The sequence below is a fragment of the Dipteris shenzhenensis genome, chromosome 24, assembly GCF_047967505.1.
Source record: "Dipteris shenzhenensis isolate YYH24624 ecotype China chromosome 24, Dip_SZ_1.0, whole genome shotgun sequence".
Lineage (NCBI taxonomy): Eukaryota > Viridiplantae > Streptophyta > Polypodiopsida > Gleicheniales > Dipteridaceae > Dipteris > Dipteris shenzhenensis.
In genome coordinates this window covers 7,489,027-7,633,205 of record NC_141619.1, presented here as the reverse complement: position 1 = coordinate 7,633,205, position 144,179 = coordinate 7,489,027, and the positions used below count along the sequence as shown (strand labels likewise).

Here is a 144,179-nt window from a genome sequence, read left to right as displayed (position 1 = left end):
AGGTTGCCTTTTTTCATCTCTCTCTCTCTCTCTCTCTCTCTCTCTCTCTCTCTCTCATCATTTGAAACATCATGCTTTGTTGACGACTATTGGTATTTCACATATACTAGTGCAATAACTAGCGATACCTACACTTTATATTTTTTCTAGACATACTAAAAATTCTTGGATATAATAATCTATTGGCAATTGTGTCTTTTCTAAACAAGTGTGGAGATGTTGCAAAATATGCAGCCTAAACATTTTGACTATTACATGCCTATAATATGTAAAATCTATAGAGTTTGAGCCTAGTATGAGCTTGGATTCACTGTGATATATCAATTATTGTTTTCTACATATGTGTGGGGATTGTAGGCAACTGCGAGCTACACAGCTAGATAGAATTTTAACAAGTTGTTATTGATGAGCATAAGTGAGCCACAATTGGATAAAAGTCAGGTATACTCTCTTATGTGATTACTTGTGTAGTACCTATTTTATAACCATGTGTGAGTTAATAATGTTCAACATAAGTGAACCCCCAACCATCACAAGCACTAACTTATACATTTTATCGTGTGCGAGTTATTATTAGTTAGCATAAGTGAACCCCCAATCAACACAAGAGTTTATATATATATATATATATATATATAATCCGTTTGCAAGTTGTTATGGGTTGGCATAAGCAAACTTGTTGCCAAGAAGTTACCTACTATAACAAATCTAGCCCTCCATTAATCATGGGATTTTTGCTATGAACTCAACCTCTTTAATCTACTGCCATGCATGATATCTGATTGGTATCTCCTCTCGGCCCTAAACGCAATATGCAAAACTTTGAAAACTAGCATAGCCTTAGGATGATCCTGCCTCCAAAAAACTGGTCTAGCATCCAAAATCTACTCGATCATCTAAACTCTCACATCGCACATGTTTGTCAAAATTTTGACTTGAACTATAAAATCTGCAAAATTGCAGCAAGTCTGGGTGGCCATACTCCTACACTTTACTCGATCCACTAGATCAAGCAATAATAGTGTTTCGTTCATTATCTCCTCCACTGCATTAGACCTTGATGTACCTCCACCTTCTATGGGCTTTGATCCCAAGGTACCTGCCTAGGTGTTTGCCTATGAGAGCTCACGCATACTAGCTTGACTTGCTACATCCTCTTGGTCTGGTGGCTGTCTTTAGGGCAGCTTACAGGGGTGTTGGGGGTGTTCGTGTTGTGGAGCTTGGAGGAGATGGATAAGTGATGGAAGTTGATCATATTGCTCCAACTTTGCAAGGAGTGTCTACGAAAAGCGACTTTTTCAAGCGAGTTTTTTTTGGCAACCCACTATTTCTTATTCCACCTATTCTAGTTAGTCCTCTCTCTCTCTCTCTCTCCCTCTCTCTCTCTCTCTCTCTCTCTCTCTCTCTCTCTCTCTCTCTCTCTCTCTCTCTCTCTCTCTCTCTCTCTCTCTCTCTCTCTCTCTCTCTCTCTCTCTCTCTCTCTCTCTCTCTCTTTGTTTGGTCTTTAGCAATCAAACATGGCATTATATTTTTGCATGATGGTTTTTGCAATCATTGGCCAATTAACAATGATGGTTTAAGGTTTGTGCTCTAGTTTTGTGTAAGAAGAAGAAACCATTAAGAACAACAATACTTCTACGAAAGAAGAACAAGCTATGCATTCAAGTCCATGCTAATGAACAATTTTTTTGGTGAATGGAACCCAACATTACAAACAACACAATACTCCAAATTTCTTCACGATATTGGTGTATGATACATAATTGCGCCTGGAATTATGTTCCAAGGAAAAAAGAAAATAAATAGTTTTGCTACATATTTGGGGTTCTGGGAAATGTTCTCCTGTTGCCAAAAATAACTTGCAAATTGTCATCTAAAAGCATGGGTTGATGTATGAACATGTTCGCATTGGCATCCATCCCTAACACATGGAGGTACATGAAATACAAATGGTTGCATGCAAGAAATGAATCCCCCTTCATCACTCGATCCATGAAATCCCGACAACTACATGCTGCAACATCGACATTATAACTTCCCCCATCACTCTAGAGTTTTCAGTCTCTATCTTGAAAACTTCATGTTTCAAGGCTTTCAATACTATGTGGGCCTTTATTGTTGCTTCTAGGGCAAGGGCGGAATTGATCCTTATAGCTGCAGCTTCTGAGACTCTCGGTTGATATCTTGGTGCAAATGCATTCGAATGACACTCTATTGGTGCCTTATGTAGAACAAATCCTCACGTCTCTAAGGAGTTTATCTCATCCTCGGTGAGATTTGTTCCACGAGCTATTGGCCATACTTGCAGAACTCTGACCAGGGAATTTTTGATCGAGGAGCATATATTCCAGGTATGGTCCATGTGGTCATTGCAGAACCACATGTGTTGCCTTCGCGAGCCCGCTTGATTGCTTGGTTGCCCTTGCGAGGTGGACTACTCAATCATCCCCCAAAAGGATGGAGCTGGCACTCCTACTACTATGTTCTTGATATTTTTCTTGCCCCTAGCCATCCTTGACATTGCACTCTGTTGCACGGTGGAATCCTTCTAATTGCCCATACTGTATTGTGAACTTTTTTCTCCACCACCTTCTCCAGAGATGTATCGATCATCGTGGGCTCCATTTCCACTTGTTCCGCTGCACTTTCAAAGTTGACTTATCTTGCTTCTTTCTTGCAAGGCTGGTTTGTTGCCAAAAATTATGGCCTGTGAGTGGCATTTTCCTCCTTTGTCACCTTATTGATGCTTTTATGCTTATGAGCCATTGTTATGGTTTTTGCCCCTAAATTCAAGCTCTTGATGCATAGGAGTGCCGCTTATGACACCCTCCACCATCCTCAACATTGCTACAGGGGTTGGGCTTTTCCCTTGCTAAGTTCGCCTCGCAAGCTTCTCTATACTACGGCCGGCACCATGGTACTTCCCTCCAATGAATGCATGTCTTATGGTGCTTTGCAACAACGCATTGGCCAAGTCACTGACACATGCATCGTAGGAAAATAAAATTTTGTATTTGTGAATGGATACTCACACCAACAAAGTGCTTCCACCAATGCAGATATCCTATGCACATACTCGGAGGTGTGTATTTGTAGGCTTTGCTCCTAATGGAAAAGGACAGACCTTTCCCGGCCATATATCACATTCTCTAGTCCATTATTGAAGATTGTTCATACTGCCCTCCAGGATCAGAGAAACAAACTTGTTTTACAGAGCGGACCTTTCCTAGTCATTGTTGCCACTGTTTTGTATAGAAAAGGAATAAAAAAAGAAAAAGAAAAAGGAAAAAAAAGGGAAGAATGGGTTAGTTAGTCCATGGGTTGGGAAAAAAAATCTACATTCTATGTATTCCAAGCCTCTTGGACTAAGAAAACACTCTACAATGTAATGGGCTGAAATGATATGAAAAGGTGGTCATCATTGGATCTTGGTTATTAGTGCCTATATTTGCAAGTATTATTTTGTAGAGGGGAGGCATATATCCTTCACAAATGGAAAGGCCACCTTTCATAGGTGTAAATACAAAAAGAGGAGCCTAATATGCAGCCCCTACTCCATTTATGCTTTGAGCACATGATTTTGTAAAGATGATGTAGTTATGAACTTTTATAAAGCTAGAGTGCCAATGCATTGGCCCATAATCCCTTTAGAAATAGAGTGACACCAGTTGGAGTTATGGACTAGTTGTAAGAAAACAATACAACGTCTGTGCTCAACAGATAACAAGATCTCGTATGCAAGAGAGAAAACAGATAGTATGGAGAATCAAAAATTTGATTACTGTAGAATTGATACAATAGATGGCGCTGCCTCCCAACCATGCGCTCCTGTGAGAGAAGCTTCGATGGCAATCTAGAAATAGTAGAGGATGGAGGCTGGATGCTAAGGAATCAGGGTTGCTGTAGCCAGTGATGAAATGGGCTTCATGGGCTTGCTCTTATATAGCCACTAGTCGTAGTCGATTAGACCCAATTTGGTGACCGACCCAGTCCGCCCAAAATAGTCGACTGGGGGTCGGTCCTGAAATAGGCCACCGACCACACAATAGAACCGTGGCGTAAAATAGAGCAACTAACCTACGGGCTCCATTCAGCCCACAGCCATCCGGGATCATCTGGGGCTCCAAACGGGCCCCGCAACCCAAGAGTGGGCTGCCCTGAGAAATGCTCCATCTACCCTCAGTGCGGTCAGTCATGGGATGCCTTCCCGCACTTGCATGTAGCCTAGGTGGCAGTGTGCCAACTCCGTCCAGCCATCAGGCCACACATGGCCCCCATCTGGTGTCCAAACCAGGACCTACCGGATAACCAAGCTACTCAAATGCCTTCTCCTCATATGGGGGGCTTACAAGTAGAGTTAGCTAGTTCCCGCGTAGTTACACAAGAGTGGAGCATTGATATCTAACACCCCCCTCAATGTCCACCTGCAAGTGAACTTACTTTTTCATACCAATGCCAAGTCGATGAAGATGCCTCTCTAGCAAGTCTCTTCCAAGAGCCTTCGTGAAGATGTTCACAGCATTCTCTGTAGTCAGACAGTACACCAAGTCGACCTCTCCATCCATGATAAGCTCGCGTACAAAGTGATATTGAATCTCAATGTGTTTTGTGCGAGCGTGGAACACAGGGTTCTTTGCAATCGCCATGCAACTCTGATTGTCACATGATAACTGCATAGGCTTGTTCTGCATTGCACCCATGTCCCCCAAAATCCTCCTCAACCACACTGCCTCACAAGAAGCAAAGCATGCTAATTTGTACTCAGCCTCAGTAGAAGAAAGAGCAACTGTGGGTTGCTTCTTGCTGACCCATGACATAACTTCAGATCCAAGTGAGAAACAGTAACCTGTCACTGATCTCCTGCTGTCCACGTCTCCTGACCAATCCGAGTCACAAAATTGGGTCAAGATGTTGCCCTTGGTATAGGTGATGCCATAATCAAGTGTGCCTTTGATGTATTTCAGCACCCGCATCCCTGCCCTCCAATGGTTCTCCCGAGGCTTATTGGAAAACCTGCTTAGTACACTTGTCACAAAGTTGATGTCCGACCGTGTGTTGCACAAGTAAATCAACCTATCCACAAGACTTATGTACTTCGCTTCATCCATCAGTGGTGATGAATCCTCGTTTGAGAGCTTCATGTCAACCTCCATAGGGGTACCAACTATCTTGCACTCAGCCATGCCAAATGCCTTCAGTATCTCTCCAACATACTTCAGCTGTGAAATGAAGATCTGTTTCGGCTCTTGCCAAACTTCAATCCCAAAACAGAAATGCTGTCGTTTCAAATCCCAAAACAGAAATGCATCAGTCCAAGGTCTCTTCCTAGCAAATGCTTTGTCTGCAAGATCTTCTCTCCATGGTTCCCTGTTATGACAAGGTTAACCACATAAAGGACCATGATCATACACTTGCCTCCTTCTCTGAAGATATACAAATTTGCATCAGATGGGCTCCTCCTGAACCCGTTTTGCAGAAAGTAGGCATCAATTCGCTTGTACCATGCTCGTGGGGCCTGTTTCAGCCCATAAAGTGCCTTCTTCAGTTTATAGACTTTACCTTCTGAATCGGGGATCACAAAACCTGGTCTTTGTTCCACGTATACCTCCTCCTTAAGATCTCCATTCAAAAAGGCAGATTTTACATCCATCTTAAACACGGGCCAACTTCCCTGGGTAGCTAAAGCCAAAACACTGCGAATTGTGGTTAGTCGAGTTGTGGGAGCAAAAGTATCCTGTTAATCAAAACCATGTACCTGTGCGAATCCTTTTGCCATGAGTCGAGCCTTGTACTTATCCAACGTGCCATCGGACTTGTACTTCATTTTGTACACCCACTTGGTGCCAATTACCTTGCATTTTGGTGGTCGATCCACAAGGTCCCAAGTGTTGTTCTTCATTATGGAGCCATACTCCGACTGCATAGCCTCCATCCACCTATCATCACCCTGTGCCTCTTCAAGACACTTGGGTTCATCAGCACGAATCACTCCTATCATCAAAGCATAGTTGACCAAGTGTTCCTGTGCCCTTCTTTGCTCCTCTAATCTCTTGGACCGGCGGTGTTTGGATGGTTCCTCCTCAATGGCTGGAGGTTCTCTGCCGTCCAAAAGCTGCTTTACCCACTTCGGGAATGGCTATTGCCATTGTGGTTCTATAGGCTCTTCTTCATCTTCTTTATCTTGAATCCTCCCAAGCACCGTTGGGGGAGTTCGGTCTGCTATTGGTGGTGGTACTGAATGGATATCTTGGTCTTGGTTGTCTGGGAAGGAAGCATCCTCCTCCAATTGATGCGGCTGTTCTGAGAAGACCACATCGCGACTTACTATTACCTTCTTGGTAATAGGGTTATAGAGACGGTAACCCTTTGCCTCTTCACTGTAGCCTAAGAAAATACACTTCCAGCTCTTCAGTTCCCATTTGGTCCTGTTAGCATTAGGGACATGCACAAAACAGTCACATCCAAAAACTCTGAAATGTGCAGTTGAAGGTTTCTTACTAGAAAAGGCCTACAGTGGAGTCATCCCATTCACAGCTTTCGTGTAGCTATGATTCAGAATGTAAACTGCAGTGTTACATGCTTCAGCCCAGAAAGTCTTTGGCAAATCTTTCCCTTTCATCATACTCCTGCCCATTTCATAGATGACACGCATCTTGCATTCTGCTACTCCATTTTGCTATGATGTATGTGGCGAGGGTTTCTGCCTCTTAATCCCGTGACTTTTGCAGTAACTTTCGAATTCAGTTGATGTGAACTCTCCACCTCTGTTTGATTTCAACTTCTTCACCTTCTTCCCCGTTTCTTTCTCGACCATTACATGCCATTCCTTGAACTTACTAAAAGCCTCGTCTTTAGTCTTCAGGAAGTATATCCATATCCTTCTACTATAGTCATCGATCAGCGTCATGAAGTAGTAGGAACCACCCAAAGCTTCCGTCTCCATCTTTCCACAGAGGTCCATGTGAATGAGCTCTAGAGGAGCCTTTGCCCTGCTGGCCTCTTTAGGAAAGGGCTACCGATGCTGCTTGCCCATCATGCAAGCTTCACATACATCGGGTAGATCTGAAATATCTGGTAGGTCTGCAATCATTCCACTTTTATGCATCTCCTTCAAAGAACTAAGGTTTAGATGACCAAACCTCTCATGCCACAGCTTAGTATTCTTCACATCGGCTCGAGCACTGAAAGATGAGAGTTCGTAGATGTTGTTGCATCGTGTACCTTTACCAACGACCTTCCCTTGAAGATCCAGAATCTGTGCACCATTCTTATCGAATTGAACTTTGAGGTCCCGATCCGTGATCGCAGAAACGGACAAGTTCCTCTTGATATCTGGCACATAAAGAACATCGGACAATTGTTTTACAACTCCGTCTGACTTGAGAGCAATCGTACCTTTTTCTTTTGCTAGACATTTTGCATCATTGCCGACTGCTACCAGGATGTCATTCCCTACCGACTGTAGAGAGGTATACCGATCCTTCCGACTGGTCATGTGGCGCGATGCACCACTGTCAATGATCCAAGGTTCATCTGGAGGTACGTGAACTGCTTCCGAGCAAATCTCCTCAATTGCTATGAACAGCTCTACTGGTACTGCCTGCGCGTTGTTGCTGGACTCTTTCTTTACTCCGTTCTTCTCATCTACAATCTTCTTCCGGCACTCATTCTGCTTGTGCCCTGCCTTGTTGCAATAGAAGCACTTGATCTTCTTCTCTCTCTTTTTATCATCAGAAGATGGGTTACCAGAGTTCTTACCCTTACCTTTCTTTGATCCAGTGTAGAAAGCCGAATCTTCTCCAGTCCTCGTCTTTTGATGCATCTCCTCCTCCAGAAGCATCGCACTGAAATCCTCAAAGTTGAGGGGCGGATTTTTGTTCTGCGTATTCAGCACTGTAACAAGACCATCGTACTTTAGTGAGAGAATCCGTATGCACCTTTGTGCTAGATTCTCGCTGGTGATGGTGATGCCAATCGCAGTCATCTGATCGCGCAGATTCTTCACCCTGGTGATGAACTTCTTTGCCGCTTGAGACTCAGACAATTTCTCGTTTGTGAGTTGTCTACAGATTCTGAATCCGCATTTGATTCATGGTCTCGTACTGATTTTTCAAGACCATCCATGCCTCCTCCACTGTGGTGACATGTTGAATTAACGCCATGACGGAATCACTTACACTGCAGACAATAGAACACAGCGCATCTGCATTTCTTCTTGTCCACACGAGAATCTCATCCGCAATTGGTACTATCTGTTGTCCTGCATTGGCTGGATCCGGGGTCTCGGAATCGGCCTCACGTCCACCCCAGTAGCAGTGTCCCAAAGCTCGTATGCACTTAGGATGGTCTTCATCTTGAACTTCCAGAGTGGATAGTTAGAGCCGTCCAACTTTTCGCTTTCACCGAATAGTGGGATTCGCAGTCTTGCGGGCTGGGCCATTTCTCACAATCTGCTCGCAAACAGAAACACACTACCAAATCTTCTTGCTAGAGTCCAGGCTCTGATACCATGTAAGAAAACAATACAACGTCTGTGCTCAACAAATAACAGGATCTCGTATGCAAGAGAGAAAACAGATAGTATGGAGAATCAAAAATTTGATTACTGTAGAATTGATACAATAGATGGCGCTGCCTCCCAGCCATGCACTCCTGTGAGAGAAGCTTCGATGGTGATCTAGAAATAGTAGAGAACGGAGGTTGGATGCTAAGGAATCAAGGTTGCTGTAGCCAATGATAAAATGGGCTTCACGGGCTTTGCTCTTATATAGCCACTAGTCGTAGTCAGTTAGACCCAATTTGGTGACCGACCCAGTCCACCCAAAACGGTCGACTGGGGGTCGATCCCGAAATAGGCAACTGACCACACGATAGAACCATGGCGTAATATAGAGCAACTAACCTACGGTGTCCATTCGGCCCACAGCCATCTGGGATCATCTGGGCTCCAAATGGGCCTCGTAACCCGAGAGTGGCCTCTACCCCGGAAAATGCTCCGTCTACCCTCAGTGCGGTTAGTCATGGGATGCCTTCCCACACTTGCATGTAGCCTAGTTGGTAGTGTGCCAACTCCGTCCAGCCATCAGGCCACACATGGCCCCCATCTGGTGTCCAAACCAGGACCTACCGGATAGTTGAGCTACTCAAATGCCCTCTCCTCATATGGGGGGCTTACAAGTAGAGTTATCTGGTTCCCGCGTAGTTACACGAGAGTGGAGCATTGATATCTAACACTAGTTAGGTGGTCCATTCTTTCTTTGAGGCCCAAGAAGAAGAAATATTCCAAGAAATTGTTGGAAAGAACCCTCATGGGGAGACCTTTTCTCGATTAAGTCTTGAGAGAGGGGATCAAACCATGTAGTGTGATTGGCTGAAATATATGGTGTTCTCATGCAGACATTGTGACTAATCCAATGCATGAAGGGTGTCAGTGCAATGATGCATGGCTGCAACATGGAGATCTATTATAGTGTGGATGACTGATCGTGTGAAGATGACTTCGGTGATTGAGGAGCTTGTGGAAGTTTGAGACTATCTATAGGCTTAATGCATTGAGCTCTCTCTCTTTGTCTAGGCTGAGAGTGTGTGTGTTGTAAGTCCGCAGTGCGGTGCCCACACTTCTCCATGACATCATTTAGCTTCAACCAGAAAAGGATATGAGCCTCAGTGTCCTCCTCTTTCATCTTCCACACGACAACAGTCATCAACTCTTGGATGCTGAATCATACAACTAAAGTTAGGCATAAGCATCATCCTTTCGGTGCTAGAGAGAGAGACGGACAAAGAGCTAGGGTATGGAGGAGGAGTTGAGAGAGAACGAGAGATTGAGAGAGATGTGGGGGGGTTAGCTTTTCCGAAAAGCTTTTTTTTTTTCCTATTTTTTATAGGAAAAAAATTTTAAAAGGGGCCCGACGCCCTCCTTTGCGTGCCAAACATGGCCCCTTTTTTAAAATTTCTTCTTTTTAAAAAAGATTTTTTTATTTAAAAAATTACCTAATTTTTAAAAAATCTCCTTAAAAAGGGTAAAGTTGGCGCCCAGAGGAGGGTGCCGGTGCCGGTGCCCTCCTCTAGGCGCCAACTTCACCCTTTTTTTGTAGATTTGTTTGCAAAAAAAAAATCTACTTTTTAAAAATTTTATTTAATTTTTTTAAAAGTAATTTAAAAAAAGGGCAAAGTTGGCGCCCACAGGAGGGAGCCAACCATTTTTGAGGGCCTTCCACTCCGAATTTGGGCCTTGTTTGAAATTTGAAAGTTTGGAAATCAAAGTTACTATGAAAAAGTTATAGATGTTTTACTGTTTGGCAAAATTTCTATATAATTTTTACTGGTTTTCATGTTTTTCTATGGGCTTGCTTGCCTTTCACACAAATCACCTACACTTTCTAATTGTTGCGTAATTGTGATTGCTATGACAAGAGCCAAGATGTGCATTTTTTGGAAGTGGGGGGTATAGCTATTTTTTAAAATATTTAACAACAAACACATTACAAAAAATGGCATCTTCACCCTTCCACCTATTCTTGCATTAAATACTCATTGAATGCTATTTGTCAGACATAAACTATATAAAGACCCCCTACCCCCCCCCCCCCCCACACACACACACACTCCCCATCTCTCTCTCTCTCTCTCTCTCTCTCTCTCTCTCTCTCTCTCTCTCTCTCATGCTCTAGGCTTCCTTCAATGGCATTGCTCAATCATGTGGACCACATATGAACCAATAATGGTGAGATGGAAAAATTTATACTCTCTCTCTCTCTCTTTCTCTCTCTCTCTCTCTCTCTCATGCTCTAGGCTTCCTTCCATTGCTCAATCATGTAGACCACCAATAATGCAGAGATGGACAATTTTATACTTCGGGTACCTGCCCACCAATCTTGTTATAAATTAATTGTTTCTTGCATTTACACATCTCTTCCTCTCTCTATTTGGCCTTTACATCTCTTAATTACCTCTAAGTTATTATTATCCAAGCTTTATAATTGTGCTTTCAATTCTATTTTCCTTTTCCACTTTGCTTCTACTTCCCTTTTTTAATGTCTTAAAAAAGAATTTAAACCTATTGATAGCCTTGACGTACTTCTCACTGCAAGATGCCTTTCCACTCAAAAGAAAAATCCCAAATTCTCTTAACCTTGATTTGCACATAAGGCAATTGAAAAAAGAATGGATTTGTCTCTGAAATAATAATGGATTTTCCTTGAATCAAGATCTTCTTGACTATCCCAAACATCTATCTAGAGTTAAACCTACTTGCAAATAGTTCTAGAAAGGAGGAATCTAAACACCCTATAGTCCTCTTTTAGTATCTCATCTAGCACCGCTCTAGAAATATAAAACCTATCTAATCTAGCCTTCATGTGGTTTCCCACTATCTAGTTATTACACCAAGTGAAGCTAGTGTTTTTAGAAAGATCTATGAGGTCAATTTGATCCTCTAACTTCAACCAGGCATTTAACATTTACTGATTCTATCTTTGAGTCTAAATTTTCATCTTACTCCTAGAGATCATTAAACAAGAGTGTGATTCACGTACTTCTTCTTTGTTATAGCACAATTTATATGAAAGAATCGTAGAAAACTCTACAGGTGACTATAAGGAACTTCATCATCTGCATCCTTCTAATACTGAAACTTTACTTTGATTGTCTGAGTAGCTTTCGATTTGTGGATCACTGGCTTGGGGCTATGAAGTCGTAGTCATTTTGCTTCATCAAACTCCAAACTTTGAGCTTGGGCTCTTGTCTCTCAATGTCCTACTCATCCTTTATGATGGTGACCTGCACAATGCTGGAAGATATCACTATGGACATGGTCGTGTCATTGGTCAAATAGTGGTGGCAATATATCCATGGAGTGGACAGGTTTGTCATGTAGAGGAACTTGTCTTGCTGCTTGGTGCACATATCTTGTATGTGCACATTGGTTAGGTACGAGATTCAATGCTCATTGACTTGACTTGGCATCGACTATTTAGAGATGGCACCATGCATTCTTTGTGAGCCCCGATTGTATTGACTATGTTTGTGGCTTAACTCTTGTCCTAAACCCCGACCATGGATGTGGTTCAATTCTTGCTTGAGAAGATCTTTTTCTTTGTTCCTAGATGTCTTGTGTGTGAACCAAATGTTTGCCTTTCAAGTTGAAGTCTGGGCTCATGCCTCAACACATAGGTAGAATCATTGGAATCAAAATCCTGGCTTTCTATTGAGGAATGTTCGGTATCCACATGCCATGGCTATGAGGATTCTCCCATGTGAAATGTCTCAGGTCATCTTAGGCAAACTTGTTCACTCAGAGTGTTGGTATAGTAATTACATGCCATCTCACCATGCATGGGGCCACGCCATCACCATCCTCAAGCTCTCCATTGTCGAGGGCCCTCTAGTACTCATATTCATGTTGGTTATCCATTCCCGCTTTTGAGATCATTTTGAATGCTCAATGGTCTAGATTTTGCCAACTTCTATTGGCTCAAGGCTTGAAGAATAGAACACAGTCAGGATACAAACAAATGTAGTTGCACAACACAGACACTTCTTCTTCTCCCTTAGCTCGAGGCAACCACTCAGTGAGAGACAATGAGGCACCACAGTCAATGAGACTCAACTCCTTCTAGCCCAGATGGATCCTTACAAGACAAAGGTAGAGTGCGTGGACAAGCTTGAAACCACTCAACCTCTCAAGATTAAGCCTAGTTCAACACAAGGGTTTTTCCTATGTGGGCAAAACTGTATGAAGATGGGTGGTCGAATGATGTGCACTTGGAAGGAAAACCCAATATACTTGTATTATTAATAGAACACAGTCAGGATACAAACAAATGTAGTTGCACAACACAGACACTTCTTCTTCTCCCTTAGCTCGAGGCAACACACTCAGTGAGAGACAATGAGAGATAATGAGACTCAGTGAGAGACAATGAGGCACCACACTCAATGAGACTCAACTCCTTCTAGCCCGGATTGATCCTTACAAGACAAAGGTAGAGTGTGTGGATAAGCTTGAAACCACTCAAACTCTCAAGATTAAGCCTAGAACTAGAGTTTGGGATTCAGTGGGTCCAACTCAAAATGCACACCTAAATACCTACACTTCGACACATGCTAGAACCAAATGCTCTCTATAATTGATTTCCACTCCCAACAGTAGCTCTAATGCTACATGGTGTAGATATGGGTGTTTCCAAGTTGCGAGGTTGTATGATTGGAGTCTGAGATTATGCTAGAATGGTGGTAGATGCGATTGGAATTGTCACTCACAGCTTCTCAAATTTTTTTTTTGACCTTTTCCACTTGCCTCTAGCCCCCCTCTAATTGTCGAACAATTGCTGCACCTACCCTTGGAGGATGACAAGTATAATAAATTTATTCAAGGAGCCAACTAGGTGACCCATTATACAAGGGGCACCTCCAAATTTCTTCTCATGACTGAATCTGCATTTCCATTCAACATCATTAATTCTAGACTCCCATTCTTGGCAAGCATACTTACTTTTTCTCTCCAATTATTTTATGCTCTCCTTTGTGCAAATCAAGAAGGCTTAATAAAGGAACTTGGTTAAAACTCTCATAAGCATTATGCGTGCCGATGTTGCATCCACTTGTGGTTGTGAAGCTTCATTTTGACTTGCATTAGTATTAATAGTTCTAATCATACGCTCATGCATCACATTGTGCATAGTATGAATGCGTGAGGCCTCTATGTTTTCTGCTACATTTGTAGCAACTTGCCTCCTACTTGAAGCTCATTCACTCATTGTACTTCAAGTACCGTAGGCATTTATTTCTTGTCTCCATGTTTATAGTTTTTTTAATAAAAAGCCCACAAGTATAGACACATGTTAGTCCAATCTCTTTAGATACAGCTGGCACCTCACATGAATATAAAGGCAAGCCGTAATAAGACTTAAATTCAAAAAACCTGGCAAAAGTAACCTTTTGGAAATCTCATTGCCGCACATAATATCCATCACATTCATTGGCTTGTAGTTGTAAACCCTTACTCCAATACACTAGATATTAGAGCAGTTTTGACAAATTCTACAACCACAATGATCACTGCCTCCCTAATCCTCATCCTCTCACGACTCAACTGGGATCAACTTTATCCTGACATGTGAGGTGTAGGACCTATGGACCACAATCTTACCATGTGAAAGAGTGCTCATGGCTCTCGTAAGACTTTGATAAGCAGAAAATAGGCGAGAAACCCATGAACTATCATTGTCAAGAAATATAATATTACCGCCTGTATTATTTTTTAACAGCAATATTTAAGCTATTACCATCGGTAATACTTTAATAGCCCATCGATATCTATAGCCTATTATTACTAATTGTCCTATTGTTACCACCATAATACTAATATTATCGATGGAAAATATACTCGATTTTTCCTATTACCAATGTCATGGAGTTATTTTCACATAGTTTTGAACCGAAAATGATGATCGCGAATGTGCACTAACACAAATGTGAAAACATTAATCAAATCCCAGAATATTAACATCTAAAATCAAAATGTAGGTGTAAGAGTTATTTATAGCATATTGAGATGTTTTTGGATGGGACTCTACGAAGCTTATAGGCATCCACCAACCCAAAATGTGTTAATGCCGAATCCCTTTAGTACTCAATGATGCGGGAAGGTGGATCAATCACAAAAGCATTAGTGTCAATTAGGAACAAAAGTATATAACAAATCCCATCTAGGCCAAGAGAGTGAAGCATTGGATAAACCACTAAAAGTATGTTTCATTTATGTGGTGGATGTGAACATTGTGGTGGTCCCCAAGAAGCATTGGATAAACCACTAAAAGTATGTTTCATTGATGTGGTGAATGTGAACATTTTGGTGGTCCCCAAGAAGAGTCTATGTAGATTATTGCAAGATAAATATGAAAATAGTGTATGACCCTCCCCTATTTCTTTAGTTTTGCGTTTAAAGAGAAATTGATGTGACAACGCACGAGCACTCACGAAGATAAGTAGAAAATGAAATACATGATTGAATGGTGAGCATATGCATATATAAATTATATAACCGGTTAGGAATGACTTAGCCGGTGGATCTTTCCTACGTGGGAAGCATACTCATTTCCGCTTTCTACAAATGGATGAATTCGAATTCTGACAAAAGTCTGGTACATACATAATTGGGTCTACATAATAATTCGACTTCGCAACTCAGTCGCATTTGTAAAGTTAAAGTTTCGGAATCGCGGCAAGATAACTTCAGAAAGCTAACCCCTTGGCGGCACCGCAATACAGAAAAAACTTCGGAAAGCTAGAACGATAACATAGTCCAAGCAAGATGGTGCACAGATTCGTGTGGGATGAGACTGTGCCTTACAGCAGCAGCTGCGGAGGTTAGGCAGTGAAAGAGTGACGACGAAGCAGGAAGCCAACGAATGACGGCTCAAAGTAAAGATGCCCGCCCACCCATCTGGAAATATCTCGCACCTAATGAAGCAGTCTGTTCCATCTCCATGCTGGCCTTCTTTTCAGGTGGCTTGTTTTTCCCAGGTAGCCTCTTCACCGTTGTCGTCTGAGCGTCGATTTTCTTGGGCGAAGAAGATTCCTGGCACGGAGCAACTGGACTGGTAAGACAGAGGGCCTTTCTTAGCCACGAGCTTTTCTGATGCATTGAGAGCTGCCGGCCGCTATCCGAATTGGGGGTATCCATGGGGGCAATGAAGCAGCTAGAAGAGAAGAGGTGCTACAAGATACGAGCGTTGAAAGCTCCGTGAGGAGGAAGAAAGAAGAGAGAAGCGTCTGCTGGATGAGTGCGTTAGAAGCCGTAGTTATAAGTCGCACGTCTCTCGGACCCATTCTTCGTTGCTTCTTCATCAAGGCAGCAACTTAATCCCGTTTTGCCCATGCTTATTTCCTATTTCGTCCATTCAACTAAAACATTCGATCGACTTGTGAGCGAATGGCTGACCCATTCGTGGGCTGATTTAACGAGAGAATTGCTGGGCTGCCCATATTTGAAGTTTTTTTTTTTTAAATATAAAGATTGTCATTGCTTGTTTTAAGTGTCTTTCAAGTGAACTATAGACAAGTGAATGGTCCGACTAGTAAATGTAATTTGTTCCCGTCTTGTCAGTACATTTATTCTTTTTTGTCCAGATGTGGTCAAGATAGGATCCATACATTGTTGTGGGATCCATATTAGCTGTTTCATACTATGTTCCTCCATGAAGGAGTTTCATGGAGATGCTCTTATTGTGTTATTATTGTCGTCAATGTTGAAGTCTCCGACTATGTATGTTTCTATTTCATGCGTTAGTTGTGATAGTAAATTCTCAATTATTGCAAGAAGTTATAGGGGTTTTGATCTCGTGGATTTATAAATGTTGATTATGTTGGTGCAAGCATGGAAGCATAAGCAAGTATAGGTTGCTTAGGTCTCTACTATGAGAAAGGGATGTGTATACTAGTTCATGAGAAAGGGATGTGCATACTTGGGTCTCTACTGTGAGAAAGGGATGTGTATACTAGTTCATGAGATCTAATATTTGATGGATTGAATGCAAAATTACCCATGGATAATCCTTATGCCCGATGAATTGTTCTTGTTGTTGCATCTAGTTGGATTGGAAATTGTGTTCTTGAAACTATGTTTAGGTTGTTTTTACCTATTTGGAATTTCCTTGTTACTAGAAGGATTGGAGTCCATTTTCATGGCATTGTTTCATTGTACAAGAGATTGTTTTGTGCGCGTGTGTTCTTACCAATGTTAACGTTGTTGATTTCAATCGACAATACTCCTGTGTTGCCTCCAAGGCCTTGGAAATTAGGAATACTACCTGGTCTACAAGCATCTAGACCTGGTGATCATAAAATAGACATCCTTCCTGGTTATTTACCTCCCTGTCGTGCTCCTTAAGAGTAAACATAATGGAACAAAAAGAAGATTAGCGACAAATTCTTTTGGAAAGAAAGTTTATAAGACCGATTAGTTCCCATATGGTGCACTAGTCCTTCTTGTAAAAAGAAAAATGAAACATTTAGAATGTGTGTGGACTATAGGGCACTTAAGAAAATCACTATGAGGAATCACTACCAAATTCTGAAAGTTGATGATCTCTTGGATAAGTTGAGGGGAGCTAAGGTGTTTAGCAAAACGGATTTGAAATCAGGTTATCACCAAGTAAGAATTGTCGAGGAAGCTATTCATAAAACTTCTTTTTGAACACAAACGGGTCATTATGAATCTTTGGTTATGCCTTTTGGTTTGACTAACACTCCTGCTACATTTGGTAGGAAGATGAATTGAATTTTCTTGGAATATCAGCATTGTCTAGTGGTGTTCTTTGATGACATATTGATTTTCAATGAAAATGTTGAAGAACATACGAAACATCTTGAGTTAGTTTTTGGACTTTTAAAAGAAAATTAGTTATTTATAGGTGCAGAAAAGAGCACTTTCTTTCAAGATCAAATTGAATATCAGGGTCATATTGTCTCATCCACAAGGAATTGAAGTAGATCCTAAAAATGTTGGGTGCATTTCTACATGGCCTAAACCAAAGGCCGTCGATGAGGTACGATCATTTCTTGGGCTATTTAGTTATTATAGATGATTTGTTAGGAACTTTGCTTTCATAGAAAATTCTTCAACAAATCTTCTAAAGAAGTCCAAGTACTCCAATTGGACTGAGCTTCAAGATAAATCATTTCAAGCTTTCAAAGAAGCTTTAATTAAGGATCCAGTACTTCAGTTACTTGATTTTTCTAGACCATTTTTCGTGGTGGTAATTGATGCTAGTGGAAAAGGTATTGGTGCAGTGCTTATGCAAGACATCCACTCTATAACTAATGGAATGCAATTACAGTACTTATGACAAGGAATTGATTGTAGTCGTTCATGCACTAAGAATTTGGAAACATTATTTGATGGGTTTCAAATTTTTTATTAAGACTGATCAGCAAAGTATCAAGCATTTATTGACACAATCTTTGATTTCTGATCGGCATATTAAATGGGCATCTTTTATTCAAAGACTAATCAATAAAGTATAAAGCATTTATTGACACAACCTTTGATTTTTTATCAGCATATTAAATGGGCATCTTTTATTCAAAGCTTGCAGCCCATGATTCAATATCAACCTAGTAAAGAGAATGCAGTTGATGATACACTAAGATGAAAACTACAAATTAATAACATTACGAACATAGAGATGCAACCATATGTGCAAATGAGAAATTCTTACAAAGATGATTCAGTTATCTCTAATATATGGACTAATCTTGAGCAAAATAATTGGACTCCTATATCCATTTATTCATATAGTGATGGGTATCTCTTGTTTGAGAAAAGGCTATGTATCACTCGACCTTACAGATTACAGTTATGGAAGAGATGCATTAGGCACCCTATATGGGACATAGAGGAGTATCCGTTACTTTTCAAGTTATTTCCAAGGAATTTTATTGGCCTTCCATGAAGAGAGATGTAGCAACATTTGTAGCTGAATGTATAACATGTCAAAAGATCAAAAGCTACAAGAGAAAGACACTAGGATTATTGATGCCCTTACTAGTACCTACACGATCTTGGGAACAAATTTCAATGGACTTTATTACTGGATTTCCACTTATTGGTAATCAAAATGACATGATTTGGACCCTTGTTGATTGATTCAGTAAACAAGCATAATTTATTCCATGCAAGAAAACCTTGACTCCACAACAAGCAGCACATTTGTTCATAAAACACATCTCTATGCATCATGGACTACCTAGGATTATTGTTTTTGATTGAGATTCCAAGTTCTGTAGTGCTTTTTGGAAAGATTTATTTGAGAACCTTGGAACCAAAATAGACTTCACTTTTGCCTTTCATTCAGAAGTCAATGGCTAGACTGATGAGGCCACTAATAGCACAATATTGGACATGATTAGAGCATATGTGGGCAATCAACCAAAGAGTTGGGATAAGTATTTCCATTTATTGCAATTTTCTTATAACAATACTCCCCACTCTGCTATTAGGAGAGCACCATTTGAAATACTCCCCACTCTGCTATTGGGAGAGCACCATTTGAAATAGTTTATGGAAAGCTTCTACCAATACCCATTACTAGAATTCATCAAAAATTAGAAGCTGCAGATGACTTTGTGCACAATTATGATAACATTATGAAAGAAGTCTCATTGTCAATCAAGAGAGCTCAAGAGAAATATACCAAACAAGGCAACAAGAAAAGAAAACATCTAGTATATAAAGCAGGTGACTATGTGTTACAGTGAATTGAGAAAAGAAGACTAAAAAGTGTGGAGAAATGGCATGTAGTCAAAATGGTACCACGATTTTATGAGCCATTAAAAATCATTCAAGTGCTAAATTATGTGTCTTATAGGTTAGAATTGCCATATCATTGGGAGATCCATAATGCTTTCCACATCCATTTATTGAAACCTTCAAGGAGAAGTACCTACCCATCATACTTTTGAGGAGCCACCCTTGATCATTGATGAGGAAGAAATATTAGAACTAGATCATCAATAGAGGACTACGCGTGGAGGAAAGACCTATAACTCTTATCTATTGAAGTTTAAAAATCATTCAAAGGATGATGCTCAAATGGTTTCCAGAACATTATTTTTTGGCTTTTCCTAATTTGATCCACTCCTATAATCAAACACAACTGGCGTCAGTTGCACCATAAGCAAGAGGGACTGATACACATATTTATTTTTCACCCTACTCACTAGGATTATTGGTAGTCTATGAGTGACTATGTGTAAGAAAAGTATTAGGTAGAAGGGCACCAGATGTGGCGAGGGTTCTATCTATACTTTTTGTGTTTAGTTTGGGATGCCTAGCTAGACATGTATTTTTTATATTGCCATTTAGTATCATGGGCGATTCCATTGTAAATACTAATATTGATGGCATGTGCTTATATGAACATATGACGGTGTGATGCCATGTTTATCTGTTTATTGATGTTTTATTATTAACAATAACATTAGAATTAATTGATGTGTGATGCATTCAATTGTGATGTCTAATGTTATTGATTACCTGAGTACAAGTGAACACGTGGAATTGGAGTGAAAGAGATCATGGAAGTATTTCTTCTAGTCTTGTATGCAAGGCTATATGCCTCATTTTTGTAATAGTGCTCAAATGATTTTAAAATAGTAGAGGACTTAAAATGCCTACCATACCTTTTGAGCACTTATCCACTTTATTTTTGGAGAAGTAAGGAAAAGGATGGATGAAAGAATAAGTATGGAAAAGGACGAATGAGAGGAAAAGTATGGAAAAGGAGGGATCAAGAAGACACTACGCATCTTTTGTATTCATGGCTCTAAGCATAATGCAATACACACCTAGGGGGGGAGATCGTACCCAATGCTTGTCTCTTTTTGTCTTCTTGTTCGTAGATTTCTCTGTCTCTATGAATTGATGCTATTATTTGGTATTGCTTCAATTTCTCTCTCATAACAAGCTATCAAAATCCTCCTTGATGATGATAAAAGCTATAGTCCTGACAAGTGTAGAGATCATGCCTCTAGCTATACAAACAAGAGAAGATGCCCAAGGAACATCTTCTAAGGGAGCATGGTAATGGTCCCGTCAAATGGTTCTCCCCTGATCACATTTGTAGTAGCATCAACGTGAAGTGAGAAGTTGGATGTACCTCCTTCCCCGACCGCTCATTTCGGTAAAAGTAGTTAGGGCTACCCCTATACTAATGTACGTATCCATGTGGGCCCACCAAAGTGAGAGTGTCACAATTATGATGATCAATAAAATTAGCCCTCAAACATGTAGGATACGTTGACTCTCTAGCCTTATATGTGCCGCATTTACCAGCAACTTGCCCTCGAACACAAAGCAATATCGAATAAATTTAGATAGCTTTGCTATTACGAGCAAAGGTAATGAGTTTCCCCCTCGAACAAAGTTATCCAAAGTAGCAATCAATGCTCTTGAGTTGAAGTTTTGGCTTTGCACAGGAGGCACCTTCACAGATCTATCTATAGATCTAACTACCATAATTAACTTCATCAAAACCTTCCTTCTTCGATGAAGAGTTGCAATTATGCATACACTCGATTAGATGAACATTGAAGGCAAATTGAAGCATCTATGCATATGCTTTTTAACCTACAATTGCATTACTACACAATTCTAGAAGTCCAAGTCTCTTCTACATTTGTAATGTGGAAAAGTTGCAAAAATGCAGTACAAAATATGGTGAGCAACATTGCCTAGCTGCACACTAATAATCATTTCCTGGATTTGGCTATGCAAAACATGCCATTTTAATGTAATCACATTGTGCATGAGAGCTATTTAACAAGTTAGCAAGCCAAAATTTTGCAAGACGATTCCATGGCCAATGTGTTAAAAATGCTAGTAATTTGAAAACTACAATTCTACAACTACCAATTTAAGTTAGTCAGTCATCTTGGAAGAACATATTATGGGCAATGTGCTCAAAATATTCATGCAAACAACACTGCATGGATGCACACTAATCATCAATTCTTGAACTTGGCAAGGAAAACATGTCGTTTTAATGTAATCACATAGTGCATGAGAGCTCTATGAAAGGTTAGCAAGCTAAAAATTTGCAAGGAGAGTTTATGGGGCCAATGTGTCCAAAATGCTAGTAATCAGAAAACTGCAATTCTACAACTACAAATTGAAGTTAGCAACTCATCTTGTAAGAAGATAGTATGGCCAATGCGCTCAAAATATTCAAGAATAGATTCAATAAAACTTTGAAAATGATATGTTCAAAGCTAAATATCTAATTAGAAGAATGTATTTCTAATGAATTATCATTACATTTGAAAAGAAACATGAACATCGATACATAATAAGCGCTAATAATCCATAAAGTTTGAAACATTCACACAAAATGATTACACATTAGGTATAAGAAAATTCAATTGTTATGGTATCATGTACTATGTCAAAAATGAACCTCTTGAATGGGTAAACAAACTATACATTTGAAAAAGGATCCATTCCTTTTCTCAAGATGACAATTGCAACTTATATGCAGGACTCATAAAAGGGTACATAAGTTTTCAAAGCTCGCGGGTGGATAACAAAAGGAACTCATTGATATGACTAAAGGCTAACGCAATCGATGCCTTCTCGCACATGTGACCATAGCATGATCACCAAAGAGAAGACAAGTGGCTCCAATGTTATAATCTATTTTGGCCATGAATTAAAGGTGCATGACAACACACAAATGCTTCACACAAAAAGAGTCTTATTGCAACTAGAAAAGCTTTGTGTTGGGATTTTGCACCACCAATCCTCTTTATCCCATAGCTCTTTCCAATGCCACCAGCCTTAAGTGCTTTATAGTATCCTATCAAAAGCATAGGTCTATTGGATGAGCTCATTTCCTCAGTAGGAAAAAAGGGAGCTCATTTTGGGGCCTTGAGAGAAATTCACAATTTCTTCATTTTTCTTTCCTCTAAAACACTAAAATATGACATAACTCTACTGACGCACAGTGCAGAATTCGGTACTTCTGACATCACCGGCACATCCGAAGTGGGTCGAAACCCCCAAAACGACATTTGAAACACTAAAAAATGGGCACTCGGAGGCCCAGAAAAGGCCAAAAAGGCCCCGCAAAGAAAGGGTACTGAAGAAAGCGATTTGACAGGTTGGCCCCCCAATCGCTTTCTTTAGTACACTTTCTTTGCATGGCCATTTTGGCCTTTTTTGGGCCTCTGAATGCCCATTTTCAATGTTTCAAATGTCATTTCGGGGGTTTTGGCCCACTCCAGAGGCGCCGGTGATGTCAGAAGTACCAAATTCTACACTGTGCGTCAGATATAATAAAGCAGCTCAAGTATCCTCATTGAATGCAAACTTGACAATATTTCTTTTTTCTTCCTTTTTTGTATTTTTCCAACGTTACGTTGGCCCTCCTTTGATTGGTGGATGGCTATTTTCCTTCCAGGCTAAAAGGCCCCAAAAGGAGTTTCCTTTTTTCCTAATGCTACTATGTGAAATAAGAAGAAATAAAGTCAAACCGAAAGTAATTTTTGGTAAAACGCAATTCTTTATTGCAACAACCAGACAAAAACACATTTTAAAAAAATGCAAAAAAAAGGATCTAAAACCTATGCAACACAACCTTTTGTGACACAATGCAACACGTCCAGTCAAACACAAGTCGATAAGTAGCAAAGCAATAAATAGTTGTAGTTGGCAAGAGCCACTTAAAATGGCATTAACGCTAAGGGGAAATTCTTCACAAGCACCCAAAATGATTTCAAACCACACAGCAAGCAACAATGAAGCACATCCAGCAAAAGGAAACTGAACCAACACGCAAGCACGAAAGGAAATCAAACTAGGGCCACAAAGGATCTTTTGAGAGAGGAAGCAGGGTGTGAAGCTATCTACAAGGATCAGAGTAAGGGTAGATGTAGGACCGAGATGAGGAGTTGAGATGGGATGAACTTAAGAGTAGGCAGAAACTAACCAAAAGCCCATTCACAAAATAGCACCTACCTTCAAAATCTATCATGATAAAGGAGGATACAATCATCCACACATTGTATAGGTCCCAGCATGAAGTCAACGAATTGTATCAAAGTAACTCTAATTAGCAAGCCGATTGCATCAAAGTCACTCTGATCACCAGAAGCCCAATTGCAACCTCGCACATACCTTTGAAATTGGTTGAATGTAACTTGGAAGACTCTCCAATTTCTTTTGCAATACTCAGAGGTGACAAACTTGAAGAGGACATACCAATCATAGTGGAATATAAACCCACTAAAAGAACAATCAACACACAAATGGATTAGGAATGTACTGCATCAGACTTACCCTTGAAGATGCACTACCTTTGTTATAGTATATGTCTATATCCTCCTCACAAGCGTTTACCTTTGGCGACTTGTTCCCCAACAGTTTGTTCAAACATGGTTGTTTGTTTTCTAACCCCACACCTATCCCTTCACCAAATGACTGTGATAATGAAGTACAGCCTACAAAACAAAATAATTACAGTAGACAAAGTGGTAAGGACATGCAAACAATAGACTCAGTGTGGTAAGGACATGCATGTACCAGTGGACTCCAAATTTGCATCTCGTCAGTTTCTCGAGAACATGTTAGCCAAACCTCCACTCCAAATGTGCGGAAATTAAATTATCACCAATAGAAATGGAAACAAAAAATGAATGATCAACTTCTAGGTGCTTGCTTTAAGCCATAGAGACTCTTCTTAAGATGGCAAACCTTATTCTCCTTTACTGGTTCAACATAACCTGCTAGTTGTTGCATGTAGACTTCCTCGTTTAGATAACCATTGAGAAATGCATTCTTGACATCGAGCTGATACACATTCCATCTGCTGAGTGTCGCTAGTGATATCAAGAACCGTATGGAATCCATCTTTGCCACTGCAGCCTAAGTCTCATCATAGTCCTAACCATATTGCTATGCAAATCCTTTTGCAACTAGTCTGGCTTTGTATCTTTGAATACTTCCATCTGGATTGTACTTCACTTTGTATACCCATTTGTTTGCTATGGCCTTCTTTCTTGGTGGAAGGTCACATAGTTCCCAAGTATTATTCTTATACAAAGAATCCATTTCTTCATTCATAGCAGTTTGCCATTCTGGCTTGTCTACGGCATCTTCGAAATACACTGGCTCTTTTGTTTCAACCTGAATTGCTTTGCCTTTCTGAGCATATGTCAATCTGGTTGGAGGTCTGCGTTCCCTAGTAGACCGTCTGAGCTACTGTGGCTCTTCTTGGGATGTTTATGGAAATTCTTGCTCTTCTTCATCAATCTTTTTTGTAGATGATTGTGAAATTGGTGCATTTATCTCCTGTGTGTTTGAGGTTTTCCATTCTGATTCCTCATTAAATATAACATCTTTGGAGATAATGATCTTGTGGTTGATGGGATCATACAACTTATACGCTTTGCTTTCTTCACTATAGCCAACCATGATGCATTTACGTGACTTCACATCCAATTTCCTACGATGATCATCATGTATGTGGGCATATGCTATGCAATCAAATATGGGAAGATGCCCAATGTGTGGCTTATGTCCAGTGAATGCTTCATAAGGTGTCATACCCTATATCAGTTCGGTAGGAAGCCGATTAAGCAAATAGTTTGCAGTAGCTATTACTTCTACCCAATACTCATTCACAAGATGCTTCTCACTAAGTATTGTTGTTTGCTAAAGTACCATTCTTCCTCACCTCTTGCATTCTGCTGAGGAGTATCTGCACAAGTGAATTGTCTTCGAATGCCGTGACTTTTGCAAAATTTCATGAATGCTGAAGACATGTATTCATTTCCTCTATCTGCTCTCATGACTTTGATCTTCCTACCTGTCTGGTTTTCTACCATGGCTTTGAATTCTTGAAATCTAGAAAACACTTCAAATTTCTCTTTTAGAAAGTAGACCCAACAAAATATGCTGTAGTCGTCGATGAAAGTCAAGTAGTAAAGTGAACCATAGATGTTGCGGGTCTAGGCATAACCCCATACATCTATATGTATCAAATCAAGAATACCTCGTGCTCGAGAGGTGTTTCTGCTAAAGTTGGTTCGCTTTTATTTGCCGAAGTAGCATGCTTCGCAAACTTTTCCAAGAAACTGTAGCTTTGGAATCCCGATTGCCATATTTTGATTCCTGAGATCTAACAAGCTCTTGAAATTAACATGACCATATCTCTTGTGCCATTTTGTGGATAGTGGCATCTATTGTGGGGTTGAGCTGACAACATCATTTGACTTACTAACAAGAGGTTCTTGCTGAGCTTCGGAACGTAGATCACATCTTTCACCAATCCTTTCGTACCAGTGAAATTGTTCATAGGATTCCTTATGATTTTTCATGTGAGATGATGCATTGTTGTTGATGTACCAAGGATCCTATTCTGGTTGGTCGACTTGATAGCTGAAATTTTCTTTTGAATTGCAATCAGTGGCTAGGTACACTGGCTAGGTACACTGTATCAATCTTCTACATTTTCTCATTTCTAAGGAACATATACCCATGTTCATTTGCAAAATGATTGTGACTAGAATGTCCACCACGATGATTTCCTCTTCTGTGGAAACTCCCTCGGGATTGACCACCTTGTTCATATTGTTTCTTGCGGCAATCTCTTTCATAGTGTCCAAACTTATGACAGTAGTTACACTGGATGTTTGACACGTTGGTGGATGCATTACCTCATCCTTGGAATCTTCCTCAATTGGAATGATTTCCTCTTTGCTGATTCTTGTATCCCTCTCCTAGTCCATTCAGGATGACTTGAACCATTTCTACTCGATTCATAGTCTCTTCTACTGCTGCAAGTTCATTGTTGTAGTCTTTGATCTTAAGTACATAAGCATGACCGGTTTTGCTACTGTTGTGGAAACTCTGTTGATTTGGTTTCTCAGTGTGAGAAACCTGGAAGTGTTCTTGGACTCATAGAGAGCTACGAACATATCCCGTGCTTCTTTCGATGTCTTGACAGTGTGGAGCTATCCTAGCATGACATCATCTTGTACATTGTGCTTCATGACATGATATGCATACTTATCTTTCTTATCCCATTCTTCTTGTGCTTGAGCAATGGCAAGATTTGCTACAGGTGTGGAAACTATTTGTGTAGCTAGAGATCCCGATGTTGGTACTGTGACAATAGGTGGAGGAGAGCTACTACTGGGTGGATCATCCAATGGTCTAGGTGTAGATCCATCGACATACTCCCATTTGTCCTGAAGTACAAGAATGGTCTCCATTCAGTATTTCCATGTGCCGTAATTGGAGTTGTCTAGCTTAGCAGATGCCTCTAGATTGAGGTTGCTAGTTGTAGACATGGTGCAAGAAATGTACTCAAAGTGTCATGAAAATCACTGTCTAAATCAATTGTAAAACACTGACTGTGGCAAGTGAAATATGAATTCTCAGTGAAGGTAGAACTGTAATATATAATCCAATATGAATTACAAGGCTTGTAGCAAATGATGTTGGGAATATCCAAGAGGCTTTACAAGGCTGAAATGATGTGCACAATGCCGTGAAAGAGCTGAATAGGCTTTACAATGATGGCATGTGTGGGTGAAATCAAATCATGTGCTATCTGCCCACTGAACAATCGGCAATGCCTCTTAACACTCTGAAGTCTGCTCATTGAACTGATGAGCATCAGGTTTCAGGTAATGTGATGATGTGAAACCATATGTGAGTGTAGGGACTGACTCCAAGTAGGAACTAGTCAAAACTTTCTTACATGGCTTAGATTGGGGAGGGCATCGTTGGAGCAAAAGGTCGAAAGATGCATTAGCAATGCTTGTTGACAGTTGACACTTACCAAGCTAGTAGATAGGCTATGCTTTCAAGCTAACAAAAGGTCATATGATTTGAGGGAGAAAGAGTCACCATCATGCATGGGTTGTTGGAGAAGGCATCGCTTGTGTAGAGATGGGTCGTATCTTGTAAGGTGGTAGGCAAGATGGTCGTATGTTGCAAGGTGGTAGGCAAAATGGTAGTCAGCCATTTTGTTGGAGTATGGGCTAGCTTGTGGATGTTGTAGGTGGTTGATAGGCCACCTTAGTCACTGAGAGGACCACCTTAGCTTTCCGTCGATGAGGGCGGTTGGTGCATTAATATGTTGATGCCTTGCTGTAGGGAGTGACGTGAAGCTTCCCCTCTATCTATGGAGACCCACTCTCCAAAAAATCTGAGACCTATGTCACTCTCAAAGGACCGAGATTGACTCTCCCTATTTCTCTCTTTCTCTAAAAGCTCTATCTGAAAATCTCTCAAAGGATTTCAATGAAATCTCTCAAGGATTACAATCAAGGAATGAATCGAAAAAAATAGACGAAATTCTTTCAAACAGACGGAAATCTATCATGAATGAACGCTCACAAGAATCTCTCACAATGAACAGAATACTCTCTCAAGTGAACTCAAATTTCTCTCAATGGAAGAGAAGATTACTTAAGAGAACCCTGGATCACTATCTCTCACTCACTCTCATACAGATCGCAATGCCTCAGCAGAAGACAAGGGAGCTCTAATACCATGAAAAAATATGAAGAGGGGAGAGGAGAAGAGTGGAGATGAGGAGAGAGGGCACAGCTAGAGAGCACACCACAAATGGCTAATTGTACACTAGATTTAGTTGAAAATGTAGAATATATACAACCCATTTAGGGTTAGGGTTAGGGTTAGGGCATCTAACCCTTTCCTTTATAGCACTCTATTGGGTTAGTGCTATGTACATATGATAACATGATGTTGAGAGTGATCTCTCAATAGAGGCATGGATGGACTTAATATACTAAAAACTCAATAATATCTTGTACTAGACATCATTCCATTAGGCTACAATCTTATTATTATTTTTACTTTAATATATCCTTTTATACCTTCATCAATCTTTCCACAAGTATCGGACCTAAATATATAGAGATATTTGGCTTCTTTTAAAATATACCTCCAAAGGCAACTTTTTATGAACTATCTTCATTATATACAGTGTTTTGGAACATGTATAGAATGATCATTGAAGGACCTTCCCCCCTCAATATTCTTTTGCCATCTCAACTATGACTCAACCCTTTCATGCCACCACCCCATTCTACTATGATGTCTTGGTCATTGTCAATTGCTATTTTGATCTTGGTTCATCTATAATTTGAGGTATTGAACTCCATCGGCATAAAATCGACCTCTATCGATTGAACATCTTTAGTTTTTGGCATGCTCAAGTTCTCAATAACCGGCAAAAAAATCCTACAAGATTGTGACATACATTATCTATTGCAAGCAATGCTACAACAATGCAAGCAAATGCATAACAACAAATGAGATGCAACATAGTAGCATGACATAGCACCAAAGAAATAGCAACCAGCAAGAAACTACAATAGCAATTAACATAGTCGCATTGAACAAAGTAACAAACAACAACGATGTGACCTATAGAAACAAGCTAAAGTGCTGCTTTAGTGATGCCACAATAAAATACAAGGCAAATGAGCAGCACAACAATGTTGCACTAAATCAAGCAATATTGACTTGACCATAACTTCATCCTCCTCAATCTCCTCTACAACTTGTTCAACCTCATCCACAAGCTAGCTTCTCCACAAATTATCATAGTTTGGACATGCCATGCAAATAGATGCTACATGGCAAATGAGCCATGTGGTAGGTCAAGCTCCACAATTGTGTGACATAACAAAACTACCACATTATTCAATCCTCCACATCATCCATCCTGCAAAAGTAAGATGCCATCAACTTAGAGGAAAGCACAATAGTAAGTACACAAATCAACCATGTTAGACAACCACATGAACTAATGCATGATCAACAACCTAGTCAATAGGCCATGTCGTCAATAATGCCACATCGAGAGCCACAGAGGTAGTGTCGCATCTTAGTGGCACCTCAACCCACCACATTAATATCTACTTGGAATGCTACCACCTCATCTTATGACATCTAATCACATTGTACTACACAAGCACCTTTTTACTACAACATATGCACAAATAGTGCCACCTTGCATATGCATGGCCACATCATCATTTTGCGCACTTTTTTTTGAAAAAGTTTGAAAAAACTTCAAAATACCATAACCTTTGATCCTTAAAGCATTTTAAGTACTATAAAAAGGACAAATGCACACCATACATGTTTATGCATTGATCACATCAAACAATGCAAATTCAATGGAAGGAATAATAGTGGATTTAAATTGTATGAGAATGGAGTTTCTTGAGCATTGATAAAATCTACTTTTAGTATTGGTCTGAACTCTTTTTGGTGTCTTAATATAATTGTGATTCACTCAGTACCATTATTAGTCTTCTTGTTTCAATGTGGCAATGAAGCTTTACTTTTTTTTTTTAAAGGAAAAAAAAAAGAAATATTATAAAAGTAATAAAAAGAAGGAGAAACAATGCCAGCATCAACAACTGCAATTACATGGCACCTCCAAGAGCTCTAACTGCTGGAATCAAATCCTGGATTCGATGACTGAAATAGTCCAGTGCATCGAGGATGTTCACTTAGAGAATCCTTAAAAAATCATGAAGCTTGCAATGATGGAATACTGCAACATTTCAATACTTCCTGATGTCCCTAATAACAATGCCACGCAGAATGCTCCAAAGCCAGACCTAGAATTCCTTCAAGTCCCCTTTATCTCCTAAAAGGGCCATTTTCTATTTTGGTTGTGCAAGAACTTGTGCTCTTGCAAGCCACCCTCAGATTTTAACCCATAGCACCCCAGTGAAGATGCATTGCCAAAAAACCTAAAAATGGTTCTCAAGACCAACCGTTGCAAAAAGGCTAGAGAGGAGAGAAATTCTAAAGCTTATCTTTCGTGCAAAGCTTGCCCACTATGGTGTGCTAATGTTGCCAATGCAGCTCTACAAGTAGGTTTGGAATGCATTGGGCAATATTTGGTGGGGCTCTGCCCTTTCTTTCAACAACTTTCAAAACCAAAAATAATTTCTAGCATTTTTCAGATGTGTTTTTCTTTCAAATTCTTTGATTGGTTGGTGAGTTGACTTTAGAGCATCTCTTTCAAATTTGGGTTTGCTTTTTTGGAAGTGCATTCATTCCCTCTCTCTCCTCTTCCACATCTTTGTTAAAATTTGGGCATGCATTCATTGAAGAGTCCCTCTCTCTCCTCTTCCATTTCTCTCCATCTCTCACTTTGGGCAAGATTCACCTTTTTCTCCCCCGCCCCCCCCTCCTCTCTCTCTCTCTCTCTCTTCTCCTTCTTCTCTCTCTCTCTTCTTTCTCTGCCTCTCTTGGCAGGCCACATGAATAAAATTCATCTTGTTTTATAAATAAAGTAAAATTACGTATTAGTTCTCGTGCAGCCCACGTATGGATCAGCCATTCGGTCACAAGTCAATCAAATATTTTAGTTGAATGGACGAATAGGGAATAAGCACGGGCAAAACGGGATAAAGTGCTGCCTTGATGAAGAAGCAACGAAGAATGGGTCCGAGAGAAATGCGACTTATAACTACTGCTTCTAACGCACTCATCCAGCAGACGCTTCTCTCTTCTTTCTTCTCCCCACCTTCTCCTTTCTCCTCCTCCCGGAGTTTTTAACGCTCGTATCTTGTAGCACCTCTTCTCTTCTCGCCGCCTCATTGCCCCCATGGATACCCCCAATTCGGATAGTGGCCGGCAGCTCTCAATGCATCAGAAAAGCTCGTGGCTAAGAAAGGCCCTCTGTCTTACCAGTCCAGTTGCTCCGTGCCAGGAATCTTCTTCGCCCAAGAAAATTGACGCCCAAACGACAACGGTGAAGAGGCTACCTGGGAAAAACAAGCCACCTGAAAAGAAGAAGGCCAGCATGGAGATGGAACAGACTGCTTCATTAGGTGCGAGATATTTCCAGATGGGTGGGCGGGCATCTTTACTTTGAGTCGCCCTTCCTGCTTCGTCGTCGTCACTCTTTCACTGCCTAATCTCCGCAGCTGCTGTCTGGCACAGCCTAGATTCAGTCTCATCCCACCGCGAGCCTGTGCACCATCTTGCTGGGACTATGCCATAGTTCTAGCTTTCTGAAGTTATCGTTCCGCGATTCTGAAACTCCTACTTTACAATTGCGACTGAGTTATGAAGTATGGAGAGTCTAGACCCAATGATGTATGACTACATCTATCAGGTTTTTGTCAGAATTCGAATTCATCCATTTGTAGAAAGCAGGCTCCGATTTAGCGATTGTTCAAGCTCATAATGAGTATGCTTCCCACTTGGGAAAGATCCACGGCCTAAGTCCGGTTATATAATTATGCATATGCACACCATTCAATCATGGATTTCATATTCACTTGATCTTCGTAAGTAATCAAGAATTTGTGCCCTTTTATAAAGTAACGTATGTGACAACTTGCAACTTGAGCCAAAATAAAAGAAATAAGGGATGGGTTAGGCACTATTTCATATTTATCTTGGGATAATCTACATAGACTCATAGCTTACCATTCTTCTTGGGGACCACCATAATTAAAATAATCGTTCACATCCACCACATAAATGAAACATACTTTTATTAGTTTATCCAATGCTTCTTTCACTTGGCCTAGTTGGGGTTTGTTTTGCTCATTGACATGACATCATTGAGTACTAAAAGGATTCACATTTTGGGTTAGTGGATGCCTATTAGCTTCATATAGTCCCATGGAAAAACATCTCAATATTCTATAAACAACTTTCACACCTACATTAGCCTACATTTTGATTTTAGATGTTAATATTCATGGATTTCTTAATGTTTTCAAATTTGTATTAATGTGCCATTCACGATCGTCATTTTTTATTCAAAATTATGTGAAAATAACTCCATGACATTTGGTAATTGAAAAAAACATAGTAGATTCGCTCTCAATAATATTAGTATTGTGGTGGTAACAATAGGACAATTGGTAGTAATAGGCTAGCTATCGATTAACTATTAAAATATTACCAACGGTGATAGCTTAAATATTGTTGGTACAATAAGAATACTCTCGGTAATATGGTATTTATTGACACTAATAGTTCTTCGGTTGCTCGCCTATTTTTTGCTTACCAAAGTCTTGCAAGAGCTACAAGCACTCTTCACTTGGTAAGATTATGGTCCATAGCTCCTATACCTCACATGTTGGGATAATGTAGATCACACTTGAGTCGTGAAAGGATGAGGATCAGGGGGAGTGTTCATTATGGTTGTAGAATTGGTCAACTACTCCTATATATATAATCACACTTGAGTTGTGAGAGGATGAGGATCATGAGGGAGTGTTTATTGTGGTTGTAGATTTGGTCAACTACTCCTATATATATATATATATGTGTGTATGTATGTATGTATGTATGTATGTATGTATATATGTATGTATGTATGTATGGCTAAGTTTTTTGAATTTAAGTCCTATCACAACTTGCCTTTATATTCATCTGAGATGCTTGTTGTATCTAAAGAGATTGGAAAGATATCTATATATGGTTGTGGGCCTTTTGTTTGAAGAACTATAACTATGGAGACAAGAAATAAACATTTAGGTATTGAAAGCATTGTTATAAATGTAACTAAGAACATAGAGGCCTCACTCATTCATATATGGTTGCATGAGACAAAATGAAGCTCCACAATCATAAGTGGATGCAACATCTCCGCACATAATGCTCATGAGAGTTTCAGGTCAAGGCATGACTAGAGCCTTTGTTGAGGCTTCTTGGGTAGACAAAGGAGAGCATAAGATAATGGGAGTGAAAAAATAAGTCTGGTGGCCCAGAATGGGAGTTTGCAATCAATTATGTTGAACCGAAATGCAAATTTAGTCATGGGGAGTGATTGTGTAACGGGTCACCTAGTTGGCTCCTCATATAAATCTATTATACTTTGCTGTGGTCCAAAGGAATTTGCTAGTTGTTGCTCGACAAAAGATAAGATAGAGGCAAGTGGAAAAGGCAAAAGAGAACAATTTGGAAAGTTATAACTGATAATTCTAATTGCGTCTACCACCATTCTAACATAAACTCAAACTCCAATTATAAAAACTCACAATTAGGAAACACTTGCATTTACATCTTGATTTTGCCGTAGCTTTGCCACCTATCACTGGGCAACACGCCCATCCAGATCATTAAAATTCAAGGTCGTCTTGGAGAGACCATCATGGTGGTTCTTGGCATAATAATGAGACACAATCTATCATTTTAAACACCGCATGCAATGCAGCCTCTAGCCTGGCCACCTATCATCGTGCAACCATTTGCCACTCTAGCTTTGCCACCTGCCATTGGGCAGCACATCCATGCAGATCATAGGTTGGCTTGGAGAGACCACCATGCTAGTTTTTGGCATAATAATAAGACATAATCTATCATTCTAAACATCGCCTCAGCATAGTCTTTGGCGACGACTTGTCATCGCCCTGAATTCAAGGTTGTCTTCGAGTGACCATCACACTGGTTCTTGGAGTTATACTCCATTACCTATTTTTATGTGGAGGAGGTTTATGATAACCACCGCATTGGCAAACAGAAGGAGATCTATGACAGCCATTACGCTAGTTCTTGGAGATATATATTTGTGTACCAAGGAAAATGTATTTCCTTGTGCAACAAAGGAAAATGCAATTGATGATATGGCCCTTGAGGGGTCCCCTCTAGGGGCAAGGGACATATCGACATACCATATTTGTCTAATGGCATCCTCCATATTGTATAATGCATGTTGATATGGCCCTTGCCACCAAAGGGGACCCCTCAAGGGCCATATTGTCAATTGCATTTTCTAAAAATTTAATTGTATTTTTCTAGACGTATCTCCATGCAACCACAACGGTGGGTCATTGGAGCTATTTTAGCGCTATTTTGGTCCTAAACTAAGGAAATCGTAGTCCTACTTTATTGGAATTTTAGTCCTTGTTTCAATAAATCCTAAATGAGGGCAAAAGTATTCCAAGCTACCACGGTGATTGGAGGCTCGGTGGTGTCATCTAGATAATCAACTATAATTCATCGAGTGAAAATTCAGCAAAAGAGATTATAATGTACATCTACATCCAATAATAGGTTATATAAAATTAACTTATTGTGAGCAAAAATTAAAGAGAGGATCTTACATTTATAAAAACTTAGCAATTGCTGAGAGCCTTGAAGGCCAAAAAATTACATCTAGCAACCATAACCATTCAAATATAAAAGTTAAGAATAGTTCATATTGAGAGCCTCAAATTGAACAGAAAGAGATTACATAAATGAGAGCCTTAGAGACCAAAACATTACAAGGGGACCAAGAGAAAATTTGTACAACTCAATATTGCCGCCAACCCATCTTGTTGCATTGAAATTTTGTAGGGACCCAATGGAGGAGATGATGGAGAGGCTGTAAAGACCATGCACATTGCTAAGACTCAGATTATGGCCCCCCCAACAAGTCGAGAGTACTCTGCTGTGAAAATCTGAGGCCTTCGTCATCATCTAGGGGAAACCCATACAACACAACCATAAAGAGGCTAAAGGGAGCATGTCATCTAACGTGGCGACATGTAGATATGGGGGGAATCGACTGTGGGAACAAAGGGTGTCCACTAGTGCTAGCATTTCTACTCCAGTTGAGTGCAAATACAATCAGAGTGTAGATAACATTGGGATCATAGTGCATCAAGGGGTGGCAGTAGGCATGGTGAAGATGAGTGGGTGAGTAGCAGATGAGCAGGGGAGCACATGAGTGACTAGAGTTGGAGGAGGGAGTGTGGAGGAGCAAAGAAGGGGCGGAAAAGAGCAAAGTAGCACAACATGTGGAGCAAAGTAGTAGAGTAGGGGTGGATGAGAGCAATGTAGTAAAATGCCAAATGTCACGAATCTTATATATTATAAAGTTTGAGCCATCGTGGTGGCTAGAGGCCTGGAGATGCGGGGTTCCATCCATATTAATTGCAAGCCACCTTGGTAGAATCTTACACACCACCCCGAATGGGCTGGTAATTATGAAGCAGATGCCCGATGGTGGTAATTGGCAGGTGAGCAAGCCACAACAGTGGTTGGTTAATTAACCACTAGCCCGATGGAACCTTAGCCACCATGATAGACATGGCTGATGACAGCCACCACCATCAGGCAACAATTACCACAAAAGTAAATCATGAAGCCTTATCACCTCCAATCACTCATTACGATACACTCTAGTACTCTACTGAGCATGCAATCCTAGTGACTAGTAATTTATTGCACTCATAGTAATCATGCATGCAACCTCGGTGGTGATAATTTGCAAGTGAGTAACTGCGGGCCACATTACTGTATGATGGACAAAATGCATCTTGGGCACATAACAGTATGATGGGCAAAATATATTTTCTTTCACTTTGTACTTTAATGCCTTATTGGCTATTTTATTGATGCATTGTTTCTAAAGTCTTGTGAATTATTTTTAATATAGGGTTTTCTACTATTATGGAGTACTCTTAAGAGGTTAGAGCTTTTGTCTCTAGCACCACCTTACATTTCAATGGGAAAGAGTATGCAACTGGTAACTTTGAAGGGAAGTGGACTCACATGCACATGGGAAGAAAAGTTTGGTTTCTCATTCAAAGAAAAACTGAGCTACATCTGATGATGTCGAGAAAAGATATGGAGCAAGATGAGGAGCCATGGAATGCAAGCTTCTCTACGAAAGATATAACTTCTAACATGGTTATGGGGATTACTATGGAACCAAACAACTCATACTTGGATATTTTTGTGAAGTGTTCACAACCTAGTATTGGGTGTTGGGATAAAGGGCAGTGTGCCCACCCACTTGTACAGTGCCCATGTATACTCATATATATATGAAAGAGGAATAAGCTGGAGTAGCTTTTGCTCCACCACTTTTGGTGTCTCCCTATCCCTTTGTGTGTGCTCTCCTCTCCCACAACTGGTATCAGAGCCCATGGCGTTCGATCTACGAGGAGCTCGGTGAGAGGAGAACGGGAACTGCTTCGAGAGATCTACCGGGAGCTTGGAGATGGGTGTGGCATTGTATGCGTTACCTATTGCATGAAGATGGAGGTAGCTCGACTTGGTGCTTAGTCAGCTGGCACCTGGGATATGCAATTGCGTTGGGCATTGTGGAGAGGACAACTGCAAATGCGCATTGCTTTGGTGGGCTAGAAGATCAAGGCTGTTCGAATATTGTTTGCTCGTTGCTGGCTGACCAATGGTGGCTTTGGATGCATCGTGCATTGAGGTCATTCCAGCCGTGAAGATGTCAACTGAAGGTGCAAATCATGAAGGCCTCTTGTGGTCGCTGCTGGGAGTATGTCGCTATAGTCCCGTCGCTACAGAAAACTCTATGGTTGTGGCATTGTAGCTGGCTCTACATGAGAGTAGAGTGGTCGTTGTTGACAGCCATTCGCAGTTGGAGATGGCTTCCCTTTAGAGAACGTTGACAGTGGGCTGTGAGGCTTGAGGGAGCATGTATTCCTGTGGAGGCTTCACATTGATGAAGCTGGAGCTGCCTCAGTCTTTGGAGATGTTCCAGTCTTGGCATAGTTCTTTGCCATTGTCTCTAGCTCATCTGGGAGCTGTTGGGGAGCCTCTGGATTGCATGATTGATGCAGTTGAATGCTTGGGGGATAGCCGGTGTTGCATTTGAGGTCTTGGAGCTGAGCATTGGCTGATTTTGGTCTCTTTGCAGGACATTTTGCAGAAGTACGCCTTGTGGACATTGTGTGGGATATGTGCTTGTGCACTATGCAGCTTCTTTTGGTTGCAGTTGAGCTTTGTTAGCTCGTGTTTTCCCGTGCATTTGGGTCCTTGTACGGACATACTTTGGTGCATCTTAGTCCTTGTGAACATTCCGTTACATTTAGTCAGTGGGTTGCATATCTTTTTTTTGCAGATACATCACTTTGGCAGTGGCAGTGACACATGCTTTGACAGTGGTACATGCCTGGTTGAGATGCATTGACAGTTTGTTGGATGCATGGTTATTTGCCTATGTTGGATACATACAGTGGTACGGTGATGTATTGAGATCCTGTCAGATTAGCATCATTTGGAGCACATTTCGGGGCTGTTTTGCCAGTGCTTTTGGGCTATTTAATTGCTGATCTATGAGCATTCTTGGGGCTGATTTGGTTGGGCATTGTACTTGCCATTTTGTTGGTGTTGCAGTTGACATACTGGGTGATCTTTTGGATGTATTTTGACCATTTTTGGGGCTGTTTTTTGCCGGAGCAGATGAGTGCTGTAAAGGGCAGTAAACATTCAAGGAAGCTGCTGTTGCTGTTTTTATGACAAAACAGTCATTTTCAGAACTGAATATCTCTTTCCTGGTGCGGAATTGCACTTTGTGCCGAACTGGAAAGTTGTAGTTCACAGAACATACTACAACTTTGCTTTTGGAAGCAAGTTGATCCGGTATAAGCTGCATGAGTTACAGCCTCTGCAAAACCACAAAAAGTTGCAGTCTGCTGTCTATTTGTGACCAATGTGCAGGAAGCTGTTTTTCAGGTGAGAATATCTGAGAATCCACAAGGATTTGGCTCTTGAGATCAACTGATAAGTTGTAGATCTTTCTACCAGCTACAACTTTGCTGTTTACAGCTTTGGCATCCGATCTTTCAGTGAAAAGATGTCGCTGTTCAAAAACAGGGACAGCGTGTTATTTTGCCCAAAGTGGCTGTGAGGTATTGTTGTAGGGATTTCTCTTGCACAACAGTGAATTGGGAACTCACAGTAAATTACAGAAAGTGATTGGGATCTCACTTCAGTCCAAGGGCATTATTGGCATTTTGGCAAATCACTTTGGCACATTTGGCAAGTGGTGAATGCTTGATTTTGTTGCCAAAGGATTGCACACTTGAGGTGATGCATTGGTGTTGCAGTAAATGCCATTTCGATGCATTATGGATTTGCATTAATGGATGCCGCACTGATGTGTATGGATAGTTGAGCTGGGCTCCTATTGCCATTGGTTGAGCAGGCATTGCTCATTTGGTTCAGTGCATTTCTTACTTGGATTGCCAGGCATTGGCAGGTTACTGGGCTGCATATATTCTTGTTTATGCCTCTTTATGGCTGAGTGCTTTTGAGCATTGGATCAGCCAGTTTATTTGGAGACCTGATTGGTTTGGACAACACTATAATTTTTTGGTCATTTGGGTTGCCTATTGCACTATACTGCTCTTTGGTTGTAAGCTATTGTGCCACAGATATGGCATCTACAGCCGGTAGTGCCGTCTTTGATATTGAGAGGTTGGATGGATCAAACTTTTAGTATTGGAAAGAGCAGATTTATGATATGTTAGTGCAGAAGAGGCAGCATAAGCCCATTCAATGCAAAGGTATCAAGCCTAATAGCATTAAACAGAGTGATTGGGATGACATGGATGAGCAAGCATGCTCTATCATTCAGGCATCACTCTCGAAGTCAGTCTACTTGCAGGTACAGGATGGTGTACAGGGTGTACACTACCATGCATATGAGTTTTATACTCGTATATGCCGGATGTATGACCATGATAGTGTTATGTTACAGCATGATGGGCTGAAATGTCCTGATGGGCTGAAATACAGCCTTGATATGCACTCCAAAGGTCGGTCAATTGGTAGAAACAGGTCATGTTCAAGGGCGAATTCGAGGAGCAAGTCTAGCTCTCGGACTTGTGTTAGATGTTTCTATTGTGGAAAGTATGGCCACATGAAAAAGTATTGCTGGAAATGGCTGAGAAAATACAAGAAGAAGAGCAAGGTTAAGAATGACATGAAGAAGGAGAAGAAGCATGTTGAGCTTCAAGGCGTGGATGCCAGGGTTTCCACTGACAGTAGCAGTGATGAAGGCATTCTTTTGTCTATGTCTGACACCTCCCTCTTGGCCACTGATGTACCCATTCTCGGCGATTGGATGTTAGATCCATGTGCTTCATGTCATATGACCCCTCATAGGTCATGGTTCAGTGCATATCAGGAATGCATTGTGGAGAGTGGTTTGATGGGCATTGATCATTCTATGGATGTCTATGGTTATGGGGATATCCACCTTGTTATGCCTAGTGGCTCTATTCTTGTTCTACAGAGGGTTAGACATATACCAGGACTTGCTACGAGCAAGATCAGTACTGGACAGTTGGTTGAGGCAGGTTATCATGTCTCTTTGGGTGATCATGCATGGAAGATTGGTAGAGGCAATCTGGTTATGGCTAGGGGATCACGGGTTGGATTCTCTTATGCATTGCATGTATCAGGTGTCCAGGATAAGATGCTTATGATTAGTAAGCAGCCATCAGCTAGTTTATGGTATGCCAGACTTGGACATATGTCTACTGCAGGTATGGAAGCCCTTACAACATTGAGATACATTCCTGTTATGGATGTCTCTCAAATTTTATGTCATGATTGTGATGATGGTCAGCAGTCAGGATCCTCCTTTGTGAGGAAGACAGTTAGTGAGAGGTATCTTGAGCCATTGCAGTTGGTTCATAGTGCAGTTTGTGGGCCTATGCCTACCGTTTCACTGGGTGGTGCCTCTTACTTTGTGACATTTATTGATGCTGCTACAAAGTACATATGGGTATATCCGATTCGGCAGAAGCATGATGTATATGATACATTTCAGCGCTTCTTGGGTAATGCTGAAAATCAGTCAGGAAAGAAGCTATTGAGCTTGATGACTGATGGTGATGCAGAGTTTACCTCTTCTAGATTTCAGCATCTATGTGATACACTTGGTATCACGAGGGTGTTGACCACTCCTTCTCTTTCTGCTCATGATGCCTTAGCAGAAGGCATAAATCGGATTCTATTGGACAGGATTGGTAGCATGCTACGATATGCAGGTCTTACCGAATGCTACTGGGCTGAGGCATGTAAGACAGCTGCATACTTGCTTAACAGGTCACCCAGGAGATCTCTAAATGGTAGAGTGCCATTTGACTTCTTGACAGGCAGGGCACCATGTTATGAGCATTTACGTGTGTTTGGCTGCGAGGCTTATGCTCATGGTTCTCGATTGAGGAGGTGTATCTTTCTTGGATACAGTGAGTCCAGTAGGGACTACAGGTTATGGGATTCTTCAACTAGAGAGTTGATACACAGCCATAATGTCTATTTTAGAGAGGATGCTATGTTTGGACAACCCAGGACTATGGATAGTAGGAGAGTGGTGTTCCAGGAGGGTGTAAGTGCACTGATACCTCCGAATTCTATTCAGGGACAGCCCATATCCCTTGGAGTGGGAGGTTTTTCCCATGGTGAGCAGGTTATAAAGTTGGGACAGCCACGATTACTTCCTGATTTTGGTCAGAGACGGTCAGATGTCTCTAGTATTCCACAGGTTTATAGTCCTATGGAGATTGTTGATGCATCTTCTATGGACAGTTACAGTTTACTCCCAGGATGCGGAGTGCCTCTTGCAGATGAGGATGAGGCTATGCATGGTGAGGAGGATACCTTGGCTAATGATGCCTGGTATGATCCATTTGGCTGGTTATGCCAGGACAGATGTGGTTTCTGCAGTTATTGACTCGGGTCATATTGCGCATGGGCAGGAATCATTGATATGTTTACTTCGTAAGTGCCTCCATGGCCAGAAGCAATCCCCTCGAGCTTGGCTTCATAGGTTTGATACCGTTATGAGAGCTCAGGATGTGATGCACAGTGAGACAGGTTATGGTCTCAGTATTCAAGAGGTCGCTATCCTTCTGAGGTTACTTGCCATATGGTTCCTTATGGACAGGGATGCTTTGCAGTGGGAGCTGCATGGTCTTGATGATGTTTCTCAGATACTTGGTTGTTTCAGTATGGAGAGGGGGAAGTTACTGAGTACTCCATTGCTTGTATTGGCTCCATACTTGAAACACAGTAGGTTTGACGATCACAGATCAGTTGAGCAGCAAGTTATGGTTGATATGGCAGCCATAGTACTTCATGCATCCATGACTGTGTTGAGACTTGGTTCTCACATGTTTGCCATTGGGGCTACACTTCCGGTTCTTGCTTCTGCTGCAATAGGAGTTGGTAGCATGATTATGGTAGATTTTGGTAGTAGGGAAGCAGTTGTGGACATCAGGTCCTTATGCTTCCAGGAGCAGCATGCAGGTGATGCAGGTTGGGTAGACCAGCAGAGGTCTATTGTAGGGCATGTGCTTATGGTCACAGGTGGTACAGAGACATTTTCTTTACACAGTGATAGTTCAGGTGCTATGGACTTAGCACAGGAGCACGTGGTGGTGAGAGTTCACTCTCCCAGTGAGATCTGGCATGAGATCTTGGTTGACAGGCATCTACAGCTTGTCATTTTCTATCCTGCAAACCTGATGTCTGCTAGCAGCTTATCCTCTATGCACTTTGCACATTGTAAAGTGCTGATGGGCATAGGATGATGGTGTGGTCATCTTGTTTTTCAGCCTATGGCTGATTGTATTATATGTGTACTATACTCCCTTAAAGGCACACTGCCTTTAAGTGGGAGGTTGTTGGGGTAAAGGGCAGTGTGCCCACCCACTTGTACAGTGCCCATGTATACTCATATATATATGAAAGAGGAATAAGCTGGAGTAGCTTTTGCTCCACCACTTTTGGTGTCTCCCTATCCCTTTGTGTGTGCTCTCCTCTCCCACATTGGGGGTTATCATTTTATCTTATCATGAGGTCTAAACAGGTTCGCAATGCCACCTCGTCCACCATTGTAGGCTCTCATGGATGACTGGAGTACATTTCCAAATGCACAGGCAAGTAGGTTGCATCAAAAGATTATTTTTGAGTACTTTAAGACATCATCACTCAAGATAGACCATGAATTCAATCAAGACTAGGGAGGGCACAAGCAAGATCAGATGGATGCTAGTTTGGTTTAGAAACAAAGAGGAGACAAGCAAGATGAGAGAGCTCCTAGTTTGGCTCAGAAGCAGCCTAGACAAGGAGTCCCACATCAAGGGTCTGCACGCAAACTCTTTGAGACAGAAGAAGAAGCAGATGCTACATTCCAATTAAAAAATGAAGAAGCGACACAACCATTGCGGCCTAAAGAAATACAAAAGATAGAGGAAGAGGAAAAAAGAGCCAAGGCCACTTTGGTGCAACCTATCAAAGGAAAAGAAAGATGCAAAATAGAAAAGATTAGTACTACAAGGGCCACAGTTCCAAAGGCTACTTTCACAAAAAGACAACGTTCCTCTGTTTAGAAAGTACAGGTAAAAGATAAAGAGGACACAATTCCAAAGGCTACTTTGAAAAAAAGGCAACGTTCCTTCGCTCAGAAACTTCAAGTACAAGAGAAAGAGGAGGATAGAGAAAATATACAGAAAGAAGAGTCAAGAAGAAGCGACACAACCATTGCAGCTTAAAGAAATACAAAAGATAAAGGAAGAGGAAAAACGAGCCTTGGTGCAACCTATCAAAGGAAAAGAAAGACGCAAAATAGAAAAGATTAGTAACTACAAGGGCCACAGTTCCAAAGGCTACTTTCACAAAAAGACAACGTTCCTCTGTTTAGAAAGTACAGGTAAAAGATAAAGAGGACACAATTCCAAAGGCTACTTTGAAAAAAAGGCAACGTTCCTTCACTCAGAGACTACAGGTACAAGAGAAAGAGGAGGATAGAGAAAATATACAGAAAGAAGAGTCAGATCAAGAGGTTGAGGAAGATCAAGATGAGCTCATGTCAATAAAGAATCTCAATCTGCGTCTCAATGAGACGATCACAGTAGATGATGTCGGATATATATGGGGACAAAAGCCCAATGCTATGAATGCTTGAGATGTGGAGTCAGCATCCATTTTTACCAATAATAGAAATCTTGATATATCTTATGCGATGTAAATATTCAAGGCTTTGGTGGATGGCAAGAGATAGATATGCGTGGTCTCTAATGTGGTCTTACGTTTAATCATGTTCTGTCCAAATATAGGTAGCCATGACAATGGAGTTACATTTAAAGGACCTACCCATTTTGAGGTGACTCAGCAAATTCTTCATACAAAGCCTTCGACAAATTCCGCATGAACAAGGTGAAGAGGCAAATTTCGAGAAATTTTTGAAAGAGGCAAAGAGAAATTTCTTGCTGCATTGTAAATTTGAGCCAATTTATGGTCAGCATTATGCATATGCCTGTAATGAACTTGCTAGACAAGCAAGGGGGCTCACTGCAGAGCAAATGTCAAAGGTTCTTCCCTTCAATTTTTATATGGCTACAATATGCATTTTTAAGCATCAAACAAAATATTTGATTGAGTCTGAAAGGCTAAATCATGATATTACGTAAGATAACCTCGACATCGGAAATCCTAATGAAAGCGAGGAATCTATGGACTACACTTGGTTCTCCACCAACACATTTGAAAAGAACTACCACAAAAGCGGATGCAGACACATTAGTCAACTTATACATGTTTAAGTGCGGTTGTACCAAGGGGAAGTCAAGAACGGGAAGAATCTCTCACAAGCTTCAAGGTAGCGAGAGATAGATATGCTGACTACACAAGTATAATTTTTTGACCTGATGAGGTGTTTAAGTAAGTTGTGGCAGTTCACAGTGCATATGAGAAGGGTGAGGCTACTTATGAAGGTCCTTTGTTACTATCACAAAAGTCAAAGGTTGAAGAAAAAGAGGTGACAGCAAGAATGTGGAGGCTCGTGAAGTATTTGCCTGATAGCTATGTAACAATGGCAACAGAAAAACTTCTTAAGAAAGAATGGTTTTTTGGCAAGAAGGACAAAGATCATTGCATGGAGGAGTGTGTCAACGTACAGGTGAAACATGATGCAGTGGATAGTGTGATCAGATATTTGCTCTCACAGAAAAAAGTAATTCCTACTGGTCAATGCAATATTGACCCTAATATTGTGAAGCATATAGCCACTTTATCCACAGCTAAGAAAAAGGCATGGGCGCATAAGTGGATGGAGAATCAAGAAGATGGGCCGAAGTAATCACATCATTCATGAGAGCCCAAATCCCACCACAGGTGATTGCATATGTTGAGAAGCTTGCGAATGAGCATAAACTGAGAATAACAAGTGCAGTCAGCCACGACTTTCAATTCAATGTCAACATCACTTTAGAATTTGGAAAGCTTGTAGCGTACATGGGCATTTCAGATGAGGACTTTTTAATTGATGAAATAAGATGGGAGAAGCCCTTGGTATTCTTTATCGATGAGGTTTCTTCCAATGATATTCGCCAATTCATCGATAGAATACTATATACTACCATTATGAGAGCTAGAATTTGCAATATTGTGATTTTTGTCAATAAAGAAAACAAGGAAGAGATACATAACACTTTGGAGAAAGTTTATGCCTTTGATTTCAAGATCTACAATGGTGTGTATGCATCCAAGAGAGAATGTGGATTAAAGATCCAATGCCTCGAATCATTCCTCTTATGCATGCGGAGTCCATATCATGACCAGTCTCTATAACATAACATAAGGGGGACTTCCAAGAGTTTGCGTCTCATGCTAGAGGAGAAAGAAATCCACAGGTCCTCTCATCATCAAGTGCACTCCAAAATCTATGAATGTCCTCCAAAAAGTGGAAGTCTTTTGATTACTATGTTGGAATACTTGCAACCGCCTAATTGGGAGGTCACCCTATTATGGATCATATATCTTTTTGAAGATCTTCTTAGATAAGGATATTTCACTAATATTATTGAAAGAAACGCTTGCATGGCACACTTCCACTTGCAAGCTGATCTAACTATCGGCTCTATGAGAAAGAAGTGGAACATAAGAGGATTGGAGATGATGACATGGAAGATCTTGATGGCTCCCCATATAAAGACAAAGGTGATACAGACGATGACATGGATGATCTTCCTGGTTCACAAGATTACTCAAAGAAATCATCGACACATATCCTAGTATGACCCTTTACTTTTCTTTTACCAGCATTACATTTAACTATAACCTATCAATCTCATAGGCTTTTGTATTTTTTATAGATGACAGAGGGGAAGGAAGAAGAAATGAGTTCACGTGGATTTGAAGTCAAGAAGGCCACAATATTACCTTCAAGTTTAATTGTTGATATGGTGATTGCTGGAAAAACTGAAAGCAAAATATTTATAACAATAAAAGGATCACCAAAAAACTTTCCTGATATAGAGAGTCAACTACTTCGCTTCTATGGGAACTCAGAGGATATGATGATGGCATGGTTCAGGCTTAAAAATTCTGAAGATTTATCCAAGCTACAAGAAATAGGAAGCAACTTTAATATTTAGGTTGTGATTGGACAACGACCTCAAAATCTATCATTTTGTCCAAAAGAGTTTCAAATCCTAAGATATCGAGGAAAAGAGGTCGATGATAAAGTCATAATGGCTACCCTCAGGTTTGATACAAACTTTATCTTTGCTTAGTATTTGTATATTGATTAAATCTAATGAGCTAATGTTTGGTTATTTTCTTTATCTTGGCTTAGTATTTATATATTGATAAAATCTAATGAGCTAATGTTTGGTTATTTTTTGATGCAGTATAATGATATCTTGGTTTCCTATAAATTTTGCAAAGTGTGTATATATCGTAGATTCCCTTCTTTCTACATGGCTCAACAATACTAAAAAGTCACTATAAGATATCTGCATCTGGTTGCAAACTCTCAATATGGACAATGTACGAGTTATCGTTTTTCCATATAATGAGACGTAAGTGACACGGCAACCTCATATTTACTTTTGTGAGATGTAAGATGGAGTCAAATAATAAAGATTCTTAATTGATCATGCAGGAAACATTAGAGTTTGGTAGCTTTGGACCTATAAGCCAATAAATGCTATTTTGCCAATTCAATGCCAAGATATCATGGCAATGTGTTAGCATAAGTATATAACTTTCATGGTACACTTACTCTTAATGCATTGTAACTTTCATGGTATGTATCTTTTCTGGTGCACTTATTCATTCCCTTGTATGTTATGATGGATAGGTCCACATCAAGGTTAATAAGTGCAATTGAACAAGTCACAAACTATGATGGTGACTTGCAAGATGCAATGGACTTACAATGATGCGATGTTGTAGAGCAAAATGATCCATACAGCTGTGGGTGGAGAGTGTGCTACAACTGCAAGTTGCTCCTCGATGAAATATTTGATGTGTAAGGGCTCACAATCCTCAATGTCTACATATTCTGATGTAGAGCTATATACATTTGTGGCTCATACTATTCGATTCATAATTGCTCATCTCCAATTAAAATAATTGAGACACCCAAGTCTGCATCAAAGACTCTCAAGGAAGTAGAGACTCGATATACTCCCAATCCATCACAGCCTTTGAAGGAGTCTACTCCCAAAGCATCATACTCGATTCCAGCTATCGCAAAAGTTAAGATTCAACATACCCCCAAGGAGTATAAACCAACCCAAAGCATTAGAAGGGAGTCCACTTGCAGAAGTAGAGACTCAATCTACGTCCAAAGAATCATACCATTTTGGGGAGTCTACGCCCAAAGCATCCTGACAAAATCCACAAGTGGAAGTAGATACTCATTCTATGCCATGGACATCACACCCTCTTGAGGAGTCTATGCCCAAGGAATCACCATCTACCCCACCCTCAAAAGCAGAGATTCAATATATGCCTGGGGAATCACAACCTCCAAAGGATTCTACACCTAAACCATCACAACAGAGTCCACACTTGGAAGTAGAAAAATTATATGCACGAAGGAAGAGTCCATATATGCCTAAAGCATCAAAGCCTCGAGAGATAGAGTCTACTTCCAAGTCTACTTCCAAGGCATCACAATGGAGTCCATAGGAAGCATCAAAATCCACTTCATTGTGAAGCTTTATGATGGGATTTAGCATGTACATGAGTTATTTTTTGAAGTAGAAAAACTTTATTGGCAAGTGATGCATGTAAAAGTGCAAAGTCGCAAAATTTTGTATTTGTGATTTTTTTGCTCAAAATGTTATTTTGGTTGATTGTATTAAATGTGAATACATAATGGGCATTCATCATGGATACATATTAAATGTGTGACTTGTTTTCCTTCTCTCACAATGTTATTTTGTTTGAACTTGCGACTAAAAACAATAAGATAACTCAAATCATACTATAGGGTCAAAGTTTATAACATTATAGAGTCATAAGAGCCACACTGCATGAGAATTTGCTACTAAAAAATAAAATTTATTAGCAATTCTAATATGATCTACTCAGCCCTACCAGACTTATTGTAGAGAATACAAAATAAGATTAACGACTATAACAGGCCACACAGGCTGAGATCACAGTAGAAGATCTCATCATTAGTATCTCTTATCTTATCGCAACAACCCAATCTTCCACGAACTCTACGTCTGTATCCTCAACATAATTACAATGAAGGAAGAAATTCAAGCAGTCACAGATTGTTTCTTTATAATCTCTTTGGGAGGCCCTTATTGTTCTTTTAGCATCTGCATCAAATTGACCATACCGAGTGGTTTGATAATGTAGGTTGCTTAAGAAGTCCAAGAGATCTTGTTGTGCTTTTATAATACATTGTAAAAGACTTTTGCTCTCTATTCTAAGTCTCCTCCCTCTCTGTCCACCTCTGTGCATCGAATTCCTCTCTCTCCATTCGTGTCAGTGGAGAGCCTTATCGAATTCTTGTGTCTCTCCTTGCTCCTTGTTCAGTAATCCATTCTTTGAGACTGTCGATTCCAGACTCCACGTCTCCGACGATGCCAAGGACATCCATGGTGAGTGGAGAGATGATAAATTAAGAGTGATGAACGAAGAATGTGTTTGTAGAAGGACTAGGATGACGAAAGAAGGGAGTCTAATAATTATATTATTCTTGTCTTCAATCACTTTATTTCATAGATTTAAACCGATTCAAAATCTATCATCTCATGTGTCTCTCACATTTACGGTCTTCATTTTTTACTTCACTCAATGGACAACTCCCCTCTCTAAATTTATTAAATCGATTTTACTTTTTTCAAAGTCTAACTTATTATATACAATAAATATCTCATGATGAGAATCTAATAATTATATCATTCTTGTGTTCCATCAATTTATTTTATAGATTTCAATGTACTCAGAATCTATGGTCTCACATGTCTTGCATTACGGTCTTGCATCTGTTACTTCACACAATCTAGTCATCTCAGCCTCTCCCAATGCTTTATTCTAAATCTTTTATCTAACATTATGAGTCTGCAGTTCTACAAATCCCTCTCTAGTCGTTCGTCTTCTACATCTCGCCCGTAGCAAACACTTCTTCCACTTTGCTCTTCTTACCTTACTCCTATCCTCAAGCTTACTTCTTCCATCTTGCCCACAGCCTTACCTCCTCTCCTCAAGCTTACTCCTTCCATCTTGCCTACCTCCTCTCGTTACCTTCCTTCTCTTATTTCCATGGATCTTTTTGAAGTCATTAATTCCGTCGAGCAAGCCATTAGCACCAGCAAAGAATGGATTTCCAAGAACTAGGGGAAGAGGGAGGAGAGAAAGAGAAATCCAGCTCCGTTAACCTAGTATGAGAAGGACGAGCTTGCTTATTTAAAGGGCTTGGAGAAGGAGGAGAAAGGAAAAATAAGTATGGCTACTAGTGAAATAGATAATTTGCATTCATATAGGAGAGAGCTAAAAGACTCTCAAAGTGAGATATCTTCGCATGTGGCTCGTTATGGAAGATTTCCACCCCAGGAAGTGCAAGCCATTCGGAATAAACAAAGTGCTATACATGAGAAAATTCATAATTCCTTACTTCTCTTCTATAGTTTTAACTACATCGATGATGATGAGATGAACTTAGCTCTTGAATGGGTTGAATGTAGGATTTCAAGAGAAAATAGATTTACCTTCTAGTGAGAGCCTTATTGTAACTTTTGGTGTTTGTCAACACCTTTCTAAATATTGTGAGAGTTGCTACGTCCACTTGTGACTTTTGAAGGTGTTTCCTAAACACTATTATAAATATTAAGAGACTTTACAACGATGGAAGCTTATTTTTTGGTGTAACTTATCTCAGACTTATTGTAAATTTTGGTGTTTGTCAACACCTTTATAAATAAATTGAGAGTTTCCTTAATAAATATTGTGAGAGTTTCCTTAAAACTGTAACTTTTGGAGGTGTTTGTTAACACCATTATAAATATTAAGAGAGTTTACAATTGCTGAATCTTTTTTTTTTTTTGTAACTTATCTAGGGTGCATTAAATTTTATAATTTTAGTTTCATCTCCTTTAAAAATATAAAAAAAAATACTTGTTTTTATGTTTTCATTTGTGCTTTCATGATTGGGTTTTTTCTAAAATTTTATCCAAAAACTAGTCCAAAAGTATATGTAAAAATGAATTTGTATATTGACAAGTCCAAAATTAATGAAATAAGTGTTTTCTGTAATATTTCACATACAAACATAAATTGGACCCAATAATGTGAGTGTGAGTACCAGGTACCAATTAGCACATTACTTCATAAAGGTATAGGTGTATGTGTGTGCATTGTATGTGTGGTTGTGTATGTGTAGTATGGTGTAAATGAACGTGTGTGTGTGTGTGTGTTTAGATTAAAAAGTCCCATCAATAATTGAGCCATAAAATTAATTCCATCAATTGGATAAAAAGTTTAAAAAGAGAAGCATATAAGGAAAAAATGTTTGAGACATCTAAGTTGAAAAATGCAACTAGAGTTTGCAAAAATTTTGATAAAAGTTAAGAATTTTTAATTATATTGAGTTTGACAAACATAATATTAAAAAAAGATGTCAAATCCTCAGGCAATCCAAGTTCCAAGGTTGGGTCCACTTACCTGCCATCATCTAAACAAACTAGGTGTTAGAACATCATAGTTACGTTTGGGTAGACAGGTAATGGCTATTTTCCCTGACTTGTTATCGCTTTACCTAGGAATATAGACCACCATATGGATTCTTAGATAATTAAAAAAACAATTTAGCCACAAGTGAAGTTTAAGTCACAAGTGGAGTAAGGAGCGAATGAGTACATGGGTTAAGAAGGGATTAGAGGATGTATGGGATGATTAGTGGGGTTGGTATGTGGGGTGGTTAAAAAGAAAATGTAAAGGAAAGATTTCACGGGGGTACATAAAAGAATAATTCATAGTTAGGGAAGTATTCATGTGTGTGTGTGTGTAAAGAAATAAGTGTTTGTGTGTGTGAGATACATTTACTAATCAAATCTATTTATTTTATTTTATTATTATTTTTTTAAAATTGTGTGTGTGTGTGTTGACTTTCAAAAACACACTTGCATTCGCTTCTTCAAACAAAGACTTTACTCAAAAGTTTAGTACAAAATAAACATGACTCAGCATGTGGGGTCTATGCTATATGCACGAAAAAGTAAGGCTAACTCAATTTGATAAGCTTGTAACACATTACAAATGAAATTGAAGGAGCTCCACTCACCTGCATCCATCCATAAAAAAGATATGTTAGAACAAGGACCTTTTGTTGTGGGACTGCAGGCTTCAATGCATAGCTCCACTTGTCATCGATATCACAATATCAAATGCACAACAAAACAAATCAAATACATATCCTTAGCCTGAGGTACTTCATGATGCAACTCAGTGCTTGAGTCATCATCATTAACAATGTTCCAATAGAAGTTCATACACCCTAAAGTTACAAATTTCTCTATCAAGATCTTTTTAAAAGTTGACAGGTGTTCCTTAAAGAAGCTAACACATCAAGAAATCATATTTCAAAGAGCTAGTTATGACCATTGATATGTGAATGGTTGTATGACCACTGGGAAAATAGCATGCTTGCCCTATTTTTATTTTTCATAATCCTACATGTGTTTGTAGAAAATCTCCATGTATTTGGGGACCAATCATGTCCTTGCATCCATGTACTATTTTGGGAATAGTACACATGTTGAGTATACAATTACCTCGAATAATCCTTTTTTAAAAATCATAAAACCACAAGTGTAGTGGTATGAGCATCATAATGAAAATTTTTAATGACATATACCACAAGATGGCCTAGGATGCTAAAATATTATGAATTAGTGAGTTCGTAAGCATTAAGAAGCCACATAGTAAAAAATAGAGAAGATTATATTACATAGTGGCCACTTATGTAAAGGAGCACAAGAATAACTAAGTGGCCATTTATGTAAAGGAGCAAGAGAACCCCATGACAAGAACTAAGTTTCTAGTCTTATGTGCCATATCATAATGCTCAATGAATATGAAGCACTAGAAGTCCGTATCATCTAGTGGCCACCAATGTAAAAGAGCACAAGAAGAACTAAGTGTCAGGTCTTATTGTTATATCATAATGCTCAATGAGAATGAACCACTTACCTTCCCAGTAATTCCACTTGTAGACAATGACATATCACTTTGTATCAACTTTGGGTGAGTCGAGTATTGCTTAGATCTAAGTGTTTGACTAGTACAAGCTATCCATAAATTGTAGGTTGGGTATTTTGGCATTTGCATAGGTTTTCTTCATTACATGGAGGACATTAAAACATTGATGCATTTTATTTTGATGGTTTTATTATGTGGTTTCGTGCCCTAAGTTTTCAGATAATATGTATAAAGTTTTCATGCCTAAAGTTTTCAAGTCTAAAGTTTACAGTTTATGCTTATTTGCCTTGCTTGCATCATGCAAAGGTCAATGAAATTGGAAGAGAGGAAAAGTTTTAGAGAATAATCATGATTAAAGGAGACAATGCTATGATGGTAAGCTAATGTAATGGTTGTTGAATTGATGCAGGAGGCATTTGAGATTAAGGAGTTATCTCCTCGAGAGACCAACTTTCATAGCACATTTGGTTGAAATCACTCATTGGTGCACTATATTAGTCAAGCCAGAGGATACGTTGTGGTCTAACATATCCAATTTTTAGAATGGCCTACTTAACTTACTGAAGTGCATCAAAGTATTGACAGCCTGATCATTGTGATCCACATCACATGGCTTCCCTTATTGCATTGTATCCAATTGGTAATGGTGTAGAAAACTTTGTGCTTGGCTACCCATAAAGGAGAGCTTTAATGGTATTTGTATTTGGACCTTACTTGGGGATTTCAAAAGCCTCTTTTTTCTATGTATTAGAGGTAGCAAAGAGGAGGTATAGGCTATGAAGAGTCTTTGTATCTGAATGGAGATATTATAATACAAAAATGTACATTTTATCACATTCTCTTCCTTGCAAGATATCATGTCATGAGCAATAATTTTGATTCAGTCATGGTTAAATTTTGAATGTGTTGTTAATGCAATATAAGGTGATGTTGCTTTGAATTGTAGAGTATTGAATACACCACCTCCAAGTTTGTTTTGTAGAGAGGTAAACCTTTTATATGCAAACTTGTCCCTTCTCCTTCATTTGTATCCAAAGTAATTACAAATTTATGACCCCCTCAACTTGTGACTGATTTTTAAAGGTCTTCTACATTGAATTTGAACATTTGGGCATAGACCCTATTTTTCCAGTCAAATATCATAGAGCTACTCATGCTCTTGATTTTGAACTTAAAATATTTGCAATCAGAGTTATAGTGCAAAAGTTATAGCTATTTTACTATTCTCTTCACATTCCATGCAATTAAGTTCTATTACTTGTATACATATTTTTATAGAACTAATTTAGGAAAACCACTACCAATTGGATCCAAGTTTGTTGTGTAGAGAGGTGAATCTTTTATATGCAAACTTGTCCCTTCTCCTTCATTTGTATCCAAAGTAATTACAAATTTATGACCCCCTCAACTTGTGACCGATTTTTAAAGGTCTTCTACATTGAATTTGAACATTCGGGCATAGACCTTAGTTTTCCAGTCAAATATCATAGAGCTACTCATGCTCTCAATTTTGAGCTAAAAATATTTGCAATCAGAGTTATAGCGCAAAAGTTATAGCTATTTTACTATTCTCTTCATATTTCATGCAATTAAGTTCTATTACTTGCATACATGTTTTTATAAAACTAATTTAGAAAAATATTATGAACATTCCAAGTCAAAAAAATACTCTCGACCAAGTTTGATAATTTTGGTGACCATTTTTGGTAAATGTAGGAGGAATTTGACCACAGCGCAGAAGGCAAAGTTCATCAGAATGTCATGGGGTGTCCAAAAATTCCAAAACCCGCCACAGCATGAATTTGGCCATTTGGAGGGTGTCCAAATGGCCAAATTCGCGCTGTGGCAAGTTTGGGCATTTTTGGACACCCCATGATGTCCTAACCAACTTTGCCTTCTGCGCCACAGTCAAATTCCTCCTACATTTGCCAAAAATGGACATTGAAATGGCCGAAGTTGTCAAATTCCTTCATCTACCCCTTCAAAATGTATATTTCTTCATAGAAAATCATGAAATGCATCAATCCTTTACAAGGTGATATAGTAGCCAACCTAAAAATTAAAGCAAAAGATGCATGGACATAGCCAACCTCCATGACCAAGAAAACATAGAAAATGAAAATTTTAGATTCCTCTTCAAAATATATATTTTCTCATGTAATGCATCAAATTATTTCAAGGTGATTTAGTGATATTAAATCAAAAATTACATTGACATAGCCAACCTAAAAGGTAGCTCTTAAGGTAAGATAAATAAAGAAAATGAAAATTGACAAGGTGATGTAGTGGAAGATCAAAGTCATTACAAAAAATTTTGTATTCACATAGCCAACCTACAAGGTTCCTCCAAGGGCAAGAAATTATATAGAAAATATATTGCCTAAGGGTCTTACCAGAGTTGTGCTACAAGGCACATAAGTTGTCATATTGACCAACCGTCATTTGCTAAGTTACTCTGTAAATGTTTTCTTTTCTATGTTTATCTATGTTGAAGTTGATGCACCCCATGACTTTCTATAAAGACACATGGATTTCAAACAGGTAGATGAAGGAATTTGACAATTTGGGCCATTCCAATGTCCATTTTTGGCAAATGTAGAAGGAATTTGATGGCGGCATAGAAGACAAAGTTGGTCGGGACGTCATGGGGTGTTCAAAAATGTGAAAACCCACCATGGCACGAATTTGTCATTTGGACACTCCAAATGACAAATTCGTGCCATGGTGGGTTTTCACATTTTTGAACACCCCATGACGTCCCGACCAACTTTGTCTTCTGTGCCACGGTTAAATTCCTCCTACATTTGCCAAAAATGGACATTGAAATGGCTAAAGTTGTCAAATTCCTTCATCTACCCCTTCAAAATCTATATTTCTTTGTAGAAAATCATGAAATGCATCAATCCTTTACAAGGTGAAGTAGGAAAATCTCAAATTTTGGTTGTTTAACACTCCATCTAATCGATGTGGTGCCATGGTCAAATCCCTTCTACATATATATTGGAATGGCCAAACTTGGCAAACAACATTTTATTGACTTATAAGTTACGTCAAAATGTGATATAACTTTTGTGTGCAAGATGATATAAAAAAAGATGCAATATTAAAAACAACAGATAATAAAAATGGCCATAACAAAAGATTCACCTTTTGGCCATAGAAACATGAAAAATTTTAGCTTTAGATAGAAGAAGATTATTGAAAATAGGTGTTTGTATTTCAAATTGTATTACAAAGATGCTTCATAACCTGTTTCTCTTCTTCTTCAGCTCTAATACACCAATAATAGGGTCTTTCAATCCTTGACTAAGTCTTAGAAAGACCGCTATGCTATTTGGAATCTCACATTCAACTCGCAAGTTTTTATAATCTCATGTACAACACATTGGAATGGATCAAATAGGTTGCCTTGGGTCAATACTGTGAATTCTGCATGCCTTGTTGTTCCAAATGGATAGATTCTCCATTCCTGCTTGCTATTGCACACATGAAGAAACATCATTTTAGAAATTTAAAATTAAATAAATGTAATGCATCATGTGAATTCTTCTTCTTCAATCAACTTCTAAGCTTCAAGACTTACATTAGCAGCATCACGAGCGCCAGGCATCTCCTTTGCATCACCATTCCCTTCAAGTCCTACATCACCTCCAAAACAACTTGCTCATGCATGACTTTGTGTCTTTCGATATGAAGAGTCCATATCATCCATGCCCAAAATTCTCATATCATCCTCCATGAAGTTCCTGAAAGAACAACTAAGGGAACTTTAGCAAAAGCAATGCACCACTATGGATAATCCAAAGTAAGAAATTACATTGAAACACTATGGAATTAACCTTTTAGCTCATTTTCTCCTCTTTAGAGCACCTCCAATGGTTCAAGATGCTTCTTTTCTTGAAAACAAAGATCATGGATCACATATTGATCCTGCAACTGTACAGTCACATGGTAACATGGGAGATCTCCTCAAATGGTACCATCAATAGTCACAAAGTTTACAGAGCCTGTGACAGGCCATGATAGAAGGTAGGTCATGTTTGAGGAGGGACGAGAAGGACCATGAATGATTACGAGGGTGGAGAAAAGCGGAGGACTAGGTGTGAGGATGAGGGCAGACGAATACGCATGAGTAGGAGGAGAAGCAATAGGAGCAAGCATGAGCATGAGGCAAGAGGAGCATGCATGAGTAGGAGGAAGGAGGAGCAGGCATGAGCATGAGGGAAGAGGAGAATGGATGAGCATGAGGGAGGAGGAGGAGCAGGAAAAAGCAGTAGGGGGGGAGGAGGAGGACGCATGTGGGAGGAGGGACGAGGAGGCATGTGGACAAAGGGAGGGAGGAGGGAGGAGGAGGAGGAGGAGGAATGGGACGTGTGGAAGAAGAGGAGGGAGGAGGGAGACAAGGACGAGGATGGGGGGAGGAGGAGGGAATTCAAATTCAAAATTTTGACTTTGGAGGATGGGGGGAGGAAGGAGAGAGAGGGAATTCAAATTCAAAATTCAAAAATTTGACTTTGGGAAAAGTGCCCCCTCCTTGGTGTAAGAGGTGGCCCCCTCCTATGTGTAAGAGGTGGGATCAACTGGGCTTAACCCACCTAGATAGGGGGGGTTAGGACTCCCTTGGATCCCACAAGAGGGCTTGCGTTAGGCCTAATCCATTTCTTAACCCATTCCTTATGAGGCCCTTTTGAGACCCCAATTCTCCCTAATGACAGACCTTTCAAATTTTGTCTAGAAAATTCAGTGTTACTGTTATCAGGTGCTATGAGCCAGAATATTATGACCCTTGTGAACTATGTTTTTTGGGAATGATAAAATTATAGTTATGCTATTATTTTTCGCTAAAGGCTGAGTTATACACCATGGGTACTTGAATTAGAAAGCACTATGAGACCTAGTGGAAAGACGTGCCAACATCTAGGTGTTTGAGTTTGATTTGCACATGTACATTGAAGCACGTAGTAGCATGGTCATATGTATGCTATGGGGAATATGGAGAAGTAGATGCCTTAATGGAATGAGTAACACACACCTTAGCAAGTTTGTTTGGATTTCAGAGATTTTAACTTAACAAATTTGCTTGTCTCCCCTAGGCCCCTGCTTGGTGTGAGGGTTTCTCAAAAAATTGGTTACGGAGATCCCTTGCCAGCTCCTTCTCAAGCTTGCCAGGCTATTTGGCTATGTTTCCAAATAGGATCCATGAACTCATAATTGAGTTGGACTCCTAGGAGATCTAAGACCACTCAGACTTGGGCAGAATACTGGTCATGCAGTTGTTCTTTAATGATGTTGTAGAGTATTGGTCTTTGGAAAAGGCAAGATGGAGGAGATGATTGATCTCTTAAAATAGTTGGAACAATCCTTGGACCAGATCATCGAAGAGGACAGCAAAGCCTTGTTGGAATTTCCTAAGTTTTCCCCTGACACCATGAGAAACTTTTCCCTAAATTTTAACTTGACCCCCCCAACTACCCCAACTACTGTAGCGAATATGGGCTTAGGATGTTTCATCCCTCTACAAAAATTGGACTCCCCTCCACAGCATAGCTTCTGTAATATGGAGGGCATATCTTAGGATAACCAGCAAAATTTTTTCTCAGGTTTGACGATGACCCGTACGATTAGTGCCAAGGGGAATATAGGCCCCACTTACACCAACCCTATCTTTCCTCGCAAGAGTTCTGGAAGCAGAACTTATGGCTCATGATGACAACAAGGTGTGGGACTTACACGACATGAACCTCATAGCTCCATTTCATGTGGATACATGGCTATTTTTGTCAGACTTGCTACACTAAGCAAAAGCCTTGAAATCTGAAGCAAAACAAGTAGCTAGGGACTTAGATATCCCAATTGTGTACAACCATTCTCTTGCAACTTTTTTCCCATGGCTTTTTTTGCCTCAAACAAGTGCCCCTCACCGATGGGGGTATTTGGAAGATGTAAAAGCAAAATTGCACAAACAAAAAAAACTCCAAGTATGTTAATGACAATTTCAATGTGCAGAGGCCTTATATTAAGTGTAGATGCAATGAACGAAAGCTAGATTGTAAAGCACAACCACTTTGGTTTGACCACGCCATCTTCATTGCCAACAATTTAACCATCTTTGTCTCGCGAAGACCCTTGAAGGTGGCATTCAACTCTTTCTCTTGTTCATGAAGACACCCAACATGACAATCTTTGGAAAAGCTTCCATCACCTTCAAGTACATTAGTGAATTGATACTCACATCTGTGCAGATCTTGGAGAAGAGTCCTTCTCTACCTTTTCTTTCATAGCCATCCTCAACAGTATGCTCCTATGGGGAAAGGATCATTAGGGGACATGATAGTAGCAACCATAGAGTAGGCAACTCTTCAAAGAGAAGCTGATTTCAGGCTAGACATGGTACCACTTACGAGAGAGGCAAGAATTTATAGCCTGCAGACTCACAATCTCCAAGGAGAATTGAATGATGAAGTAGACTGATTACTTGTAGGTATGCGACCTCCCCTTGAAATTTATCTACTAGCTCCCCCATGGTAAATTAACCCTTTGTACTAATAAATCACTAGAAAATGCAAATAAAATATTTATGTTATTGAAATTTGATAATCCCCTCTTGGATTGCTTTTCTATAAATAAATTATTGTCTCAGTTCCTAGGGTCCCACTAGCTATGACTTTGATAAAAGATTTGTCTACAAGTTGGTCTTTTAAAGAGAGACTTGGTGCAAAGCTGATGAGCCTTTAAGGATGAACACACCTCTTGCCATTGTTCTGAACCACGCTTGAGCCGCTTTGTAAACAAGCTATGGGACCATGTGGTAACATTGGATATGACTTGGATAGAAAATGAGCTACTTATATGAAGGAGATGAAAAGGGATTGTGAACCACATCCCAAGGGAGGGCAAGCAAGTACAGGGCTCATTCAATGTGATTATGGATGCCTGGCACCAAATTTTATCTCAAATGGGAAAACACGAAGCAGAGAGGCTCCAAGCCCTAACAAAACCTTTTGGAATTCATGCAAGGCACTTCTTGGAGCACTTGATGGACTCAAAATTTCCATCCCAAAGGGAACCCTTATACCCTTCACACTATGTTGATATGCAAAGGGAGATAGATTAGATTACAACACTCCTATCTTGACATTTGTTTGCACAAAGCTTATCTTTTCTCTTGCTTGTGAGAGGCTATGCAGCCCTGACTCTACAAGGGTCATATGAGCATGGAGACTCCCTTGGATGACTAGCCAAGGAGATTTTAGCATTCAAGTTTTGTCCACATATTGAAAAATACCCACTCCAGCAATTGATGTGCACATACAAAGCATATATGAGCTCGTTCAGGTGGATAATGAATGCCCATGCTTGTATATTCTCGAAGATTGCATCAGTCGATTACTTCCTCTCTACAAGCATGTATGGAGCCCCTTATGAGGGCATGTGAAAGGGTACAACAAACCATCAATAAGGATCTAGGGGCCCCCTCTAAAGCTTTATGGATTGTTAAGTCAATTTATGACATGAAGATTAATTTACCTGACAAGATTACATGTGCTTTCACATTTGATATTTGGGAAGTATTTTGAGAACATCCCCTTGTAGGAGGTGGGCCGCCTCATCCAAGTCATGCAACAAGTTATTTCCCTATCCTTCTCTTTCTTCGAAAAGGAGTTTATTGTTCCTAGGAAAGGAAAAGAAGTACAGTGGTACGAAAAAAGAAAACATCGTGCCCCCTCATTGTCTAAAGACAACATTACAATGATTAGTACTTGGCTACTTTCTAATCTAGATCTATCCTTGGGGAAGTTGACGTTCAGACAGGTATCTGGCATACCAATGGGATTTGCATGTTCCCCCTTGTGGTGTAACCTTTCTGGTTTCACTATAATTTTTACCATCAAACTGACCAACCTTGGCGAGAAAGAAGCACAAGAAAACTTTAAGCACTCAGTGCGATACATGAACGACATCCTTTTAATAAATTTAAGGAACCCTAGAAGGTTCCTTGACCCTTCTTCACCAAGAGTACCCGATAATCCTTTTTGGATTTACCCTCTGGACTTTTTAAAGATAAAGGAGACAACGAAAACATACTCTATGGAATATTGTGGGGAACCTCACAACACGCATATTTCATTCCTTAATATGACCATTATTGTGGTACACACACAAAATGGCATAGTCGTAACAAGTAAATTCGAGAAGCTTGGAAGATGCATCCCCACAACCCATCTCTCCCATTGGTCGGGTAGTGGGTTGCAAGCCTAGAGAAGAGGATGTTAAGGAGCATATACACACATGGTTCAAAACCTAAGATACACCCACAATTACAAAAGATGGTCAGTGGTCACAAATCATGCTGAAGACAAAATGGTCAAACTAAAGTAGCAATGGTGCCAACAGCTAGCCCATCTTTGAGCATAATGAATATAGCACACATAACTTTACACAAAGAGAGAAAGCAATCTTTAGAAATGTATCTTCACACTAGTCGAATAGAATGAGAGTGTATGTTAAAAAATACGAAAGAGAAGTGTATGTGGATAAAGGCAAAGCCACCTTTGGTAGCCACAATGCAAAAATGAGGGAGCGACAGTGTAGCAAGGCAAGGAGAGGAGGTGTAATGAAGATAACCACACCTAACTATCTACCTACAAAACATTCAACCCCCAAAAACAACAAAACATAACCACAACTTTGTGAGTCTTTAACTTAAGAAAATGGAGCTAGTCTTTAGACCCCTAATAGGGTCAACAAGGTGGTGGAACCACTATAGTGCTACTATAACATGCATGCAGAAGAGGGAAAGGCATAGGGCTAGAGGAGAAGTTTTGTGTGGGCACAAAGTATAATTACAAAGGAAAAGCATCAAGAAAGGTAGTGACTTAACATACATTTTCCCCTTGCAAAACTCTACTTTTGAAATTCTTGATACAACTATAGAAGGAACATAGACACGGATGGAGCATACAACAAAAAAAATCCAGGGGAGAGAACACTTGGGGGGTTAAGATGAGTATCATATGTACTTTTAGGGAAAACATGCATGACATAAGAGAAATGGGTATTTTTGACGTATTTCTCATCTATTTTGTTAATGACACAATCTTATAAGAGTTAATAAATGAGAGGGTGTTTAGTGCTATGAGATAGGGAAGGGACTTTGGGACCCACATCATCCTCACGTGACTTGCGATAGCAGGGGCCGTTTGAGGGTGATCTAGGGTATCACATGTCAACATTTGATGGTGACCTAGGGAACCACGTCCCTTCCCTCATGTGGAAGGCTTGAGGAACAACCACTTAAGCAAAACCGAAGGTCTTTTTGCAATTTGTGTAGAAGTTTTGAGATTTGCACTTCAAAAGTGTGTCTTTCACATGAGTGGAAATGCCATAATGCTTACCATTCCCATGTGGGTTGCATGATTTTCACCTTCATGGATGTAGCAAAAATTTGCCTCAAGAAGGATTTAGCCTTATCGCTTGTGCAATTTAGTGTTGAGTTCTTTGAGTGGCCTTATATCACATTCCCATGAAGCAGATTTCTACAACATAAGTTGCTGAAAGCCAACAAATAGATTTGCTTGCAAAAAGTTTGCCTTGATCACTTGTCTTGGAAAATGGTGATAATAGGCTGATTTTTAGCCGCTCCTTACTGTTGGCCAATCACGTGCTTGTTGCTTTGGTCACAGTCTTCCCTGGTGAAACTAGAATGCTTGGCCAATTGGGGCTGCTGCTAAGTATATGGGCTATTGTAAGCAGCCATTATAGGCCAGTTATCTAACGGCTTGGAATGTGCCACATGGCTTCCTAGGATTTCATAAAACGCTCTAATGCTGGCCAAGTAAAGATGATCTCGTGGGGTCGGTGCAACACGCGGGAACACCTAGCGCCGTGGGCCTGCGGTGGAAGCACTAGGATTTGAACACGAGTTGCCATTCTGGTAGGCAAGCACCCTCCTCCTCCTTTTCTTCTTCTTGTGGGTTTGACCATCGATGGCCATCGCTTGCATCCAAACAACACTCGAAGCCAACGGCTCCCGCGCCATGGAAACCGGCCCTCCATCGCCTGGACCGCCCTTCCCTCCCCACCATTGCTGCTTCCTACGCTTCTCTCTTGCGGTTGTGCGCCACAGGAAAGGCCTTATCACACGGCAAACTCTTACATTGCCTCCTGATCAAAAGTGGCCTGGAGCAACACTCGGTTTTGGGTAGCCTGCTCTTTCAAATGTATGATAAGTGTGGCGCAGATGAGGATGCACTCATCTTCTTTGCCAATATGCGTGAGCGGCATGTGTTCTCCTGGAATGCCCTTATGAGAACTTATGCCCGGCAAGGAAAGAACCAGGAAGCCGTCAATCACTTCGTCCAAATGCAGGTAGAAGCAGTACTACCAAACAAAGTCACATTTATCTGCCTTCTCTCTGCGTGTAGCAATCAGGGAGCCTTTAGGGAAGGCTGCCATACGCATGCCCGCATAACAGGTAGCGGATTTGAGTTAGATATTGTTGGGGGGACTGCCCTCGTAAATATGTATGGCAAATGCGGCAGACTTCAGGATGCAAAGAAAGTCTTTGACGAGATGCCAGAACGAGACGTGGTTCTTTGGAATTCCATCATTTCAGCGTATGCTGAGCATGAGCATGGGCGAGAGGCTATGCAACTTTTTGGCCACATGCAAGGGGAAGGTGTGATGCCTGATAAGGTCACGTTCGTCGCCTTGCTTGCTGCCTGTGCTAGCCAAGGAGCCCTTATTGAAGGCAAGTGGACACACGCCCGCATGGTGGATTGCAGACATGAGGCAGAGGCAAAGGCAGGGGCAGATATCATAGTTGAAACTGCTCTTGTGAATATGTATGGCAAGTGTGGCAAGCTAGACGATGCTTGGACAGTATTTTACAAAATGTCCAAGCGGAATGTGGTTTCATGGACTGCCATGATTGCAGTATCAGCCCAACTAAAGGATAGTGTGAGAGCTTTTAAACTCTTCGACCAAATGCAATGGGAAGGTATTATGCCAAACAAGATCACGTATGTCAGCATTCTCCTCGCATGCGCCACCAAAGGAGCCTTACCTGAAGGCAAGCAGTTGCACATGCGTACTCTAGAAACTGGATTGGCTTCTGATGTGGTGGTGGGGAATGCTATCTTAAATATGTATGGCAAGTGTGATAGTTTGAAAGATGCTCAAAGCGTGTTTGAAAGACTGCTTTCCAGGGATGTGGTTACTTGGAATGCCATGATTGCAGTCTATGCAGACAAAGGGCGGGCCAAGGAGACCCTTCAGTACTTCAAGAAAATGCTGAGGGAAGGTGTTACGCCAGATAAAGTCACCTTCATTAGCGTCCTGGCTGGATGTGCAAACCAGGCGGCTCTAGCTGAGGGTGAGGAGATGCATGCCCACATCTTAAACAGAGGATGGGAACCGGATGTATTAGTAGGGAATTCACTTATCAACATGTATGGTAAGTGTGGTCGTCTTGAAACTGCACACAGAATATTTGACAAAATGCCACAACGGAATGTGATCTCATGGACTGCCGTAATTGCGTCATATGCGCAACAGGGCAGGGGTAAGGATGCTCTTCGTCTTTTTGGACAAATGCGGAAGGAAGGTGTCTTACCAAATCAGGTTACGTTTGTGAGCATACTTGCTGCATGCAGCCATGCGGGTCTGGTTGATGAGGGGCGTCACTTCTTTACGTCCATGGTTCGAGATCATGGCATTTCACCAAGTGTGGATCACTGTGCCTGCATGGTGGACCTATTGGGGAGAGCAGGGCGGCTGGATGAGGCAGAGTGCTTCATTAACAGTATGTGTGTTCCACCTAACGCTGCAGTGTTCATGGCACTGCTTGGCGCCTGTAGATACCAGGCCGATTTGCAGCGAGGAGAATGTGCTGCGCAACGGGTGTTTGAACTGGATCCGGAGGATTCAGCACCATATTTAATGCTATCTAAAATGTACATGTCAGCTGGCAAGGGAGATGCTGCTGCGAAGGTTTTAGGTAGGATGTGGAGCAAGGGCTTAAAAGGATAGCCACCAATTTCATCCCTAAAAAGGGATCATTGTAAAGGATGTCTGCACTTCCTTGAAATAAGTTTGTTTGTGGGTCATCACGGATGATTTTTTAACTGAGTAAAGGCCTGAAATGCTTCTTATTTAAGCTATTATTATTATACTCGCTTAGGGACCACATTAAGAAACATACTTCTGGCAGTGCTGCATGTCTTGACTAAATAGAAAGATTGCCTAGTGATATCCGGAAGTAGTGAAACTTGGAAAAAGTGGAATCTCCAAAGACTCTATGATTTCTGTCTTTCCATAGAGTCCAAAGTCCCTAGTGTTGAACCCAAGTGAAAAATGGATCAAACTCGTGGCTCTGTGGGTAAATCCTGAAAAGCCAAAAAAGCTTGTCAAAGCAAGCAGTAGGAAAACCGGGCACGGAGATGCTGTTGTAGAAAAAGCAGAAAGTCACGAGTCATAAGGCAATGCCAGAAAAGATGGAGCAAGGATTCCCTTGGAGCTTAAAGAAAATTCTTTCTATGTTTTACCTTGTCTGTAACATTCTCACAATGATACACTCCCCTTGGGTATTTGACTCTGTATACGTACTATTGCAAGGTTAGGAGGGACCTTACCATCCAACATAATAAGGAAAGCAATATAAGATGACTTGTTGCAAATAACCTGCCGGTTATGTACTCCTAAGATGTAGCCCTCCCTAATTGTATAATTGTATCAACAGTTAGGTGATAAGATGCCAAAACTCCATTAATGAAGGGTTGGTAGGGTGGCAAGCAATGCTCTAATGTGGCATAAACCCCTGGCCTAGTGTATACCCATCCCCTCCCCCCCCCTCCCTGTCCACGAGTTTTTTTGGTTTTTATTGCCTTGGCGAGCATGGCCCATGGATCCCTCCCCCTTCTCTCAGTCCCTCCCTAGCTACATAGCCTCATTTTGCTAAACGAGCCCGTACCGTCGAGTGCTCATGCCTCTCCCTCATCTCTGCACTCCATCTTCCCCAGAACATGGCTAGTGTCCCTTGTCTGTGGACATACAGACAGATGTCCCCTCACCATCGGGTGTTTCTCCCTTCCCCCTCTTACTTCCCCAGCCCTCACTCTGTTGACTGTCCCCGAGAGACTGCCGCTGTAGACGAGCACAGTGTGAAGATGAGCAAGGTCTGCTCTGGTTGTCTTCGTTTTCATGTAGTTCGTTTCTACATCACCTAAAAGCAGCTTACCATCTGGCCAGGTGTGTATTAAAAACCCTTGCGATTTCCCTTGCTCTTTTAGAAGAATCGTGACTGGTTTGACCACTGAAAGAGTACGACGGTGAATGCTGTTGGATAATCCCATCACGGGGGGTCTCCTTCATGACTAAGGTTTGAGAGGATGATGGGTAGATTGTGATTGGACCATGGTGCTTCATTCATGTGGTTTTCTATGATTGGCTCCTGGCAATTGCCCTTTGATGCATGGCTGCAATGTGGCTCGAGTGTGGACAACCGATTGCATTTTAGTGGTTTCGCGTATCATGGAGCAAAGGCGGTTTTTGGTCTCTCATGCCTCATCGCGTGGATTCTGGTGGCTTTATCTATAAATTCGAATCTGTTGTATTGTGGAGATTCTCTTTGTCCACCCTCTCACATGAGAGTCATCCTTTAAAGTGTTATAGAGGCTCCCCCTGCTGGCTGCTAATATGTGTTAGAAATTGACCACCAAAGGGTACGCACAGCGGAAGACTGATGGAGCTCACACAGTGTGTGTGTGATGTGGAATCACAAACTTCTTAACTTATGTGCTTCAAATAGATGTGCAGACATCCAGCTAGATATAGAAGCTACCAAAAGAATATATTTCCGTCCAAAACTATGGACACAATACAAAGAGAGAGAGATCCAAAGTCCCACCAGAGCGTGGTCCTTTGATCTTACGACCACAAATACTTCTACTATCTGCCGCATATCTCTAGAACTTGAATCCGCATGCTCCACCTCGAGCGTATGAAGACTTCTCCATCCAGAGATCTCAGCTTCTTGCTGCCCTACAGCCAAGTCCCAGCCCTAGTAGAGCTCAGTCTGCAGCCTCTATTGCACTCTTCTGCCTCTTGGAAGTAGACCTGAAGACTGATTTGCACTTCTTCCAGGAGCCTTCCAAGCCAGGCGCCCATCAAAACACACTTTTCAAGGCAGTTTAGAGCTTCCAAGCAACTTGATTTGCTTCCAAAAGGGAGGATTTGCTAAGTCGCACTTGCTAAAGGCTTTCCAGGGCTGCCAGATCTGATTTCGCTACTTCTAGGTGCACTCCAGGGTCTGCAGACGGAGCAGAATTTGCATTTGTTTGAGCAGTTCCAATCTCCCAGAACTGGGCGAAATCAATGTTCCAGTCTTTCAAAGTGCCAGAACCTAGAGATCCTAGAGCCTGCAGATCAGTCGATTGCTTGTTGCCTTGTTGCAACTAGCCTTTCTGTGTGCTAGGAATAGCTAGGGTTGATTGTTGGGCTGGTCTTTGTCCTACCAGGGCTCCCATGAAGGGTATCAGAGCTGCCAGAACAGACTTTCCCACCAGGACTCCCTTGAAGGGTATCAGAGTTGCTGGGTTAGAACTCTCAGCTAGAATGAAAAGAAAGACTGCCATGGGGTATTACAGTGGATTGGGATGATTTTTTGTGATTGCATAGTAGGATAGAAGTGCGTGTGAATGGATTATTCAGTTGGCTGATTTTGGGTTGATGCACAGCGGTGCTTTTCTTGTATTTGGATGCCTTTTGAATAAATGATAAAGAAATACCGAAAGGGGTGCTAAGTTTAGGGCCAATCTAGTGTCTGGCTTCACAACGAGGGCAATCTAGCCCTTGTGTTTATTTTGTGATTATTTGTTGGATGTTTAGGAGTTTAAACCATGTGGCCCCTAATTTTTCCTAGGTTTGTAGAACTTGATCCAAGGCTTTGGTAGGCATAGCAACCATCTTGGTGATACGAAGACCTATAGCATTAAAGGATTATGTTAAGGTTGTTGATAAACAAGGTGAGTATATGGCATAGGCATTGCTAAGACTGAGCATGAGGCGAAGAGGTTGAAGGAGAATGTGCACCAGGATGAGAGAATTATGACTAAAAACAACTTTCTCATGAGAGCAATAACCCAATAATTATCACGGCAGCATCACCTATGCAGCGGGAACATCAAGCTCCGCAATATACTACAACTTTCTAGCTTGGTCATAGTATTGCTAGCCCAACCATTTCTTTTGTTTAGAGCACACTTGCATCAATTGTATGCAAAGTGTGCAGGTTGCCCTTGCCTAGCCTCATGGATTAATAAGTCATGCCTGCTAACTAATGATCACTATGCGAGAGAATTCAATTGATGCAATTTGGCCCCTTCATCCTCCTCGTCCTCCACCCGACTTCTCCTCCTACCACCAAAAAAGTCAAACAAGGCTCTTCCATGCCCAAAAAAGTCAAAAAGGGTCATAATGACATCCGTCTTCCCTTTGCCACAAAGGTGGAGCCATAATGAGAAACACTTAATTGATCTGCTTCTAACAATTTGTCCTACTTCTCCCATTTATCATGGTTCTGTACATCTTTCAACCTATGCATTGCACTGTTACAGTAATTAACCAATGTGACTTTAATTTATTATATTTGTGGTAGATAGAGCATAAAGGATAGTCTTCAATGTAGTTTCTATGTAAAATTAGAATTGGCTAGTTGTTTGGTAGCATTTGTGGTTGTCACTTGGATGAGCCACTAGTGTAGAAAGATAGAGAAATAAAAATTGTGTCAAACCAGCCGATATTGTTGCATGTAAGTATGATAAATTTGTTAACAATTTGCTCACTCATTGATAGAAATAAGAACCAATTGGCACAAGCAAGCTAGCTCATTGCATACACGAAGGATATTTTGTAATTTTAATAAATGAGCTGGTCTTCAAGAATTTGACAAGCAAGCTAGTTTGTTGCATCAAAAACATTAAAGCTTCAAAAATAAGAACTAGCTAGTCGGCTCTCGGTAGCATGTTGCAAAAAGGACATATAGGTTTCCTACAAGCTGCATTGCCCTCAACAATTGAACATGCAAGAGACTTCTTTCAAGTTGTGTTCAAGAGCATGGCTCAGACAGTTGGAATGGAGTGAAACATCATATGAGGGATACTAGGAAAAAGCAACAATGATTTGATAGCCCCTATGCAATGCAAGCATTAACAAAATGGGATTGGTTCTATATTAGGGGTAGGGATTTACCACCTAGGAGAAAGCAATAGCGATTTGATAGTTCCCAATGCAAGGTGCATGTTAGCAAAATAGGACTAGTTCTATATTATAGTAGGTCTTTACCACCTAGGATCAAATGACATTTAAAATAGTAGAATTCCAAACACACAAAAAAAGGGCATTACTACCTAGGACCACATAATAATCCAAACCTAAACACCCAAAAACAAATTTGCTTTGAAGCTCCCCACTTTCGATTTTGGGTCCACATTTGAGAATCCCAAACATACAAAATTCTAGAGATATAGACAACATACAATAGAGTTCCTTTTCAACAATATTTATCAAAGATGATTAAGTCACAAAATTGAGAGATAAAAGCACTCTTACTTGTACAATTACAAGAGGACCTACCACATTAAGAAGTGAGCAATTTGTATTTACACATACCAGCTTTTAAACTTAAAGAAGATCGAGTCATGCTGAGATCTAAGAAACTGCAAACACATTCATAGATATCAAAATATGAACCTAAAGAAGATTGAATAATGCTAAGATCAACCACATTCATATATACCAACGTCTAAACCTTAAGAAGATTGAAAAATGATAAGATCTAATAAAATACAATTAGCTTCCACTCTATTTACAATTAGGTCCACAAACCCAAGATAATAAACTCGTTCACTAAAATAATTTGGACTTCAAAGATAAAATTGCTAAAACTTTAAAACATTGAGGACCAATAAGCCATCTATAAACCTCCTAACATGACTAAGTTTATGAAGAAGAATTAAATTAGTCTGAAAAGAAATCAATTGTTGCCACAAACTCAAATTAAAAAGTAACAAAGTAGATGTTTGCTAAAAATACAACACAATTGTTCCCATGTGAATACCAACTCTTTGTTGAAATAAGGAATCCATCATTATAAACAAATTATATATATACAATCCTTGTGTGCTTTTGAATTACAAAATGAAGGTTTTGATTTTTAGATTTCAGCCAACAAAAATAAGTCTCAACCCTTTACATATATCTTTTCATGTATTTAGTTGAAAACTTCTGAGACAAGCTTTCTTACTTAAGTTTCAAAGAAGATTGATTACACTTCTCTTCTACACTTTGATAAGCAATTGAAACACGTAATGAAACTCCCATCAAATCATTTGAAATTCAACTTAAATCTATTGGAACATCAGCCTCTCTCAAGATATTTCTCCAAAGCTCATGGACCATTGGTAACATGACCTTGAGGCAATAACTTAATACTTCGACACATCTATTAGAGAAGGCTCACATGCAACATCAATAAATATAAAGCATGAAGTTATATTCAAACTTGATCTAGCTAAGATATCAAATTTATCTCTCACATGTCTAGAAGCAAAATGGGCCATGATAATCAAAAAATGTAAATTTTATGTTTAAAATTTCAATGGTCAAGACGTCATATAAAATCACCTACCAAGGAAAAACGATCTAAGGTCCAAAAGGCAATGCTAACCATGACCCCCTTTTTTTAGCAAGACTTCCACAAGACAAAGAACCCTAAAGAGGGTGCTCGCTACACTTGAACATCATTGGTAATCGCGTAATCATGACTTCTTGATAGAATTCCTACTTAGTTTCAGATCAAATAATAACCTAAGAAACCACGCAAGAAGCCCTTGGTTCAAGAGGGATCCAATATAATACAAAGAAGAATAAGAAGACAAAGGAAGGAGAGAGGCAAACACCTTAAATAGAGAAACCCAAGAAAACTAATACATTCAAATGAGAAGCACAGTCACATAACACAAAGCCAAAGCATCGTACTCACAAAAGATTAATCAATGAGGAAGAGCAACTCACCATTACTTGGACAAACATTCGTATAGACTCACATGTCCACTACGGTGATTTAAATGCATAAGAATTTTTGTAAGACAAAACAAAAGAACAAACTGAAAAAGAGAGGGAAGAAGAGACAGAGAGAGAGCAAGAGAGAGAGAAGGGGGGGGGGGGGGGGGGGGGGGGGGCGGGGACAGAGAGAAGGGGGGTTTGAAACGTTAAGCCTGTCAAGCAGTGGAAATATATATATATTTAAAAGAGACATCAAACAAAGACAAGTAACCTAGTAATGCTATGCTTTTCTTCTCATCAATAGCTGAGCATAAGTTGCCGCCTACATTTTGAAATATCTCGTGTAAAACCAATGCCATTAAGCGTCAATATGCTTTTATTTTCTAACACGACCTTTTGTCTTCACCACTGATACACGGAATCCCATTGCAAAATATGAATGATGCTTTTACAAAGAAAGGTATCATACGTTGTCTAGTCTCAGCCCATGCTCAATCCAGTATTTTACTTCAACATGAACTTTGATAAGGTAGCATAACATATGTAGGATAAAGCCTCTTCAAACATACAAAGAGATTGTAAGCCGGCTTATTAGGGAAAAATAATTCAGCTGAGGTAGCTTGATCCACAAACATCTAGCTACATTTATTTTTCTAACACGACCTTTTGTCACCATTGATACACAAAATCCTGTTGCAAAGAAAGGTATCATACGTTGTCTAGTCTCAGCCAGTGCTCAATCCTAGTATTCACTTCAACATGAACTTTAATAAGGTAGCATAGCATAACATATGTAGGATAAAGCCTCTTCAAATTTAAAACATACAAAGAGATTGTAAGCCAGCTTATTAGGGAAAACTATTTCAGCTGAGGTAGTTGATTCACAAAACATCTAGCTACTTAGAACTAACGCTTTTTACCAGTAAAATCAATTTGATCTAGGAAAGTGAAGCCATAGACATTATTCATGCCCATTTGAATTAGGCTTAAAAAAGAAAGCTCTTTGCTTGGCCATGGAAAATATCATCCGTCCCATCTAGGATGAGAAGGCACCTTGTACTTCCCTCAATGAAAGCCTCACCTGGCATGCCCAAGATAGGTATGTAAATCATTAACCACCACTATGTGAGTATACCCAATCATTGTCATCATAGTTTCCCATGGTAAGCATGGGAATCAATAATCAATCAAAGATGATAACAATAAGGAGCTCTGTGTTTCTAATATTCCAGATGCAACAAGAAGTGTGATTTTGTTTCACAAATTGGCAACAAGTCCATCTCTACAATTCAATCCTTAACAACTATCTTTGATTTGATTTATACATTCACAATTGTCTTTGGTGTTTTTAAACCTGGCACCATCCAACATTTGCCGGCAAAAGTTGGATAAGAAACTAATTTAAGGAGCGCCATTTCTCGCCTATATACATTGAATTTTCACCAAGAGCTTCTTCAATTCGGAGGAGCTGCACCCAAGATCACCAGTCATGAAATCTTTAGAAGCATTGTGACCTATGTGCAGTGCATTAACAATTTAGATGCATAGAAGATTACATAAAGCTCTACTTTGTGACTATGGATAAAAGGATAAATAAAAAACTTATTATATTATATCATTGGACACCATCAGAATGGAATTAGAAAAAATGCAGCCAAAGAAGTATTTAAGAAGCAGATTTATGAGTAATGCTTACCTTTCCAACAAAAAAGAGATTGCCTTTTATTGCAGAGTTGCAGGGAAGTTGAATTTTTCCCCAAATGTCCCAAAGCTAAAATGCGGTGATTCCCCAAATGTGGGAATGCAGGCCGCAGAAACATAACATCATAGAATGCCAGATCCAGATCCAGATCCAGAGAGAGAGAGAAAGAGGTCTCCATCAAGAACCTAAATTTACAGTTGGCATGACCAGGATAAAGCTGGCTGCTGGAACAGCTATGGCTGACGTGAACTCCTGACCTTGCATCATCACGTAGGGAGTGATAAACACATTGCTTTACATAACTATTGTCCTTGCAAAGATGTGCAGTTGGGAGAACCAGGAGTGATAAACACATTGCTTTACATAATTATTGCCTTTGCAAAGATGTGCAGTCGGGAGAACCAGGCTATCAACATGGTATTAATATCACATCATTAGCTTGGTATTTGAACCTAAATCCTACTATATCTACATACATAGTACAACGCCAAAAGGACAGAAGGATAAAAACCCCTGCTTCTGAAAGTTCTATAACTTTGATTGATCAGGCTTGCAGACACAACCATTGTCCTCCCAAAGGCGTGGCATAATTGGGAAAACCAGACTACCAACTTTGAATGTCAGATCTATTGTCTTGTGGCAGGAAAGCATTAACAATATCAGACCCATATATATTTAAACTTGATAAGGAATGTTCCAAACATACAACTTACCGCCAAAATTGTGCTACTTAACCTGGGGAAGTAATGGAGGTTCTTCTACCATTGAGGTTTCTCAAAGAGTCTTGTGGATACAAACTCCTTCAGCGCCATGACGCACAATGCCCGACACAAACAGATCCAATTGCAGCCACTAGGTGAACCTTATCTATAATAAAATCCTTGTAGAAGTCGTGTGTAAGATGATCTGTCTCCTTCTAATCTGTCCCAAATGAGATGGTTAAACTTCCCTCTTAAGAGATCACTGGTTGTACCTTCAGAATTTAGAGAGAGACTCAGAATACGTGATTTTTAATAGTAACATTAGATGGTTGCTTGGCTAAATCACCTCGCTTGGACTAATTCTCCTCCTTTTGATGCCATATGTCCAGACATATCACAATAGCAACATTTCTTCTTTTTCTTGCTTCCCGTCAAATCATCACAAGTGTCCTTGTCTTCTTCTTGGGCGTGCCTTTCTCTTGCTTGCCCTTACCTTTACCTTTGGTGGTGGGGTCATTTAATGCACCATGAGGCACAATGCCTTGCTAACAAGACAAAAAGATCCTAAAAAAGATCATTAACAAGTAGACTTGCTACAAGATGGAGGAGCTGCTCGGTGAGCTCCCCTCTGCCTGCGGCGGCATGTAGGCTGCCCGCGGCCTGTGTGCCCCCCGCTGCCCACCCTTCCCTCCTCGCCTCGCCCCTTCTCCCTCTCCGCTCCGCCCTGCCTCCCTCGCTCCACCTCCGCCCACCTCCGCCCCCCCGCTCTGCTTCCGCCCACTCTACCTCCCCCGCTCCACCTCCGCCTTCGCCCCTACCCTCCGCCCTCTCTGCCTCCCCCTGCTCCACCTCCGCTTCGCCCGCCTCGCTCAGCCTCCCCCGCTCCACCTCCGCCCTCCTCCGCCCCCCGCTCCGCCCTGCCTCCCCCGTTCCTCCCTCTCCACCTCCGCCATCTACCCCGCTCCACCTCCGCCCCCCGCCCTGCTCTCTCCCCCGCCCACTGCCTTCCCCGCTCCGCCTCCCCCCCGCCTCCTCGCCTCCCCTCCCTCCCGCCAGCGCGCCCCCCCCCATTCCACCTCCTCCCACCCTTTTTCTCCTCCTCTCCCGCCTCCTTCCTTTTCTTCATTCCTTCCTCCTCCACTCCTTGCTCCCTCCTTCCTCCCCTGCCCTCTCCTTCTCTCTCCTTAGCCTCTCCGCTTCGTCCCCTTTTTCATTTGCCTCCCTGCAGCGGGAGCACTAGTGTTTGCTATGATGAAAGAAAATCTTGGTGGTGACCTTTGGTCTGGCCAGAGGGGCTCTATGGCAGCACCCTCGACTCCCACAGCCGTCAAGATTCTTCTTTCCCCAGCTGACAAGCAACAGGTACATCAGGCAGTCCAGTCCCTCCAAGACAAGGCGCTTGTGGGCAGAATTGTGGGCCTCACGCCTACACGGAGACAGGTGCGAGAGTGGATCCAAGCGAGCTTGACATTAGAGGGCGACCACATCCAGGAGGTCACCATCTATGGACGAGGTGTTTTCCTCATCCAGTTGAGCTCCGCTGACACCGCCTCGACACTTGTGGAGCAAAGCCCCGTTCTCCTTGGCCCGCACCTTGTCTACCTCTTTCCTTGGTATCATGGGTTCACCATGGAGGACATGGATACGACACACAATGTTCCACGGTTTTCGATTACACTCCGCTTCCCAGGGCTCCCCAAAGAGTATCGAGCCATCCTCCCTTCCATTGGCCGAGCATTTCGCACAGTGCTTGAGTCCCCCCCGGAGACGACCACCTCCGTCCTAGCAGATGATAGAGTCCCCAGGATCAGACTGGTGGTGGAGAGCCTGGAGTCCCTCCCAGAGCTGATCCTTCTCGAGACATCGGAAGGGAGCACACTTCGCCAGAGGGCGGAGATCTCCGGGCTACCAGGCCACTGTCTTCGTTGCAGACAGATGGGTCACCTCGCCAGAGATTGCCCCCGTGGCCACCCTCGTGTGCCCCCCCCCTCCTCCACAGAGTAGGCAGAATCAGCATGCCCGAGTTCAGCGCCCTCTCAGGCAGGAGCAGTAGGAGTCCCAGAGCCCATGGGTTACCCCCTCAGAAGGGAATTGGACACAGATTAAAAAGAAAAAGAAACCAAGCAAGCAGGCATGCAAACGCCGCATACAGAGGACCAACCACAGGGAGAGGGACAGGGTTGACCGAGAGGCCTCGAAAGAGGAACATCAGGAGTCACCTCCCCCAGCAGCAGAGGCCACTGCCCATCCAGTCGATCCTCCAGCTTCGGAAGTTCAGCCTCCGCACCCACCCTTGCAGCAGCAGAGAGCCCCAGAAGTTCCAGATGTGGCAATGGCGGAAGCCGCAGGCGCTTTCCCGACAAGGGCCAAGAAGGAGCCAATACAGAGCCCCGACGAGCCTGATCAACAGGGGGGGCCTGTGGTCGCCCTTTTCCCTCCTCCTCCCCCTCCCCCCCCTCCCCCTCCTCCTCTTCACTTCCCCCTCCCTCCCCAGGGTTTCGCCCCCCCCCTCAACCCCCCCTTCTATGGTCACCCTCACTACCCGCCCCCCACCCCCTGTCCCCCGCGTCCCTACCTCTCACTCTCCCGCCGTCCTCTCTGCTTCAGTAGCAGCCTCTTCCGCCTCGACACCCCTGCCATCCGGCAAGGGAACGATGCCCCCTTCTGCTTCCTCATTGCAGCAACAGGTCGCTCAGAGAGGGATCCTGAGGGACGAGGCTCGTCTTCCCGGCCAGGAGCTCCCAACTTCTAGCCTGGGCGTCCCTTACCGCTGGACTTCTGGAGGTTAGGACCCTGGAACTATTTAGAGATTACGGACGCATACCCTTTACCATTGGAGGTCATGCTCATGGTCCTCCAGCCCCGAAAGGGGGGTTTAATCGGTGCAGTGGGATCTCAGATACACCCCGTTTAGAGATTTCCGTTTGCCTCCACAAGGTTGGAGAAGTGGTCCCCGGAGGTGTTTGACGCTATTTTGGGTAATCAGATTATGCTCATGATGGACGAGTGGATGGGACCACAGGGACTAGATCTTTGGTACGCCCATGGCGCGGAGGTGAACTTTCAGCTGAACTTCACGCGCGAGGAGCCGACGTGTGGTTTGGCGATAGGAGTTATCAGATTGCCAATGGAGGCAAAGGTGGAGCAGGCACACTTATGGCCCCTCTAGACGTGCGCCGAGTTGCTCGAGGTGGAGGCCGCCTTCATGATGAAGTGGGCATGGAAGATCGGTATTGAGCCGGTGTCCACCCTAGTACGACGCCGCATAGACACCAACTACTCGCCGTCCTAACCCCCGACAAAATTAGACAAGGCAATCTTTCTAGGACAGGCACCCACTCACAAGAGAGCCTTATTCCGGACTCCCCCGTCCTCATGAGTTGGAACATAGTGAGCTGGAACGTACACAGGCTCCACGACCGTGTTCGTAGTCAGCCGTAGTACCTGTTGCTCCAGCAGGAGTTGCAGAGGGCAGTGGTAGGGCGGGCAGTGGACATCCTTATGATTCAGGAGCACATGTTTTCAGCAGCAGACATCAGACGATGCCATCACCTTCTCCCAGGGAGAGATCCAGAGGAGTGGTCTCCCGCAGTAGGATGGAGCGGAGGGGTCTGCATCTCAGTCTCACAAACATTGGCTCCAGAGGTCTACGATCAGGGCAAGTTCATTCCAGGATGGGCAGTTTGGATGGGAGTTCGGACGGGAGAGTCCAGAATTGGATTCCTGAACGTGTATGCCCCAACGTGTAGACAGCACTGCCCGACTTTTTGGAGAAGGCTGTCAGAGTGTCTTCCGGATGTTGATTCCTGGATTGTTGGAGGGGACTTCAACAACCTGGAGTTTGGGGAGGACAAGCAAGGCGGCGCCTCGTTCTCAAATTTGCCAGCAACAGAGCGTAGCACCTAGGAGCAGTTCATTTTCATGATCAATGGCAGAGACCCATGGAGAGAGCCAGAGTTCAGTAAGACTCATGGCAGCCTTCTCTTCTCCTTTGGACAGAGGAGGCACAATGGATTGCTCGAGAGATTAGACCGCTTCTATGTTGGGGACTGGGCATTACACAGAGACGGTTCTACTGAGATTCTGGCAAGTACCACGATGTTCGACCACTCTCTAGTGATACTTCACTTGGATCAGTCCCGCCGAGGTCTCCCCCAGAAGGGGGTCTGCATTCCAAAGGACCTCTTGCCGGACAAGGAGATTCAGCAGATTATGCCAGAGATCTGGGAGCACTCAGAGATGGCACCGAGTGAGGGCTGGGCTGCGTGGGTGGCTGATGCCATTCAGAGGAGCAGTGTGGAGCTGCAGGCTCACGCCCTTAGGTGGAGGAGGACCCTTTAGGAGCGAGAGCGGGCTTTGAGGAGAGACCTCGCCTCCATCAAGAGGCACAGGGAGCAGGACTCAGTCTCTCAGTGGTTCAGTGACAGATTGGAGAGCGCTCGTCTTTAGCTTCAGGACACAGAGCTGTGGCGGGCCGAGTTCTCCTATCATTCCTCTCGGACCCGATGGGTACAGCAGGGGGACAGGATGACGAAGCAATTCTTTCACATCACTGGGCCCAGATCAACCAGCACACAACTACAGTGTCTTCAGGTTTCGCAAGGCATCATGCACACTGACTCACAGGAGATTCTTGACATGACCATGGAATTTTATCGCCAGCTCTTTCAGACAGAGAGGATGACCCCAGCAGGTCCTGTGGCCCGAGAGCTAGTTTGGGATTATGTTCTGACAGTAGTCTCGCGGGACTTATGCAGCAGACTTGAGGAGCCCTTCACAGATAAGGAGCTTTGGGAAGCCCTCAAGGCTCTCCCAACCCAGAAGTGCCCGGGGGAGGATGGCTTGACTCCGGCCTTCTTCCGGAACTTCTGGGAGATTATCTCTACCCCCTTCCGTTTAGCTTGCCAAGAGATTTTCGACACAGGCCTTCTTCCTCAGTCCTTGTGCAAAGGGTGGATCTGTTTGATCCCGAAAGGGGGAGATGGGTCAAATATTCGACAATGGAGGCCGATCACGCTGCTTGATACTGCATACAAGATCCTCGCCAAGGTCTTGAGTTTGCGGTTACGGCCTCATCTTACCGACATCATCCATGACACACAGACTGGGTTTGTCCAGGAGCGCAACATCTTGGACAACATCTTCACGTTCTAGGAGGTAGTGGATTGTTCCAAGAAGGAGTCACAGTCACTGGCCATCCTTCTCTTGGACTTTGAGAAGGCGTACAACAGGGTGGAGTGGTCTTTCCTGGAGGGCACTATGAGGAGATTGGGTTTCTCAGACAGATGGGTCAGAGGAGTTTCAGCGCTATACGCGGGGAGCTCTAGTCAGATGATTACCGGAGGACACACAGGCGAGGCCTTCCCCCTCTCTCGCGCTACTAGCTCCCTTCCTCTTCCTGTTTGTAGCGGAGGCTCTGGGCTACTTTTTGAGATCACACGTGATGGGTCTCACAGGGTTGAGGCTCCCAATCAGGTAGGAGGAGGAGCTCCTTGACTTGGACTTTACAGATGACACGGCCTTGTATGTTGAGGGCACCACAGTGAGTCTAGAGAGAGTCAAAGGCGCCTTGGCTATCTATTGTGAGGCCTTAGGGGCACGGATTAACTAGACGAAATCCATAGGCTTCCTCTGGGCTCCTCTTACAGAGAGGGCTTCTGAGAAACACCCCACGCACTGAAGGACAGTGGCAATCTTCACATAGATGGATCTTCTCAGAGGCCCCCCTTACGGGGAAGGGCTCCCCCTTGATGAGAAGTCTTCATAGGGTTTGGCAAAGACTAGCAAGGGATCTCATCCGTGCTCCGCCCAAATGCAGAGAGGAGTTCGAGCGTCACTCCCTTATGTGGCACCCAGAGGTCAGAGATCAGGAGGGATGTATGCTTGGGCAGCAGACTCACATTGGTTGGGCACAATGGGACAATGGACCAGCAGGGTCTTTTGGTCGCTGGAGCAGACTACCTATGGAGGCAGAGACGAGGCTTGACGCCCTAGCGCATCTGAGAGGGGCAGGGCAGCGGATGGGCGAGATCGACTTAGCCATTCCTGAGTCCTAGTGGGAAGGACTTCACATTTGGAGAGACAGCAGATGGCTGGGCCAGTTTTCTCGTACTGGTGTTCCCTTGAGGATTTTGATGCAACATGACAGCACGGACCCCAGCTTCTTCCATGTAGGGCCTGGAGGCCTACTGCAGCCCCTCATTGGGAGTGACCCTGAGATGGATGGGAGTCTTGATGGAATACACTGGCAGATGATCAGAGTGGTAGGACGCTTGGGGAAGGAGTGGCACATCGATCCTCCCAGTATCTCAAAGCAGGACGCCTATAGATGGCACCTCTGGCTATGGGAGGGTAGACCCCTGAGGGAGGTCCAATGGGACCCCGGGGAGTGGTTTTGGCCCTCCAGGGGCGGCCTTGTTGAGACGATAGATGGGGTGCCCTTCTTTTCCTACACCACACGGATTGGCAGGAGACTTCAGATGGACTCGTCGAGATGGAACCCCTCAAGGGAGAGACATTGGGAGACCCAGAGAGTGCCCCTGGATGTTCGCTCCAGGTTTTGGACGCGGTTGTGGTCCAACTTGCAACCGAGAAAGATTTCTTACTTCTTCTGGCTGGCAGCCCACGAAGGCTTTCCCATTGGCCCGTGGTTGAAGCAGATGCGAGTGGAGGGGCAATGCCATTGCTGCTCAAATGGTGTCCTGGAGACTATCCCACATTGCCTATGGAGCTATCGTAGCGCAGCGAGGATCTGGATGAGAGCCCTCAAGATCATGACACGCATGCAGAGCCTTCACAGAGACTACACTTGGGGAATGGTGGCTTGGTTGACAGAGGGAGGACACGCGTTCCAGATTGATGAGATCTCCCCAGCCTACCGGATACAGGTCAGAACATTCAAAGGATTGCGCTCCACGAGGCAGCCCCCCCTGACGCCCTAGCTCCTCCTTCCCCTAGGGAAGACAGTGTTTGGGAGGTGGTAGCCAGCATCATGGCTTGGAACATTTGGGTGGCTCGCTGCAGTCTCGTGATGGGAGAGCACCCGGTTCCACCCTCGGCTACCTTGGTTGTCATCTGGCACGATATCATTTACACTCTACGGTCCACCTGGGAGCGTGGGACTCCAGGCTCCAGGGCGACTATTGAGAGGTGTGCTCGTTTCTGCAAGGCTTGGCCTGCAGGTGTTTTCTACATTTTCACTCCACGAGGGATTCACTGGCTGTATAGTCCCCCCACTTGGCTGTTAGCCCCAGTTCCCGAGATCCCCTAGGCAGTGAGCTAGGCTTCTCTGGAACAGGCCGGTTTTTCTTTCAGCCTTTTCTGGTTTTTTCATACTCAGCACCTTCGGGGCTGTTGTCTTGTATGAAATCTTTCAAGCATTAATAGAAGGTTCCTTTCTTTGAAAAAAAAAACCAAAAAAAACAAAGATCCTAAAAAGTCAACAGTTTCGATCCCTCTCCAGCTGTTAGGGTTGTCACTAAGCCATTGAAGCTCCTACGTAGCTAGGTAAGCATGAGAGTGGCCAATTGATTGCTGTCCACCTTCTGGCCTACAGCAGCCAATTTTGATCTTTCAGTGAGCTTCAGTGAAGATCCACAAGTGCCCTACGAGGCCCCAAAATGGGCCCTATTTATAGGCATGGGGACCTCCATTTGTCCCCCAAAATCTGCTGGCCGACCAGCTTCTGTAGTAGGGCCGACTGACGCTGGTCTGTAGCCAACCTGACAGATATGACTACCCCTAATTAGGTCTGACCACTTACCTACTGTCGACCTGGCAACCCGATGTTCCGGCCTGGTCTGATCTGCTGCACTGCCGACCTGGCACGTCTGGTGCCGCCGACCATAGGCTGGGCCGTTTATGCCCCAACCAGTCCAGTCCATAGCCAGAGCATGGCCACCACCTAAGCTGGCCCTAGACCTCCACCTATGCAGCAGATCTGCCAGCTCTTTTCCACCTGGATCTCACTGCCCATACAGGCTACAGCACCCAATCTCCTTCTCTATTGAGCTTGCTTTGGTGCCCATGTGGCATCCTTCCCTCTGCCCATGTATCAGCCTATATACTGACCATATAGCAGCATCAGTGGATCTTCCTTCCACTCAGATTTGCCCATGCGGCATCTTCTTCTCATGCCTACTTAACAATTCCTCTGATCCCCCCATCCTATGCAAGTACCATGTCCCAATGCTTTCCTCATATGGGGCTTACAAGTGGAACAACGACCATCTACTCCAACAGTCACGTCAAAAGTCATCAGAAAAGACCACTGATATAGGAAACAGTGTATGACCTTTATACATTTACATGTTATTCAAAAAGGTTCAAAAACCAAATTAGCAGTTGCTGTTCATGATTCCACATGATGAATGCAATAGGTTTAGCATTTAGTTCATTGGCCTTGAAATCTTTAGTCTTGCAAAAGGGAGACCTGTCATCGAAAACAATGTGCATCCTTGTCCGGTAGCTAATGTTATGTTCGAAGACTAAGCATCCTCAAGTACAATTCTGGGAGATTCTACTACAGTGGTATCTTCCCATGACCACCCTATCCTTGTGCGCTGAGACCCTGCTCACTTACATGCACTCACTTACATGCAGTTCCAATACACGAAAGTTACCCAGCCAGGTGGTGGAATGTGCTGCCCAACTGTTTCTTTAATTTAAGACACACACATTGCTTGATTATGCAGTGGAAAGCTACCACAAACACGTTCAATGTTTGCAGGATGCAAAGAGATCAGTAGAAACAACAGAAAGAACTAAGACTTCCTGCAAAATGTGTAACAGCCAGAAGTATTTCTTGCTATTATTTTATTTGGCTGCTTTGAAAAAATCTCTATATTTGAGAGCATACTTGACTAAGCTTCCTAATACACAATGGAATGGATACACAATGTGTAAGTGCAAGGGCGAAAAACAGTTAAAAGCATTTCTTACCTGATTATATTTTGCAAGGCGTTCACTCCTGCATGGGGCTCCTGTCTTAATCTGGCCAGTTGCCAACCCTACACTTAAATCAGCTATAAATGAATCCTCAGTTTCACCACTCCGATGAGAGGCCATAACACCCCAGTTTGCATCCTTTGCCATCTTTACTGCTTCAATTGCTTCAGTTACGGTACCAATTTGATTCACCTGTCACCACCAAGTTTCATGATAGTGCTCAAAAAATTGCTTTTTCAATTTAAAAAGTAATAAAGAAAAGTTGTTTTGCAAATTTCCAATAAGAAAGGACTGATACCTTTGTATATTCAAAAGAATAAAAACAGTATTTAACCACACTATGACTTAAATCTGCAGGCTCGACAGGGGAACTCTTGCATCTTAATATGCTATATCTTTTCCCTCCATGCATTATTGCAAGACAACATGTGTTTTTGGTAAGCAAGCAGTAGGCCAAGAAGAAGGCGGAGGAGAATGAAGATTTAAAAGAAGCTACGCATCCGTAGAAAAATCAGAGCTAGCAAAAAATCGTGCAACAAGTGTTCTCGAGGCGGATACATTGAAGCAGAGTGCCACACCAAGTACTGTGAGACTTGTGTCAAAGAATGGCAGCACCGCAACCAAATGGATCATTGATGCCACCTAGGTGTCCTAGGAGCAAGGCCGACCGAGGGCTGAGAAGTGGCAGCTGCGCCACGAGCAAGGCAGAGAAAGAGGATAGAGCCAACCAAGGAGCCGTGTGATCAAGATCGAACAACCTCGACACGCATTCCAGATTAATGAGATCTCCCCGGCTTACCGGATACAGGGTCAGAGCATTCAGAGAATAGAGCTCCATGCGGCGGTCCCCCGTCCTCCTCCGAAGGACAACGTAAGGGAGGTAGTAGCCAGTATCACTGCTTGGAACATTTGGGTTGGTTGCTGTAGTCTGGTGATGGGTGAGCATCCGGTTCCACCCTCGGCTACCTTGGTCGCCATCTGGCTGGATATCATCTACACCCTCCACTCCACCTAGGAGCGTGGGACCCCAGGCTCTAGGGCGACTGTCACGAGGCGTGCTCGATTCTGCAAGGCTTGGCCTGCAAGAGTTTTTTTACATTTTCACTCCGCGAGGAATTCGCTGGTTGTATAGTCCCCCCATTTGGCTGTTAGCCCCAGTACCAGAGATCCCCTAGGCAGTGAGCTGGGTTTCTCTGGAACAGGCCGGTTTTTCTTTCAGCCTTTTCCTGGTTTTTTCCATACTCAGCACCTTCGGGGCTGCTGTTTTGTATGAATCTTTCAAGCATTAATAAAAGGTTCTTTTCTTTGCAAAAAAAAATAAAATCGAACACCCTGACAAGACCAAGACCACGGAAGGCCAAGGTCAAATGTTTCTTCTACGAGGAAGAAGGCATGTTAAGAGCAAGTGCAAGCTTTGTCTACAACATATTAAGCTTCTTCGCCATAACTGCGAAAGACGAGAAGTTGATCCATGGAATGCCATGCCTTATTTACAGAATTAACTCCCACTGTCCACTTACAAAGATTGATCCAAATGTGGAATGCAGTAACTTGCTCACAAGCACCTACCGAGCAACTTGGAAGGTGCAAATCGAGGCAACAACCTCACCATTAATTAAAGGGCAACACGAGCCATAGTGCAGCACCAAAGGCTGCTATGAGCACCCAAGGCGGACCCACAACCTGCAGAATAGGCTGAGCTTGCAAGACAACCTAGAGCCAGACCGAAAACCTCAACACCCACAAGAAAATAGTGGCTTGAGGAACCAAGCCAAGGAGAAGGGCGGTGGCAATGAGCAAGCAACCCAAGCATGGGAAATCTTCTAAGACCTCAAAATTTGTATTAATATGGAGCAGTAGTTACAATTGGCCCCGCGAGTACAATTGTGGTAAATTTACTGGCCACCATTCCAGTAATAGAAACACACGTGGTGGACAAGGCGGAGCTTGTCATCGCCATCAAAGTCAAACCGCACAATGTTCAAGGTGTGATAGTCGATTGAGGGTCAAGATTCAATATCATATCAAAAATCTTGGTCAAGAAGTTGAAGAGGAAGAGCTTAAAACCATCTTCCTTCCCCAGTGAGGGTGGCAGATCAACACCCTATGGCTTCTCAAGGAATGCTTTCGGATGTGGTAATCAGAAAAAGGAGGGCTCTCACAACCATGGAAAAGAATGCATATGCTGGAAAAGCCTTGGCTAAAGAGCGCGAAAGTGTTGCATTGGAAATGATGACCATCAAGACTGCGGACACCGAGGTAAGGATACCTATGAACCCAAGCCAAGTTATGCCAAGCAAGTGAAAGTGCAGATTGATCAGCTAATACGAGCTGGGTTCATATATGCAATTGATAAGAGTGATTGGTTGTTCCCCATTGTGGTGGTCCACAAAAGAATGTGAAACTCTGAGTTTGTGTCAAGTATCACAAGCAAACTAGACCCCTTCCCAACTCCATTCACAAATAGTTTCATGGACAAGGTAGTAGGCCACGAGCTATATTCATTATAACTGGGTACAACGGGTATAACTATATCTCAATTGCAGCAGAGGACCAACAGAAGACCGCAATCCGGCCAAGTGGGAATTTTCCTCAATCCGGCCAAGTGCTTCTTTTGTGCTAAACCTGGTATTTTGCTCAATCACGTTGTGACCAAAGAAGGGATCACAACCTAGCAGTCAAAATTTGAAGCCATTGAGAACATGCCCAAGCGAGTAATCTAACTCAACTTTGCTGTTTCACGGGTCTTTCACTAGTTTAATTAGTTGTACCACAAGCTCATTGGGCATCTAAAGTGGTTGAAGTCAATGTAGGCATCTACACACAATCCAAAATTGTGCGAAAAGTGTGTTCGCACATGAAAAAAAAATCAAACATGCATACATGTATTATAACTTTTGCATGTTGTTCTGTCGCGCAACCAGTGGGGGTTGCATACAATCTCTGTAGCAACATGGCAATCCTACTAGCTGACGCAAAGGACTTCGCCTAAGTAGTAGCTCCGTTGTACGGAGAAGACCTTTCCACGTTCTATTCTCACAAGCCAACTACATCTCATAATGCATTTGGTGGATAAGATTGCTATATGTGGCACTGTACATGCACGATGGTTGTTCTTCCTCAAGCGCTTCATGAAGACCTTGAAGGGTTTTGTGAGGCAAAATGCAAGGCCCGAAGGTAGCATGGCCGAGGGTTGGTTGATACAAGAGTCACTTGTATATATTTCTGAGTTTCTTGTTGATGTGGATAGCTTTCTCCCACAACTATGGAGAGATGAAGAAGACCTAAGGATGACCTCTATTGTGCCTCAAGGGAAAGGACAGAGCAAAGTAATGAACAGGGAGTTACTTAATAATCTAAACCTCTATTGCATGCTTAATAGTGATGTGATGAAAATATGGGTGACAAGATATGAGGATGCGAAGGCAAGAAGACAAGGAGAAAGGGCCCTCTTTCGTACACACCATGGATCTTGAAACCGGCCTCTAATTACTCAGAGGGCAGTGGAACTAAACCTTTAATCACTTCAGCACTTATTTACAGCTCACAAAGCATATATCACAACCATTAACCATTGCATGATCACCATTTGGCATTTACCCATTTGTTCACAAACAAAACCACTGAAAAAGGGATGGAGGCTAAAATGCCCCTGCTCAACAGACATAGACAAGTGCACCCGATTGGCCCCAAACATGTGGCGCCCCTTTTGGTATTTCTTTATATTTCACAGTGAAATGATTACAGGTTGCATCTGGGAGACCTTCCCTGCAACTGAGCACGCAGCCCCAATTCACTAAGCCTTCGCAAGGCTTTCAAGCATATAACACCATCACATAAGTGCACTTAACCCATAGGCTCAACCCAAAGGCATTCTCTTTTGCGAGTGCAATTCCATTGGCTGTCCAGATGCAATCACACTGCACCCCAGCTGCACTCTCTTTGAGTGGTTTCCAGATGGCATTCACAAAGCTTTTCAAAGCTCTAAAATAAAATCAGCAAAGTACCCAACCAAAGAATGACTCATGTAGCACTGCTTGGGCACCTGTGAGCCAAGAAAGAGGCGGCACACGAGGCCAACCAATAGCTTATGGCAAAAAGAAATTGCAGTAGCAAAATCACAACTCACCAAGCCCTGAAGACTCGAACCAAGTCCTCAATCGCCAAGAGGACATAGTAGCCAATGCCCAATTGCATTCTCAGCCAAAGAGGAGTGCAAAGGCATGAAGAAAGAGCATTTACAAGAGCCGACCAGCAAGAATTCCACTGAAAAATGCGAAAAGAAGCACTTCTGTCGCGAAGAAGTGGGAGTTCTTGGGCTCAAAAGAAGCGTGCTTCAGAGAGGAATGCATTGAGAAGGTTTTGGAGAAGTTTCATCACCGGAAAGTCCTCCAAAACTGAGAAAAATCAGTCAACCAGCGCGTCGGACCACTCGAAATTCAACAGAAAGCTGTAGCTTTGCAAGAGGAGAGGCCCAGGAGGCGGTAGAAGAAAAAAGGTCCAGAAAAAGCCACTTTTGCAAATTCGACCAGCAAAAGAAGTGCTCAGGTCTGCCCGTTCTACCAAACGCACGGAGGGAAAAGCATATCACCACGAAGGGGAGGCAGAGGGGAAGCCATCGGGCCAAACGGAAGTCGAGGAATCCAAACGGGTGAGGAGTTATGAAGAAAAACGGAATTCAGCTGAAGGAGGCTGAAAGACCAGTCCAAAATCTCAACAAAGGGAGAAGATGAGAGAGAAAACCACACATGTGAAGTTTAGAAGGCCCAGAAAGGTCCAGGAATGGCAAAGGAGCATGTAGAAGGCACTAGAGCCACCTGGAACTCTAGGGGGGCCACTAAAGGTACATGGCCCTCTAGGGGGCCCATTAAAAATGCCACATCATCATTTCCCAACAACCACTCTTTTAATTCCTTGGAATGCCTTTGGGCCTAGGGATTAATTACGCTTATGTGCTAGGCACCATGCCGCGTTTAATTACACATTATTAAGCCCACGCTTGGACTTTTAAAACCAAAGTTGTCACGGTCTTGTAGTACATTAAAGTACTTAGAATTTCACGCCCCAGTGACAGATCTCGTGTGCCATACTCTGAGCATCTAAGAGCAATTCCAAAGGATATTCATGTTGATTGGCTACTTGACGAAATGGAGAGACCAGAGAGTGACGAAATGGAGAGAGCAGAGAAGACAAGGGGATGCATATCACAATGGAAGAATGGGAGTATGCTAGAGGATGCACGCAGAAGGTCGGTATATAGAATGTTATGCATAAGTTAGGAGCTTTCAACAATTTAGATTGAGCTATTCAATGGCAATAAGAAGAAACCTAACCTCAAGCTACCTTTCATATCTCGTCATTACTAGATGTGGAGGTGCCTTTAGGTAAAGGGTCTAGGTTTCAAGCTTACCAAATAGTGTTTATGCTGTAGACAGAGGGGCTACTTGGCCAAGGATTGCCCACACTTTGCTTCCCCTCACCCTAGGTTCCTCCAGATTGCCAGCAAGATGGTGGGCAGGCAAGACTTGTCGGGAGCCACAACCTCCTTGGTTGCAAACCCACGGGTCGCCTCATCAGAGGGGATTTGGATCAAATGGGAATCCCCCCCTATTTAGGACCCAGTTGCCAATGTAAAGTCTATCGAATCTCTCCAAAAGCGTATCGTTACAGTGCTACCCAAAAGAGAACTTGAGACTCCCTATCACTTTAGAGAACTCACCCTTGTGCCAAGGATCTCGACCTCCAATAGTGAAGATAAACTACTCCCACATGCCCCATTTTGAAGAAAGCAATCTGGAAGGTATCACTATGACTATATGCTAGCCACAGTTTTGGGCATGTCGTAGCGCCACGTCTCCTATATCAGGTTTAGACCGAGTGTCTATACATATAGCAGGTTTAGCTTTGAATTCTTTGATAATTGCTCTTCCATCCCTGTAAAAAACCTATTTTCATGCTTTCCTGGCTTCCTTAACTTTCTCCTAGTCCCCTGCTTTCTGCTTCGGCTGAGCTTGGGTAAGATCGTCTAACATCCAAAACTTTGTGCTTTTCAATTTCTTAGCTTGTTCGAGCGATTAAATCATATGTTCTCATGTTTCCAATGTAATAATGGCATGTTTCACGACTTTATTGATGCTATCTGATGGAAATTCCATGTTACCTCTGATATACGGCTTCCCTTAATGCCTAAGGCAAGTGTAGAAGCTTCCTTTACTATACCAATCGTCTACTGGGAGGCTTCCCACCACATTGAGTACCTTCCAATTCTTCTTTAACTTCTTTGTATATATTCACATCCATTTCCTTGTGAGTAGCCTCAACCATCTTTCCATGAACTACAGCACCTACTTTTTATTGGATTTGAGTAGCCTGTGTGTTGACCAACTCAATTAAGGTGGACATCAATTGGGGTGAACCACCATATGGACCCCTTATTGCTAGTTGTAGTACCTGTCTGCTCCACTTGTTGTAGACGTGATTTGAGGGCTGCAACTTCTTGCTGTAGTGAAAGTATATGTTCTTGCATGTCGACTAGACCCACATTGTGCTCTGTAGACTTCCGGAAGGGGCTAAGTAGCCATAAGGTTGACGTCACTGTTGCACAAGACTGTTTGAATCATAGATGGATTAATTGTCATCTGGATTCTCTTCAGAGGATGAGTTTGGGAGATGATTTCCAAGCATCAATGCCTAGGCAACGCACTGCAGTTTAGAGATGGGGGAGCAGCAGACTCAGCCTGCAGCCACCCTTATCAACATATGGCATGATATCATCTATAACCAGGGAGAAGGGTACGGAGGGGTGCAGGAAGACTGCTAAAAGGCAGGAGTCTTTCTGCAAGGTATGGCCTTCAGGCTCTTTTTACGTTCTCATGGATCGGGGAATCCGGTGGCTATGTAGCCCACCAGCCTGGTTGTTGGCTCCTGTGAGGTGGGATCCTATGAAGCAGGCTGCATGGCAGCCAGCTGGTTCTGGATGGTCAATTGTCCCATGGATTGCTGATCAGTATTGTTTTTTTGCAAAGTTTACTAATAGACGATTCTTTCCTTTAAAAGAAACAAGGAAAAAAAGGTACAAGCCCATGAGCTCATCATCCCTATGTCAAGATCTGGTGGCTAGTATTTATGCGTTCAGTCAGAAGATACAGCTTAGAAGAGTTGCAGCTGTCCACATATACTAGAGATTGCATATCAATTACTTTTTCTTTAAATAAACCTTACATTTATGTATTCAAGGGAAAGTGAAAGTTGGATTCAGTCAAGTAGAAAGTTGCCCCCATGTCACTGACATGTACTGAACACTGATATGTAGGGTTTGTAAAGCACACGTCAAGCTGCTTGACATGGCAAGACCTTTGGAATCCATGGAGAATCTTTCACAATAGTATTTCAAATATCATTCACATGTCAAAAAATCTCCTGGATATTTTTTCTGAGCACATTTTCAAGTCCCTTCTCGGACCTCAGACATTTTCCATCGTTTTTACAGTTTGAACCTTGACTGCTAGATAAACTCTCCAGGTTATTACCTGCGTATTTGGACCATTTGCATATTACTTTTCTTCATGTCACATTTCAGCACATAACAGAACATACACTTGTATATTTCCAACATTTGATTCGCAAACACACCTCATCCTTGTCCCCCATGTTGAAATTCCTCCCTATCTTTTTTTATTTCTATCTCCTCAAACTAGAAGTTATGTCTACTCCTTATTTACCTCATTAGTCCACTTCCTTAATGTATCATTTTGTCAATCTCACCTGCAAGAAAATTCTCACCTTCAAAAGAAGTGCATTGCAAGTCTTTTGTTCTATGGCCTTCGCGACTCGTTTGGGATTTGTGACAAGCAAATCATCACCAACAACCTTATCCAAAAGGCATACGTTAGAATATATGTGTGGTATTGTAATTATTCACATACTTGCACTTAAAAAAAATAAACAACAAAGTGATTGGATGAAAGTTGATGAACCTGACAGACACCTAAAGACGTAAGAGCTTTTGTATTGTCCCAATCATCTTGATCAAATGGATCTTCTATGGAAACAATAGGATAATCTTCCCAAGAATCAAAGGCCAATTAGAAATTCATAACAATATGAGGCAGGAGATTGCAGCTTCTATTTACATTCATCAAACACAAAAAATCCAGTTCAAGAACATAAAGACCTTCAAGTGGTATAAAACATTTATTGTTACACTCACCCGCACACAGTTCCTTGTATAGATCTATCATGTCTGCACCACTTCTCTTCCCAGCACCAGAGCTGTTTGGGATCTTGAAATCTAGGTCGTACTTCTTGTCATCTATAGGCATGCAAAATGAGGGCCTACATTATATACTAGCTCTAGAGTAGCGCTTAGAGATGGCAAACACAATTAAAATTTGTCATCAACCTGTAAAAAATTCACTTGCAGCAACGTCCATCCCGATCTTTATCTTTCCAGAATATCCTGCTCTATTAATAGCTTCCACTATGAGATCTAATCCTTCTCTGGAGCTGTGAATTTTTTTTTTTAAAAAGGATAGTCAATAGCAGAAATCTCTCTCTCTCTCTCTCTCTCTCTCTCTCTCTCTCTCTGTGTGCATCACTGATTTCCTTCCTCGATGTTGCCAGCCCTCACCAAAGCCAGAGCCACTATCACATGAGATCACCTTGTCTATCCTCAGCCAACCTACTCCCACAGACAGCGTACACAGGTCCAGTCACCCGGATGGACAGCTGAATCGACAGTCAACAGCCGGCGACATCCCACGTTGCCCTTTACATTTTTGGGTTCTCTCTCTCGAAGCGACATTGCAATGTATTTATTTAGTTGTATTGTTTTAGACTCCAGCCTTGGGGCATGGGCACCCGTTTCAGTGGCCCCACCCCTTAGATTTCATTATATCTGGTTTTTTTCCAGTCTAATAGACCCTTTTGTAGACATTGATAAAATCTCTCTCTCTCTCTCTCTCTCTCTCTCTCTCTCTCTCTCTCTCTCTCTCTCTCTCCACCCTCGCTTCTCCTCAGCCCTCCCTCGCCACCCCTCAGGCCCCCCCTCACCACCCCTCTACCCCCACTCAGGTATCCCGCACCACCCCGTCTGCTTGGGAGGCCTCTACCCCCGCCGGCCTGTTCTGGGCTCCCGGCCCACTCAGGGCCGCCTTTCCCCTGGCTGCTGTGCCCGCTTGGCTGCTGTGCCCACTGCACCATTGGTTGCGCCATTTGTCACACATCTGCTGCGCCCTGCTATGCCCGCGATTTGCTGCTGCTAGTGCCCCCGCACCTGCTGCTCCAACTCCAGCAGGCTTGGGCCTGCTCCTAGGCCTCCGCCTAGGCCCCTCTATACCCACTAGAGAGGCTGGTCACAGCCCTTAGCCCTGCCCTGCATAATACATCTCTGCCCCCGCCTAGTACCCAGACCACACAAAGGCATCCTTGCCCCCCACTCGAAGCTCAGTTCACACAAGCTCCAGCTCTCGAGACCTACAGGAAGCCAAGAAGATCAAGAAAACTCAAATCTTGAATCAAGAAACGGAGAGGAGGAGGCTCCAACCACGCACCGATACAATGCAACATTGAAAACAAAGACAAGAGACAAGAGAACACAAAGGATACACTTCAGCATGCATGAAGGCCACTCTGGACAGCAAAAGAAGTAAGGAATATCACTGTTTCTGCACCATCATACTTCTGCAAAATAAACAGGGTCAAACAAAATGCCTACATGTGGTTGTGTTGGAGATAAATGGGGAAAACAGGCCCTAGATATTGCCATGGCAACCTATTCATCAGGGACACCCAACAAGATTGCAGAAAATGTCCTTACCAGCCTCCATAAGATTTGCACAGCCCTCATTGAGAAGATAGATAATCTGGAAGCCCCCAATGTAGCCTTATTGGCTGAGAAACAATTGTGGATAAGGCACTCAATGAAATGAAGAAGCAGGGTGGGAAGATAAAAGAGGAGTGGAGGAAAGAGAAATCCAAAAGAGAAGAATGGGAGAAAGACAAGTTGGAATGCGTAGATGGCAATACCAGCCTCTAGGGTAAAGTACATGCATTGGAAATTGAATTACAGAAAATAAAAGAAATGAATGGGGCCCCAGTAGAGACATGCCAGGCAATGAAAGAACTCAAAGCAGAGAATGCAACCTCACGAAAGACATTGCAGCTATGCAGGCCACAATGCAAGGGAAACACGCTGAACTGAAACAGCAAATCAGCATGGGGGAGGCCAAAATGTTGGAATGGAAGGGATGTGGTCAAGAAGGGCACACCTGCCCCTAAAAAAGAGATCATCTCCGAAGCACTTGAGGAGGAAAAGAGAAGGACCTGTAAATCGCTAAATGTCTTGGTGAGGGGCCTACCAATGGGAGACACTCCAATGGCAGATGCCAAGATACTGTTCACCAAAATGGGGGTCAATCTCACTTGTGAGACAGCCGAGAGGGTGGGGTGGGCAAGCCCGAGGCACTTACAAAGCCGCTAGTGCTGAAGTTCCGGACAGCCATGGGCAGAAAGACCCTCATGAGCACGAGAGCGACTTTGAAGGGAGCCAGCATCTACCTAGATGATGACCTCACACTTCTACAGCAAGAGCACCGAAGGGAAGGTATGGTACAAGTAATGGCAGCGAGGGAAGCAGGGAAATGGGCTGCATATAGGGATGGTAGGGTGATCATCCAAGACAGAGGAGACAAAGAAGATAAGGAAGAGAAGGAAGAGGGAGAATTATGACAGTGTCGTTCTCATGGGATGGGTGCACACGCTGGACTGAAAATAGCAGTATGGAATTGTAATGGCACACTATGGTCTGACCCAGGAGGCTTCTTGGAGACATTTAATGATAGAGATATGATCTTCTACACTGAGACGCACAAGAGCCTAGAGAGAGGGCTGCCCACAGTAGCAAGATACACATGGGAGTCAGCTCACAGGAGGGAATTGAGGAGAGATAGCGGAGTACAAGGCTCTAGAGGAGTGGCAGTCCTTTTCAAATCACACCTGAGACCACTTATCTATGGTTTTGAGAGAGGAGCACGCGCGACACATGTGGATACGAATTCAGCTTCCAGATGCCCGACCTATCTTCATTGTGGTGTGCTACTTCCCTCCCGACACGTCATCCTATGCACGAGAGGTCATTACAGATGGACACAGCCCATATGAGACAATCCATAATGACATCATGGAGTTCTCCGGATAGGGAGACACCCTCCTACTAGGAGATTTCAATGCACATACACGAAATAGACAGGTGGGCCTGCTTGACTTCATAGATGAAAGAGATCCACAAATAGTCCCAGAGATGCAGTTGAGCTCGGGATATGGAGGCACTCTGCAGATGCCCCACATTTGATAGGATATGGACGACATCTGCTTGAGCTGGGGGCAATCCACGACTTGATCATATATAATGGCCTTCATAGATGTCCATCTTCCGGAAGACTCACTTGCTTCCCACATGGGGGTGGATCTAGTACAATGGACTATCTATTAGGCCCACTAGATTTTGTCTCACGGATACACAACTTCGGCATACCCCCCCCCCCTCTCGGAGCTGACCCACTCATACTTGGCCTTATATCTCTCCCACCATGCCTGTCACAGGGAGAGTTTCCCCCCCGCCTGCACGCATTCATATCCACTTTGACCACGCCCTTGACCTAGTGTACATGAGCCACCTAGCTAGGGAGCTCCCAGCTCTACTTGGAGATGACATAGACCTCACCAGCGCCTCTGCCACCCTTGTGGCAGTGGTATAGGACGCTGCTACCATATCCTTTCCCACGACCCAATCCATGCAGATCCGAGATGGGAAGATGCCTCAAAACCCTTGGTTCAATGACGAGTGCAGAGAGGCGAGAGCCCACCTCACACAAGAGCGGGCTTTGGATCATTTGATGTCACCTGAGGCATATAAGATCTTTCAATGATTGACTCAATGATTGACACGTCCTAAGAGGTGGGCCTTCCTCACACATAGGATGGATGAGATTGTCAGATCTTTCAAAGAAGGAGACCCGACCACTGGGTGGGGGTTTCTATGGGAGGAAATCCCACCTATTCCCATCACCGACCCAGATGTGAGGCGCACATATGCATGTTCCCTCTATGATGCCCACATTCAAACACCGCCTAATATGTCCTCTATGCCTAGGCCCACCACTTGTCACCTATTCACCACACAGAACGTACAGGCTGCGCTTCGTTGATTAAACTATTGGAGAGCACAGGAACATGAGGGTCTACAGACTGAGCACTTTGCACATGGACACGAGGTCCTAGCTCCGGTCCTAGCACAAATGTTCAACCGGGCTATGTCACAGTTTCCCACCTGCTTGGAGCACCACCACTATTGTGCTAATACACAAAGCTAGGGACCCTATGGAGATTGGGAACTATCGTACCCTCATGATTGACCATACTTTGGCCAAGATTTATGGATCAGTTCTAGAGAGGGGGCTTAGCAGTCACACAGAGGCTCGGGGGCACTAGGACTGACAAGATTCCGGAGACAGCATTCTACCCTGGATCACATCTTCACTTTGAGGGCTAACATTGAGGAGGTGAGATCTAGACACCAGAAGGTCTACACATGCTTTGTAGACTGTCGGAAGGCTTTTGACACTGTCCCATGATCCCGCATGATCAGGAGGCTACAAGAGTTGCAGATTCCAGAGACGCCTCAAGGCTATCACTGCAAAAAGCTGGCTGTCCAAAAATGACAGCAAATATCTGCAAATCAAAGGGCAATTGCAGAAATTTTTGCAAATGCGACCCAATGTATGCAAATCTGACCCAATGTATAGCCTCAAGGCTTTAAACTGCAAAAGTATGATTTACTTTCCCAAACACTAGCTGAAATTGAGCTGCCAACACAAAAGCCCCAAATTTTGTTGACTTGAGTGATGACGTGGCACAATGTGACAGTCCTGAACCTGAAATTAACTGAAAACTTCAATTTTTGGAAAGATTTCAGTTGTCAACCTTGTCCAAAATATTGTATTGACAAGTTGAATGTCCAGATGTCAAAAGCCCTAAATTTTCCTGTTGGAAATTAGGGTTTGACAGTCAAATACTGTCACAATGCAGTAGGTTCAGCAAAGGGGAGGCTGTAGGATCCTGTAGAGGGCGAATTGGACAACTCCAAAGAGGCTCCTAAATAACTCGCGTGGAGTAGGCGCCTGCTGTAGATGAGCATTCGCCACTTGGAGGTGCCTCGAAATAGAGCCTAGTGCAGATTGCGAGCTGAAAAATTGTATCCAGCTGGTCGCCTAGCCAGTAGAAGTACCTGTGATGGAGATAGAGTCCAGCAGAGCAGCAGCAGCAAGTCGAGGTGAAGGAGCAGCTACAGGATGGCTGGAACTGCCTCAAAAGGCTTTGAGCTAACAATGTAGCTGCTGGAAATCTTTGAAGAGTGTCCTAGACAGATCGCGATCTGCTGTAGAAGTAGCCCGAAGTGAAAAGACAGCCGTACAAGGCCTAAACTAGCTGATGGAGATCTGCGAAGTGCTGTGGACAGACGCCTGTGAAGTCGCCGATGAAAAACTCCTGGAAGTCCCTGGAACAGCAGCTGCAGGAAATGTACAGTATCCGTACCTGTCTGTGCGGACTGTACGGAGAAATGGCGCAGGATAGCAGATCTGTTGAACGATAGAGCAGGTCCAGCACAATACAGCAGGTGTACGGGCAACTAGTACGATCTGTACGGAAGGGTGCTTGGGAGTAGGTACAGCACTGTACAGCAGGTGTACGGGCAACTAGTATGATCTGTACGGAAAGGGTGCGCAGGAAGAAGATCCAGCTCTGATACCAGTGAAGGGTCAAATGAGAGTGAGTGTGCAGATAGCAACTGCTTCCTCGACTTCCCAGACAAGAGATGTTTGGCTGCCTTCATCCATGAGGCAATTAGACATCAGGAGAGCTTACTCAAATCACGTAGATGGGGAGGGGATGCATTGGAACTCTTCTCAGAGCATGATCACAGAGTTTTTCCAGCCAGACCGCACAGGTAATCACCCTGTAGGCCTCCGACACGGACAGGATCCCGAGCCAGCAGCACGATATATCTGACAGAGGATAGACACAGAGATTATACTTGGAGAATTCCCCTCCATGTTCAGGGTCGGGGTGGGACCGATAGGCGTCACCGTAGCCTTGGTCCGACACAGAGCCTCTGCCAGGAGGTCACCTCGAGCAGCAACCACGGATAGTCGGCACCACCCTATCTCTTATTTTATTCTACCACTATCCCACTGGTCACTAGGTCCTCCATGATATCGGGCCGGATCTTTGATGATATATGATGACAGAGGTGATGGGGAGGGTCATATTGACATTATGTTATGACTCTGTATTACGTTCTTTATAACAATGTAGCATGTAGCATGTAGTCTGGGTGTTGATGCTTGCTTAATAGCTCCACCCTTACAACTTGTTTTGTATCAAGTTTGTCATAGTTCATAGACCTATCGGTCTTCCAAAGACTTTAATAAACTCTCTCTCTCTCTCTCTCTCTCTCTCTCTCTCTCGGTCCGACCTATCACAACTTTCCTCAGAGGAGACCAACAGAGGCGAGGGATCACTCTAGACATAGCCCAAAGAGCGAGGAGACCACGTCCCCCACCGCAGCGCGAGACAGCTCGACAGGCGCAGATACGAGATATTTTCGCAGACCACCAAAGAGCCATCACTGTACCAAGCTTCGGTTTTGTCTCAACGCCTGGATAGATTGATTGATATGATTATGATTATGATTCTATTAGCATAGATTAGTACTCAGCAAGGGTCCTAGCGTACCCTTTGCTCCAGCCCACTGAGGCTTGTATGAGTTCGCTTTTCTGTGCACTCTGTCCCATAGGCCCGCAAGGTCTCCTGTGGACGTTAATATATCTTTCTTTCTTTCTCTCTCTCTCTCTCTCTCTCCCCCCCACCCCCCTCCAAAGGCATTATTAAAAGAAATACCAACACTATACATAGCATATCAATCCATCATAATAGTCTTTTCTTGAGACAATCTCTAGGCGGATAGAAAGAGAGGCGGTGTTCATCCGGAAGGTGTCACACCACTTGACACCTGGAGGGGAAGATCCATATACACAGGAGGAAAGGCTTTGTCTATTTTGCAACTAGGCATGAAGAAGTTTTCCTGGAATATACAGCTTAATCCCCCATTTGGGACAAGGTTTAACCACATTTTGATGGGACATGACACCATTGTCCACTTTGTCTCACAGCAGAGTTGAACGAATGCAATGAATAGATACATCTCTCAGATCATGAAGCATGAAAACTTCTTGATTGTCTTTATCATATCTATAACAGTTAGCATGTTAGCACATTTGGTGGGTAAGAGATTAATGTGAATATCTTACAAGGCGGCAGCGGCACACGTGCATGCAGATTAATAGGTTATCGGCGGTCGCCTTACCCTGCGTAAGGAGGCTTCCAATAGTCTATTATTACGTAAATGAATAATGAAGTTTTGCACATCCCCAACTCTCATAAAAGTCCTCATACATTGATCCATTAACAGCAGAACAACTTAAATTTCTTTTTACAAACATTTAGAGCTTTGTTTCATTACATATACTTGCTTCTTTATCCTTAGCGACAGCCACTTCTAGATAGCTTGACTCAACCACAGCAGAGCTCAAGAAGGCCCAAGAGACATTTGTAGAGGATAGTCTTCACGACACTAGGAAGAATACAAACTTGAACTGGCTGCAAATAGAGTGAACTGCACATGGTGAACCAACACAGAGTAACTTCAGTTCAAAGAGCCTTTTAGAGCTGGGTGTGGAAGACATTTATAACAATGTGCATGGACACAAGTGGAGATGCGACCAGGACTTGTTAGATAAGACAAAAGCGAAGAGGTTTTGCCAGAGACTTTGTAATGAGCTTCTCAAATCACCTCGCGGGTTTATGGTTTGTGCCACACTCAAGAATCGTGTGATTATCATCAACAGTGAAAGTATTGAAGAATGGCAAGTCAAGAAGGAGCATGCATCTGAATCTGCCTCCACCTACCACTCATGATCTAATGATTCAAAGTATTGAGGTGGCAACAATGGTGAATCCTAGCTGTGGAGACTGCTTGTGGCAGCATCAATATCAAAAGTTTAGTTCAAATTACTTGTAATGTGCACATCATCCCGATTCCCAGTTAGTCTAAATCTGTGTTTTTGCTCATGCCTAAGCAATTATCTGCTGTTTTCTCCTCTACTTGAAAATTGGGACAACTTGGTTCCTGGGTGCCTACTTTGTTTGAGTCACAGCAAGATAGAGAGAGAGAGAGAGAGAGAGAGAGAGACTGTCATTTATTTTACCTCACACCTACTCTCTTGGTCAAGAGTGTGCCTACATGGAGGTGGCAGCCATGACTGTAGTTTATATAAGTAGTAACATTGGTGTCTAACTCGTGGAAATCCATGGCGGTGTCTACAGCATCCTCACTTCTCCACAAGAATCCTTGCACATTGAACCAGTATGTAGAGGTAGAATGAGTCGAGTTTCTTTTTGCTAACAGTTAATACTGTATTTCATTACAACTCATATAACATCTGTGGTCCTAGCTGTGTAAGCGAGGCGATGAACCCCAAAGTAATAAGAAAATTACACCTCTTGATCCTGCCAAGTAAAAACTTATACCATGCTAGATCCTTAGGGATCCCTGCAACACCATAAGCAGTGTTGTATGGACTCAATCTATCGTGGGCATCGAGGATTTGCTCCAAGGACCTCTCTACAAAAGTCCTCTTTCTCATGTAAAAGTCATTGGGGAGAAGGTCATAGAAGCGAAGCTCTGACAAAATGCAATATACCATGCAAAAGCCAAAAGTACCCAGTTTACGACTAAAGCTCTAGAAGCCAAATCTCGAGTACTGGCAGTCCAATGCAACAATTTCCTTCTGATAGACACTAGAACTGGAGCAAACAGTTGAGTAGAGCTGATATCCACATCTACGTGACACATATGTTTAGTTGTAGAGCCCTTTTAATCCAGGTGAAGCCAAGTTTAACCGTCTCCAATGTGACTGATCCAAAATCCTCAGGATTGTGCCAATTAATAGAAACACCAGCTGTCAGACCAAAGGTCAAGGCTGTCCTAAATAAGTGCAAATTCATAGTAAAAGCCTCGAGGAATATTGTTTTATCATTTGCAAGGCTGTTGTAGCATTCCACATCAGAAGTTGATGTCAAGTGATCTCAGTATGTGAGCCAAAAAAATAGCTCATAGACTTTGCCACAAAAAGGAAAAGGAACAGTCCTAGGGAACCTCCCTTTCAGACTGATCTGGAGATCTGAAATCTGTCTCCTCTAATTTTCTTAGAAAAGGTTATCAAAGATAATCTTGTCTAGTCTAGGTATCGTTAATAAGATCAAGGAGAAGTGGCTAGAGACTCAAGTTCACCGCCTTGGCAAGGATCTTATAGGCACTATGCCAAGAAGAGGAATATTCCACTGCATGATCAAAGTCCTATTCCCCCCTTCGGAGATGAGATGAATGAGGCCTTCCAAGAGGGGAAGGGAATAACCACTACACCAAATATTATGAAATGCTGAAGGTGAGAGAATTTCCAACAAGTTCCAATGAATGATGAAGAAAGGGAGGCGATACCGTCATCACCTGGGCACTGCTCTTGGGCAAGGCAAGACGTGTTGTCCTCATCTCCTGTGAAATGAAAGGTGTAGCCAAGATAAGTCTCATCTCAAGAGTGACTCAAGATGGCATGGGGTCCAAATCCATTGCTGTGCTCTGCCTCTGGTAGGAGTATAAGCCTCCACTGTGCAGAGGGAGTAGTACTAATCAGTGGCATCCAGTCTGACCTAAAAGGAATTAACCAAACAATCCCATGATAGTATGTCTGACCAACAAGGAATTAGCCTGAACAATCCCGGGATAGTGTTGAAGCTATTTGATACCTTCCTTCCCAAGTCTCTAACCTATAACAGAGAAGAAATGTTTACTGTAACTTCCACCAATCCGAATACAAAAGGCCTATCAAGCATGATACAGATACTGTGCCCTCAAATCTAGTAACTGTTGCTGGAGAAGGGTGTTTCTCTCGTCTCTCTAAAAAGACGAAAGCCTACATCTAAAGATAATGTTATGTCGGCTCATGGCTGCTGCAAAATGGACGTGACCACTGGTAAGCTGAAGCGCAGACAACAAGGCTAATGAGCCACTCCCAAGACTGAAGTCCTAAGTCCTCCGTAGATAGCCACTCATCTACATAGAGGGAATCAAGAACCCTCACCCTAAGAGAGGATGTCGTTCCAACCAAATCCCTGATGTGAAGGACAATGGACATGGAGGCAGTGCACCAGGGGTAGAGATAGGGTGGCAGGTTTGCTGCTGTTTGTAGGCAGCAGATGTGCAGAAAGAGGCTGTTTGGAAAGGCTATTACAGTATATATACTGGCAGCCAATTTTTGGGCTGCATATAATTATTTATAGGCACTACGGGCAACTGAACTGTGCCCAGATATAGGCAGTCATACCGGATCTGTCACAGACTGGTCAGCCTGTGAAAATAAAGCCCACAGACTGCAGTCTGCAGGCAGTCCAGTTGGCCAGCTTTTGAGGGGGGTTTCCCCTATAAATAGAGACCTTTAAGGCCTGCATGAGTGAGATCGACTCTCCATAGTCCAGCACTTTGAGTTCTTTTGCCTTTATTCTCCCTCTTTTCAAACATGGTATCAGAGCTCAAGGTGGGACTCACGTAATCCCTAGTCTCCTCAAGTTGAAGGACCCACGCTCAAAGACCAACGAGGTGCTCGTATTGCTTTCAAGCCGCATGTTTGTTTTCTGAAGCATGTCTCTATTTTAGCTTCTCCAACAATTGTCAATGGCTTCCTGCATTCCAACCCCCAAATTTGTGGGAATGGGAAATTGGTGGTAATAACTATCCGATCTAGAAGATGAAAATCAGGAGTTATCTCTTGGCAAGGTTGATTTGGAAGGACAGATCTTCCATAAAGGGTGGGCCTCCATCAAACACAAGAAATACAAGCGTTGGGAACATGACTTTGAGTGTGGGGAAAAATCAGCATAAAACAGTCGCTGCGACTTAGGCAAAGACGCAAGAGACTTGGATGTCTAGTAGCATAGAAGAAACATATGTCATTGCATAGCTTACAGTTACTCATAAACTTGGCATCAGAAATGTAAATTACAAAATGCAGGTATCCTTGTCAAATCACAAGGCTTCGACTCATAAGTTCTGCCATGCATAGAAGAAACCGTGTTGATCTGAAAAGGCAATGCTCTAAATTACTCAAACAAAAGAGCACAATAAATGCTCCAGGCTACTCAATATATGCAGAAACCTTTAGCCAGCAGCCAACTCAGAAAGCACATTAACTGCTATCTTATTCAAAAAGCTGTACTACCATCTGTCTGATAGACATGAACTATGATTGGATATTAGGTCCTCTGATTTGAGGTAGCAGCATCGCGTAATGTAAATCAACAATCATTTGTATAAAAACTTATGTCTTAAGAAACTTGCCTAGATATATTTGGAGCAAAACCTCCTTCGTCACCAACATTACAAGCATCTATGCCATATTTTTCCTTTATGACTGCCTGTTGAACCACCACCAAAATCAAACAGTTTAGTACATGGCTTTCTAAGCTGAGACACAATACCGAAACAAGGACTTACTTATATTTGTTCTTAGGTACTAAAACAAGTTTTCCCCAAGAATGGTACTTGATAAAGCAGAACTTTTTGTCATTAAAACAGGTTCTCTAACAATAATACATATGGACAGTGTCAAAGTACGTAAGCTACTCTTCAAGTCCATCTTGGAAAACAGATGAGTTCACTCACAAAGTAGAGGCTAAGCTAAAAGAATTTCTACTGACCTATTGGAGAGAGGAGAGGAAAGAAGTGCAGGAGAGACTTGTGTACGCATGCCTCACAATAAACTACATTCAAATGAACCAAAAGAGTGTTATATACATGTGAAGCCCTGAGGATTAGGGCTAGGGTTTCCATGACAGGAACTCCACAGTGATTCTAGATGGATCAACCTCTCCTTTGTTAGGCTCTGCAGCCTACATGCATCAAGAGCCTCATGGGTTTTCCTACATATAGGGAGGCTAAATATTTTAAGTATGGAAGGATGCATGTGTGGCTAAACTAAGCAGTGACTACACCAAGGATTATCCTTCACAGAAAGTGAACCAATGCACTGATTTATAATCCAACCCTTATCGTAGAGTTGGAAAGCACTAATTTGAGTAGTGACTATCCAGTATTAGGCTGTCTCTGAAATAATTCGATACCTATAAGTTGTTCTTAAAATTCAACCGTGGATAAATCCGTCTTTTCTCCAAAAGGTCGAGACAGTTAAAGCTTTGATATGCAACCCAGAATCATGGTCTGTGTTCTCAAATGGGCATGCTTCTCATAACAAAACTGACATTCATTTTCCACGTTTCTGGTAAAGTATGTTTTATAAATGCCATGTTCCCCTTCCACTACCCATTTTTGTCTCAAATTGCAAGATCCAACCTACACTTTGCTTGTGAGATGCTGTTAAGCCAAGAATTTGAGAAGACAAAGTAGTTTGAAATATAGAGAGGAATTGAAATACATTTTTCACCCAAAAAAATGAGTTTTAGAAAAATCCAGTTTTTTTCATGAAGAGAATCAAACCACATAAATTTTATGTAGAATCCTCATCCAAACTAATTGACAAGGTTAATTGACGGTTTACAAACTCACCAAGGACTGATTTTATTTACCACCTATAGGCTATTAAGGACTAAATTACAGAGGATTAAACAAATGTATCTCAAACTCGCAAACACCACGTTGCCTAGCTACAGTTAATGTTATACAGTTGCACTTCTAAGGATGACTGTTTTGCTGTTCTGAAAAATAGCTTCTAAAGCATTTTTCATCCTTATCATTTGCAGTCCTTTTAGCAGTCATGCATCTGTTCAAAGTGCAAGTTTAGTTTTCTTATAGCACTCTCTTAAGTGCATCTGTTCAAAGTGCATCTTAAGTTTTTTTATAGCACTCTCTTAAGTGCATCTGTTCAAAGTGCATCTTAAGTTTTTCTATAGCACTCTCTTATTCTTCTCTCTTAGTTGATTTTTGTATGGTATTAGAACCTTTTTTTTTTTGCTTTTTGTCATGCATCGCTTCTAAATATGAAATTTTTATTGTTAGTTCACTTTCCAAAGTTTCACGACAAAAAGCTGATTCCATGACAGATTGAGGAGTCCATCAATAGCATCAACACCCATAATGTGCAACAATTGTCTAGACCAATACCTTTAAATGATGATATGTCTCTGCCCCTAAGCGCAACGCCTCTGAAAAACTTTCAGCCCCAATAGGGAGAATCATGAACTCCTGGAAAACACACAACTGCCAGTTACTAATTTGCAAAAGCGATAAACTTTACAACTTAACATAGCAACACGGAATACAAAAACAATAAACTTTACAACTTAACATAGCGACATGGAATGCTTTTTTTACTAACTCTGACAGCTAGAAAAAACCAAGACTCAGATATTATCTACACAAAGAGACCATGATCAAGCCAAGCTTCGCAGGATCTAAAAAGGACGTTCCTAGAACAGTCAATTTATACAGATGCTGCATCCATGTATCGTTTTCTAGAGTTCCAGAACCTAGCGTGATGCATGTCTATATCAGCACATTTGCTGTCACAAGCATCTATGGAGATACTGATTCCTTCAATACTGACAGCCAAAAGTTATGCTAATTTAGATATGTCCTACCATAAAAGCTAACCGGGTGGGGAAAGTGGGTGGGTTGTTATAATTTCAAGCTATTTAGTATTATAAAAACACCAACAATAGATACAAGAAGATATATAAGTAAAAAGTGTCCACAGTAGACCAGACCAACAAGGGGAAAAACGATCTAAGGGCTAGAAAAAATATGGGATTTAAAACTCGCCACTTTGATTTAAATCAAGTGTTTGATGATTTGTAAACATACGAAAAGAAAAAATGTCAAAGATATAACAGCTACAATATATAACAGAAAGCAAACGGCATTGGCAGGATGATGTGCTAGCAGAGTACCACAAGACTGCGGAAAAAAAAATCATTTCCTGTGCGGATTGCAAACCTTGTAAGAAAGAAACAACAAATACCACACCTGTGCACTTCCTATGAAGCTAAGAAACCAATTGAGGCCATTTGGACAATTCTCCTACCTGCATAGCTAGCTTGTTTCCAGCATGACTGCCACCATTTATGATATTGAAAGCAGGCACAGGCAAAACAAGCCGGGTGTTTCCTGCAAGATCTGCAATATGCTGATATAATGGTACCTGTATATGAACACAATTAGAGCCTTGTGTTTCCAAACAAACTGGCCCCCTATCCAGTGAATAAAGATAGTCAGTGGCGCAATATCAATGACAATTGAAGAAATTCCACATTGAAACCTACTCGCATGATCATTTACAGATAAGAGACAATGGCTTGTTTACTTAGAGTGAAGCACGGATCGTTTATCAAATAGAATGGAAACTCATACAAGCCTCAAAGGGCCAAGCAAAGGGCACGCAAGGGCCCTTGCTGAGTGCTATGCTAAACTAAACTATAGAGCTCAAAAACTCAGGTAAAAACTGGAGCTGAAATCAGAAACGGAAACCCGGCACCATGGTGGCTCTCCGATGTGGGCTGCAAAGATCTCCCAGATTTGCGTCTGTCGAGTTGCCTCATGCTGTGGCGGAGGGCGTGGTCTCCTTGATCCCTATATCCGATGGGCTATGTCAAGAGTGACTCCTCGTCTCAGGCGGTCCTCTCTAAGGAGGGCGGATATAGGTCGAACCTCAATAGTACGCGCTCTGGTCACTCTTCGTGCCGTGTGTGGACTTTGTGTCCCTTGCTCGGAGGTACCATGTCGTCCCGCTCCGCTTATCCACAGTGCCCGATAGAAGTCCGTGACATGTCCCTGTGCTCGGTCTACCTCAACATCCTGTGACACTATACCTGCCTCCTACTATCTGATCTGTCATGAAAGCATATCTTTGTGCTATCGCATCTCAATCAAATAGAGCCCAATGCGGACTTGGCCCTGGAAATGGATCGGTCATGAGAGAGAACCAAAGCCGTGTCCCTCCTGAAAGAGGTAGTGGTATAGCCCCCGGATCTGTCAATCGCACATCCGTTGTTGTCTAGGTATGCCTACGGCTCTCTGTCACGGGGGCGTGATTCTAATTATTAGAATTTACGTGTGACAACCCAAGCCCTAGAGTGGTAAAAAGGCATAACCTAGTAGCATAACCTAGAGGGCCAAGGGCAAGGAGCAAGTGGGTCAAAGAGGGGTAAAAATCCCCTAGCTAACTTTAGCATCAATGGCCCAAAAATGGGGCTAGGGTGCTTTTCCAGCAAGGGGGGGGGGGGGGGGGGGGGGCTTCAGTTTGCATGTGCAAGCTTGGGGAGGACTCCAGGGGAGCAGCATGGACAGGTCCAACATATTGCCGGGCAGTCGGATTGCTTTCACCTTGCATTTACAAGTGTTGTACGCTTGAGGGACCTTCTAAGTGCCCGGGACAGCTTGGATTTGCTGTCCTGCTGGTTGAAGCCTTCCAAGGGATAGATCGGGCTGTCATATTGGTCGCCAGTTGCCAAGAGTCTGTCAAGCTTGTGTTCTCGTTGATTTCTGACTAGCTAGTCTGGTTCAACAGGGTTTGGTTGAGCCAAAAGTTGCCAGATACTAGGTATTTTGGTTGTTGGATGCCCTACTCTTGCCTGAGATTGCCCACATATTTTTGCAAGAATGGCCATGGAGTTTGCACTGTGTTTTAATCCCTTTGCCAACCGCAGTAAGGCTGCTTGAGTATTCAATTGATTGATCTCTCGGGTGTTGTGCAAAGTCGAGGCTTTGTTGTATTTTGATCTCACTTAATATAATTAAAGAAATACCGCAAGGGGCACCAACGACTTTGGGGCCAATCTGGTGTCTGGTACGGGGATTGTGTGTTGGAAGGTTATTTGTTCGCTGTCTTGAATCTTAGTGATTTGCTCATTATTTCGGATTTACCGCCCTTTGGAGAACCCCAAGGCTAGTGACATTGGATCTGTTGCCGAGACTTGAGCCATCTTTCTCACGAGGTGAGCCCGTGACTGTGGCTGGGCAAGCACAGGCAGCTGGAAGTAATTGCAGCCAAGTAAATTCAGCAAACATGTCTCATCGTGAAAGGTCGCACACTACAGTCTATTCTGGACTCAAGGCAAGAAGTTAGGAACAGTCACAGGAATCTCAAGAACAAGAATCCCTTGGGGATGAATATTATCAGGATGAGGAGCAAGTTCAAGAACAACCACCTTTTGGGCAACAGGTTTTTTGGCAACAAGCTTTCGGACAGCAAGCTTTTGGACTGCAAGCTTATGGGCAGCAAGTCTTTGGACAGCTGGATCAGGAAGAAACTTCTAATCAGTCTAAGCAGGTGGAAGAAGACAAGGGAGACAAGGGAGATGCCACGCTGAAATTGTAGTTGGCGAGCGCGATGGATATGTTTACTCAGCTCACTCAGAATCCTCATATTCAGAAACTTCTTAATCCTCCGAAGAAGGATAAGAAGAAAAAGAAGAAAGCACACAGGCAACAGTCTGGTGCTCAGCCAGGTAATGGACAGCCGAACATTATGCCACAGGTAATAGACAGCCGAACATTATGCCACAGGTTCCTAAGCAACAATCTGTTTTTGGCTCTGGCACCAGGATGAATGACCAAGGCAGTAATTTTCAATATTTTAATTCCGGGCACCAAGTTTTCCCTCAGTCCACAATGTATCCAGGTTATTTTGGGGGAGATTCGGTGTTCCAGGCCATGGTTGGACACCCTAATGAAGGCATGGGTATGGCTGGAAACTTCCCAATGGAGTCTCAGCTTGGTATGCAGGGTTTCCAGAGACAGATGCTTGGAGGACTGCAGGCTGGAATGCCAAACGTGATGCAACCTGGCATGCCAAACATGATGCACGCTGGAATGCCTAATATGATGTATGGAAACATTGGGATGCAACCAGGGATGCAAGGAGGCATGGGAAATCCTATGGGAATGTTTTGGATGTCACGTATGGGACCCGGAGTGGTCAATCCATCTAAAGGAAATGGAAAAAGGGCACACAGCATGGGTAACATGATGCAGCCACCGTTTTTGCAACAAGCAATCTATGACAATTTGGCCCCGAGAGGCAAAGTAAAGGTTCAAAGAAGGAGGTTCGGGCGTAAAATTTGAAACTTTTAATGGGAGGTTGGATTTAAGCCAGTATTTGCAGCCTCGTGGTTGACTACACTTTTGAGGTGGAGGTGATGACCGCATGGCACAAGCTCGATGCTGAGAATTGTGTCAATTTGGAGGCTTATAACAAGAAGTTTTGGGCAGCTTTATTGCATGTTAGTTCCTATAGGCTTGTACCATTGTCAGGGACTATTGTACAAAGACAGGTGTCAAACATGCTCCAATTGATTGAAAATGCCAACACGGCGTATGCCCTTATGCAGGGGAGGACTACAGGGTTCAAAGGACGCAAAACGGAGAAGAGTGGCAAGCCTTTTAAGGCTTCTTTTGTTGCAGGCCAGTGACGCAAGATGGGCCAACCTAGGTTCAAGAGGCTAACTTTTGAGGAAACCTGATGAGGCAAAATAAATGTTTTTATTGTAGGGAGGAAGGCCATCAATCTTGGGAATGCCCAAATAAGAAAAGGAAACAGCCTACTGAAGAAAAGGAGCAGGAGAGTGAATAGAAGGGTAAGAAGTCAAAACCGTGTGTGGGGCTCGTGCTTAATGTGATTGGTTAGGGGCAGAATGATGATAAGTCAGAGTTATGGCTTGGGGCAAAGTATGTGATCAAACTTGCTTAATCTTCTCTGACCCCGGAGCTTGAGCCAATTTAATCTCGCCAAAACTAGCAGGTAAGTTGGGAATCCGTCCAAAGGAGATGGGGCCGCTTTGTGAAGTTGATATGGCCAACCCCGGGTTCAGCTCTCCTATCACTCCGATCATTGGAAAGTTGAGGCTACACATTCAGAGCTATGTGGACACAAAGGAGTCTATATTATGCCCTTGTTTGGATGTGATATTTTGCTGGGTATACCCTGGTGTTACAGGGTGCAGGCACTCACAGGGAAAAGATGTTGGAAAGGTCACCTCCCCATCTGTAAGCCCCCATATGAAGAGAGCATGGGGGAGGGAGACCTAGGGCAAGGTATGCCCAGAGAGAGAGGGCGACAGATGGCACAACAAAGGCACCTGCATGGCGGGCCAAGTGGCGAGGGTAGTGGGCACAGGGCTGGCAGGTGGCGGGGTAAGCAGTCCAAAGGGGCTGGGCCCTGCATGGAACAAAGGGCCAGCAAAGGGCCCTAAATAGGGCTGGATAGGCAGCCAACCAGCCAACCATCTGGTCAGTCGGTTAGGGCTGCTACAGACCAGCCAGTCGGCCCAATTAAAGCTGGCTGGTCGGTTGGTTCTGGAGGGCCTTGTGCCCTATATAAGGAGGGCCTTTGTGCCCTCATATCTCATTCTCAGGAGCAGCAGATTTACAGCAGACAGGAGCAGCAGTTAAGGCTTCCTTGGGCCTTTTCCCAAGAGCTGAAGGAGACCTGAAGAGGGCTGCACACTGAGCTAGTAAGTGCTGCCCACCTAGGCTGGTTTCCAGACAGCAAGGTGGGAGGATCATTCTGGACAGGAAGTCTACAGACGCTTGAGGTGGAGCACGCGGGCTCGAGCCTAGAGATAGCTGGTAGATAGGAGAAGGGCCTTGTGGTAAGATTAAGGACCACACCATTGGTGGGACTCTGATCTATCTCTTCTGTATTGTGTCCATAGCTTTGGACGGAAATATATTATTTTGGTGTCTTCTATATTTGGCTGGTTCATTGTCTATTGAAGAGTCTGCACATCTATGCTATGCACATAAGTTCAAGAAGTTTGTGATTCCACACCCCACACCACACTGTGTGAGCTCCTGGGCGATTCTATCAGTCTTCCGCTGTGCGTACCCTCTGTTGGTCGATTTCTAACAAAAGACTCCTGTTTTGGATGTAAAACTCAAGGGTGAATGTGTCCCCATTGTATCGTCTTCTACCATTACTTCCGTAATGAAAAAGAATATTTCTGCTTACTTGATTTTTGCAAAAGAAACTCAACCAGAAGACATTAGGTCTCAGCTTTCTGGGCTAGAAAAGCACCAGACAGATTTTCTTTATGAGTTTAAAGATCGTTTTCCTAAGTCTTTGCCAAGTGAATTGCCACCAAAAAGACCTGAGGATCATGCCATTGACATAATCCTAGGGAGCAGCCCAAACAACACACCGCCATACAGGGTAAGTGCAGCTTAGCATGAAGAAATTATGAGCCAGGTCAATGACTTGCTTCAGAAAGGGCTCATAAGGCCAAGCTTCTCCCCTTTTGCTCGCCGGTTTTATTGGTACAACAAAAGGATAGATCTCAGAGGATGTGCATTGACTACCGTGCACTCAACAAGATCACCATCAAGAACAAGTTCCCAATTCCTCATATAGATAATATTCTAGACAGGTTGGAGGGATCTAATATGCTTAGTCGCATCGACTTGAAGAGCGGATACCATCAGATTCAGATCCGACCAGAAGATATGCACAAACCTGCTTTTCAGATCATCTTTGGTTTGTATCAGTATCTTGTTATGCCATTTGGTTTGACTAATGCTTCGGCCACGTTCAATCAAATCATGGACAGGATTTTCCAAGAACCCAAGGCTTTTGTTGGTACATCTTTCATAACTTTATCATTTTCTCAAAGAATGAGGAGGAGCACAAGAAACCTCTGGCTATCATGTTTGAAGAGCTAAGAAAACATCAGCTGGTTATTAATGCAAAGAAGAGTGAATTCTTCATGACAAAGATTCAATTTTCGGGGCACATAGTGTTGAATGATGGAGTCAAGATGGATACGTCCAAGGTGGAAGCAATCCGATCGTGGCCAATACTCAAGAATGTTCACGAAGTGCGGAGCTTTTTGGGTTTATGCTCCTACTACAAACGGTTCATCAGGTACTTTGCTGAGATTGCTTCATCGTTGCATGCTCTACAGAAGAAATAGGTGCCTTTTCAATGGACTAAGAAGGAGAAATCAGCTTTTGAAGAGCTGAAGGAAAAGTTATGCTCCGATCCCGTGCTAATCTTACCACATCTCAGAAAACCCTTTGTTGTTGAGTGTGATGCTTGTGGCAACAACATAGGAGGTGTTTTGATGCAAGATGGTCGGGTTATAGCCCATGAGAGCAGGGTATTACAGCAAACTAAGCAGAATTGCAGATTTGTGATAAAGAAATGCTTGCTGTAATTCATGCTTTGTCCACGTGGAAGCACATTTGTTGGGTGCTGATTTTTATGTACAGAGTGATCATTCTTCCTTGCACTACTTTCTTACTCAGAGGAAACTATCTGAGAAGCATATGAGGTGGGCAAACTTCTTGTCTACATTCCATTTTCAGATTGTTCATGTTGCACGCAAGAAGAATGTTGTGGCTGATGCCTTATCCAAGAGACCCGTGCCTGATGCGGTTTCCAAGAAACGGCAAGTTTCGGCAATGACTATTGCTTATCATAGCGAGTTGGATGCTATGAAGGAGCAATATGCTGAAGATGATGACTTTGCAAGGATATTTGATCATTATACTCTAAGGAAGGCTTCCTTTTCATGCATAGATGCTTGTGTGTCACAAAGCAGTTGAGGCCGAAGGTACTTACAGAAAGTCATGTTCCACCGTATGCACAAGGCATAGAGGTATTGATGCCACGGTGAAGGCTGTTGAGCACTTCTTTTACTTGCCAACTTTCAAACGGGATGTTGAGGCATTTGTCAGGACATACATCACTTGTCGCACGCTTAGCAAACAGCCCCACTTCATTCTAGAGAAGAAGATTTCAGCAGATCAAATGGCAAAGTTTTTTCTGTACAACATCTTCAAGTATCATGGTATGCCGCAGTCTATCATCAATGACAAGGATCCACAGATGACGAGTCTTTTCTGGAGAGGACTTTTTGAAAATATGGGTACCACTCTTAAGTTATCATCCTCTCACTCCACGAGGCAGCCCCCCCTGACGCCCTTCCCCTAGGGAAGACAGCGTGTGGGAGGTGGTAGCCAACATCACGGCTTGGAACATTTGGGTGGCTCGCTGCAGTCTCGTGATGGGAGAGCACCCAGTTCCACCCTCGGCTACCTTGGTTGCCATCTGGCAGGATATCATTTATACTCTACGGTCCACCTGGGAGCATGGGACACCAGGCTCCAGAGCAACTATTGAGAGGCGTGCTCGTTTCTGCAAGGCTTGGCCTGCAGGTGTTTTCTACATCTTCACTCTGCGAGGGATTTGCTGGCTGTATAGTCCCCCCACTTGGCTGTTAGCCCCAATTCCCGAGATCCCCTAGGCAGTGAGCTGGGCTTCTCTAGAACAGGCCGGGTTTTTCTTTCAACCTTTTCCGGTTTTTTTCATACTCAACACCTTCGGGGCTGTTGTCATGTATGAAATCTTTCAAGCATTAATAGAAGGTTCCTTTCTTTGAAAAAAAAAAAAGTTGTCATCCTCTTTTCATCCACAGACAGAGGGACAGTCGGAGGAGGCTAACTCCATAGCTTTGGATCTTTTGAAGTGCTATGTTTCAGAGCACAAGGCAAAATGGGAGCAGTATTTGCCACTCCAAGTTTGCTTACAACAATACAATACATACTGCTACAAGTAAAGCACCTTTCGATGTAAGATGGAAGGACAAATCGATACAAGATGTAAGATTGTGGAAGATGGAAGGAAAGTTTTGTTGGGACAAATCGATGTAATGGGATCATAGCAAGGGTCATAAGGTCTATGATTGTGATTGTGATCACATGAGTGTGTGTGTGTGTAGGTGTGACTGATGATGTGTCAGTCAGTAGGTTTGATTGAGAGAATCAGGGATTGATTATAAAATCAAAGGATTCCATCATGAGATCATCGATGATGTCAAAAATGTATACTCTCTTGCCTATATATTGGGCATTCTCCATGAATAAAGTGTTCTGTTTATGATCCATTGCTTCTGTTGTGCTCCACTTTAACATGGTATCAGAGCCTTTCCACCCTCCTTGAGCCTCCACCCACGTCCTAGAGCCACCTCATCATCTTCTTCAACCTTCTTCCACCTCTTCCATGTCTATCCCATTTTCCCCAATTCTGCCAGAATCTTGCAACATCGATTTCTCCACATCCGACCGTTAACTTTCAAAATCCTTCCGGCTGCAGCTTCCCCACACTAGGGCACACATTCTCACCGTTCAGATCTGCGAAAGTTTGCTGCCATTGACTGTGCTGCTTCATTCTTTGCTCGCCGATCTTGCTCGCAATTCTGCCTACTGGAGTTCAATTTCATAAATTCCTCTTAGTAGCAGCTGGGTGATGCTATGAGCTTGATGCTCATGAATTTTGAGCTTTGGTTGATTCGTATTTGAAGAGAAATCATCATTTCTCTGCCCGAATTTGCAGCAGCTCTCCCGAACAACAGCGCGCACATTTTCGCCCATCCTTTGGTGTGGAATTTGCCTGGTATATGCACTTCACTTCTGCATAAAAAGCCCCCTCATTGCCTCTCTGATTGATGCGAATTTCAGCCTCCAGCTTCGCTCTGCTCGATTTGGGGGTTTCTCTCAAATCTCCTTCATGGCTGAAGCATTGCAAGTGGTTAGATGCTCAAAATTTTCCTTGTTTATCATTTTTCACTTTTGGTTTTGGTCATCTGCCCATATAATGTCTTCTAGCATCGATTCAAGATTGATCTTTGGGTTGCTGTCCAGTTTGACTATGTTTGACTATGTATATGTTTGGATGGTGAGTTTCATTGACAACAATGATGAAGCCTATTTGATGCTTGAAGGTGACTCTGTGATGAATGTAGTTTCTATCATGATAGTTGAAGGCTATTTGCACTTGGATGGTCATATTTTGCCTTACATTCATGTATTGCCTTATGAGTCATGTGAACCTTACCTTTGTACAAGAGTAGACACTACCCTTGTTGCAATGACAAGTGGTAAGACCCTCTTATCCATGATGAAGATTGAACATCCCAAGAAGATCACACACATTAAAGAAGAGGAGCTTACCAAGGAAGCTCAAAGTGACATAATGGTGGCATGGAAATGACGTCGCAAAAGGAGTGCTACCATCAAGGGGGGGAATTTCCCCACATCTTCAAAGTAGATTTTTTAGTGTGTGGTCAATAAGGTTCTCTGCCATGACTAGTCCCCCTTAAATGATTGTGAGTCTTATGTTTTACCTTGTTGGATCTAAGGGTATTCCCATGTCCATTCTCCCAATTGTAAACCAAGAGCCAAATTCGGAGTGAGATCATGTTGGAGCAAGGGTGTCCAAATGAGTCTACTGCCGATGCAACCGGAGTGAGTCTAGGTTGTGGATCATGTGTGTTGCCACTAGAGGTGGGCAAGCCATGAGGTTCCCATAGACTACTGCTAGGGGTGAGGTCATCAATTTGTGGGGGGGTATGTTGGGACAAATCGATGTCATGGGATCATACCAGGGGTCATAAGGTCTATGATTGTGAGTGTGATCACATGAGTGTGTGTGTGTAGGTGTGACTGATGATGTGTCAGTCAGTAGGTGTGATTGAGAGAATCAAGAAGTGATTATAAGATCTAAGGATTCCATCCTGAGATCATCAATGATGTCAAAGATGTATACTCTCTTGCCTATATATTAGGCATTCTCCATGAATAAAGTGTTCTGTTTATAATCCATTGCTTCCGTTGTGCTCCACTTTAACAAGTTCCACCCATTTTGCACACCAAGGATAAGATCTTTGAAGTTGATCAGTACGTGGAGAATTTGGATGAGGCCCAAGCCTAAAGTGGTTAAAAGGCTAACCTAGTCGGTCCCCCCTGACAGCCTAGCTCCTCCTCCTCCTAGGGCGGACAGTGTTTGGGAGGTGGTAGCCAACATCATGGCTTGGAACATTTGGGTAGCTCGCTGCAGTCTTGTGATGGGAGAGCACCCCGTTCCACCCTCGGCTACCTTGGTTGCCATCTGGCAGGATATCGCCTACATTCTACGGTCCACCTGGGAGCGTGGGACTCTAGGATCCAAGGCGACTATTGAGAGGCGTGCTCGTTTCTGCAAGGCTTCGCCTGCAGGTGTTTTCTAGATCTTCACTCCGTGAGGGATTCGCTGGCTGTATAGTCCCCCCACTTGGCTGTTAGCCCCAGTTCCAGAGATTACCCAGGCAGTGAGCTAGGTTTCTCTGGAACAGGCCAGTTTCTTTCTTTCAGCCTTTTCCGGTCTTTTCCATACTCAGCACCTTCGGGGCTTCTGTCTTGTATGAAATCTTTCAAGCATTAATAGAAGGTCCCTTTCTTTGGGGGGAAAAAAAAAGGCTAACCTAGTGCGTTAATTCCTAGGGCCAAGGGCAAGGGGCAAGTGGGTTAGAGAGGGGTAAATTTCCCCTAGCTAACTTTAGCATCAGTGGCCCAAAAGTGGGGCTAGGGTGCTTTTCCAGCAAGGGGGGGGCTTTAGTTGTGCATGCACGAGGGAGCAGCGACCAGCAGCCACGTACTTTCCCACGCCAAGAATCAGATGCATGCTTGCTGGAACAGGTCGACTTGCTGACTCAAGCCTTCCAGCTCCAGTCGCACCTTGCCAGAGCCCATAGAGGTGCTACCCTTCCAGTCGTAGGTGACCACGAGGGTGCCAGGGAGATTTCACAGATATTTTGGGGCTGTCAGGAGCAAGTCGTAGGCATATGGAGCAGCCAGGAACCATTCGCAGGTGTCTAGGGCTGTTTGGATCCGTCGTAGGTGACCAAAAGCAGCAGAAAGCACTTCGCCGGTTCCCAAGTGCAATGGCTAGGATTGCCAAGAGCTTGTGAGACTGCAAGAGGAGCCTTTTGCTGGTTCGCAGCTTAAAGGCAGTCGGATAGCTTTCGCCTTGCTTTTACAGGTGTTGTATGCTTTAGGGACCTTTCCAGGTGCCTGGGACAGCTTGGATTTGCTGCCCTGCTGATTGAAGCCTTCCAGGGCTGTTAGATTGGTCGCCAGTTGCCAGGAGTCTGCCAAGCTTGTGTTCATGTTGGTTTCTGCCTAGCTAGCCTGGTTGAGCCAGAGGTTGCGAATTTCTGGGTATTTTGGTAGTTGGATGCCCTACTCTTGCCCACAAACTTTTGCCGGGATGGCCATGGAATTTGCACTAGGTTTTGATGCCTTTGCCAACCGCAATAAGGCCTCTTGAGTATTTAGTTGATTGATCTCTCGGGTGTTGTGCAAAGTCAAGGCTTTGCTGTATTTTGATCTCACTGAGTATACTTAAAGAAATACCACAAGGGGCGCCGACGATTTTGGGGCCAATCTAGTGTATGGTGCGGACCAGGGGCATCCTAGCTCTTGGATTGTGTGTTGGAAGTTTATTTGTTCGCTGTCTTGAATCTGCTAAGTGGCTGTAATTAAGTGATTTGCTCATTATTTTGAATTTACTGCCCTTTGGAGAACCCCAAGGCTGCCTCAATCCCAAGCTGATGTGATGACACCCGCACCTGTCCAATGGCTATCCTCAATGCATGTGAAACTCCTCTATCCTCGAGGTACTAGCGTCTGATGATGAGTCCATCCTCCAATACTCTCAAGAAGTGGTTGTGATAGAATTGGATCTTGGTAGGGAACTCTTGGTCCCTGCCCCCCAGCCCAAGATGTACATAACTGGAGATCTAGCCATATGATACAGTAATCTCATCTCAAGGGATCGACTCGGGTGGTGCATCCATGTTCTACTGGAAGGTAGGAAGCCAATCGATTTGGATACCCTGACTAACGAACCATGTGGACACGCGTGCATACCATACTGAATCAGCCCCACTCTCTGGTAGCCGTATGGATGACTCTAGTGCTAGTCTTGGTAAGCTTGAAAACATAGCCTCTCTGGTCGTGCCAAAGCTCCTTGTCCACATGTGAGCCGTGCTTTGGCTGCATGAACCATCCTGAAGGCTGGCCCTGTTAAAACTTCCCCAAGTATGTGTAAGACTACACTATCTCCACTGGCTCACCCCGGTAAGTGAAACTATGTCGGTGCAGCACAATGCATGAGGTGTTGAAGATCATGACCTTGGTCTTCCTAAGGTTGCCTGTCAACTCTCTCTCTCTCTACACAACACTCTAAGGCCTCCAGGTGCCTCTGCAGCCCCTCTGCTAAGGATGATATAAGGACTATGTCATCCCCATATAGCAGTATTTGTATCGTCAAGTCTGCCAGCAATGATCCCTCGCCTCCTAGGCGGTCAATAAAAGATATGATCTCATCAATCTAAGCCTGAAGAGAATCGATGAAAGAGGGCATCCCTGCTTCACACCGATGGTGCTCTCAACCCAATCTAATAGGCCTCTCGGGGCATGAACTCTCCCTCTAACAGACTCATACAAGCTCATCACCCCCCAAATCAAAATCTCTGGAAACTGCATCTCCCAAAGCCTCCTAATCATGGCACCTCGATCTCGCCTCCTCAACGATGCCTTCAAGGTGAAGCCATGATCAAGGATGGAGTATTGTCGTCGGAAGCCTGGAGCCCACTGCCCCTATGCCTCTGTGTGACAGCTGCTGCTGATCTCGCACTCTACTATCGACCCATATATCTTGGCCAAAGTGTGGCCAATCATAAGAGTGTGGTAGTTCCCAATATCCAAGGGATCCCCTACTTTCTGTATAGGCACAATGGCGGTAGTGCTCCAAGTGTATGGAAAGCCATGGCATACAGTGTGATTAAACATCCGCGCTAAAATCAAAGCTAGGCCCTCTTGTCCATGTGTGAAATGTTCAATCCGTAGTCCCTCATGATCCTGAGCTCTCCGGTTATGGAGCCGGCGGAGTGCACCCTGTACATTCTGTGCCATGAACAAATGACATGTGATGGACCTAGGCATAGAGGACATCGGGTTGTGTCTGCATTGGGACGTCATAGAGTGAGCTCACATAAGTGTGCCAGTCCCCTCAGATAGAAGCCCCCATAATTGATGATAGGTCTCACCCTCGGAATGATCAAATCACCTCCTCCATCTTGTGTGAGAGGAAGCCCGCCTCTTACAACGTGTCAATCCTTATGAAATCCGTTGCGCCTCACGAGTGAGGTTTGCATCCGAGAGCTCACACGTTAAATGGCTCACATAGACTGGGTCAAGAGCATGATCAAAATGGATCTCGACACGAGTGGGTATGGGAGGGACTCTCCCTATGGCTGGCATGGTAGCTGAGATGCTAAAAGCTAGGTATGAATGGTCAGCACCGAGCGGAAGGAGGGAGGCACAGTAAAGTCATGTATCCATGGTGCAAAGGCCAAGGGACCTATCAAGTTATCCATTGTACTTGTCCCTCCACCGTGTGGGAAACAAATGAGCCTGCCAAATGACGGCCATATTTGGAGGCCATTATATATAATCAAGTCATGGATAGCTCCCAAACTCAAGTCGATGTCACTCGTACCATGTCACGTGTGGTGCATCTACTGAGTGTCTCAATATCCTGAGCTCTACTGGATCTATTCTGGTACTACGGTGTGCACGGCAGATAGGGGATTGCAGGACAGGGCACCTACCGCGAGAAGGTCGCAGGACAGGGGCACAAGCAGGGCGGGGGTGTACGGAGCTGAGGACCGGGTTGAAAGCGGGGCTGAGGGGCTGAGAGCGAGGGCTGAGGGGGCTGTCTGCAGTCCATATCAAAGCATAACTTTGAAAGAGTGCTCGACCAGCCTTGAGCAGCCACTGAAGCCTACACAGAGGTGCATGGCAGAAGAGGACTTTCCGTCAAAGGGTGCAGCAAACAAAGCCTTGTTTAGTGCATTACCTCAGGGATTGTTTCTAGAGGTGTTGGTACATATTTGGCAAGTTTTTAGTACATGGTTTGTACTGGCAAAAAACATTTGTCAGGACTTGACTGAACTCAGCCACATTCGAGTCTTGTCTCATAATACTTATGTCTTCAAAACTTTTCTTACATTGCAATAATCGTAGAAAACTGGAGAAATGGGAAACTAGGACCATGCAGAGGGCATTTATTGATAAGGGCTGCTCCTCAAAGGCCGTTTTTCCAGGGTTGCATTACAAGAGGCAAAGTGATAATATTTGTAGGGTGAAACTTACTGGAGTTCTTCACATGCTCAGCTTGTATAGGCTTGGGTTACACACTTTGCTAAGCAATTTGGGATCACCCTTTCCCCTTCACAAGCTATGATGTTGGCAAGGCAAGAACTACTTCATCATGTCAGTCCTATCCTAACTCCTCATCAGGCCATGGAAATTGAGGCCCCTTTTGAGGAAAGAGAATTAAAGGAGGCAATCAACTCTTGTGCCAAATGGAAATCTCCGGGAAGGGATGGTGTTACAGTGGAGTTCTTGAAATTTTGGGATGCCATTTCACGTCCACTATTATATATGATCAATCATGCTAGGGAAACTGAACCTATGCCTGCTTCTTGGAATAACGGATTGGTTATATTATTTCATAAGAAGCATTTATGCGAATCTTTTGTGGATTGAAGGCCCATTACACTCATGCATGTTATGTTGCTAAAATGATTGTGAGTCGTATCAAAGGTTTTTTGCATCAGGGCACTCTGCCCAGTATGAATTCATTCCTCGAAGACACATCATGGAAAATGTTACTAATGCTTATGTGGGGATTGAATATGCCAAATAACTGAAAGCGATATTTCATGCCTTATGCACTCTATCATTAGTTTGGCAGCTGGATTGCAGTTTAATTTCCAAAAGTCCAAGCTTCTTTCTAGGCATGAAAAAGACTAGCATCATGTTTTACGGCCTAGGAAAATAGTTTCGCCTACGCAGCTTGTGCATCATCTTGGTAACCCTTTGGACCAACAAGTAGACTAGGTGCTTGCAAAGGCGAGAAAGAAACTTGAATACTGGAAGCTAGCTACTTGGCCCTTACGTGTTCGTTTTTGCATCGTGCCATCTGTTTTGGTTGCCTGTGTGCAATTTTCCTTACCTTTCGTTATGTTCACTAACCAGGATATCAATTCTTTCATGTCCACTGTTATGAAGCTTTTTTGGCAATTTCATCATGGACGTAATCACTAGATCATCTGTGCTCGTCGAAAATGCATGGGGGATTGAATATTTTGAATACACGTGCAAAAAAGGTGATTTAATTCATGCAAGATGACCAACCCTGGGTTTATATAATGCGTGAGTTGATTTCGCATTTATCTACAAATGACTTTGGTCACTGGAAACCCACTCAACGGGATTTTATGCTTGGGCAGATGGATGGCACGGTCAAGGGTTGCCCTTTTATTTCCCATTTACTTTCTGACTAGAAAAATATACTTTCCCATGTTAAATGGAAAGGCAAGGATGCATTATTGGAAAATTCTTTACGTGCGGAGAGTTTCCATTGGTCGAAAGTGTTCTCAAATCCTTTAGCCATGTAGAAGCCCCATCGCTCATATTTTCTTTGGTCTAAAGGTTTATCCTCTTGTGGGTGATGTGCTAAACAATGCGGGTATGATGTTCTTTTCCTAAGGTAGTCAAAAGATTTAGCTTGGGACAGTATTATAGATCCCTCTGGCTCATATTTTCTTTGGTCTAAAGGATTATCCCGTGTGGGTGATGTGCTAAAGGATGCAGGTATGATGTTATCTTTTCCTGAGGTAGTCAAAAGATTTGGCTTGGGACAGCATTACAGATCCCTCTAACGCTTACTATCACAGATGATGCATGATTTACAGGCACTCGTCATGAGATCATGGAACGCCTCAAAGAGTGGGCTCTTATTTCGGATGATCCTACTTGATGTTCGAAGTTTTGCTCCCCTCCCCTTGGGTTTCGGCTCATGCAAATTGTATTTGGCTTTTGACTCGTACTCCCAGAAGGTGGAGGGAAAAGTTGAATTATATTTGGGCTAGCAAACTTTCTCTTCCGCAACAGGTTTTTCGATGGCTAGTTCTCTCTTTTGGACAAATCTTGGCACATTGTAATGTTGCGCCTCCGTTTTGTCGACAATATCTGTCCTCACAGGAGACAATGCCTCGTCTCCTTTGGCATTGCCCAAACTCTCGTGATTTTTTGTTGTTTCTGGAATCTGCAACAACGCCTACAGGCACACTTTTCCACTACGTGCTTTGGCAAGCATTTGTGGTTGTTTAGTGTACATCCTAGCAGGTAGGGATATGATCTCTTCTTCATTTGGGTTCGTTATTGGGCACTATGGACTCTATGGAAGGATCAAAATCATAGGATCTTTGGTACCCCGTCTCTTGCTAAGTACTTCTTTTTTCGAGCCTCCTTATGGCAATCGTTTTTTTATTGTCTGCAGGATCGGAATATTGATTATCTTGCTTACTTGTCTTATACAAACGTCTTCTGATACATTGTAGCTTAGAGTTTTCTTTTCTTGGGACTGATTTCTGTAATTAAGGCAACAAGTGTGTGTGTGTGAGTGCGCGCGCGCTCATGTGTGTGTTCATTTTTGTTGATCTTTCAGCTAAGAAAGATTATCATCTTTTACTTCCGCAGCCATGGATTCAACAGCATGGAAATCATTTATGGCATCTCAATAAGCCCCTTGCTTGATGGAAGGGTTGTCTTCGGCAAATCTAGGGCAGTAAGCTTCCTCTCAACCAGCATGTTTTCTTATGGCGATCTTTGATGGGGGCCATACCACTTGGATCTTTATTGGTTGCACGACATATAGCCTCCTCGACATGCCCTGTGTGCTTTGCATTCCAAGGAGTTTGTGCAACATCTTTTCTGGACTTGTCTTGCCACTCATAATTTTCTTCCCAAGCTAAGAGCTGGTCTTCGTGCACGTTTTTTGGGGATGTCCTTTAGCAGGCAGTTTTGGTTATTCGGCAGATATACCTCTACACCTAATTATGAGATTAGTTCTTCTATTGGTGCCGTTACTAGGCGTTGTGATTGTTATATCATGCTCGTAACATTTGACTATACGAGCACTCTTGATTGGATATTTATCATTTCTTCTATTTCTCCTTGCATCGATCTCTCCAAGATGTGCATTCTCTTGGAGACCTTCCTTTGGCCCAGTTAGAAGTCTTTTACCACTGTTTTTAGTTCCAAGTAGTAGCTTTCTTGTTTTGAGACAGCTATGAATGTATATTTTTTCTAATGAATACTGCTGCTTACAAAAAAAAGTGTGTGTGTGTGTGTGTGTGTGTGTGTGTGTTTGTGTGTGTAGATACACATATATGTTTAAGTCACAACAAAACACATTTCTTTGGGAAAGAAGCGTTTCTCATGTTTCGAAACGTTTCTATCCCAAAGAAACGTAGCCAAGGGTAGTATTACTTGAAATTCTACATGTAAAGCATCATTTGAACATGCCATATATATGTGGGACATATTTTAGACATTTTTGGCACTAAAGAGTACAACTAGGTGTTTCAAAACTTTTGCTTTTTTTTTTAACGTTTTGAAACGTTTCACATTTCTACGTTTCGAAACATTTCTGGTGACTATGGCACTGTGTGTGTGTACGTATATATCCGCAGATTTTTATATAGATCTATGTATATGGATATATATGTATCTATTGTAAAAAAAGACGGTTTGTGTCACAAGCAGCTAGGGGAAGAAGAGCTTAGGAAATGCTTCCACGTGCCACCCTTGGACTCTTAGATTATCACAACCTACCACCATTGTGACTGTTGGACTTTTACGGACTTATGGACTACCACAAGCTCTTGGTCTACCATCCTTGGACTCTTAGACTGCCACTCTTGGAATCTTCGACTACCGCAGACTCTTGGACTACCACGGGCTGTTGGACTATCCTATGTGCCACCCTTGCCTCTTGGATTACCATGGAACTACCAAAAGCTCTTGGACTACCACACATACACACACATGTATACATGCACACGAAAACACACATGCGCACAGTGGCCGTGGTAAGAATTTGTAGGACTTGCCAAAGGCGGGTCGTGTATATAACATATAGACATGTGTGTGTGTGTGTGTGTGTGTGTGTGTGTGTGTGTGTGTGTGTGTGTGTGTATTATCAGCAAGATTTACATGAGGGTCTCAAAAAACAGAGAGCCTCAACATGAAATCAAAAGCAAAGAGAAACTATTTCCAGGCATGACTGAGGAAGATCTCCTTGATGGCAAGCATCATAGATAGATTGCCGTAGGGAGAGTGTGTGTGTGTGTGTGTGTGTGTGTGTGTGTGCACGTCTCGATAATATACCTCTCATGGGTTTACCAAAAAAAAAAAAAAAAAAGTGTGTGTGTGTGTGTGTGTGTGTGCACGTCTCGATAGCTATGAATGTACATTCTTCACTCAAGCATGTATTGCTCACTTTGCTAAATAGTTCGGGAATGTTATTTCTCTGTCACACGGAGCAAAGGGTTGATTAAGTTATTTCCCAAGAAGCGTTTGTGTGACTCTTTTGCAGATTGGAGGCCCATCACACTCGTGCCTATCATCTACAAGCTGGTTGCTAAGATGACAATAAGCTGTGTCAAAAGTTTTTTGCATAAGGGTTTACACCTTGCCCACTTTAGGTTCATTCCCTGCATACATATTACAGATAATATTGCCGTGCTTATATAGGGATTGAAAATGCAGAGTACAGTGAGCAAGATATTCTCTTGTTGTAAGTGGATATTGCTAAAGCTTTGGATGTTGTACAATGGCATTTCAGCTCGCGCACCACGCGTTCACAGGGATTTGCGAAAAAAATGCAGCATACAAATTATTGGTTGTATCAAGATAGTAGATCTGCCGGCATTGTGGCGGGTGATCTTACTGATGAATGGACTCTTTCTTGTCCAATATGTCAAGGCTGCCCTCTTAGTGCATTGTTATATGCAATACCTACTCATCCAATGCTTCAATACATTGATCACTTAGTTACTACAGGTGCATTACATGGGTTGGAGGTACATGGAAGAAGGCCGTTGAATGTGCAAGTGTATGTTGATGACTCCTTCACTCCTCGAAACACTGAAAGAGATGTTCACGCGTTATGTGTGCATTATCTTCATATATGGTTTGGCTACTGGCCTGCAAGTTAGTTTCCAAAAGTCTAAGCTTCTGCCACTACATGTGAAAGATTGGCATCATATTTTATGCCCTAGAAAATTGTTTTACCCGTGTAGCTTATGCGCCAACTTTGTTAGCCTTTGGGATGGACAGTTACTCGCCGCCAGCAAAAATAATGAAAATTGGCTACCTGCCCATTACACGTCAACTTTTGCATAGCCCAATCAATCTTGGTTACCTATATACAATTTTATTTGCCTTGATGATGTTTGCCAACCAAGATATCTCATGTTTTGTGTCTATTATCATGAAGCTTTTTTGAAGGTCTCATCATCGACGTAAAGCCCTTGGGCTACTTTCTATGGATCATCTTTGCTCGCTGAAGATGCATGGGGGATTGAATATTATAAATATTCATATGCATATTCTGGCTCATAAGGGAAAATTGATGCTTCGATTCATGCAGAGTGATCAGCCATGGGTGTACATGATGCGACACTTGCTTTTGCATTTGTCTACTGCAGCATTTGGTCAATGGCAGCCTACCCAGTGGGATTTTCTCCTGGGTTACATTGATGGCAGGGTTAAGGGATGTCCTTTTGTCACACACCATGCTTTCCGATTGGGGGCACATACTCTCTCATCTCAAATAAAATGGCAAGGATTCTCTTGCTAGAAATCGTCGCGTGCTGAGTGCATTCATTGTCAAAGGTGTTTGTGCATTTGTTGGCATTACAAGAGCCCCGTGCTCTTATCTTATTCGGCCAAAAGAAATATGCCTTGTCGGTGATGTGCTTGATGATGCTGGTATGGTGTTATCTTTTCTTGCGGCAGCAGACAGTTTGGCTTGGGACAGCATTATAGACCCATATTGTACTTACTGTCACAGATGCTTCATGACTTTAGCCAGTGCCTCGTCTTGAGATTATAGACCACCACAAGGACTGGGCCCTTCACTCGGATGATCCTGCTTGTCATTCGTTGTTGTTGGCTGACATCACAGTTGCAACGTTATATAAGGTTTGCTTCCTCCTCATTTCCCAAGTGCTTGCTTTGGCAAGCTATTCTAGTTGTTTGGGCTTCACCTTGTCAGGCAGGGGTATGATCTTCTCTTTTATTGGGTTCATTATTGGACACTTTGGACTCTAGAAACCATTGGGTATTTGGTGATCCCTCCCTGGCTAAGTATTGCTTCTTCCAGACATCTCTACGCCAATCCATCTTTAACTGCCTACAAGCACGGGATCTTGATTACCCTGCTTTCTTGTCGTATAACGAGATCTTCTGATGCTGTAGTTGCATATCCCCTTCTTGGGGACGGCTGTTTTCTTGTCATATAATGAGATCTTCTGATGTTGTAGCTGTGTATCCCCTTCTTGAGGATTGTTGTTTGTAGCATAAAAACAGAGAGATTTCAACCAAAAAGTGTGTATACATCACCTCATGTACTGTCTTCAAATCTGGACACTCTAAGATTATATTTAGCTTATCATGATCCATCTTTATCTCTTCTTCAGAGACCATATGCCCCAAAAAGCTTATCTCTAGATGAAAGAATTTGCTCTTCTTGGCATTTATGAATTGTTGGTGTTCCTTTATTAACTCAAGCAGCTCCACTTCACCTTACTAAACACTATAATGTCATCAAAGGACGTCCCAACAAAAGATCTGTGCTTCTAACAGGTCATCATTCGATTGAATATAGCCGGTACATTCCTCAACCCAAATGGAGCTACCAAGTATCCAGAAAATCCCAGTGCTGTCTGAACAGCTGTTTTGTGTATGTCTATATGTATGTATGTACATGCGCACACACACATATATATACATACATACAAACATGCGCATGGATGGATGGATAGATATACATGCATACATATGTGTGCGTGTACATCTGCGTGCATGCGTACGCTTGCATTGCACTTCCAGTTCATGATATAAAACTTCACGAAAATGGAGCTAAGACAATCATCGCTTCGGCCAACACCAAGATAAAAAGCACCTGATCTGTGTTTAAAACGTCAAACAATACCCTCCTTAAGCCTATCAAACATGCAGAATTAAAAATTCGGTACAGTTCATTTGTTTAAAATATTAGCATCCCTTTACATACTGCACTTTCAAAGAAGAGATTCCAGAAAAAAGTTACCAAGTTCTCACCTCTTTCTCTGCAGCTCCCGCTTTGCACACAGCCATTGAAACTGCTAGAATTGCATTTGCACCAAGATTACCCTGCCCCCAAAACCAAAAACAGAGGGAGGGGAAAAGGCAATGTTAAACTAGAGAGCACTAGCAATAATTCTAAATAGCAACAGACCACAACATCCCTCGAATCAAAAGAAACAACCACCTTATTTTCGGTCTTGTCCAGATCAATCATCGCTTTATCAATCTGTGCCTGTTGTGTCGGATCCATCCCAACCAATGCTATTGCAATCTTCTCGTTCACATTGGCAATGGCTTTGTGTACACTTTTTCCCAAATATTTGCTCTTATCACCATCCCGCAGTTCCACAGCTTCATGCCTAGAAAATACAGAGGAGGAGCTGTATTACATGGCTACTCAACCTTTTGAAGCTTCAGGGATTTCAATGGAGCATTGTTTATCATTTAAGAGAATGCAATCCATGTAGCCCCCAAAATCCAAGATAGAAATGCACCTACACTCCAGTTGAGGCCCCACTAGGTACTGCTGCTCGAAACCATCCTTTATTTGTATGCACATCAACTTCCACTGTGGGATTGCCTCGGCTATCTAGTATTTGGCGGGCTAAAATCTTTGTGATCTTTGACGAAACAGCTCTCTTCATATGACTCGACTGAAAGTCAAAGAATCATCCACCAAACAAGCTGTCAAAACAATTTAATTTTAAAAAGAAACAGCTGGAAAAGACCAAAGAAATATGTCAACCAGCTCGTACAAAAGGCCCAATGCGAACAACTCAAGCAAATGGCCTACTACAACCAGACATGAAGATATTATTCGGAGTGGCTCATACATCCCTGACCATTACAGTTCTTCACGTTCACTGGGGCCAAACGTCACTAATGCTTCCTACCTACAGGTAGATACACCTTTCAAGCTCATATGTACTACCTTACCAGTAAAGGGCTTGAGACATTAAGAGGTAACACCTGATAGATAGCACAGGTAGGTAATGCTTTACAAGAAGGGACTTTCAAGAATCCCACTCCATATATGCAATTGCATCTAGTTGTGTGCCTGATCTCTTTGTTTTTGTGGATGTCTATACACATTGCTTATCGAAAACAAGCGAATCCATGGCCCCTGGAGAGCTACTCCCATTACTTTATACTTCCTGTCGTTTCCTGTTTAATATTACTTTACGTTACTCTTGCTAAACGTGTTCCTCCGACTGTGACAAGTTCAAGTCCAGAACTCACACTTGCATTTAGCACACCAATATCTACAGTTGAAAAAAGGCCATTTACTGCTGTTAAAATTTCAGAACGAGGCAACTCGGTATTTCAAGCCACCTGAAAGCAAGGAGGGCTTGTGTTTGCTAATCTTTCCATCGGCAAATGTCTTTGTTCAGGCATGTACAGCCCATTTACAGGTTAGACCTTCCTCATTTTACAAGGTAAGATCGGCAGTGCGATTGAAGTTCCTTTTCTTTAACTAAATTGTGATACAAGTCACCTTACTCGTTCAAGTTGCTAAAAGATTAACGGTAATTTCTTCCTGCCTTACAAGCCTAAGGCTAAACATTGAATGCGGCTTAATTTGCCCGATCAAAACATGGTAGCTAAAAGATAAATGCCAATTTTGTACTCGCTTATATTCTTCAAGCCTACAAGCTATCGCTAAAAGGTCCTCACCAGATGTGCTTATGGTGAGATCAGTCTTCGGTACGTAATGCAGCATTGTAGAAGCCTTTGCTGTAGAAGGCTTGAAATTGAAGTTATTTGAAGATGAAAGAGTTTCATTGCAATTCTCTACTAATGGATATTATCCCGATCTAGTCGACTTACGGACTCCAAATATATCCAAGGAGACTTTTAAACAACTGCTCGCAAATTGTAATTTATTAAGAGCAGCTGCATTGGAACTTAAAAGTTTCCCTTGCGTTTCTTAGCACCTCCCAAACTCAAATGCATTATGAAAAAGTTCTTCCCCCTGCTTGCACTCCTTAGCATTCAAGATCGTTTCGCCGCTCGTTTGATTATTGGCATATTTTGAGCCGAAACACCTCCCAAATTCCCAAACTCAAATGCATTATGAAAAGTTCTTCCCCCTGCTTGCACTCCTTAGCATTCAAGATCGTTTTGCTGCTCGTTTGATTATTGTCATATTTTGAGCCGAAACACCTTACAAAACAATTGCATTGAAATATAAACAGAGCCTAATCCGATACCCTTGAACTTTGCATGAAATGTGTTTGGCACTACATGTAAACCGACACCGAACAGCTTCGGTCATGCGTTTAGCAACCCATACGGTTCAACTCAACCGCCTTGCAGCAAGGTAACAAGACGATTGAAAGACGCGCTCTTGTAACAAATACTCCGCGTGCATTGCTGGGCAAATTGATTGGGAGATTGGCTGAATGGGGCGTCCAAAATCGGTAATTTTCCCTTCGTTTGGTAAGTAGGGTTGAGATCCGCAATGTGAAGCTTCAAAATCAAGGATAGAAAGCGGAGAAACCACGACGAAGTTGGGGATGACGAGACGCCAGTCTTACGATGAAGATGACAGGATCAGGCGCCTTGGCTCGGACTGCTGCATTGACTGCATCTTCGATCCGCTGAGACAATTTATGTTTCTCTAGGTACTCCTGCACAGACATGGCCACGATCCTGCGAGAGAGACGGAGGAGCAGTTTTGTGATCTGGTTGGAAAGCTAACGACGCTTAGTCCTCTTATTTCATACCTTAATTTTCTCACCAAGGGTTTGTTGGCCAGCCCCAATGCGTAGGCCTTAGTATTCGTTTTGGGTGGCAATGAGAAAAATAACAAATTTAATTTTTTGATTAATATTGGCTACCGTGGTGGCTGTATGCATGGCATTCTGTGGATGGAACCGGGCCTGTGCATGGCAGTCTTTGCAGTGAATCACTTGCCAGAGGTGGTTGTGTAGTGAATCGCTCGCCAGAGGTGGCTGTGTGCAGGTTTTTGGGGTGAATCTATTGTGCCTATGTGCATGATGATCTCAGGTTTCCTGGCATGGCGGCATGTGGAGGTTTGTGTGGCGTATCCTAGCATGGCGGCCTGTGGAGGTTTGTGGGATACTCTCATGGCAAGCTGTGTGGAGGGCATATGAAACTTTGGCGAGGTGTGTGCGCTTGGTGGCATCTGTGGATGTGTATCTACATAATTGTGGGTTCTTTCTCTCCTGTTGCGATAGTAATCTGCTCTTGCTTGGTTGTTAGTTTCCCTCTTCTCTGTTTTGCTTTAGCGTTTCAGTCTAGGATGGAAGGCAGCAACAAAATTGACCTCTCCGTGCAGTCGATGGAGACCGATAGCTCGACCTTTGTTAGAGGCCTTTCATTATTCACGTCAACTTTCCTTTGATTCATTCACTTTGCTTCAATTCTCTGAGCTGCTTCGCTTTGTTCGTCTTCATTTTCTCTAATCACTTACTTGCGTTGTCTGTTGCAGACATGGAGAGGAAGTTTGGTAACGACATGGATGAGAAGAGCTGCGACACTAAGTCTGATTCCACCATTCTGTTGTGATACTGGAAAACTCAATTTTTTGGCCTACCAGTTCTTCTATGTCCTAATTTTCACCCATAAGAGTACCTATGCCCTTCCAAAAGTATGTAGAATTAAAACACGGAGGTCATCGTAGGTAGAGGCGTCACTCTTCGACTGTCGGTATATGCAAGTTATGGTGTCACATTCTAAGACGCATTCGAGAAATTTTTAGGCCATGCATGTCACGTGTCTTTGTCTTCCTACTCTGTATCCGTACAAAGAGGTTGCAAGAGGAAATTGCCAACGTTTCTCATAGGCAAGTTGCTCCAACTTAGTGTGCATAACAAAAGGGTGACAAGGTCCATTTCTCAAAGCAAGGGTGCGATGAAGTAGGACTTGGAGTGTATCATTGAGGGGGAAGTGGGCAATATTCTTGAATACATTAAGAACGCATCTCCTCGATGTCAATTACTCTAGGTTCATAGTTAGACAAAGATAATTGTCTTGAAGTGGGATTGCAAAACATGTCGACTTCAGTCAATTGTCTGCGCATAGGTTCTTGGAACCGAATCTTGTTCTAGAAACTTTATGTATGCACTCCATCTTCTCATGGTGTGGGTGTTATCATAGCTTGTATCCCAAGTCACATCTTCGTGTACAATCTACAGGAATTGGTCCATGTAACATTTGACATTTGTTAAGCAAGTGAAAAGTTTAGTTTGCAAAATTGGATACATTCTAGCCTTATGTAGGTAGATGTAACATTTATTAGTTGGGTCTTGCAAATGTTAGGACTTTTTCTAAGATAGCGGTGTTACATCTGAAGGCTTGAATTGTCACCGAACATAGTGAAATGAAATCGGTATCACAATGACTTTCATTCATGCTTACCTCGTTTGCATGCATATGTTGGTCCAATCTGTAAAAATTTTTGTGAGAATGTGCGTTAGGTTATAGTTAAACGCATTTGATGTCCTATCAGTAGCTCTAACTACATTCATTTTTAGTATACCTCATAGAACATGTCTTGCATTTGCAAGGTCTCTTGCACTAGCCTTTACGATCGCTATTTATGATACTTCAATGCAACCTTTGCATTATCCTTGACGAAGTGTTACATCTGAAGGCTTGAATTGACACCGAACATAGTGAAATGAAATCGGTATCACAATGACTTTCATTCATGCTTACCTCGTTTGCATGCATATGTTGGTCCAATCTGTAACAATTTTTGTGAGAATGTGCGTTAGGTTATAGTTAAACGCATTTGATGTCCTGTCAGTAGCTCTAACTACATTCATTTTTAGTATACCTCATAGAACATGTCTTGCATTTGCAAGGTCTCTTGCACTAGCCTTTGCGATCGCTATTTATGATACTTCAATGCAACCTTTGCATTATCCTTGACGAAGTGTGGCGTCATACCCATGTGAATTTTTATATTTCATAGCAATCCATCTCATTCATAATATAATGCCAGCGCATTATTACGTTATCATTTTCCATTGAAAAAGCTCATACGGTGATACTTGTTTACAAGTTAGGCATACTTCTCAAAAATTGCATCACCGATTGCCACATAAAATCTGGCAGACCCGGACACAGCTGCATTGAATGTCTAAGCCTCCCTCCCTTGGACACGCACGTTGATTTGTGTTAATTGGAGGAGGGTACTACTCATGAACCTTCTTGGTGATGGAAGTTCTTTGGAGGCGTTTCATATACGACCATCCAACTCTTTAATGTAACTACCACATGCTGGACTACGTCGTTTGCAGCCACATCCCCAAAATTCAGTCCACATTGGAGTCCTTCTTGAGATATAATGTGGTATTGTTCTTTATCTATGTGTGCTGCTCTTGTGTTGTAATGTAGGAGTATTGGATCTTCTTGTAGGTGTATTTCCAGACTGTTATGAATTTCCAAGTGGATTTGAATTGCTTTCAGAGGTGGATATTGTGTTAATGGTATCTGCTGTAGCGGAACCATGTCTCTCAGCATATGTTATTTGCTATTTTCCTTCTGTTGGCTCTAACATTGTAGAACAAGATCTCATTTTGTTGGTTTAGTTGAATTGATCATTGAAAATTTGTTTGGAGTATCGAATCTTGTAGTAACTAAATTTGCAGACTGTTATGAATTCCCAAGTGGACTTGAATTGCTTTCAGAGGTGGACATGGCATTAATGGTATCTGCTATAGCGGAACCATGTCTTTCAACATGTGCTATTTATATTTTTCATTCCGTAGGCTCTAACATTGTAGAACAGGATCTCTTTTTTGTTGTTTAATTGAATTGGTCATTGGAAATTTATTTGTACTCATCCAATCACGAGCACATGTCGTAAGTTTTGTACCCACACACATGTTGTTAGTTTTGTAGTCACATTGTCGTCTAGATGTGCAGGCTATAGTCCGCTCTCACATTCTTTCGTGGAAGGGACACCAGCCTTCTATGATAAACTTGTTGAGAAGAACAATTTGAAGGGAAGAGCGACTTTGGAGGATGTAGACATCTGTTGTGATGAAGGCAAGAGCGTGTTCAAGAGTAAGTACACTCCATGTCGAGAATGTATTCCTTTGTTTTCACCTTTAGTGATGTTTTATTCCAATGTTCATTGGCTTTTATGTGATAGACTTATCACCATTAAGCACAGCAAGGGAGCTTGGTCAATCATCAAATTTTTACATGAACTGTATTAAAGGTATGTCTTTTAGCATATGTACTATGTCTTCCTATCATGAATGTGCATTGTCTTAGAAGTAATTGTGTTCTTCATCTCATGATATTATTTAATTATTTACCTTTGATTGTGGAGTAGAGGATACCACTTCCTCAAATGCTCCATTGATTATGACTCTGTACTTGACAACTTTGAAGCCTGGTGGGATTTCTAAGATAAGAGGCATTAAGAAAGCTAGCAATGCAAAATCTCTAAGGAAAGCATTTGTTGCAGCAGCTAGGCAAGCATATGCAAAAGGTAAGGTTATGTGGGCTTTGGCTATATTTTATGATGCATGGCAACAATTGTTTGGGTGAGGAGATATTGTAACCGTGGGGTCCAATTGTTTCCTTCTCTCCAGGGTTTTATTACAAAAATCGTAGGCTGTATGTGTATTGTTGCAAATATAGTACATGCACCAAGAAGTATGTGGTTGCATGTGTCAAGAGGCACTGTTGCCGTTAGATTTTTACGACAACCGATTTTTCCACCCACAAAGTGGTCTAGTAGACCTTTTGGAGATGAAATACTCGTGAATAGATCTTGTGCAATTTAATAACTTTGTTGTTTCCAGATAGTGGATAGTTACCATGCTGTACTTGTATTCTGAAACAACCTTTCTTTCATATAAGATCATCTAGTCTGAAATTTATTTCCATCTTCTCTACCACTGTAAGTTTTTATTCATATTGGGTAGAGAACTGGTGATTTATTTGTTGTGATGATTAATACTCCAAACTAAATTTTTTGTTTGTCATAAGTTTGAATAGCTTGGGCACATGCTTCAGTACTAATTTTTAATCTCTGATATAAGTTTGTTTGTTCTGTGTATTATGTTGTCACAGTCAGTGTGAAGTCATTGAATCCAACTGTCTATGGCCAAGAAAGGAACTACAATGAACCTGCACGAACACGCTATCAAGAAATAGCTTGATGGAAATTTATGAATAAGGACCGACAATTCGCATACTGCATAGAGAACCTATTCTTCAAAATAGTGAAAATACTTGTTCGGCAAGTTCTCTCTTCAACTTAGGTGCGCATGAGAAAAGGCTAGCTACGAGGAAGAACATTGAAAGTAGGGATACATTAGAAGACACGAACATCGAGAAGCTTTTACAGTCAAACATTGATTTCCGTGACTTCACATGCCTCTGTGCATCATTGGATTACAAGTACAAGTTAAAGAAAAACTTGTTTGCAAAATGATTCAACAATTGGGTCATCCTACATTCTTTATCACGTTCTCTTCTACAGAGAAACTTTGGGAACCACTAATGACATGCCTTCAATAGCTCCACAGAACAACAAATAATGGTGATCTGAACACCTTACAAATGATAGCAAGAGATCTCATAAGGTTGGATCCAATAACAACACAAGATACTATGCGAATAAGTTCCAAGCAATGAAGAGATTACTAAAGCGAGATGACACAATTGTTGGGAAAGTAATTGATTTTTTCTTCGTTAACTGAATTTCAAAACCACGGTAGCGAGCACAATCATGGCTTATTGTGGATCAAAGATGCTCCACAGTAAGGTGTTTCAACACATGATGATGTAATCAACTTAGACACCTACATCACGACGGGCAACACAAAGTTGTCTTCAATAAACATCGAATTGCAAACACACAAGCATAAACAAACATGCAAAAAAAGATCCAAGAAATGCAGGTTCAGCTTTCCCAGACCTCCCATGCAAAAAACAATGATATTCTTTCCACTAGAACCTAGAACAGCAACACCTGCCACAAAGGAGAACGTAAAAAAACTCAAGAAGACATTGGAAGACCCTTTAATAAAGACTTTAGATTTTGATACCTTGCTAGCAAGCTGAACATGATGGAAGATGAGTACATTCAATGTGTTCGAGCAAGAGTCACTCAGCCGACATTATTGCTACAAAGACAACCCAATGATGTATACACAAACAACTTCAACCCCATAATTATTGAACTCCGGAATGCAAATATTGACATTCAATACGTACTAAATTCACACAGTGTAGCTACGTATTGCACATCATACATCACAAAAGCAGACAAAGCAACAACCAACGAAATAAAGGAGGCAATGACAACATGCCTAGTAACAAATTCCCCAGCAATAGAAAGAATACGAAAAGTAGGAAATGCCATACTTAACACACAACATATCAGTTCACAACAAGCTGTTTACATTGCACTGTCTTTACCCCTAACAAGTAGCACAAGGAACTTCACATACATAAATACTAGTGCTCTAGAGGATCGCACCCTCCTGCTAAAACAACACCACCAATTAGAAAAAATGGACCCCAAAAGTACATATGTTTTTTTTAATGATCAAATTGGAAAATACTGTAAACGCAGTAGCACCATGCAACATCTATGCCTAGCTGACTTTGAGGCAACCTACAACACTAACAAAAAAAAATGTGAAAGAGGAAGCATGCAAAGACAATACGATTCAACAATTATAATGTCACAAGAGAGCCGAAAAATCAATGTTGAGAACTATGCTTGTTGTATTTGCCTTTCATTAAAATTAATGAACACATCCTTGGCAATGAATTTCCAATGTGACACGACAAGTACAAAGGAAATGAAGAAGTAATACAAGGATACAGTAAGCAACACAACAAATTATTGACTAAAGAACATGTTGACGTAAGAATAGACGCACCAGTTGATACGTCCTCTAACGAATCGGACAATGCAAAAGTTCATGAGGGGTTCTCGACCTCAGTGATCTCCACCTACAAAAAAAATGAAACACTATATCAACCAAATTGTCCCACAAAGCAATGCCAAATGAAGAGTGTTACCACAAAATCAAACAATTGACACAAGACCAAAGACTATTGCTTGAGGATATAATGCTTTAAAAACGGATACAAAGCCATCTACATATAATGTTATTCCTCACAGGAAATGCAAGGACATGCAATACATTCACACATCTTCTTATAGTACAGGCACTACTTAGGCACTACAGCCACAAACAAACAATAGAGACTGAGCTGCCAAGAGTCCTTCTGCTAGCGTACACAGGAAGAGCAACATTCATCATAGGTGGTGTAACAATCCATTTTGCGCTACACTTGCCCCTAATGACATTATCTTACACAACTTGTCTACAGAGAAATTGCAACAACTGTCATCTCTATACAAAAACGTGCAGCTCATAATTTCTTATGAAGTTTCCCTAATAGGACAAAACACATTTATAGCTGTAGACATGCACATGCATGAGATTTTCCAACTAACCAATAAATTTTGCCCTTTGTATGGAAAAAACGAATTCAAATATTATGAACTCACACAGCCAATGCACCAAAAGAATTGCTATTACCTCAAAGTACTAAACAAAATTCGAACTGCTAAGCACACAATCGATGATATCATATACCTAAACAAAACCTACAAAAGAGAACCACCACAAAAACATATGCTACCGCACCTCTTCTACACCAACACAACAAAGGATAAGCACAACAATGAAGTGTTCCAACTACTAGATTCTAGAGCACACACAATAAGAGCAAAAGACACAAGGCATAAAACTTGCAGCAAAACATTGAAGATTCCTATCGACCCAAAAACAACTGCTGGCCTACATTTAGAACTCAAGCTAAAGGAAGGCAGGTTAGTGGAGATATGCTCAGGGAATCTTGATACCAAAGATGGCCTTCTAAATGGAGCAGATGGGACTTTCAAAACTGTTGATGTCAACACAAAAAGGTGTTACATAATGTGGATTGAATTCATCGACACTAAAATAGGTCAAAGAACACGTACACAACAAAGTCACCTATATGATCACACAATACCAAAAAATTGGACACCGATTTTACCTGTAACCAGGGAATTTCAAATAGGAAAAAACCACCTAAACACTATAACACAAACTCAATTCCCTGTGCAACTAGCTGTAGACAGCAACAACAATTTAGAGAGCACAAGGCCTTTCAATGGACAAGTTGGCATTCGACCCATCCACTATCAAAACACACAGACTAATCTACACAGCACTCTTTAGAATTATAAACCCCATAATTTGTACTTGCTTAAAGAGATAGAGTCAAAACAAATTAAAGTTGACAATGGTGTAGTTCAAGAAATCAAGAGACTACAAACACATTGCACATGGAAAACAAATCAACTTGACCTATCAACAAACAACTCTAATAAATGCCTTAACATACAATCCTTGAACACAAGATCCTTCAATAAGTACAGAGAAGACATCAAGCACTACAAAAGCATGTCGAGCGCAACCTTCATCTGCGTACAAGAAACACAAGGAAAAAACAACCACAAAATGTGTCTACTAGGATTCAATGCAATTTGCGGTATAGGCATGAACAACATTGCAACATTCTACACAACAAAAAACAAGCTAAAGCGCATTGAACAACATAATGCAAACGAGATCAAAAATTTTTCTAAAAATCCACGAGCAACATACAAGATGCCACAATTGCTATACTCAATGTTTACAAGTCACCAAAATCTAAGGCAACAATATTTTTGTCAACAATACACAATATAATCAAAACAATACCAAATGACATTATTACATGTGTGCTCGGAGACTTCAACATAGACCTCAACATTCATACAAAAACAACATCAACAATGACAAATTTCATGGCAAAATGAATTTTATTCACCTCATAAGAACAACAACAACAATATACGGGTCGTTAATAGATCAAATTTGGATAAACACAAAAAATTTCCAACATAAAGCAGGAACAAATTACATATACTAGTCAAACCATTCAATCATCTACACTTCCATTCTTGGTCAAAAAGATTTTGGGGAGGCCACTTGAATGAAATTCAACTTGCTTCTCTTTGGTGAATTCTTTTTTTATTATTATTTGGTGAATTCTTTACGGCAGGCAGCCTAGGGAGATGTTTGGGTTTTCTCACACCCCCTTGAGCCACGTGTCATGAATCTAAGCCCTTGATCTAGTTTCATCTTTGCCCTTGATTTTGTTTGATGTAAAAGCTAAGCTTTTGACTAAAGCACTAAAAGCATATAGGTGCTTTCCACAATAACAAGACTAAATAAACATTTCAAACCTATTTGATTTGAAGAGATGGTCTACTTGATTTGCAAGTTTGGGCTTATTGGCATGTGAAGCTTTGGAGAGCCTCGCGATGACCTTATGCTCTACTCTCACAAGCCTAAAAGCTCAACTTACTATAGTGATCAAACTCCCATTTTCTCGAGGTTGGAGAGGCACGTAACGCTGGCTAAGTGGAGAGTAATAATGTTGACAAAATATGAAGAGGGGAGAGGAGAAGAGTGGAGATGAGGAGAGAGGGCATAGTTAGAGAGCACACCACAAATGACTAACTGTATACTAGATTTAGTTGAAAATGTAGAATATATACAAACCCATTTAAGGTTAGGGTTAGGGCATCTAACCCTTTACTTTATAGCACTGTATATGTGTTAGTGCTATGTAGATATGATCACATGATGTTGAGCGTGATCTCTCAACATTTTCCCTCAAGATCAACATCATGAAGTAGGCCTTTCCTCAAGATGATGATTCTAGGGAATTGAAGAAGGATTGAACATTATATTCCATCACACCCCTTTAATGGGAATGTCCTTCCTCTACATCAAACCAAGAGCTTGTCAGTGTTTCTTGAAAAGCTCTTTACCGAGTGGTTTGGTAAAGATGTCTGCAACATTCTCTTTGCTATCACAATGTGATGTCACCAAGTAACACTCTTTCTCTAATGAAGTGCTCTCTGACATCAATGTGCTTTGTCCTGGAGTAATATACTGGACTCTTGGCCAATGCTTGAGCCGATTGATTATCAAAGTATATTGTTGTTGGCTTTGATTCATCAAAGTAGTCTGTTTCTATTCTGCTTCAACTGAAGACAAAGAAACAGTTGGTTGTTTGTTTGACAACCATGATATAGCACCTTGACCAAGGAAAAATGCATATCCTTGTGTGGATCTCTTGGTCTCATGATCTCCGACATAGTCACTGTCATAGTATCCATGAAACCTTGGATGACTTCCTCTGTATTCTATCCCAAACAGTCTTGTACCTCTGATGTATCTCGAGACTCTTTTGGTTGCATTTCAGTGAGACTGTTTTGGATTTGCCATAAACTATGCTAGTGAGCTTATTGCATAACAAATATCTAGCCATGTGATAGTTAGATATATAAGAGATCTGATGAGCTGCCTGTAGTACCTGTCATTGATTGTAGGATTTTTGAATCTTTAGTAAGTTTCAAACTCTGTTCCATGGGAGTGGTTGCAATCTTGCAATCTATCATATGAAACTTCTTTAGGAGACTGTCAACATACTTGAGTTGACTCATAAATGTGCTATCTGAATCTCTCCCGAACTCAATTCCAAGACAATAGTGCATAAGCCCAAGATCTTTCATGTCGAACTCTGTAGATAAGTCTTGTTTTAGCTTTTTGATGAAGTTATCCTTGCTTCCTATCACAATGAGAGCATCTACGTATAAAAGTGCATAGTAATGTCTTCCCCTTGAACTTTGTAGTAGAGAGTATGATCTGCATTAGACTTCATGTATCCCAGATCAGCAAAATACTTGTCGATTCTATTGTACCAACTTTTGGGTGCTTGCTTTAAGCCATAGAGACTTTTCTTAAGATAGTAACCTTATTCTCTTTTCCTAGTTCAACATAACCTGCTGGTTGTTGTTGCATGTAGACTTCCTCGTCTAGATAACCATTGAGAAATGCATTCTTGACATTGAGCTGATACACATTCCATCTGCTGAGTGTCACTAGTAATATCAAGAACCGTATGGAATCCATCTTTGCTACTGGAGCATAAGTCTCATTATAATCCTGACCATATTGCTGTGCAAATCCTTTTGCAACTAGTTTGGCTTTGTATCTTTGAATACTTCCATGTGGATTGTACTTCACTTTGTATACCCATTTGTTTGCTACTATGGCCTTCTTTCCTGGTGGAAGGTCACATAATTATCAAGTATTATTCTTATACAAAGCATCCATTTCTTCATTCGTAGAAGTTTGCCATTATGGTTTGTCTACACTGGCTCTTCTGTAGCCATGATGGTAGTCATAAGAGCATAGTTGGTGGTTTCAACCTGAATTGCTTTGCCTTTCTAAGCATATGTCAATCTGGCTGGAGGTTTGCTTTCCCTAGTACACTGTCTGAGTTGCTATGGCTCTCCTTGGGGTGTTTCTGGCAATTCTAGCTCTTCTTCATCAACCTTTTCTATAAATGACTGTGTAATCGGTGCATCTATCTCTGTGTGTTTGAGGTTTTCCATTATTATTTTTCATCAAAGATTACATCCCTGGAGATAATGACTTGCGGTTGATGGGATTATACAACTTGTATGCTTTGCTTTCTTCACTGTAGCCAACCATGATGCATTTGCGTGACTTTGCATCCAATTTCCTACGATGATCATCATGTATGTGGGCATATGCTATGCAACCAAATATGCTGAGATGCCCAATGTGGCTTATATCCAGTCAATGCTTCATAAGGTGCCATACCTTGAATTGGTTTGGTAGGAAGCTGATTAAGCAAATAGTTTGCAGTGGCTATTGCTTCTACCCGATACTGATTCAAAAGATGCTTCTCACTAAGCATTGCTCTAGCACTGTCTGCTATAATACCATTCTTTCTTTCAGCTCTTGCATTCTGCTGAGGAGTATCTACACAAGTGAATTGTCTTCGAATGCCGTGACTTCTGCAAAAGTTCATGAATGTTGAAGACATGTATTCACCTCCTCTACCTGATCTCATGACTTTGATCTTTCTGCCTGTCTGGTTTTTACCATGGCTTTGAATTCTTGAAACCTAGAAAGCACTACAAATTTCTCTTTCAGAAAATAGACCCAACAATATCTGCTGTAGTCGTCAATGAAAGTCTACATCGTTGATGAAAGTCAAGTAGTAAAGTGAACCATTTATGCTGCGGGTATGGGCATAACCCCATACATATGTATGTATCAAATCAAGAATACCTCATGCTCGAGAGTTGCTTCTGCTGAAGTTGGTTCGCTTTTGTTTGTCGAAGCAGCATGCTTCGCAAACTTTTTCAAGAAATTGTAGTTTAGGAATCCCAATTGCCATATTTTGATTCCTGAGATCTAGCAAGCTCTTGAAATTAGCATGACCATATCTCTTGTGCCATTTTACGGATAGTGGCATCTGTTGCAGTTGAGCTAACATGGCATGCATATCTGGTACTGTAGCTAGCATTCTGTACAAGCATCCTTCCCTGACACCTTTTCCTACTAGCTGACATCTTCTCGATTTATCTCTTTTAGTGCATTCATCTCCGTTGAAGATGACTCGGTAGTTGTGTTTCGTCATTTGACCTACTAACAAAAGGTTCTTACTGAGCTTTGGAACATAGAGTACAACTTTAACCAATCCTTTCATACCAATGAAATTGCTCATAGGAATAATGCATGTCCCTTGAATTAGATTTGGTGCATTATCTACTGTGTAGATGACATTCTTTTGACCTTCTAATGGTTTTAACTCTCTGAACCATTCCTGATGATTTGTCATGTGAGATGATGCACCGCTGTCGATGTACCAAGGATCCTATTTTGCTTGATCGACTTGGTAGCTGAAATCCTCTTTTGGATTGTAATCAATGTCTAGGTACACTATATCAATTTGCTGCATTTCCTCGTTTGCAAGAAACATATTCCCATGTTCATTTGCAAAATGACTATGACTAGAATGTCCACCACGACGATTTCCTCTACCGCGGAAATTCCCTCAATTACTGTTGGATTGATCACCTTGGTTGTACTGCTTCTTGTGGCAATCTCTTTCATAGTGTCCAAACTTATGACAGTAGTTGCACTAGATGTTTGACATGTTGGTGGATGCATTCCCTCGTCCTTGGAATCTTCCTCGGTTGGAATGATTTCCTGTTTGTTGATTCTGATGTTGCTGAGGATGATGTTGATGCAGATGCTGACTCTACTAATGACTTTGTTGCTGATGATGACCACTTTTTTGGAATGATTTGCCTCTACCTCTGCTTCTGTCTGAAGCTGTGAATGCCTGATCATTAGAATGACCTTTGCGTGCATGAATGGCTTGAGTCCTGATTTCTTCACCAAGTAAGACTAATTGAAGTTTTTCCAGTGTTGAAATTTGCCGTTGGATAGCAATATGCTGGACTAGATTCTTGTATCCCTCTCGTAGTCCATTCAGGATGACTTGAACCATTTCTGATGGATTCATAGTCTCTCTTGCTGCTGCAAGTTGACTGTTGTAGTCTTTGATCCTGTAAGCATGACCGGTTTCACTGCTATTGCGGAAAATCTGGTTGATTTGGTTTCTCAGTGTGAGAATCCTGCAAGTGTTCTTGGATTTGTAGTGAGTTGCGAACATATCCCATGCTTCTTTTGATGTCTTGATGGTATTGACCTGTCCTGGCATGAAATCTTGCACATTTTGCTTGATCAGATGATATGCATACTTATCTTTCTTATCCCATTCTGCCTGAGCTTGGACAATGGCGAGATCTACTACAGGCATGAAAACTATAGATCCTGCTGCTGATGATGTGACAACAGGTGGAGTAGAGCTACTACTCGTTGGATCGTCCAATGGTCTAGGTGTAGATCCATCGACATACTCCCACTTATCCTGAAGTACAAGAATGGTCTCCATTCAGTATGTCCATGTGCCATGATTGGAGTTATCTAGCTTAGCAGATGCCTCCAAATTAAGGTTGCTAGTCATAGACATGGTGCAAGAAATGTACTCAAAAGTATCGTGAAAATCACTGTATGAATCAATTGCAAAACATTGAGTGTAGCAATAGAATTGCAATATATAATCCGATTTGAATTACAAGGCTTGTGGCAAATGATGCCGAAAATAGCCAAGCGGCTTTACAATGCTGAAACGATGTGCACAATGCCATGAAATAGCCAAATAGGCTTTATAATGATGGCATGTGTGTGTGTAATCAAACCATGTGCTATCTGTCCACTGAACAATCAACAATGCCTTTGAACACTTATCTTCATCACTATCACCTGTGATGATCAAATCATCAACATAAATGATAAGCAGCATAAGTCAGGAATTTTAGGCATGGCTTAGATTGGCAACTTGGGGAGATTCAAAGTGTCCCCTCTATGGCGATCTAGTCTACTCTGATCTAGATCTATACCAACCGTCGATCGATGAAAGAACATCGAATAATTTCTTTTCTTTGGTTCTTTGTATGTGTTGGGTCAGATGCATCGATGTAGAGATTGATGTGCATGTAGGAAGTGGAATTGTCGACGAGGCTCAAAAGTGAGTGATACTTAGCCAAAATGTGCGCATGATGTGATGAGCACGTAGAGCACAAAAAATCAATCGATTTTCCTTTTTGGAGCATCCTCAAATTCTTCCTAGATCAAGAGATACGGCTTGATCTAGGTGGAGGGGCAAAAGGAGTGCAAATGTGCTCAATGATGATGTGCCAATCAGGGTCACATGTAGGGATGATGTGGCACTATGCTTAGCAAGAGTTGTGCCAGTGGAGCATTGTGGTGATGTGGTAGGAGTGGTCACATGAAAAATTGCAAGTGTGCCAAGCAGGCGTTCATAGTGCCATGTGGTTGATGATGTGTCACAGTTGAATATGATGTTGATGTGGCAATGCTAACTGGACTTGTTGTTGATGATGTGGCATGGCATTGATGACATGGTATTGATGACATGGCACGTTGATGTGGTAGATGCTATTGGAGAGCCAGCAAGAGGTCATTGAGGTTGACTGTCTAGGATCTGAGATTCTGTTGGGCTGCGCTTGGAGTCATTACAGTCCATTGTGGCTATTAGGCCGAAATTAGAGGGGGCTCGTTTGATGATTTCATGCAATCAAGCTTTAGGGATGCGATGCTTGAATCTTGTACTCTCTCATTGCCTTGTAGATGCAGCTCAACTCCTTTGAGGAAACCTTCTATCAATCAAATAGAATTGTCTCTTTCTAGACTCTCACTCAAAGTCTTATCTCAACAGAGTGGACTTGCAAGAGCTTAAACTGAAATCTCTCAAGAACTCAAAGATCTCTCACGAAAGAAATGCAATGAATAAAATTTTGAAATGAATTGGATGGAAAAATCTGACATGAACAGAATTCTCAAAAAGTAGACAGAAATTTTATATCAAAGGATGGATGAAGATCTCTCATCGGAAGTGGACTCTCACGAAGAACACTCAAGAGAACTCTCAATCTCACAATCTCTCTCATACTCTCAAGAATCGCAATGCCTCTACATGAGCTCTGATACCATGACAAAATATGAAGAGGGGAGAGGAGAAGAATGGAGATGAGGAGAGAGGGCGCACACCACAAATGACTAACTGTACACTAAATTTAGTTGAAAACTTAGAATATATACAAACCCATTTAGGGTTAGGGTTAGGGCATCTAACCCTTTTCTTTATAGCACTCTATATGTGTTAGTGCTATGCACATATGATCACATGATGTTGAGTGTGATCTCTCAACAAATGTTACATGCTCTACTTCAGACTTCCTCTAATGATAGTTGTCTTTTGTATTGTCTAGAGTCTACTAAACGATCTGAGAATGTTGGAATCATCCCGCTCAAGGACACAGACACGTCCTCTCAAGGTCACATTGGCAAGTCTTTCAGATATATTCTCTTGGCGTTCGACTACAATTATGACTATTAACATTCAGGAGGTAATATGCCAGTTTCTTATCCATTCGAAGACTTACCTGCATCACTAATATTATCGATGTTATCTCAGCACCCAGGGGAGGGCCCGTTCCCTCAGATTATAGCTCTTTAGGAAAGGAAGCGTGCTGCCTCCCCACCCACACTATGTGTGGGTATAATAATTATATATTACAATATAAATATTTTCAATTATTGGTCCATTCAAAATTTATTGTTTTTAATTTGAATTCTTACAACATTCATCTTGTTTAATGCATGTTATCGATGCAAGAGGGCAAGGAAATCCAAGATGGATGCAAGATTGAAGGATGACTACACCTTTATTCATATGGTTATAGTCCATGTGACAATATTGTAAAAACTGCAACGAGGATCAATTATTGTATCGCCTTATTCATGCATTTGTTGGTGGACTTCAGCTTCCAGAATATGAACATCATAAAATCAATAATAAATCACCACCCCTGATACTTGCAGGGAGGATCAGGTCCTGACGGACCTTGTGTCGTGTCTCATGTCCACTATTTTACTCATTCTGTTTTTTCCTTAAACAATTGATAAAATAGAAGGATTCAGCTTCAATTTCGACTTAGTAGTTACTCCACGATGGAAAGATTGCCTGCCACAAATCTAGTTTTTAAAAATAAAATTATCATCATTATCCTTATTATTGGCTTGTCCTCTAGGGAAGGCCTTAGTAAAGGCACCCTCCTCTGCAAAAGGGAAAATTTAATTTTTCATAAATTTTCATTACTTTTTTGTGATTGGTTGGGACCATGTGTTTCCTCCCTATTTTTCTCTTCTTTCTATTTCGAGCAAGCCCAGTGACCAGCTTTTTATTTATATTTTCTACCCTAGGATATCTCACTCTCTCTCTTTCTCTCTCTCTCTCTCTCTCTCTCTCTCTCTCTCTCTCCACGAGAGTCATGAGAGAGGGCTACCCATAGTGAATAGGATACACATGGGATTTTGCCCATGGGAAGGAGATGAGAGATCCTATCAAATACCAGAGATGGAATTAGCAAGTGGCTTGGGATAGTGAGGCACTCGGATACATGATACCTGTTAGGATATGGATGACATTTATTGGAGATGGGAGCAATACATGACTGATCATATATAATAATTGCCTTTAGAGATGGCCATTATCCAAAGGGCTCACTTGATTTCCACATGGTGTAGGGACGAGTTCAGTGGGGTCCCCCAATCTTTGTGTGATGAGTACATTATTTTACGGTCCCTCCCTTCCCCACTCGACACTGACCATTCCTACTTGACATTCATCTTTTGGTTGCCACACCAAACACATGCGGCAATCCCACTCTATGGGCCATCATCAAGGAGGTCAGATTGAGATCCCAAAAAGTCTACACTTGTTTAGTAGACTTTCAAAAGTCTTTTGACATAGTTCCATGATGAGTCATGATCTAAGGGGTAATGAGCCTATATGAGTCAATCAAAGGAAGAGTACATGCTCAAGGTGGCCTATCATAGATTGGATTGAGATCACAATCCAAGTGAAGTAGGAATTCCCCCTCTCACCTTTGATACTTTTTGGGCTCTACATTGATGCAATCATACTTTTAGCCTTAGAGGCAAGGAGTTGCTACTTGCTAACTTGATGATACAGATATTGTTATAGTAGATGATATCATCCACCATATCCTCCTTAGTAGTAGGCTTTCAAGGACATTTAGAGTCCCCAAAGGTGTTTTGCAGGGAGACATACTTGAAAGTTAACCTTGATAAGACTAAGGTCATGATTCTCAACCCCTCGTAGGTGGTGTTGCATTGACATAGTCTCGTTTACTGAGAGGAGATCGTGGAGCTCGTGGAGCCATAC

General features: G+C 42.3%; 1 protein-coding gene, 1 long non-coding RNA gene and 1 pseudogene across 3 annotated transcripts; 2 read left to right on the top strand and 1 right to left on the bottom strand.

Annotated features, from left to right (window-relative positions):
* The first annotated feature begins 62,059 nt into the window (after positions 1 to 62,059).
* On the top strand, positions 62,060 to 63,820 carry LOC147886155 (pentatricopeptide repeat-containing protein DOT4, chloroplastic pseudogene; annotated as a pseudogene).
* A 7,017-nt stretch (positions 63,821 to 70,837) lies between these two features.
* ENOC (cytosolic enolase) lies at positions 70,838 to 127,116 on the bottom strand. 2 transcript variants are annotated; one of them, XM_087395980.1, is made up of 13 exons: positions 126,944 to 127,116; positions 124,905 to 125,059; positions 124,591 to 124,765; positions 124,401 to 124,472; positions 103,411 to 103,527; positions 102,492 to 102,572; positions 100,713 to 100,789; positions 89,604 to 89,707; positions 89,412 to 89,513; positions 89,179 to 89,264; positions 88,985 to 89,071; positions 81,197 to 81,394; positions 70,838 to 71,321 (listed from the first exon to the last, which is right to left on the bottom strand). In XM_087395980.1, the coding sequence occupies exons 1-13, from the start codon at positions 127,046 to 127,048 to the stop codon at positions 71,250 to 71,252; spliced, it is 1,431 nt and encodes a 476-aa protein (XP_087252106.1). In that variant the 5' UTR covers positions 127,049 to 127,116; the 3' UTR covers positions 70,838 to 71,249. The 2 variants fall into 2 exon arrangements, with proteins under 2 accessions (XP_087252106.1, XP_087252107.1); XM_087395981.1 differs by having other exon boundaries at positions 124,901 to 125,059; positions 126,944 to 127,084.
* Positions 127,117 to 130,251: 3,135 nt separating this feature from the next.
* Positions 130,252 to 131,133, top strand: LOC147886153 (uncharacterized). Its single transcript, XR_015543279.1, has 4 exons — positions 130,252 to 130,445; positions 130,555 to 130,602; positions 130,720 to 130,878; positions 130,982 to 131,133. It is a non-coding gene; the product is annotated as an uncharacterized LOC147886153 (long non-coding RNA).
* Positions 131,134 to 144,179: the final 13,046 nt, after the last annotated feature.

Coding starts and splice junctions, on each gene's coding strand:
- ENOC (XM_087395980.1), bottom strand. CDS start 127,048: ATGTCTGTGCAGGAGTACCTAGAGAAACATAAATTGTCTCAGCGGATC. Junction 125,060..126,943: donor CTGATCCTGTCATCTTCATC/GTAAGACTGGCG, acceptor TTTGACTTTCAG/TCGAGTCATATGAAGAGAGC. Junction 124,766..124,904: donor AGTGGGGCCTCAACTGGAGT/GTAGGTGCATTT, acceptor TGTATTTTCTAG/GCATGAAGCTGTGGAACTGC.